This window comes from Heteronotia binoei, chromosome 5, assembly GCF_032191835.1.
Source record: "Heteronotia binoei isolate CCM8104 ecotype False Entrance Well chromosome 5, APGP_CSIRO_Hbin_v1, whole genome shotgun sequence".
NCBI lineage: Eukaryota > Metazoa > Chordata > Lepidosauria > Squamata > Gekkonidae > Heteronotia > Heteronotia binoei.
Window position 1 is genome coordinate 44,277,068 of NC_083227.1, and position 142,474 is coordinate 44,419,541.

Here is a 142,474-nt window from a genome sequence, read left to right on the forward strand (position 1 = left end):
ATCAGCGTACTGATGACAACCAAGCCCGTACCTCCGTGTAATCTGGGCAAGGGGGCACATGTAGATGTTAAACAACATCGGGGAGAGAACTGCCCCCTGAGGCACCCCACAGTGAAGTGGGTGTCTCTGAGACAGCTCCCCCCCAATTGCCACCCTTTGTCCCCGACCTTCAAGGAAGGAGGAGAGCCACTATAAGGCTAGCCCCCGAATTCCTGCGTCGGCGAGGCGGTGGGTCAGCAGCCGATGATCGACCATGTCGAACGCAGCTGACAGGTCTAGCAGCAGCAATACTGCCAAGCCACCTCGATCCAGATGCCGCCGGAGGTCATCCATGAGGGCGACCAAGACTGTTTCTGTCGCATGGCCCGGGCAAAAGCCGGACTGGCATGGGTCCAGGGTGGAAGCATCTTCCAAAAAATCCTGTAACTGCAACGCCACAGCCCTCTCAATAATTTTGCCCAAAAAGGGCAAATTTGAGACCGGTCGGTAGTGTGCCAATTCGGCCGGGTCTGATATAACATTTTTCAAGAGAGGGCGGACCACTGCTTCTTTCAGGGGTGTTGGAAAGATACCCTCTGAAAGGGATTGATTTACGATGTCCCGTAATCTTTGGGGCTGGGAGCGCCCTGAAGGAGTAAACCTCCCGTACAAATAATGCCACTCCTCCCCCCCGCCCGCTAGTCCGCGATTGGTGAAAGACCGAGTAGCCCAGAGGAGCTGTTTGCGAGAGGGCTACTGTGTCGCCCTCCCGGATCCAGGTCTCGGTCACGCAAGCCAGGTCCATGTTCTGTTCGAGCAGAAATTCTCGAAGGATTGAGGTTTTATTATTAATGGACCTGGCATTGCATAACACCAATGACGGAGGCGGGTTAATCAGCCTGGCTCTACTACCTGTCACCCTTGGGATGGGACGCAGATTGGAAGAGGGCCGAGCACTGTCATGTCTCTGTCCTCTTCCCTTATAACATCTGCTCCCACCGCCATACCTCCCCCTCCCCAGGAGCACTGGAATCCCTGAGTCGGCCATTCCCGTTGGCAGCAGCTGCTGTTTAACCACTATCAAGGACTGCAATCAAAGATACTCTCTCACTACTCCGTCCCAGTAGGTCCTAAAATTCCAATTAACCCGAAAAACCCCTTCCTAAATTTCCCTTATATATAATTGGTAAAAATTAGAATCAAATAGCAAATCAATTATAGTCCCCCCTTATTAACCATTCTTAAATTAATTAGCTAAAAATTTAAACAATCAAATCCAATATATACAATAAAATGATCAAAGTGAGTCAATTAGTGAGCAAATTTTTAAACTAGTGGATTACGGGCAAGTGGAGGTAGAAGTTGTTAAGTGCAATATGAGTGCAGTCTAAGTTCTTCTAATAAGGCAGGTAAAGGCACCAGTAGGGTATAGATGGGATATTGCAAATAGGATGTTGGAGCAATAACGTGGAATAAAGTGCAAGGTGCAGAGTCAAGTTCAGACGTCGATGACAAGGTCTGTTCAGACGTAGAGTCAAGTTCAGACGTAGAGCACTCTCACTGCCCTGCCATGGCTCCCCCTCACTTTGCCGTGGCCTCCCGAGCCTCAGGAGACCTCGGTAAAGTAAGGATGGCAGCGGCACAGCCACGGGGCATGGGGAGAGGGGGCACCTCATGGCGCTCCTAGGCCAGGTGGCACCCTAAGCAGCTGCCTACTTGGCCTACTCCTACATGCTGGCCCTGCTAATGATGTCACTTCCATTTTTTACCAGAATTGCTATCAGGTACTGGCACAATACTAGGCCCTGCTCTCAATTCCTCACAGGGGTTGCCAGCTGCAATCTGACCACCCTGCAAGTGTTAATGAGATATTATTAACCAGGAGGTTATAGTCTTCCATGCCATAAAAAACATCAACTGCTTGTTTCCATACATGAAACCTTTCTTTACTAAAGGGACAGGAACATTTCCCCTCAAGTTTGCTGTCAACGCTACATGAAGATATAAAGGGTGCATGTTGCCTAGTACCAAGACTGAGATAAGAAGGGTTCTCAAAGCACATGTTGCATACAAGATGGACAACATGAAGAAGAATTTTTACCATTAATACGATAATCTGATTTATTCTTTTTAATTAAGGGGGTCTATACCACAAACTAGAATACCCCACTCCGCTAAATGAGCATGTTGCGGCTAGGATGTCAGTGAATAGCCCAAGTCATATTACCTTATATCAAGCCAGAGCACTGGTCCATATAATACTCTGCTGGTAGCATTTTTCCAGGGTCTTGTGCAGAGAAGAATGTCTCCCTCCCAACATGTTCTACCTGAAATGGTTTAGTTTGAGATGCATGCCAGGAACTGAACCACATATTCTGCCACTGAACTGTATCTGTTCTGGGAGGACAGCAGAGATTATTCAAGCCTCTCTTCCTTTCCTGAACAACTGATCAGTACTATCACTGGTTTTCTGCCCCATCTGTGTGAAGAACTACATGTACAGTTTGTACAGCATCTATTTGCATGCTTATTTTCTTGTTCCACTACAAATAAGAATGAAGAAAATTGTTCTAGTATGTGTATACCCCCATTACCAGGGAATTTTTTTGAGCAAGAATGCAATTTCGGCTGGCTTCACAGCAGGGGGTGTGGCCTAATATGCAAATGAGTTCCTGCTGGGCTTTTCCTGTAAAAATGCCCTGTGTGAGACAGTGGTGATGTCAGGGGGTGTGGCCTAATATGCAAATAAGTTCCTGCCCATTACTATTTTAGGTCTACATCATTTGCTCTGTATTCCAATGGGATATGGGTCTATAGCATGGGGTGTCAAACTCATGACGGCCAGATCTGACATAAATGAGACCTTGTCGGGCCAGGACATGTTGGGCCAGGCTGTGTGTGTTCCTATTTAAGATTAGGTAGCAGAGATATAAACTTTACAGAGAACACGGAGAAATGCAATTAAAGATTTTTCTTTTTAAAAGGCTTAAAACATGCTTCAAACATTAGCACTCATTGGCCTTAAAGGTGCTTTCTTTGTATTTCTGCCATGAGATCCAGGGAATTAGGCAAAGGAAACTCTGGCTGTTTCCTTCCTTCCCCAGGGGACCAGGAGGGGGAGAAGTCACAGCCAATAGAAGGAAGAGAGACTTGGCTGAGTAGATCTGCTGTGTGATTGAGAGAGCCTGGCAAAGCAAGCTCTGCCACCCCCACTTCCTCCCCAAGGAAAGAGCCTCAGCCAATGGAGAAAATTGAGGTTTTGCTCTGTAGCTCCTGTGAGATTGAACAAGCCTGGCAAAAAAACCTGTGATACAGAAGGGAGCAAGAGAGAGGGAGAAGGAAGCAGATGACAGCCATTTGCTCAGGAGCCTGATAGGAATCCTCCGGGGGCCTAATTTGGCCCCCGGGCTGCATGTTTGACACCCCTGCTCCATAGCCTATTTAATAGTGCCATCCTAAATAGTTACACCATTCTAAGCTCATTGAAGCCAATGAGCTTAAAAGGATATAACTCTGAATAAGAAGGCGCTGTTAAGTACCTTAAATCTGAGTGATGATCCCATTTGAAGGATAGTTGTTACAGACCCAAAAGGCATTTAGAATTTGGTATTAATGATCCTCCTTAAAATCTTCTTAGACCAGCAAGCTCCTTCTTAATGGAGACATCACTTACCGATGTGAGACCCTTATACGATTTCACATGGATCAGTGCATTTTTAAAAAAAATTATCTTTGGAACTCTATTCCAAAAAAATCCCTGCTAATAGCTGTTTTTATATCATTACACCATATGCATTTTGTCCTACTGTTTTGGCTTGTATTCCTTGCAAGGTGACCCATCCTCTTATCTCTTTGATGTATTGGTTAAAGTGCGCTGGCCTCCCTTTTCTCCTCCAAGTTGCCAATGCAATGTGACCCAGCAAACTGATTGCACCTCATCAACTATAATTTGCAGCTTTCCATGGCAATCACTCAGTTACTGCAATCCCAGACTAAACCGGAGCATCCTTGCTCTGCAGCAAAACCTTGATGTTTACAGTACTACACATATTCACCTTGGTGGATCACAGGTTATGAATGTACCACTGATGTTGGAGTGTCTTTGGTTAACTACTAGCTTTTATATTCTCAAATAAGAGGCTATCATTCCCCCCCCCCCTTCCTCTGCCATGAAGATTTTGGTGGAACTTTAATCCAGTTACATTCAACGCTACCTAATCTAATTAAATCCATATTTAAAAGAAAACAAACCCTGCAAAGCAGAGGTATTGCCATCATGGTGTGGAAAACAAAACACACATCTCTTTTCAGTTCTCCACAACTTTTCTTCAGGCAGGATTTTAAAAAAGGGACTGGAACTCTTATCTTAATGCCCTGCCTTGTAAGCATCCTGGTGTGAAGTGCTAAGCAGGTATGCTGATTTAAAGTCGTACTGGTGTCAGGTTGCTCTCTTGGCCTTCTGAGAAGAAGCAAAAAATAGAAACATCCCATTAAAAATACAAAAACCAGCAGCTGATCAAATGTCTAACACCAGATCAAACACATGAACTATGCCACAGTTACCTCAGTAATCTGGAGGTGACTGAAGTCAGTTCTCAGTTCCTCATTTGTGACTTATTAATGAATTCAGCCAAAGAACATTGAAAAGAGTTTAACAACTCTGAACCACAAAATAAGGTTTGGACCACCATAAATCATAGACTCCACACGTTCAGGGGATGCTCCCCTCTGAGGTGACACTTGTTGTTCCTTGGTCCAAAGTGCAGTTCTCGTGCCAACTGCTCAAAAGTGGGCTGCCCCCAGGACAATTATACAGGTGGACACTGGGGCCAGGCTGCACTCTGAAACAGTCTCTGCACTACCCCAAAGGATACAACTTCTCAATCCAGAGACTGTCCCCTGCAAGAAGACATACAATGGTGCCCATTCCAAACACTAGTTGTCCTGGGGGCATCCCACTTTGGAGTAGCTCGCATGAGAACTGTGCCTTAGACCAGGAAACACCATATGTCTTCTCAAAGGGGAGAGTTCCATGAATGTGGGGGTGTATGATTTATGGTGGTCCAGACCTTATTTTGAGAGGAGCTTTTAAATTCTCCTCAATGTTTTTTTGGCTGAATTCATGAATAAAGACTGAACAAAGAATTGGGAATCAACTTCAGCCATCTGGCATTATAGAATCATAGAATCACAGAGTTGGAAGGGGCCATCCAGGCGATCTAGTCCAACCCCCTGCTGAATGCAGGATCAGCCTAGAGCATCCATGACAAATGTTTGTCCAGCCACTGCTTAAAGACTGCAAGTGAAGGGAGCTCACCACCTCCCTCGGTAGCTGATTCCACTGCTGAACAGCTTACTGTAACAAAGTTTTTCCTAATATCCAGCTGGTACCTTCCCACCCTTAATTTAAACCCATTATTGTGAGTCCTCTTCTCTGCTGCCAACAGAAACAGCTCCAACAGTTTACAATGACTTCATTTCCTCTGGCCGTTGAGATTCATGCCACCAGAGCTGAGGGGGTCTGGACCACATGGTGTGCCTCTAGCCATGTGGGGGTCAAGCCAAAACCAGCGAGGAGGCACTTGTTAGAAACCTAAGCATCCCAGATCTTTTCTCCACAGCCCATGGCAGGGTTTGGTAGCCAGTGGGGAAAAGGAGATATGGGAGGAGCTTCTAGGGTCTCCTGCAGGCCATCAGCAGCAATACAGATGACCAGTGGAATCAAGCATATGTTTGCTAAAGGACGGATATGGTTACCAATCCCCAGTTGGGGACAGGGGATCCCCTGGTTTGGAGCTCCTCCTCCCGCTTTAGGATCATCAGAAAGTGGGAGGGGGGGTGATCTCCATAGGGTATAAGAGAATCAATCCAAGGGGCTCTGGGCCCAAAACTTTGAATATAATATACAATAATATACAAATGAAACAATGGAGAAATATGTGGATGGAGGGTCTTAAAATTTACACAGAGAATAATCTAGAAGAGAATTTTTATAAAGTGATGTATTGATATGACATTAGAAGGATGGTATACAGAGAGAAGGGTCAAGCAGGTGTTTCCACTTCCATGTTCATCACAGCAGGTTCAACAGCACTGTTACCTCCCCCATTATGGGATTGACTTCCACTGTTTTTTCAGGAGCCTGTATGGTAGCCACAGCTTCTGTCCCTGGAATGCTCTGCCTTCCTTTCCAGCATTTCCAGTATTTTGAAAGATTAGAAAGCCATTTCACTGTAGCCTAGTCACAGCGAACATACCTACAATCAGTGTATTGTGGGTGCTTGATTTTTTTCTTTATATATGCATCCATAAACTCTCAAGATACGTTCAACGCATGTGCTGAAGGTGTGATGGAACGGTGAAGGTGTGACGGAAATCACACTTTTATCCTACAAGTGGTCCCTAGTTTCATTTGTAAAGTGAATGCATGTTGGCTCTTTCTCACACATGGGTTGTACACATATTCAACCCTAACACTCAAGATGTGAGTCCAGTGGTACCTTTAAGACCAACAAACTTTAATTCTGAGTGTAAGTTTTCATGTGCATGCACACTTCTTCCGATATCATCATAACTTGCATTAAAAAACAAAACAAAACCCTCTGCATTGTTGTATTAACAAAGCACTCCCATCTCCCTATTAAACCCTTGTGATTTCAAGCAGGGGCTTAAATCTTTCTCACCAAAACCACGATGGGTTAACAGTGATGTATTATACTCTGTATTAACCCTTAGGATCTAGAAGTAGTGCAAATTCCCTATGAAGATTTCTAGGGGGGTTTTTGTAGAAAAAGCCCAGCAGGAACTCATTTGCATATTAGGCCACATCCCTTGATGCCAAGCCAGTCAGAATTGCGTTCCTGTGCATTCTTGCTTAACCCCCCCCCCCCTGACAATTTCTAAACATCTGTCAAATGCTGGAATACAACGTATTGACTATATTCATATTTTTTGCAAGCAGAAGGAACTCAGTCCCCGGGAGTGTCAACTGGTTTTGCACAAAGCCCAGAAATTCTGTGGTATAAAATCAAATAAGCAGAGTTTAGCACCTGCAAGGACATTTCAACACTAAGAACTGGGGACCATAAATGCCAACCACAGGAAAGGGAAGCTGGAGTCCAACAACTCTCCACTGTGCCTGTTCAAGCTGACAACCTGTCTCCTCATCCAGCTAATTATGAAGGCCAAGAGGTGCTGACTCCAAAACCAGCTAGCATCGTTCTGCATGACATTTTAGATTCTGAATAATGTTTTAATATTTATTTGAATGGGATACAATTGTTTAAAAAGGTAAAGGCAGTCCCCTGTGCAAGCACCAGTCATTTTCGACTCTGGGGTGACGTTGCTTTCACAACATTTCCACGGCAGACTTTTTATGGGGTGGTTTGCCAAATTGTTTAAGGAGCTGCTATTTGGCTGAAAAGCAGGGCTGAAAACACCTCTGTGACATTACTGCAGGAGGCTCTAATGTAGTGTCCACAGACACCTTTCCTGGTACCCACCAAGTGGTTTTAGAAAGTGGGCATGGCTAGGTAAAACTTTGGCTGGTAACGCTTCCGATTGGCTGTGCAGATTAAAAGGATTCTTGCTAAACAGTGCTTCTGCCAGAATGGTGAAGAGGTAATATTAGATTCAGGTGGATAGCCATGATGGTTTGAAGCAGAAGAACCAAGTTTGAATCCAGGGGCACTAGGGTTGCCAGGTTTCTGTTGGAAAATACCTGGAGACTTTGAGGGGCAGATCCAGGAGAGGGCAGGGCTTGGGGAGGGACCTCAGCATGGTACAGTGCTATACCCTTCAAAGCAGCCATTTCTCCAGAGGTGCTGATCTCTGCCAGCTGGAGATCAGTTGTAAAAGTGGGAGATCCCCACTTGAGGCTGGCAACCTGTCAGAGGAACCAGGAGGCGATAATGGATCTATTGAATCAGTTAGGATGGTAACACATGATGCTCAGACTTCCATAGCTTCTGACACATTCTCAGGGTGCAGGCAGGCAGGAGTCCAAAGCCAGTCCATGGTCAAAACCCAGGAAGTCAAGCAGGAGCCAGGTCACCAATGCAGAATCACAAACCGGAATCAGAAGTCAATGTCCAAAAGCCAAAAGGTCAGGGTGCCAAGGAAATCAAGCAGGTCAGGATCAGGAATCAAGGAGCATGGAGGCAAGTCAGAGAACAGACTTGTCGCTTCCACAAGGTTACCAGGTCCTGGGTGGGAGCTATATGGGAGTCTCAATCAGCCTGCTCCCTGGGTGGCAGTGACTCTGCTAGAACTCAGGGCTGAGAGATCTGAAGCATCGGTGTGCCTCATGTCTTCGCTCTGAAACTTCTTTCCAGAGCCTGCTTCAAACTCTTGAGATGGGAGGAGAGCTTGGAGGAGAGTGATCATCAACAGCTGACACTGGTGCCTGGAGAGTGATTGATGGGCCAGCTGCTGTTTGTTCAGCTGAGGAACTGGCTGGCAACTCTTCCAGGTCTGTTAACCCTTCCAGCTCCTCCTCGTCTGGGCTCATGACAACTTCTCTGAACAGTAAGCACCACTGTTCATGGATTATAAATCCAGATGGGAAGTCGCATTGGTCTGCTGCAGCAGAATCATGGGAGTCTAGCCATCACATTGACAACATAGAGCAGAGGTGTCAAACATGCAGTTTGGGGGCCAAATCAGGCCCCCGGAGGGCTCCTATCAGGCCCCTGAGCAACTGGCTGTCATCTACTTCCTTCTCCCTATATCTTACTTCCTTCTGCATAAAAGTTTGCTTTGCCAGGCTTGCTCAATTGCACAGGAGCTACAGAATAAAACCTTTATTTTCTCCATTGGCTGAGGCCTTGGGGTGGAATAGCTTGCTTTGCCAGGCTCTCTCAATCTCACAGCAGAGCTGCTGAGCCAAGCCTCTCTTCTTTCTATTGACTGAGGCACCCCCCACAAGTCCCTGGGGAAGGAAGGAAAGAGCCAGAGCTTCCTTTGCCCAGTTCCCTGGATCCCATGCGAGAAATACAAAGAAAGCACCTTTAAGACCAATGAGTGCTCATGTTTTAAGCATGTTTTAAGTTTAATATATATATAGAAGAAGAAGAATTGCAGATTTATACCCCGCCCTTCTCTCTGAATCAAAGACTCAGAGTGGCTTACAATCTCCTATGTCTTCTCCCCCCACAACAGACACCCTGTGAGGTGGGTGGGACTGAGAGGGCTCCAAGAGCAGCTGCCCTTTCAAGGACAACCTTTGCCAGAGCTCTGGCTAACCCAAGGCCATTCCAGCAGGTGCAAGTGGAGGAGTGGGGAATCAATCCCAGTTCTCCCAGATAAGAGTCCATGCACTTAACCACTACACCAAACTGGCTCTTCATGATAAATTTGTATTTGTGTTCTTTATAAATTTATATCTCTGCTACCTAATCTTAAATAGGTACACACATGACCCGGCCCAACAGGGTCTCTTTTATGTCAGATCCGGCCCTCGTAACAAATGAGTTTGACACCCAAGCCTTAGAGACTACCAAAATAACAGTTCGGTGAGAATGCTTATTTGTATATTTAGTTAAAGCATTTCAAGCATTTTTATGCTGCCTCTTCCAAGACTGGGTCAAGACTGCTGTCAACTAAAGCAGTACAATAAAACCATACAGCCATTTAAACTAAGCCAGTAAAACTAAGGCACAATGTATTAAAACACACCAATGAAAACAGGTTAGGGGATAAGAATGCAGCTTTAAAAATGATCCAGGAGATAAAACCACAACATTAAACACAGGACAGCAGCCCATAAAGACAATTTTATAAGGTCAACCTCTTAGTTAAAAGCCTGCATAAAAGGAAATATTTGATCTGGCACCTAAAAGAGAGCAGGGCAGGTGCCAGGCAAGCCTCAAGTGGGGAGGGCATTCAACAGGGAAGAGCAGCAAATGGTGCCAAATTATAGAGAAATTATAGAGAAACCATAATTGAGTCCAGTACCTTTTGGAAACAGAAATTTCACTATTTCTGAAAAGCTAATTAAGATGTGGCTTTCCAAACCTCTATTACAATTACACAAATATATTTCCCTAATTACCAACCTCACTCTTGCCATTTTTTGACCTTGGTCTGGTTTGCAAAATTTCCTGCAGATTTCCTAGAATTACAGCAGCTCTGCAGACAGCAGAGATCAGTTCTCCTGGAGAAAATGGCTGCTTTAGAGGGTGTAATCTCTGGCATGTTGAGTTTCCGCCCCAACCTCCATTCCTAAAGTTCCAAAAAGTCCCCAACCCAGAGTTGCCAACCTTGATGCATACGGTTGCCAAACTACAGGTGGTGGCTGGAAATCTCCTGGAATCATTCACAACTGATCTCCAAGCAACAGATTAGTTCACTTGGAGAAAATGGCCTCTTTGGAAGGTGGACTCTTTGGCATTATACCCCCAGAATCTTCATATATTTCTCAACCTGGAGCTGGCAACCCTATTAATGCAGGAGGAGTGGGTGGCTTTCTTCTGATGCAGATTTGGATTTGCTACTAATGGGTTGTTCTTTTGTTAAGATAATTGCCTAGAATGGTTGGGTGTCAGGTGATGGGAAGGCCTAGGAAATTGCTACTGAATAGCTCTGTGTTTTTGAATGAGATACCCATCAGAGCTCAGAGATGTGACAACATTCCAGCTGAGCAGAAACTGTAAGATTGGAAGAGAGACAGGAGGGAGGACTGTGAATTGGCAACAGGTAAAACGCCTGGGGCAGAGCCTGGCAGACTCTTTGTGTCTCTGTCTCGCTCTTCCTGGGATTCTGAAGTGAGGTAGCAGATCTTTTGCCTTGAAGGAATACTTCTAGGACTCCCCTGGAGGCTGTATTTGAATATTTTGTAAATAAAGCAAATATCACAAAGACGTCATTAGCTTCCAGGCCTTTCTCCTCCAAAGGAAGCAAAACTCATTAAAGCTGACCCTGGAACACACAAGGGCCATTTCCACATGGGTCATGTCCCCTTTGTCTGATGCTGCAGGGAAGTTTTTATTATTTTTTCCTTGCTGCCCCATAGCATTTGTGGTGCATTTGTGTACCTCCTGGGGTTTACGTGGCTTTTCTGTGGTCTTTCCCAAACCTGATTGGCTTATAGTTTTGGGAAAGATTGCAGCAAAGCCTGGATGGCTGCTGCATGGGTGGGAAAATTCAGATTTATCCATTCCCAGATTTCCCACTCATAGGCAGCCATTTTCTTTATATCTGTCCCTCTAGTGGCACTTCCCCTGCCTCTGCCAATGGGTGGGGTAGGAATGCCAGTCACCAACTGGGATCTGGGCTCCCCTAGTTGCATCTCATCTCCAGACTACAGAGATATTTTCCCCTTGAGAAAATGATGTTTTGGAGGGTGGATTCTGTGGCATTGTGCCCCACTGAGCTACTGTCTTCCTCAGGCTCCAACCCCAAATCTCCAGGAGTTTCCCAACCTGGATCTGGCAACCCACCCCCACAATCCTATGCCAGTGGCTGGTGGGGACCTGACAACCCTAAAGTGGGCCCTTTTCTTTTCACAAAAACACAAAGTTGAATTCTGACAATTTTTAAGACAAAGGTCTGTCAAAACTTTTTTATTGTAAAGAATATTTCTTATGTGAATCTTTATTATTTTATGATATTTATTACAAAGAACTGTTCCAAAAATAAAATATACTCCTGTCTGAATATAACAAAATATCAATTTATTTATTTGGTTCATTTATATTCTGCTCTATCCCAAATGGGCTCAGGGCGGATCACATACAGATAAAATCAAACAGATATAGTACAGTAAAACCAATAAAATCAGTAAAATCAATAAATACAGTTAAAACAAAGACATAGCCCAATACAGTATGATATAGGCGGCGGGTTCGAAGTAAAGGTTAGGGTAGAGTTAGCAGCCGAGATAACATAGTTCCAACCACTGCGGGAGAGGATAGCCGGTGGTATAGGCAATAGGGCAAAGGGCGTCCACCTGCCTCAGCCGAATGCCTGGCAGAACAGCTCCATCTTACAAGTCCTCCAGAAAGGTAACAAATCCGGTAGAGCCCGTATCTCCACCGGGAGCTGATTCCACCAGGATGGGGCCAGGGCCCTGGTCAAGGCAAGATGGATGTCCCTTGGGCCAGGGATAGCCAGAAGATATGAACATATGAAGCTGCCTTATACTGAATCAGACCCTCTGTCCATCAAGGTCAGTATTGTCTTCTCAGACTGGCAGCGGCTCTCCAGGGTCTCAAGCTGAGGTTTTTCACACCTATTTGCCTGGACCCTTTTTTGGAGATGCCAGGGATTGAACCTGGGACCTTCTGCTTCCCAAGCAGATGCTCTACCACTGAGCCACCAGATGTTGATTAGCAGATCGTAGCTGCCTTTGGGGCTCATATAGGGAGAGACGGTCCCTCAGGTATGTCGGTCCCAGGCCACGTAAGGCTTTGAATGTCAATACTAGAACCCTGAAGCAGATCCGGTACTCAACTGGTAACTAGTGCAATGTGCGCAGCATTGGTCGACTGCTTGCAAGTACAGGCAATCCAGTCAGGAGCCGTGCTGCCACGCCTTGCACTCGTTGGGAGTTTCCGAATCAGTCTCAGGGGCAAGCCTGCGTAAAGCGAGTTACAGTAGTCCAACCTGGAAGTGACCGTTGCATGGATCACTGTAGCCAGGTCCTGGGACATCAGATAGGGCACCAGCTGTTTGGCCTGCCAAAGATGATGAAAGGCAGATCGTGCAACTGCGGTAACCTGGGCCTCCATGGAAAGGGAGGCATCCATTATCACCCCCAGACTCCTCACCTGCTGAACTGGCACCAAACTTCTAGTGTGGGAAGTCGGATGCCCAATCCTAATCCCCTCCGACCCAGGTACAGGACCTCCGTCTTAGCTGGATTAAGCTTCAGTTGACTGAACTGCAACCAACCAGTCACGGCTTCTAAGGCCCCAGTCAGGTGGTCTGGGGTGGTGTCCAGATAGCCATTAGTGGTGTGCATTCGGTTCGGTCGAATCAAAGAAACCCCCGAATCACCCCTGATTCGGAAGTATATGGCGCTGTATACTTCCAAATCCATTTTGAAGCCATTATACGGGAGCCGTATACGGCTCCCCGTATACTTACAAATAGATATTCAGAAATATACGGAACTCCATGGAAAGGTGGGAAAGGAGCTTCAGCCTCAGGGAAGCTGCTTGCCCCCTTTCCTGCCTTTGGAAGCCTTTTCCCGCCTCTCCCATAGCTTCCCTGGGATCAGGGAGGGAGGGGGAGGGGAAGAGTAGCCCCAGCAGCCAATCCAAAGCATGCATTTGCAAAATGCATTACAAATGCATGCTTTGCAGAGCTGTTGTGTAGCTGATGGCTGGGCTCATTCCCCAGCCATCAGCAACATTGTTGTCCTTTTGTTTACTTGGGTAACCAAGTACAGTGTTCTCTGGCCAATCACAGAGCAGTGGTATTTTTTGAAACTGCTCTGTGTAGGGTCAGAGAACTTTTTAAAGGAGTCTGCCTGGCTGGACTCCATTGCATTGCTGCTGTGTTGGTGTGTGAGAGAGACTGTGCTGCGCTGGTCCTTGGCCTCAGCTGCTGCTGCTCTCTCTCAGCCTTGCCTGACCTGCTAGGAGAAGAAATGACTTCTAAGATAAGGCAGTCTTGGGGTTCTTGTTTTTTAGTTAGTAAAAGGACTTTTTAAGACTCAGAGTCCCTTTACTTATCCAGATTTGGGTGTGTGAGTACTGGGTAGATTATTTGGGGTTAGTGTTAGGGGGTTTGGGTGGGGGCCGGAAGGAGTTTTGCCAATTTGCCCATATCTTACTTTAGTGAGAGGACTTTTAAAAGTACTTTTCCTGATTTGGGTGGCTTGGATTTCTTGGGTTTAGGGTGAAGGGTTTTTTTGGGGGGAGGGGTTGGTAAAGTTCCTGCATTTTTAAAAGTCAAGTTTTTTACTGTTTTAAAAGGATTCTGTGTTTGATTTGTTGCTGCTGTGTTGTGCTGCTGTTGTTCCTTTTCTCTTCTGATTCTGGTTCTTGTGGAGGGGGGGCTGTTTGGCCTAATTTTCATTGTTAAAAAGGGTCACTTTTTTAACAGTTGAGTTTGTTTCTCAGTGGACTGATTGGATCTGTTGTTGTTGTTTGGATCTGTCCACTGCTTCTCTTGTTTGAGATTTGTGTTGTTTGGGGCAGGGCTGGAGAGCTGGCATCTGGGTTTGCTGCAGCCAGGTCTACAGAGCAGACCTTGAGCAGATTGTGTTTTGTGTGGCAGTAACATTAGCAACTGGGTTTATATTGGTTCCAGGCCAGCAGGGTTCATAGAGTAGATAGATGGATGTAGTGCATTTGGGTCCTATAGAGATTCTGTGGTGTGAAGTTAGGTTTGGCTTTGGGTGCCCCTGGAATGGGACCCCCTGGCCCAATCTTTTTGGGACTTGGGGGTTTTGTAGGGGAGAGTCCCCTGTGGGTTCCCTGCAGTCTTGGGGGCTCTCCCTCAAACCCCCTGCCCCCTAGTAGCCTTTAATTATGCCCTATGTTGCCTTTGATTTCAATGGATCATAGGGTATAATGGTGGGATAGGGGCACCCTCTTTGGGTGCCCCTGGAATGGGACCCCCTGGCCCAATCTTTTGGGGACTTGGGGGGTTTGTAGGGGAGAGTCCCCTGCAGGTCCCCTGCAAATTTGGGGGCTCTCCCTGAAACCCCCTCCCCTCCAGAAGGCTTCCAATATACCCTATTTTGACATTGATTTCAATGGCCATAGGGTATAATGGGGCCGTATATTCGGTAATAGCCGCGCATCTACCGTATATGCGGCTATTCCGAGTACAGGTATTCGAAAATACACAGTATTCCGAATTTTTTGGCCCCATGTATTTCCGAATCCGTGTAAATCCATATTTTTTTTTGCACACCCCTACTAGCCATCCATCAACAGATAGAGCTGAGAGCCATCTGCATATTGGCGACAACCCAGCCCAAAACCTCGGGCAATCTGGGCAAGGGGGTGCATATAGATGTTAAACATCATTGGTGAGAGTGGATACATTCAAGTGGATGTTGCAGAGAGGTCTGCTCACCAATTGCCACCCTTTGACCCTGACCGCGGAGAAAGAAGGACAGCCACTGCAAGGCTATCCCTTGAACTCCAATGTTGGCAAGGTGGTGGGTCATTAGATCATAATCGACCGTGTCAAACGCTGCTGAAAGATCTAACAGCAACAGCAGCTCTGACCCGCCTTGATCCAGATGCCGTCTAAGGTCATCTGTGAGGGTGACCAGGGCATTCGCCCCATGACCAGGATGGAAGCCAGGCTGGAAGGAATCAAGGGTCGAGGTATCCTCCAGGTAAGCTTGAAACTGCTCTGCCACCGCTTTCTCAATTACCTTACCCAGGAATGATAAATTTGAAACTGGGCGGTAATTGGCCATGACCATCGGGTCCAAAGCTGGCTTTTTCAAAAGTGGACGGACCACTGCCTCTTTAAGTTTATCTGGAAAAGCCCGTTTCCAAGGATAGATTAATAATATCAGCTAAAAAGCCCTGGATACCCTTGCCACCTGCTTTAATAAGCCAGAATGGACATGGGTCCAGCAGGCACGTGGTCAGCTTCACTGGAGCCAAGATCCTGTCCACATCTTCCCAATTAAGACAGCTGAAGTGGTCCAGTATAGAACCTGAAGATGGCCAACGTTCCCATACTGTACCAACTGTGGCCGGGAGGTTTTGGAGGAGAGTTGAGATCTTATCTGCAAAATAGGTCCCAAAAGTCTCACAGCCGATATCCAATTCTCTAGCTTTTGAATTGCCTGTAGGCATTGTAGTCAATGATTGACTTGTCCTAAATAACTGGGCTGGGCGTGACTTTGCAGATGCAATGGAGGCCGCATAGAATTCCTTCTTAGCAGACTTCACTGCCTTCTCATAGACTTTCATAAACGCTCTATAAGAAGTTCTGGACTCCTTGTCATAAGATCTCCACCACACTCACTCTTGTTGTCTAAATTGCCGTTTCATCATCTTCAACTCCAGGGTATACCATGGAGCTGATTTAGTACAGCAACGAAGAGGGCGCCAGGGGGCGACATCGGCTATGGCAGCGGAGAACCACGAATACCAGTCCTCCACTGGCTCATCTAACAATCCACCAGGGGGCACTGGATCCCGCAGAGCTTCTTGAAGCTGCTCTGGGTCCAATTGGCTCCACAGGCGAGCATAAATCTGCCCGCCGTCTAAACAAGAGGAGGGCTACAGGTCAAATCGGACTTTCAGAGCTTAATGATCTGACCATGGAACTGGAACAACAGATATCAGATCAGATGTTATCCCAGCCCCAAAACCCAAGTCCAGTGTGTGCCCCCCCTGGTGTGTAGAGGTTGATATAATCCTAATGAAAATAAGGGTGACACGAAAAAAGTACATATGTTAAACTATAATGCAGAAAATATAAAGGAGATTGTAAGCAGCTCTGAGTCTCTGATTCAGAGAGAAGGGTGGGTTATAAATCTGCAATTCTTCTTCTATAATAATTAATGAAAAAAAGAAGAAAAAGAATACAGATGTGCTGTCCATTTTTGCTGCAAATGTAGTAACATCGCAAATAGGTGGGTTATACACTTTCGACCAAAATAAATATTTGCACTTCCCATTTTGCAGAACATATTCCATTCAGAAGGTGTCTTGTTTGTAGACTCCGGAATACTTTAATCCAGAATTGTAGTCCATTTTCAAAAGCCAGAATGAGAAGGAGGAGGAAGAGGAGAAGGAGGAGGAGGAGAAGAAGATGATGATATTAGATTTATATCCTGCCCTACACTCTAAATCTCAAAGTTTCAGAGCAGTCACAATACCTTCCCTCCCCCCACACAAAAGACACCCTGTGAGGTAGGTGGGGCTGAGAGAGTTCTTACAACAGTTTCTCTTTCAAGGACAACTCCTACGAGAGCTATGGCTGATCCACGGCCATTCCAGCAGCTGCAAGTGAAGGAGTGGGGAATCAAACCCAGTTCTCCCAGATAAGAGTCCGCACACTTAACCACTACACTAAATTGAGGAATTGCATCACAAACTTTTGATCACCCATTGTCTACAGATGAAACAAATTTCTTCTGAGTTTTCATGACCTAGATGGCAGACTGATTTATAATCAAATTGAGCTAAAAGCAGCAAAAGGGCAAGAGGAAAGCCATTACCAATCAGAGAAGGTCCAGTTTCCTAGGACAAGAGGTGTGACATTGCAATGCAGAACACAAGCAATGATGAAATCCAATCAATAGTAAAAGTGAACGCTGATAGCCCAGACAAGTCTGATCTTGTCAGATTTTGGAAGCTAAGCATGGCCAACACTAAGAAGTATTTGGATGGGAGACCTCCTTGGAATACCAGGACCAGGAGGCTGACTGCATCAAGCCACTTCTTTGAATGTCCTCTATGCCCCAGTAGGGATTGCCAGAAGTTGCCATGACTTTCAGGCATGTGTGCACACACACAAAATAAAAAAAAAATTTAAAAAGTAAATTATCCACTCAGATCTAGAGGGATATCTTTGTTATTCTGTTGCACCAAGAAGGAACAGAAATCTTCCTATACCCCAACAAAAAAGACTACCATCATTTATTCCAGCATAAAATTGTGTGAATTAGAGCTCACTTCAACAGTGCACTGAAGGACTAACAACATTTTATTCCAGAATAAACTTTTGTGGACTAGAGCTATGGTTGTCGGCCTCTCTGCTATGTCACTCTAGTTTGAAGCACACTGGGTGACCGAGGGCTAGGGCTGTCATGCTGGAGATCTCCTGAAATTGCATCTGATCACCAGACTACAGTTCCTTTGGAGAAAATGGCTTTGGCAAGTGAACTCTGCCTCTCACTGAGGTCTCCCCCAACCTGGAACTTCCCAGCCTGGCACTGGCAACTCTAACTGCAGCACAGTTCTTCAGATGCAATTTGAATTTCAAACTGCATCTGAAGAAGTGAGCTCTAGCCTCTAGGCCATGAAAGTTTGTTGAAATAAAATGTGGCTAGTCTCCAAGGTGAACAAAAGCTATAGAGAAAGAATCAGCAAGGATTCTATTATGGAAGATCTTGTCTCATTAACCATTTGGAGTTCTTTGAGAGGGTGAATAAACATGTGGGCTAGGGTTGCCCAATAGATGTTGTTTACCTAGACTTCCGAAAAGCTTTTGATAGTTCCTCATCAAAGGTTCCTAAGTAAACTCAGTAGTCATGGGATAAGGAGACAAGTCTTTTTGTGGATTAAAAACTGGCTAATTAACAGGAAGCAGAGAGTGAGTCTAAATGGGCAGTTTTCACAGTGGAAGGTGGTAAGCAGTGGGGTGCTGCTGGGGTCGGTACTAGGTCTGGTGCTTTTTAACTTGTTTGTTAATGATTTGGAGCTGTGAGTAAGTAGTAAAGTGGCTAAGTTTGAAGATGACACTTAAGTTGTTCAGGGTGGTGGGAACCAGGGAGGACTGAGGCGCTACTGAGGGATCTGTCAAGGCTGGGCGAGTAGGCGTCAGCATGGCAGATGAGGTTCAACGTGGGCAAGCGCAAAACAATGCACACTGGAGCCCAAAATCCTAACTATAAATATACATTGATGAGGTCGGAATTGGTGGTACCTGACCAGGAGCAAGCACTTGAGAGTCATGGTAGAAACCTAATTGAAGATGTTAACTCAATGTGCTACTGCAATAAAAAGGGCAAATGCTATGCTGGGGATTATTAGGAAAAGGATTAAAAACAAATCAGTCAGTATCATAATTCCCTTGTACAAAACTATGTTGTGGCCTCATTTGGAACAGCGGTTCCCGACCTTTTTGGCACCAGGGACCAGTTTTGCGGAAGACAATTTTTCCACAAACCAGGTAGGGGGGTAGCACTGGGGTTTCCCTCCCCCGCTCATGCCCCCATCCCTTCCCCCCATGGGGGTCTTTAAGTGGGGAGGGAGGGGGAGACTGGGGCTGTTTCTGCTGCCTCCCCATGAGGCAAAAGCAGCTGATCTGCCTTCCCTTCTCATTTGAAGACCCCCAGTGATCAGCTGATTGGCAGGGGTCTTTAAATGAGGGGTAGGCTAAGGACGCTGCACTCTGCCCCTTCAGCCCACCTGGGGCCTGGGTGGACAAAAGAGGCAATGTGGCCTTGATCCAAGGCAAAGCAGCCGTGCCGCCCCTTTCGTTTGCTGGGAAGCCAGGCTCAGAGGAGAGCACACACTGATGTGCCATCCTGCCACTCTCAGCTTCCTGGGTCTGTGACCCGGGAAGCCAAGAGTGCCATGCCTGTATGGCTTGGTTGCTAACAGATCATGGACTGATACCAGCCCGTGACCCAGGGGTTGGGGATCCCTGATTTGGAATACTCTGTGTACACAGTTCTGGTCACCACATCTCAAAAACAATTTTATAGCATTGGAAAAGCTTAGAGAAATGTTGATTGAGGAATGATAGGATAGAAACTTACAAAATTATGCATGGAACAGAGCAGGTAGAGCTAGAAGTACTTTTCTTCCTTTCTCACAATAAAAGAACTGGTGGGCACTCAATGAAATTAATGAGTAGGCTTAGAACAGCTAAACATGTCCTCCTTCACCCAAAGAGTAATAATTAACACATGGAATACATTGCAGAAGTAAGTGGTAGCGCCTAAAAGCACAGACTTCAAGAGGGGACTGGATAAACATATGGCACAAGGGTTCATCAGTGGCTATTAGCCACGACATATAGGGAACACTATGTCTGTATTCTTGGTGTTCGGGAGGCAACAGGGGGAGGGCTTCTAGCCCTGCTGGTGGACCCCTTTATAGCATCTGGGATTTGGCCACTGTGTTGAACTAAATGAGCCATTGGCCTGGACAAGCGCGGCTTCTCTTACGTTCTTCTGCCATACTCGGACCCTGCGACTGTCGATCTACGCCTCCCATCCTCAGCAACGTTGCAGACACATCCGCCTATTGCATCACGCAATTTCACGCAGTCACACTGCTTTCCAAGCTGCAACGCCGTTAAAAGACATCGAAATTCTCCCCCACCAAATAAAACAAACCAAAAACCCACACACAACCCCGCCCCCCATACGACAGGCTGCCCCTACTTCTGTCGGTTGACAACGAAGCAACAAAGAGCAATGCATAGATCCCACCCACCCCCCTCTCCGATTTGTGCCGGCAAGCCTGACCAAGGCGGGTCTTTTCACCAGTTTCTCTCATTGGACATATAAATAACTAGGTGCCTCTTATTGGTCGTTATTCCTTAACGTGTCAGCATTCCGTATATCGATTGGATGCATGGGATAGTGGTGAAGCCGGTTGCCCTACCGCGGGCGGAAGCAAAGGCAATCTCAGCAGCATGGCGGCGGCTGGCGTGGACTCGTTGAGCCTTTTAATTAGCATCGGTCTGAGTGAGAGCAAGGCGCGCGAGACCCTTCGGAACGAGGCGCTCACCGGGCTACTTCGCGAGGCTGTCGTGCAGGTCGCCACCTCCTTTCCTTCCCTCCCCCGGAGCTTCTCCTGTGCCTTTGAAAGGAGCCATATGACAGACAGGAAGACAGATTTAGCCTTTCATATATATGAACATATGAAGCTGCCTTATACTGAATCAGACCTTTGGTCCATCAAAGTCAGTATTGTCCTCTCGGACTGGCAGCGGCTCTCCAGGGTCTCAAGCTGAGGTTTTTCACACCTATTTGCCTGGACCCTTTTTTGGAGATGCCAGGGATTGAACCTGGGACCTTCTGCTTCCCAAGCAGATGCTCTACCACTGAGCCACCATCCCTCCTCATCCCTCTACCACTGAGCCACTTTCCCCCCTCATTGCAGGAGTTTGGTTTCTGCAGGTCATTATTACAAGAGGCTCAGGAAAGCAAAAGAAGCAGGCACATAGCATATTTCTGAATTGTTTTCTGTGTAAAATTTCACCCAGTGTACATTCAGCTGCTCTGTCACTGTTCCTTGAAATGGATAGATTCCATTTAACAGCTTAAAAGGCTGTATACTTAATTGCAAGACACCACAAGTTGATAGGAATGTATGTGTTTTCCATGCTGTTCTGAGAGGGATATATCACCTTAATTCTGCTTTTAATAACTTGGTTAGCTGTCTCTTACAGTGACATCCTAACTTTAAATATATGCTGATGGAGGTTGAATAGGGTGAGACCGAGAGGGAAAGAGGACTTGTGGTGGTTGTAGCAGATAGCTGAATGAAAATTTCGACTGAAGTGTGTGGTAGTGGTGAAAAGGGCAACCTCCGTGCTAGGGATTGTTAGGAAAGGGACTGAAAATGAGATAGCCAATAACAGAATGCCCTTGTGCATGTAAATGGTGTGGTCTCATTTAGAATACAGTGCTGTGTATGGATCTGGTTGCTGCATCTTAAAGATGAAGCAGAACTGCAGAATGTGCAACTAAGATGACTAAGGGGTTGCAGCATCTTCCCTTTGAGGAAAAGCTAATGAACCTGGGACTTTAAAGTTTAGACGGAGGATGCCTAAGAGGGGGGCATAATAGGGGCTTATAAAATTATGTGTGGTAGAGAAATGAGAGAAACAGGTTTTTTCTTCCTCTCCAATAATGCTGAAATTCAGGGGCAGCTGGTAAGAACCACTGGTCTGATTCAGCAGGGCAACTGCTATGTTCTTACAAGGGACGAAGGCAAACAAATCCAGTTATACCTATTGACACTTCAGTTTGGTTGTGAATGGGAGCTAAAACACAGGTGAACACACAGCGTGACCTGACACTGAGTCACATCTGCCCTGTCTGTTGAGGTCTGTACTGCCAGCTCTGACTGGTAGCAGCTCATGGTCTCAAGCAGAGGTCAGTTTGGTGTAGTGGTTAGGTGTGTGGACTCTTATCTGGGAGAACCGGATTTGATTCCCCATCCCTCCACTTACAGCTGCTGGAATGGCCTTGGGCTAGCCATAGCTATTGCAGGAATTGTCCTTGAAAGGGCAGCTTTCTGGGAGAGCCCTCTCAGCCCAACCCACCTCACAGGGGAGAAGATATAGGAGATTGTAAGCTGCTCTGAGTCTCTGATTCAGAGAGAAGGGCGGGGTATAAATCTGCAGTCTTCTTAATTCACCTGATCCTTCAACTGAAAGTTGAACCTGGGACCATTGGAATGCGAGGCAAATGTTTTACGATTGAGCCACAGCACGGCACTGTCTTAGATTCGCCCTTAAGACTAGTGTGCTTTCATTTCTATATCATTTAAGACATTTATTCCCACAATATAGCTTTAAAAACCCATGAAGTAAAACCCATGAAGTTCAAACACAGTGATTTGGAAACCATAAGTGAGCCATAAAATTCAGCCTATTCGAAGTATTTTATCTGTGGAAATATCTGCATTTGAAACAAAACCAGTCCTTTCTTCATGGTCCTATGAATCTGAAAGCAAAAGTTCGCTTTAGAGCAGAGCAAAACACCTCGAGAACAGACAGGATAGGCAGGGTGCTGTTGGGCAGCATCCTCCTAAGTTCCTATTTTCCTTGGACTAAGCTCCTTGTTTTGGCAGGAGGAGGGGAGGAAACAGGATTTTCTGTTTAAAAGCAGGGTGTACCTATTTATGATATTTGTTAGTTTAGCTTGCCCTTTTTGAAATGCATATCACTGGCCCACTTCGCAGCACAGAGGTGTAAAAGAGCTTTATGAATTGCTGCAGCCTGATGCATGGCCTGGCAGACAGGTGTCCTGCATGTGTCCTGGCAGACAGGTAATTGTATGTTGTGCCATCAGTTTCACAATGCACGCAAACTGCAGCTTCCCTGACAAACTGCATCCGATGCTGCACGATCAGAACTGTGCTGTTTTGCAAGGAGAGCTGTTTGCAGTGCTGCCAATTGAAGTTGTGAAGGGACAGAAGGAGGTTGATCTGGCTGATTTTTCAGCTGCAAACTAGCTCACTGTGGCATAAGGAAAAGGCAAGGAAGAGTCTGGGTTATAGGAACCATTTTTTCACCTTCTGAAGTTCTCATGATCTAAGAAATGTTTCTCTCTTCCCTCTCTCCTATGTTCACATCTGTAAATGCATGTGCTCTCACACACACTTGGATGTGCAGAACACATGTAATGCTGGAGAATCAGTTATAAAACTGGGTATGCCTTCAGACTGGCTTTTAACATTTCCACTCTCTCTTCCCCAATTTTTTAGGCTCAAGGAATTCTTGGCCCGGCTCTTGACAAGACAGTCGGTACTCTGTTATATAATGTGGCTTCTAGGCTTAAGGACCCCAAACACCTCAGCTTCCTGGTGGGATACATAGCTAACAAGAAGATTGTTACTGATTTACAACTGAATGGTATGGCGTGTGGCAGGAAGGAACACTGGCTGCAACAAAAATGCTCTCCTCTTTGTCATCTTTGTAACTGCAGGTCTGCCTTAACCTACATACTTAAGCCTCATGCTAAATGCACAGTCAGGCACTGGTTTGTGAGGCCTGGAAACAGTGTGGTTTTCTGGATATGACCCACTGGCTGATGGGTATTTCCCTTCTGTTAAGGTTTCATACCTGGCTGGGCTCTGTTGTGAAAAGAGCCAGCCCATGAAAACTTGCCAACAGGATACGATGCCTCTTCAAGTTTGGGCTCTGTCACTGGGAGTTCTGAAGGATATAGGGAGACCCACCTGACTAGACAGTAGCAGTAGTACAGTAGTAGAAAATCCTGTCCAACAAATTCTTTCCCATTCCTTGCTGGTAGAACAAATGGGTGGTTCTTGCAAAGATTCAGAGAATGGACTAGGCATAAAACTCAAGGAGCAAGAGACCATTGGGATTGTGTGGCAGGATGACAGTGCTCAATGAGGAAGGGTTCTTTCATGGTGGGCTTGGCTACAAAGTGGTGCCAACACTGACTGGCCAACTACCTCTAGATCTGTGGGAATGGGAGGCTCCATTCTTGAGCACTGGAGAACAATGCAGACTTGGTCAGTGATACACTTGCAACATGCAGTGCAACTGTGAGCAAATTCTTCCAGTGCTTCTCATTTCTTCCTGATGTTTAATATGCACTGCTGAGGGTGGTTATTGCGCAGAGTGAACGTTTGCATCCAACTACATAAATCCAATGTGATTGGATGAAACCTCCCAGGGCTGATGTAGTCACAGCCCCAGTGAAGCAAAGGGTGAAATTATTTGATCAGCTTTAGATCATGCAGTGGAACTTGACACTGATCAGCAAGTTCATGTTGCCCTTTTCAGATCCTCAGTTTTTGCCTTCTCTTGAGCAGTGTTCCCTCTAAGCTGAATTAGTGTGAGCTAGCTCACAATTTTTTAGCTTCCAGCTCACACATTTTTGTCTCAGCTCAGGAAAAATGGCCCTAGAGCAAACTAATTTATGCAGTAGCTCATAACTTTAATGGCAGTAGCTCATAAAGTAGAATTTTTGCTCACAAGACTCCATAGCTTAGAGGAAACATTGATCTTGAGGCTGCTGGAGATCTTATGCATTTTAACATGAAAGGGAAAGAAGAGACACCTTGTATTTGTCTACATAATGTCTCGATTAACGGTTGTGGTTAAGAAGAAGATGATGATGATATTGGATTTGTATCCTGTCCTATACTCTGCATCTCAGAGTGGCTCACAATATCCTTTATCTTCCTCCCTCACAACAGACACCCTGTGAGGTAGGTGGGGCTGAGAGAGCTCTCCCAGAAGCTGCCCTTTCAAGGACAGCTCTGAGAGAGCTATGGCTGACTGAAGGCCATTCCAGCAGGTGCAAGTGGAGAAGTGGGGAATCAAACCCGGTTCTCCCAGATAAGAGTCCACACACTTAACCACTACACCAAACTGGCAAGGTGAAGATCTAGTGGACCAGATGTGTACTCTTTAGGTCTGATCCCCTAGTCCAGAGTTTCCCAGCATGCTGCCTGTGGTGCTCACGGACACCTTTCCTGACACCTGCCTAGTGTTTTTAGAAAGTGGGCAGTGCCAGGTGGGGCTTTTGCCTAGTAGGGCTTCTGATTGGCCACTGGAGATCTGATTTGCTGTGCATATTAAGAAGCTGCTTCAGTAGCAGCTGCCGCCACAGCTCAAGGATCTCCACTATATGACTGAAGATAAGCTGTGTGTATGCAAAAAAAAAATGTTTTAAGCAATATGTTCATTGTTAAACAGAGCTTCTGCCTGAAATATTGAAGAGCTACTATTAGAGTTACACATTTAGGGTTGCCAGTTCTGGGTTGGGAGATACCTGTAGGGTTTGAGGGTGGAGCCTGAGGAGGGTAGGGTTTGGGGAGGGGTTTTAATGAGGTATAATTCCATAGAGTCCAACTTCCAGAGTGGCCATTTTCTCCAGGCAAAGTGCTCTCCATTGCCTGAAGATCAGCTGTAATCCCAGGAGATCACCAGCCACCACCTGGAGGCTGGCAGCCCTTCATGACCTCCCTTCCAGATATTTTGTGGTTGGCTCCACCTGTTGTTGCAGCCATTTTGCAGTTGTGCCCACCATTTAGTTTCAGATTTCCAAATATGCCCACAGGCTCAAAAAGATTGGGGACTCCTGTTGTAGATGATCATAACTGATCATGCAGCCATTATGCATTCTGTTCACAGGAACTCTGAACTAGCTCTAACAAAGCCCAATGAGCTTTAACGAAGCCCAGCCACCCTGTCTGTCTTCTGGTGGGATCCTCTACATACATCCCAACCTGTACACACTTGCAGATTCGTCCACAGTCTCCTGATTCAAACAGGTCATGAAAAAGAGCAGTGTTGAGTCAGAGGTCCTGTGCCGAATGCGTTGGCATTTGGCCTTGTTCAACTATGCAGATGGCTCAAGCGAGAGAGCCAAGTCACATGCATTAGGAGAGGGCAAAAAGATCTGCCAGAGTTGCGAACCAGTCTTGCCTGTGGGAAACTTTTCTCCTGAGTCTCTCCCCTTCCCATGAAGTCACAGCTCACTTATAGTGACTGCTTATGGTTTTCACGACAAGAGACGTTCAGAGGTGGTTTGCCTTTGCTTGACTGTGCATCACAACTCTGGTATTCCTTAGAGGTTTCCCATCCAAATACTGACCAGGGCTGACCCTGCTTAGCTTCTGAGATTGTATGAGATTGGGCTAGCTTGGTGGTCAAGGTCAGAATGAGTAGAGTTGGGGATGAGATAATTTAATCCTGTGCATAAAGCAAAAATTGGCCATGTGCTTTTCTACCCCCATTTTTCCCTCTTCCCTCCTGATCAGTCTGTCTTGTGCCTGCAGCTGCTCTGGAGTATGTTAAAAGCCACCCAGTAGCTCCCATTGACACAGCAGACTTTGACAGAGAGTGTGGCATTGGCGTGACAGTGACCCCGGAGCAGATTGAAGAAGCAGTGAGTATGAATGCTGCAAATAAACTCTTCATGTGTGCTTGAAACAGAGTAGAAGGTCTCTGCTGAACCACACGTGCCTGGCGATAGATCAAGATGGGTAGCCATGTTTGTCTGTCTGTAGCAGTAGAAAAGAATAAGAGTCCAGTAGCACCTTAAAGACTAACAAAGTTTGTGGTGGGCAGTGACTCCTGAAAGCTCCTACCTTGCCGCAAATTTTGTTAAGTCTTTAAGATGCTACTGGACTCTTGCTCTTTTCTACCACTTGTGGCTGCACATACCACATTCTGTGCAACTTCTTTGTTAAGACAGGCACAGCGTTGATCATGGGGAGGGAGCAGCAGTGTCTCTGCTTAAACATGGAAAGGTTTGAGAGGGTGTCATAGTTTGGACCTTCTCCGTGAAATATTTGCTCACCTCTTGATATAGGATGCATTTTGAAACCAGTTATCGATCCTGAACCTCATGATTGAAGGTTCCAGAACCCTGCAGTACAAAAGCATTCCTTGTTGAATTTCTGTATACTATTTGTGTGCTGCCGTTATTGCTTTGTCCATTGAGCAAAGTTGTCTTGGCTAAAGATTTCTCAGTGTTGGCACAGTGGACCTTGAAGACATCAAGGGACAGCGTAACCTTTTAGTTTCACTTCCTGCACAGCCCCCAGTGTTCCCCACCTATGTATGCTGTAGTATTTTAAATATGAATAGGCTTTTAAACTACAGCTAGTGTTGGTTTGGTGGCAGCAGGAGTGCTGTTGTCCGGCAAAAGAAAATTAAAAGCTGTATTGTGGGTACGGCTCTCTCACTTGGATTTCTCTGGATCGGGTCCCTTGTTGTGATCCTTGTCTGGAAGTTTCTTTACATTCCCCTGCTCCTTTTTTTTAAAGTCAAAATTTCTCCTGCCTCTCTCTTTCTAGGTGGAAATGGCCATTAACAAGCACAAAGCCCAGCTTCTTTCAGAGCGCTATCGCTTTAGCATGGGGCTGTTGATGGGTGAGTCTCATACCTCTAGGAGGTTGTGATGGCTGGGAGCTAGAGGGCATGGGTGCTAGTGAAATATCTCCAGATCAGTGCTGTTGCTGTATTTCTGTGGCAAGCCAGCCTTCTGCAGCATTTCCCTCAAACAGCATTCTTCCTTCCTCTATTTTATCCTCACAACAATCCTGTGAGGTGGGTTAGGCTGAGAGAGGGGGGGAATGACCAGTCCAAGAACAGGGAATTGAATCCACATCTTCCAGATCTTAGTCTGATGCTCCGGCTCTCAAGGGTCTTCATTCTGTGCAGTTCATTCTGTGCAGTTCTTCTGTGCTGAGTCAAAAAACCCTTCCATGCACTTGCTGGGCCTGCCATCTTAGAATCATAGAATTGGAAGGGATTTCCTAGGTCATCTAGTCCAACCCCCTGCACAATGCAGGAAATTCACAAATACTGCCCCCCCTCTCCAATTTCACAGGATCCACAATGCTGTCAGATGGCCACCTTTCCGTGTTTTGATCAGGAGCATGTGTTTCTCCCTATGGAAGGAAAGAACATCTATTGCATAGGCAGTTGGGGTGGCCTTAGTGACCACAGTGCTTCATCTCTCCTCCATCTCTTCCCAAGGATTAGTCAGACACATCAGATGAAGATTATAAGAGCATTAGAGAAGCCATGTTGGATCAGGCCAGTGGCTCATCCAGTCCAACACGCTGTGTCACACAGTGGCCAAAAAAACAGGTGTCATCAGGAGGTCCATCAGTGGAGCCAGGATACTAGAAGCCCTCCCACTGTGTCCCCACCCCAAGAATACAGAGCATCTCTGCCCCAGACAGAGTTCCAACAATACGCTGTGGCTAATAGCTACTGAGGGACCTCTGCTCTATATGTTTATCCCCTCTTGAAGCTGTCTGTGCTGGTAGCTGCCACCACCTCCTGTGGCAGTGAATTCCATATGTTACATGATACAATATGATAACATGATACAAGCAGCTCTACTGTGTTTTCTTGCAGGGGAGGCCAGGAGCAAACTGAAATGGGCGGATGGCAAAATCATTAAGAATGAAGTGGACCTGCAGGTATGTTGCGGGCTTGGAAATCTGAGTGGGGAGGCTGGAGAAGGCTGGCTGGGGTCTGGCTTGACTGAAATAACATGGCCTGTCTTATAAAGATGGGGTCCATGTACTATGTACCCTATAGATTCAGTACCCACAGGGCAGCATAAAATCTGCACTTCAGTAGTCTCCCCGTCCCATGACCCATATTTATTCACTTTTTCTTCCCAAAGGAGGCCCAACATGTCTTTTATTGTTCTGCTTTCCTCCACATTATCCTCAAAACAACCCTGTGATATAGGTTAGGCTCAAGATATGTGACTGGCATACAGTCACCCAGCAAGTGTCTATGACAGAGTGCGGATTCTAAAGTGGGTCTCCCAGAGCTTTCTCATCTAATATATTTTTACTTGCATTTTTTAGGGGATATGGAATAGAAAAAAGGGGGAAGGGGGGGGAACGCACAAAAATAATTATAGTTACCAAAAGCATGTATAGGGAAGTTTTGCAACTATTAAGGACATTCTTTAGTCAGCATGTGTATGTATGCAATAGCTTACAAAACAAGAAAGAAAATATGATATTGTAACTGGAAATATATGGCATGATATTCATGGCGTTATGACTTACATACGGCAACGTAGTTTGGAAATATATGTATATTTGGAAATATGTGTATATATGTTGCCCTTATGGGGGCAGAAAGGTAGGCTATCAATTTTGTATACACACACACTCAAAAAATATGTATATAAATATATAGCCCACCTTTCTGCCCCCATAAGGGCCACCACGGCAGCTAATGAACTGGTTCAGTATAATGCTGCTTGCTATATCTTCTGTCATTCTTCAGTGAGCCCATATCAAAGGATGGGGCCAACATTTGCACACAGCATTTTCAGTGAAAGGGAAAACTAGGTGGGGGTGCTGCAGTTTCTATAGGGGGCACTGCCCCTGTGCCCTCCCCCCCACTGGCTATGGCCCTGGTAATACCATTATCAAGGCCTGCTGAAAGATCACAAAGCGACGAGCAAGCTTTTGAATCCCCGTCCTTCTCATCTTGCTCCTCTAGCATTTTTAAACTACTTTCAAATTATTTCAAGCACATTATCTTGTAATCCTCACAACTGCCTTAGAAGGTAGCCCCTGTTTCTTTGTGGCTGCAGGTTGGGGGGGCAGTGGGTCAAGGCTAAGAGAGGGTGTCTTGACCAAACCACTTGGCGAGTTTTGTGTGCTTGTGTGAGCTCCTTAATGTCTCTTGCAGGTGCTCCACTTGCTGGGCCCAAAGACGGAAGCGGACCTGGAGAAGAAACCCAAGGTAAGCCTAGGCTGCCACCTGCAGCCTTTGTTGGATATTTTAACTCTGCATGCAGGAGGATCTGGAAGGGAAATGGTTAAGAGAATTGTCTCACTTGGGCACACTTGATTGCCTTCTGTTTCATCTTATATAGAACCTCTCTTCTTCTGTCTCTTACCTGGGCTTGGAGCTGTAGCAAGTTAACCTTTTTTGCAGTTAATCTGTTCACAATACATTTAAATGTGTTTCTGTTTTTGTAAGTAAAATTTCTTTCTCTTGTTCCATTGGAATTAGATCATCTTTGTAATTTGTTTGAACAACATTTTCTCCTTAACCAGGAAACGTGGAGAATCAGGGATACTGCGTAAACCTTCTGTGCTTCCAAGGCGAATGATTTTTTGACATTAAACCCAATAGCCTTTTCTTCCCTAGAAGTGTGCTGGTGCTCAGCATGGCTTATGTTCCTTTCTGGCCAGGGACTTGCTAGGCAAGGATTTATTTGTAGGATATTTCTTATCTGCCTTTCTCCCAGAGGGGTCCAGGCTGGATCACAAAGCCATATACTAGGGGCATCCAAACTTGCTTTATGTAAGAGCCACACAGAATAAACATCAGATGTTTGAGAGCTGCAAGACTTGAACAAATATTATACACATGTCTTCATTAAAACTCTTAATACTTTCTTTACACAGAACAATAAAATACATATGTGTATACTTTACAACATGACCATGCTAGAAGGAGACTTTAAAAAAACAAACCTGGGAATAACAATCCCCATAAGACCAGCATAAGGTAAGGTTAGCATATTTTGGCACCAGTAGAGAAGGAAACACACATGTACCATATAAATCACTGACCACCATTTGCACCATTATGCATCTCTCTTTGCCTTGATACCAAGATTAGTAAATTCAACTTCTACAAGAGCTGTGAAACTAAGGGGGAACCCTGTGCCGCCCTCTTTAATTCTGTCCCTCCTTCCAGTAGCTTCCTCAGCTCTTGCACTCACTTTCCCTGCTCTAGGTCTCCAGGTGACTTTTGTGGTGGAGGAGAAGAGCTTGCAAGCCTGCCTATTTCTCCCTCCTCCCCCACTTCAAACAAGCCGGAAATAGTCACCTATGGGTCAGCGCTCTGAGGCTGGTCCCAATGCTAAGCATGCTTGCTTGAGACTAAGCCTGTATTAAGTTCCTGCTTGATGCTCAGGAGTCACACAAAATATGTGTGAAAGAGCCGCAAGTGGCTCCCAAGCTGCAGTTCGGCCTACCCCTGCCGTATATAGTAGCAATGTAAAAATGCCAACCATGAAGACAGTTGCAGACAACATCATAAAAACAGATCCCTGTGGCAGAAGTTTAGACAGTCATAAAAACACACTCCCAAATAACTGCACTTTCCAGAGGTTTCTGGAGGCCAGTGGTGTGGGAGACTCCTAAGTCCAGCAGGCAAGCTGTTCCACCAAGTAGGAGCCACCCCTGAAAAAGATCTGGAGTGGGTAATAACCATCTGCTGCCTGCCTGCAGGATGGGATCTATAGTTGATCTGGTTCTTCTGAGCAAGAGGACATAACAGGAGAGGCAGTCTTATAGGTGGAGGAGGAATAGAATTCAAGTTGGATCTGGTGAACAAAATCTGTGCACTAGACTGCTCTTCTAGACTGCTCTTCTAGAGCAGGGGTCCCCAACCCCAAGGCTGGGGACCGGTACCGGGCCGCAGCCTGTTTGCAACGGGCCGCGCCGCTTCGCTGCCCCCCCCACAGCGCCTCTTCCTCCCCCCGTTTTCACCATTTTAAGACCAGGGAAGGAATGGAGGCAAGGGCAGCATTGCTCACCGCTGCTGCAGCAGTTTTCCCGCCAATCAACTGATTGGCTGAGGGGGTCGGCCTGGGAGGTGCTTCACAGCCCCTTCCCCCGGCCTTAACATTTTGAAAACAGGGGGAGGAGGAGACAAGGCTGCATGGGGGGCACCGAAGAAGGGAGGAGAAAACGGGATGGGGAGGAGGCTATGAGGCGCTGTGGGGGGCAGCAAAGGAGGGAGGAGGAAAACGGGGGAAGGAGAAGGAGGCAAGGCTGCCCTGGGGGCGAGGCTGCGTGGGGGGGGTGGCGAAGGAGGGAGGAGGAAAACGGGGAGGAGGAGGCACTGCAGGGGGTGGGGGGAAGCCGAATTGGGTGCCCTCACCCTGCTGGCCCTGGGGCCGCAGTCAATGGGCTGGCCCTGGGGCCAGAAAGGTTGAGGACCACTGTTCTAGAGAGCCAGTTTTGTGTAATGGTTAGGTGTGCGGACTCTTATCTGGGAGAACCCTCTTTCCTACCACAGTACCTTAGACAAGAGGTAAGCCACCTCCCTTGGCTTGAGAGCTGAAAGAAACACATCTTCCTTTCTGAGATGCTGACAACATGGGGGCGGGGTTTGTCTCAGCTATGCAAGTGCAATGAGCATTGATGGGCATAAGCCGTACTTGTCACCTCCCATGCTGCTGGTCCCAGTGGCTCAGGCAGAGAACCAGCCTTGCATGCTGAGCTGAATGGTCCAGTGTGCTGCTGTTCAGCAACATAAGGAGGGTTGCCCACTCCTGTCTGACATTGCATTATATGCCTGTGTTGTCACGATCCTATCCCATTCCTTTCAGCAGCACCCCCCCCCGCTCTGGCAACGGGACGAAGACTGTAATGCACACCTAAACACTTGTTTTTCCATTAGAGTGTTCTGTTCTAAACTTGGGAAAGCAAGATTTATAATGTGACCTGAGGACTTGGTTTTCTAGGACAAAGGTGAGAATCTCTGCCTCAAATCGCTGCGGCCTAGTGGTTTCCCTACACCTCCCTCCCTCTCCTATTCCTCCACTTTTCTGTTATTTATTAATGGAATTCCTTTTTTAAAAAAATTAGTGAAATCCTGATACATTTACAGGAACAATTACCCCCAAGATAAGAAAGAGAGATCATTTCTAAATATTAAAAAAGGGCAAGCTGACATCCCGATTGAGCCCTGTGTTCCAACAGAGTAAAGAAAGAAGTTCAGTTTTCACTCTCATTCAGGATCTTGTTGCTGTCCTCCTTCAGCATTGCAAAAAGTGCAGAAAAGGGCAATTAAAATGATTAAGGGAATGGAGTACTTTCCCTGTGAAGAAAAGTTAAAGAGGTTAGGGCTCTTTAGCTTGGAGAAATGATAACTGAGGGGTGACATGATAGGGGTTTACAAAATTATGCATGGAATAGAGAAAGTAGAGAAAGAACTTTCTCCCTTTCTCGCAATATAAGACCTCGTGGGCACTCAATTAAATTAATGAGCAGTCAGTTTAGAACAGATAAAAGGAAGTACTTCTTCACGCAAAGAGTAATTAACATGTGGAATTCACTGTCACAGGAAGTGGCGACAGCTACAAGCACAGACAACTTAAAGAGGGGATTAGATAAACATCTGGAGCAGATGTTAGCTACAAGGTGTAGATGGAACACTATTTCCAGGGCAGTGATGCTTTGTATTTTTGGTGCTTGGGTGGCAACAGTGGGAGGGCTTCTGGGGTCTGGTGTTGCTGGTGGCAGCTGGTTTTTGGCTACTGTGTGACAGAGTGTTGGACTGGGTGGCCCATTGGCCTGATCCAACATGGCTTCTCTTATGTTCTTTCCCCCCTCTCCTTTGATATGCTGTTTTCTTCTGTGCTTCATATCAGTTGCTCCTAGGCTGGCCAGTAGTGGTCAGTGTTCAGACTCAGGGCAACATGGTGGCATTTCTGAAGGGATGAGGAGCATTAAAAGGGAGGAGGGAGAATCCACTATCTTCAGCAGTACCCTGTTGTTTGGGAGGTAGGAGGGGAATTGAATTGCCTATGCTGGGGGGAGGCCTGCATTGAAACACAGTAATTATAAAGGTCAGGGATTTCCCTCTCAGGGAACTGCTGTGGTGGCTCTCTCCAGTTAGGACGCACTGTAGCACTGAGGAAGGCCAAAGCCCAAGCAAGATAGCCATGAGGAACACTGTAACACACATGTCTCCTATTTGGGTGGTAGCTACAGTTGCCAGCTCTGGGTTGGGAAGTTTCTGAAGATTTTGGGGTTGAGTCTGGGGACAGCAGAGTTGGAAGAGGGGAGAGAACTCAGTGAGGTGCAATGCCATAGAGACCAACTTCCAAAGCAGCCATTTTCTCCAGGAGAACTGATCTCTGTAACCTGGAGACTAGTTGTAATTCTGGGAGATCTCCAGCTGCCACCTGGAGACTGAGTTATATTGATGTACAAATTCTTGCAGAGTTATGAATATTGCTAAATGAAATGGGAACTGTAGGTAGCAAATCTTTGCAGAGGTCCTGCTGGGAAGAAGTGTAATATGAAACAAGTTCTCAGTCGCCTCCTTGTTCAATATACTCTTTGGAGTGAACTTCGCTGGACATTGGGATTTTTCCCCCTTTTGGTGGCTTTCATGTTTACATTGATATAGAGATTTTTGGACTTATGAACATATATTGCCTTTTTGGTGTAGCTTTGTAAGATATACTAATCACATATATAGAAAGTTTGGATAAATGGTATATTGAAATTAATATCAATAATAATAACTTTTGCAGTTTGTATTTTGTTATTTGGGGTTATGATCAATGTTCCCTCTAAGCTGCAGAGTCTTGTGAGCAAAAATTCTACTTTGTGAGCCACTGGCATTAAAGTTGTGAGCTACTGCATAAATTAGTGTGTTCTGGGGCCATCCTTCCTGAGCTAAGACAAAAATGTGTGAGCTGGATGCTAAAAACCTTTTTAGCTAGCTCACACTAACTCAGCTTAGAGGGAACACTGGTTATGAGACTGGTTGTATTGCTCTTGTACCACCTGGAGACTGGCAAATGCAAAGGTAGCTTGCTGTCCGTGGAATCAAGCAGTTCTAAAATGGGAGGGTTGGTGGCTCAAGCTTGTCTGGAAGCTGTGCTCTCTAAACCAGAATTACAAGCGCCACCTTGTTTTGTCCGGACCTGTTTCTTTGCTTTGAACACTGGAGCTTTCCTTATCCTGCTAGTCCATCAAGTATTGTCTGCTGTGACTGGCAGCAGTTTTCCAGGATCCCAGGCAGTCGTATTTCCTCTTACTTACAACCTGATCCTCTTAAACTGGAGATGCCAGGAACTGAACCTGGGACCTTCTGCAAGCCAAGAAGATGCTCCGTGAGTCGAGCCGTGGCTCCTCTTCCCACCACGTATCTCCATTTCTTCCTGCCAGGCTGCTGTTGAAGCCCTGGGGCCTGATAAGCCTTGAAGCCCTGACACTAGGTCAAGAGAAATGACTCTTTATCCCTTTTGTTTTGCCAGGGCCTGAAGCCCCGTGCTGCTGAGCCAGAAAAGAAGGGGAAGGCTCCTGTAGTGGAAAATGGTAAGGCCTTGCTTGTGCCTGCTCCATAGGACGCTTGGGAGCTGTTCTGCAATCTACCTGGTCTTATTCTGTTGCCTCATGGCACCCTGCCCCCTTTCCACAGCCTCCTGTCCACAGTGACAGAGGACATCTGGAGCGGGCAGGGGGGGTGAGTAGGACTTTGGCAGCAATCTGTCATCCCCAGATCTTGCAGAGTACGCACACGTGATGCATCTGCTGCCCTGGAAAATTCCTCTCCCCTAGCGCATCTTTTCCAGAGCTCGGTCAAATTGAGGACAGGGCGCCCTCTAGTGCTCTCAGGAGGAATAGATTGCATTGCGCTATTAAGCTGCAGGCAGCTTTCAGCTTGGATGTGTACAGATGGAAAGCAAGGCAGGGAGAATGCTATTTATTCATTCATGTTATTTATTATTTGCCTTCTTCACGTGGACTCATGGCGGATCAGACAAAGTGAGTTAATAGAATCAACAGATGGGATATTCAGTAAACAGTGCAATGAGATTAGGGTTGCAGAACAAACCAGAAGTCTAAAAACTGCATACATTTTAACATGGCATGGTAAGTTATGCAGAATTCCACAGTAGGTTCCTCGTTTTGGTAAGTTGTATGCAGCAGTGTAGATCATTTAATGCAGTGCTAAGGAGCCCAAGCCCTGCATGGGAGAGAAGGGGAGAGCTTATCTCTTCCCTTATAATACTAGAAGTTGGGGCGTCCCAATGCGGTTGATGGGCAGACAGAAAGAATTATTTCTTCACCCAAAGAGTGATTGGCTCATGCAAGTCACCAGTTTGGCTAGTTTTAAGAGGGGATTAGCACACTCATGGAAGAGAAGTCCTTCAGTTGGTAGTAGCGATAATGACTAAATGAAACCTCCCCATCCAGAGGCAGTAACTCTGAATAGCAGTGCCGGAGTGGGGAAAGGACAATATGGGGTGTAGTAGTGGTTAGAGTGCTGGACTAGGATCCAGGACACCTATGTTTGAATCCCCGCTCTGCCTCACAAGCTTGCTGGGTGGCCATGGGCCGGTCACTTTGTCAGCCTACCCTACCTCACAGGGTTGTTGTGAAGATACAACAGGGAAGAAGAGAACTTTGGGTCCCTATGAAGGAGAAAACTGGCCTGTAAATGACAAAAATAGATAAAGACGCTCTAGCAGGTGTCACCCTTGACGCTCTTGCCTTCAGCACAGGTGGAGTCTTGACTGCAACTGCTTCTCTGCAGGTGACGTGCACCAGGAGACAAAGTCCCTCATGGAACAACTGCGGGGCGAAGCTCTCAAATTCCATAAGCCAGGTAAGCTGCCCCACAGGCTCTTGTGCTCAGCAGTGGCTGGGTTCCGGAGGGGGACTGTGGCTCCATTTTTCCATGGAGTCACTAGTGAATTCACTCAGTATTCCAGGAGCCATGGGAAACCGTAAGCACTGCCTGGTGCAGAGGAAGGATTGATTGGCACCAAAAGGAACAAGCTCTAGCTGTGGCAATCATCTGGTTGCATAAAATGTCGTCATGAAAGCACATTGGAAGGTTTTGGAGATAACTTGTCTCCATCTGGCTGATTTTATTTTATTGCATTTGGCCCTAGATGGCTGGCTGTCACCTGGCAGCTGAGCTTCTCAGGTGGTGGTTGCTCCTGCCGCCACCTGATGGCATTGTGTGCCCCATGGCTTTCTCAAAGGGAGTATAACAAAGTAGGAGTCAAGCCTACCTTTAAGACCAACAAAGTTTTATTCAGAATGTAAGCTTTCGTGTACTCCAAGCACACTTCATTTGATGAGGAATCAGGTACAATGAGCAAGCTACATATAGCTGGTAGGCAGTGGTTTAGAATGCAAAATGGTACAAATTTAAGGTCCAGTGACAGAATAGTAAAATTAACAAATTGAGCAAACCTTTGATGTGGATCGCATGACTATGAGAAAGCAATAAAACAGTAATATGTCAAAATGTGAAAATGTCTGTTAATCACTCTGTTGTATAAGCCTGGGCCACTTGGATCTATCCAAGGGGGTATGCAAGGGTAGGTGTCCAAAGCTACTGCTTTACTCCTAGCAGACTTTGCACTGAGAAATAAGATGACCCATTGTAAAACCTGCTCATTTGGACATAGCTATCCCAGTTGTCATTCAGGCTTTGTTCTCCCCAAAGCATATTTGGGGAAGCTTCCACATAAATCCAGCTCTGATTTTTAATGTGGGAAGCTCATGGCTGCTAAGCTGCATCCTACTGCTGTGCGCTGATGCCTTCCTTCCCCCGTCAGGTGAGAACTACAAGACAGAAGGCTATGTTGTCACACCCAACACTATGAACCTGCTGAAGCGGCACCTGGAGATCACAGGTGGACAGGTCGGTGGTCTGAGGGGGTAGGGACATCTCCCTTGCCTCTTCTCTGGGAGAGACTTGGCAGGTTCCTCAGGCCCTCTGATACCTTTTGCTCACCTGGGACAGAGAAGTGGCAGCTTCCATGAGCTTGGTTGCCTTGTCTAGGGAAGTGGGGAGATGTCACAGAAGTGTGTGGCACCAGCAGGTATAAGACAGTGGAGTGTTTACACTTGCGAGTTTAGCCTTACTGGTTTTCAGAAGCAAGGCTTGCAAGTTTGAACTGATGCACCCATACTACTGAGCTGTGGCTTTGTAGCACAGCATCTGCTTGGCATGCAGAAGGTCCCAGGTTCAATCCCTGCCATCTCCAATTAAAAGATCTGGCAGTAGGTGACGTGAAGGACCTCTGCCTGAGACCCTGCAGAGCTGCTTCCAGTCTGAGTAGACAATACTGACCTCGATGGACCGGTGTGTGATTCAGGATAAGGCAGCTTCATGTGTTTACTCCCTTACATTTACTAACCGCACAGGGAAGGAGAGTCAACATGAGCGGTGCACTGACCTCGCCTCCATATGATTGCTGATGTGGACTGCATGGTGTGGACATGTGGAGGAAGTGACCGCATCATATGAATGTATGAAGCTGCCTTGTACTGAATCAGACCCTTGGTCCATCAAAGTCAGTATTGTCTTCTCAGACTGGCAGCAGCTCTCCAGGGTCTCGAGCTGAGGTTTTTCACACCTACTTCCTGGACCCTTTTTAGTTGGAGATGCCAGGGATTGAACCTGGGACCTTCTGCTTCCCAAGCAGATGCTCTACCACTGAGCCACCGTCCCTCCCCTAACATGTGATTTCCTGTTACATGCTTGCAGTTCACAAGGCCCTGTGCTGCCCCCTGGGGGTTGAAAGTGGGTGCTGTGTCTAGAAGGGTTGAAGACCACTGTGCTGTTGGGAACTTTCATTAGCGTTTGCATAGGAGACTTGATATGAATCGCCTCAATTTGTGTGTCAGAATACCTTGATTGAGATGGCTGAAATGTGTTCCCCCCTAGGTACGCTCACGATTCCCACCTGAGCCCAATGGCATCCTGCACATTGGCCATGCAAAAGCCATCAATTTCAACTTTGGTTTTGCCAAGGTGAGAGACGGAGTATCTGAGACTTTAGAGGGAGGGCAGTCTATACGTCAAACAAATCTTCCCACTCCCCTGTCCCTCTTGCTGTGTATTCAGATTCTTGTTGGATTTGAGGGTGGTTTTCTTTCTTTCTGTTGTGTCTGAGGAAGTGAGCGCTGACTCATGAATGCCCATACTGGAGTAAATGTTCTTGTGTCCCCTTGCCAACTTGCTGGAGCGACCCTTGTTTAGTTTTCTTCCTCCTTGTTTGGAAAAGCCCAGAAAATTTCTCACTGAGTTGGCAAGTGGGATAATAGTGCTGCTTAATTTCCCCCTCCTCCCCCCAACAGGCCAATGGTGGAATCTGCTTCCTACGCTATGATGACACAAACCCTGAAAAGGAGGAGGAGAAGTACTTCACAGCCATCCGGGACATAGTGGAGTGGCTAGGTATGCTCATTTAGCTGTAGGAGGGCAGAGATGGGGGTGTGGGCCTAGTGAGGCCTATAGGATCCAGAGAAGCCTGCTTAGGAGTTACAACAGAAAGCCTACATCTCCTAGGATCCCTTCTGTCCTTCTGACTGAGTGGCAAGATTTTGGAGGGAAACTAGCCCAGAGAGGAGTGGGACCTGGGAGGAAAGCATAAAAGGGCCAAGCACAGGGTGTATTGTCTCTGAAAAAGACTGCAGGAACGAAGGCAGCAGGAGAGATCTCTTACCCGAGGTGGTGTGTTTTGGTAGCAGGGAATGTCTAGCTAAGGCTTCTGTTTATTTGCACCCACATTTACCATTTATATATTTCACTGTTCTTACCCACTTATTATTTGAGCACTGAAAATAAACTGTTGTTATACCACCTAGGTCCTCATGTCTTCTTGGTCACAGTTAAGAGGTATTTGCTAATAAGGAAGACAGGGGTGGTTGGGTGCTCTGGGCCCTCTCATGTTGACCCTTATCAGAGTGATGGCAGCCAGTAGCAGGCCCTCCTAGGCCCCTGCTGTGTGACAGGGTGGCAGAAGAACCATGTTGCCAGCTGGGCCCTATCTGGAGTGGGGGGAGGTGTGCTGCTATCTCTGGCTGTTGTACAGGGTTGGTCTGTTGTATGGCACAGTGTGAAAGGTGAGGGTCAAGATGCCATACACAGTAATGGCATGTGTACAATATAAATCCCTCACTTGGTGGAAGCAGCAGCAACTTATTCAAGGGAACTTGAGGTGAGTTTGAGGGAGTTGCTGCCCTTGTTGTGGGCTGGGATGCTGTAGTCAGGGCTGACCCAGGTAGGAAGTAGCAAGAGCACCCCCTCTTTCATGCTCTGGTGTTGTTTCCCTCAGGATACACCCCCCATGCAGTGACGCATGCATCAGACTACTTTGACCAGTTGTATACTTGGGCTGTGCAACTCATCCAGAGGTGAGGAGTTATATCAGAGACGTGAGAATAGTCCCTGACTTTTTTCATTTTGAGCTTCCCCAGAGCATCTCCTCTGATACACTTGTGTGTTATTTTGGGGTGGGGGGTGGGGTTATCGACACACCTATCCATCGCAAAGTTTGCATTTCCTCCATGTCTAGCAGCATGTCCTTTTGACTGTGACTGGTGGCTCCTTTCCCTCCCCAGGGGCCATGCTTACATATGCCACCAGAAGACAGAAGAAATCAAAGGCCATAACCCACCCCCTTCTCCATGGCGAGACAGGCCAGTGGAGGAGTCACTTCTGCTCTTTGAGGTACAGCCCTTGTATGTTGGCAGGCTGGGGCAATTCCCCTTGCAAGAAGAAGCAGGAACTGGGAGCAGATAAGAATTCAGATCCAAAGCTCTAGCATTTGCTCCCGGTAGTCAGACCTGTGCATCTCCATATGCCTACAAGTGTGGCATTCTATCATCCTTTGCTGCTTTGAGTCGATTTGGTGTAGTGATTAAGTGTGTGGACTTTTATCTGGGAGAACCAGGTTTGATTCTCCATTCCTCTATTTGCAGCTGCTGGAATTGCCTTGGGTCAACCGTAACTCTCGTAGGAGTTGTCCTTGAAAGGAGAACTCTCTCAGCCCCACCTATCTCACAGGGTGTTTGTTGTGGGGGAGGAGGGTAAAGGAGAGTGTGAGCCACTCTGAGATTTGGAGGGCAGGATATAAATTCAATATCATCATCTCCTCCTCCTTCCCTTTTGTCTTTTAAAACATTAGGTTTTGAGCCCCCATGGTACTATCTACAATAATCGATGAAAGGGTCAGAAAACTGTGCAGGGGTTGGCTTCTAGTCATCAGAATTATTACCACCCTGTGTCCTCCCGCCTCCCCTTTCAGGGCCAGCATCTCCTGTTGCTGGCCCAAAGCACCCAATTAATTAAAAACAGGATTGAATGGTGCTGAATAAACAAAATGTAATTTATTCTGATTGCTGAATTTAGTTTCCATTGGAATGGTCCTCCCTATGCTGTACAAAATATGAACAGCTGTGTCTATAGCTGCTTCTGCTGGGGAAGAAAGGGTTGCAGAAACTGCAAACATCACTCCGCCCCCAGCCCCTTTTCCCTCAACTGACTCAGAGTTTGTCTTCTGCAGGACATGCGCAAAGGGAAGTATGGGGAGGGCGAGGCTACACTGCGCATGAAGCTGGTGATGGAGGATGGAAAGATGGACCCTGTTGCTTACCGCATCAAGTACACCCCCCACCACCGCAGCGGAGATAAGTGGTATGTGCCAAGCAGGGGTGTCTGCTGCCATTCCAGGCATAGTGGAGGGGACTGAGCCTGGCCAATGTGCAGTTCCCCCTCCCCCCAAACAGCTGCCCCACTATTCCCAGAGGGTAGTAAAGGATTTCCAGATATGTTCTGTGTGTGGTGTAGTGTCAGGGTATTTGTTATAGTGCTCAATTCCGTTCTGTTTATGCACCAGGAATTTGCCCTGGTCTGCAGAATGTGAATTTCTCATGTAAGAACATAAGAGAAGCCATGTTGGATCAGGCCAGTGGCCCATCCAGTCCAACTCTCTGTGTCACACAGTGGCAAAAAAACCCCAGGCGCCATCAGGAAGTCTGTTGGTGAGGCCAGGACATTAGAAACCCTCCCACTGTTTCTCTCCCCCCACTCCAGCACCAAGAATACAGAACAACACTGCCCCAGACAGAGAGTTCCAACAATATGCTGTGGCTACTAGCCACTGATGGACTTCTGCTCTATATGCTTATACAATCCCCTCTTGAAGCTGTCTATCCTTGCAGCCGCCGCCACCCCCTGTGGCAGTGAATTCCATGTGTTAATCACCCTTTGGGTGAAGAAGTACTTTCTTTTATCCGTTCTAACCTGACTGCTCAGCAATTTCATTGAATGCCCACGAGTTCTCGTATTGTGAGAAAGTAAGAAAAGTATTTCTTTCTCTACCTTCTCCATCCCATGCATAATCTAGTAACCCTCTATCATGTCATCCCTCAGTCAACGTTTCTCCAAGCTGAAGAGCCCCAAGCGTTTTAGCCTTTCTTTATAGGGAAAGTTACTGGGGCATCTTAATTTGTGGGGGAGAGTGCCTCTGAGCATCCTGTGCGGTTAGTGACTAGGACCAGAGATACCCAGATCCAAGTCCATAGGCCGCCATGAAGCTCACTGGAGACCTCAAACCGGTCACTCTCTTTCAGCCTAATTTACCACACAGAGTTGGATGGAGGAGGGGAGAGCTTGTGTGGAAGGACAAGATAAAGAGGGAATATGTGTTGCGTACGAGTGTTACCATAGGGGGTCTTTCCATTCCTAGAGTAAAAAAACTCTGTGTTTAAGAAGTGGTACACTGTGGTAGAACTGTGAGGATGTGTGGAAGTCGAAGGCCCTGACCTGTGGATAGCCCAGGCTAACCTGATCTCGTCAGCTCCCAGAAGCTAAGCAAAGCCAGCCATGCTTAGTACTTGGATGGGAGAACAACAAATAAGTCGAGGGTCTTGCTGCACAGAGGCAGGCAATGGCAAACCACCTCTGCTTCTTACTCTTACCTTGAAAACCCTAAGAGGTTACTGTAAGTCAGCTGTGATTTAACAGCAAAATAAAATTAAAGAAGATGGCATCAATACTTAGAATTGCCAAAGAGGGGACTACAGGGAGTGAAGTGAGACGGATCCTAGTCCCAGAGATCTGAGCCCTCGGCTGTCTCTTGCTTTGCAGGTGCATCTACCCCACCTACGACTACACCCACTGCCTCTGTGACTCCCTGGAGAACATCACTCACTCGCTGTGCACCAAAGAGTTCCAGGCCAGGTGAGACGAAGGCTTCTAACCCAGTGGGAGCTGCCTGAGTCCCCTCCTGTGTGGGGAAGGAGCAGGTTGTGACTTTGAGCTGGCGGGTAGGGAGCTTTGGAATCCTTCCCTTGTGCACAGATATGACCCTAGCATTAGGAGGCTTAGGTTATGTGGGCATAGTTTCCTTGAGTGTTGTTTTGTCTGTTCAGAAGACTTTAGAACTCACTTTTCAGTAGAATGATATCCAAGGTGAAGAATAGAAATAAAGCCAAGATACATCCAAAGCCAGGGGTGGCCAAACTGGCTTGGGAGCTACATGTGGCTCTTTCACACATATTTTGTGGCTCTCAAAGCCCCCACTGCCCTGTTGGCCAGCTTGGAGAACATGTTTAAAGTTTCTTTAAATGCATTCTCCAAGCCAAGCCAGCTGGTGGGTTGGAGAATGTATTCAAATTCCTTCCTTCATTTCTTCCTTCCTTCCTACCTATCTTGTGGCTCTTGAACATGTAATGTTTATTCTACATCGCTCTTATGCTAAGCAAGTTTGGCCACCTCTGTCCTAAGCCACCAGTTATCTGAAAGAGATTATAGGCAGCAAATAAACAAATGGACAACTATTAAAACCAGTCATACGCATTAAGTCAGAGGGTCCCCAAGTTTTTTGAGCCTGTGGGCACATTGGGAATTCTGACACAGCATGGCAGGCACAGCAATTAAATGGCTGCTGCAAAATGGCTGCCGCAGGAGGCGGAGCCAGCCACAAAATGATTGCCACAGTTTAACTTCAGTCACACAGTGTGGATTCTTCTGCTGCCAAAGCAACTGTGTTGATCCTTCTGCTGGCAACCGCTGCCAAAGCAACATTTTTTTAAAAAAAAAATCTGTTCAGCCAATCAGAAGCCTTGCTGGACAGAAATCCTAGCTTGCCTTGCCCACTTCCTAAAAACAAATGGCAGGTGCCAGAAGAGGTGTCAGCAGATACCCTAGTGCCCCCAGGCACCACACTGTGGACCCCCTGCATTAAGGTTGTCTCAATAAAGTAGTCTAGAATATTTACATAAACGGCTTAGTGTCCCAAATCCAGTAGGCAAGTGGTTGCATAATTTGGGGGGCACCACTGAGAAGACTCTTCCTATGGTGGCCTCAGGCCTGCTAGAAGATGAATGATTAGTACCTGAGCTAGGATTGTAAAGAAGGGGAAGGCACATGTGAAAGAAGAGAATTACCCAAGTATCCCAGGGCTTAGAAACATAACCCAGCAAGCACAGAACCTGCTGTCTTGTGTAGAATTCAGCATCCTGGTAATTCTGGCTTTCCTATTGAAAGAAATCAAGTTTCTAGCCCTGTTTAAGGAAAAATACAATTGTCTCCATCCTCTGGTCTTCATTCATTTCACCTTTTTCCCTTCCTGGCCCCGAATCCCAACCTTTGGGGGTTTTTTGTGAAGCTAAGTCACACAAGCAAAATAGATTGTGCAAAGTGTGCATTGGGCTGTGTCCGAAATCAGCAGCTCCTCTGGTGTTGCGCAGTGTGCCAAACAATGCCACCTTTATCTGCCAACAGGCGCTCCTCATATTACTGGCTGTGCAATGCTCTGGATGTCTACTGCCCTGTGCAGTGGGAGTATGGGCGTCTGAATCTCCTCTACACAGTGGTCTCCAAAAGAAAGATCATTCGCCTGGTAGAAGCAGGCGCTGTCAGGTGAGGGGCAGACTGGGCTCTGTGTGTGTGTGAGTGAAAGAGAGACAAGCAGACAGACAATAGGGATTTCAAGTAGAGAGTGGGGAAGACCTGGAAACCAAGCATGGTTCTTTGGGGCACACTGTATTCATCATGTCTGGTGTTGCCCTTCTAGGGATTGGGATGATCCACGGCTGTTTACACTGACAGCCCTCCGTCGCCGAGGCTTTCCACCAGAGGCCATCAACAATTTCTGTGCCAAGGTGAGGATGCCTCAAAGAGTCAGCAGAATGATTGTATGCCTAAACCCAGTGTGATAGTACTGTTTTTGCTGTTTGCTTGGGGGGGGGTGTCCTTGCCACCACAAAACCACCTGACATGGGGAAGGCGCATGGCTCAGTGGTACAGCTTCTACTACATATGTAGAAAGTCCCAGATTCAATTCCTGGCATCTCCAGTTCAAAGGAGCATGCCGTAGGTGATGTGAAAGACCTCTGCAGAGCTGCTTCCCATCTCAGTGGACAGTACTGATCTTGATGGACCAAACGTCTGAGTAGGGGTGGAATTTTAGGAGAAGCTCATTTGCATATTAGGCCACACCCCTCTGCTGTAGCCCATCCTCCAAGAGCTTACAAGGCTCTTTTTTGTAAGCTCTTGAAGGATTGGCTACATCAAGGGTGTGTGGCCTAATATGCAAAGGAGCTCCAGCTAGAATTCCACCCCTGAACATAAGGGAACGTAACCATGTCTCAAGAGACTGTAAACAGGGGTGGGGGGGAGCACCTTGTGGCTGCCTAGTGATTGTCCATTCCATTCCCCTAGAAAAGCTTAGTAGGTTGGCCCCGTGGGTCCACGGCAAGGGAAAGGCAATTACTGAGCCTATGAAAAACCTGCTTTAAGCTTGGGGTGCCTGCCTCAGTTGCCCCCCCGAGTGTTGGCAACCTCCCCTATGTGAGAATAAATGTGGCACTGCCCAGTGGCTTGACTGACTCCCAATAGGTAGGTGTGACGGTCGCCCAGTGCACCATGGAGCCCCACATGCTGGAAGCCTGCGTTCGGGAGGTGCTGAACGAACAAGCCCCTCGAGTTATGGCTGTCCTGGAGCCCCTCCGCCTGACCATCACCAATTTTCCTGCACCACACCAAGTAAGTCTGCAATCTCTGGGGCAAAGAGGGGATAGCTCCTCATCTAGAGGCCTCCCCTGAAAACTGGGGAGCACACAGCTTGATACTCTTGCCTTCCTTCCAGAACATGGACGTCCTGGTCCCCAATTTCCCTGCGGATGAGACCAAAGCCTTCCACAAAGTCCCTTTCCAGCCTGTAGTCTACATTGAGCAAAGTGACTTCCGGGAGGTGAGTCCAATCAGAAGAATCCATGCTGTCCAAGGAAAGCTGGCATGAGTTGGGAAAGAGCAGGGGAAACTAGGCTGTCGGTCAGCCATTGTTTGCTCTCTCTCGTTGGTTGTTATTGCTAGCCTGTTTAGGTCAAAGATGTCATGGTTAGACTGTCAGAATAGGGTTGGGGAGAACTGTGTTCAGATCCCCACTTAGCCAAGAAGCTGATAGGGTTCGCTTAGGTCAGTCTGTCTCCCTCCAATGTTGTTGTGAGGATCAAATGGAAGTCAGGAAACTTGAGTACCTTGGAGGATGCGGTGGGATACAAGCGTGATGGACAGCTGAGCTCTTGCTTGTCATTTTCCCTGATCAGTGAAGGCTTCTGTTGCAGAGGATGAACCTGAATGTCTAGTTCAGAGGTGGCCAAACTGTGGCTCGGGAGCCACATGTGGGTCTTTTACGCATATTGTGTAACTCTCAAAGTCCCTACTACCCCGGTGGCCTGCTTGGAGAAGGCATTTGTCTCTTTAAATCACTTCTCCAAGCAAAGCCAGCCAGCAGTTTGGAGAATGCATTTAAAGTTCCTTCCTTCCTTCCTTCCTTCCTTCCTTCCTTCCTTCCTTCCTTCCTTCCTTCCTTCCTTCCTTCCTTCCTTCCTTCCTTCCTTCCTTCCTTCCTTCCTTCCTTCCTTCCTTCCTTCCTTCCTTCCTTCCTTCTCTAAACATCTGACATTTATTCTTTGTGGCTCTTGCATTAAGCAAGTTTGGCCAACCCTGGTCTAGTGTATTAAAAAAGAGAGAGACCTTTTTCTAGCCAAACTGAGATCCATGCTGTCTATCGCAATTAGAGAGAAGACATGTGGGTAGTTTAAGCTTACAGTAGGAGTAAAGTTAGTGGTCTGGGTGAGGCTCCAATTAATCGTGGAGTGACACTGGTGGAAGAAGCAGGGTGGGCAGTTTCATCACCTTCCCCCTCCCCGCTGTGTCCTCCTGATCTGTGTGGCTATTGGTCCATGTGGGTCTTGCAGTCATGGGGAAATAACCTGCCCAGAGTGAATAAAGACTGCTGGAGAGGAGAGGGGAACATGTGGAAGGGCCATGATCCTTACATCTTCTGTAGCAAGAGTCCAATAGCACAATAAAGACTAACACAAATCTATGGCAGGGTAGGAGCTTTCATGAGTCACTGCTGGATTTGGCCAGTTATCCTTCACTCAGGGCCAGCCCTAGACTGTCTGGCACCCTAGTCAAGGCTAACTTCTGGTGCTCCCCTGTACTGATAAAGTCACTGAGACATGGGGGGAGGGGGGAGAGCAATTTGGCACCCCCAGAAGACCGGATAGCCTAGTTTGCCTACTGGCAGGGTCGGCCCTGCCTTCTCTTGCAGTCCCACTTAATTCCCTTTTTGGCGAGGTTTTGAACTGTACATAGCCCTTCCATTGTCTGCCATGTCTGCACTGCGGATTTAATGTGCTTCTCTCATGATGGGTAGTCTTGGTTCCTGTAAATCCTCTTGTGTTTGAATTTTCCATTGGGACATACACTGTTTGTCAAGTCCCAGGTTCAGTTCCTGGCATCTCCAGTTAAAGGCTGTAGTGTAGAAGTTGCTGAGTAAGACATTTCAGAGCCTGAGATGCTGGACAGATGATACCAAAGGCATGACTCAGCATAAGGCAGCTTCAGGCGATTGTAAAAGGTGTTCTTGCTCTGCTCAAGCCAGGGATCTATTGTGAGGACTTTCCCCTGGCCCAGAAATCTGAATATGGGGGCATAAACGCTGCAGAACTGGCATGGTGGTTGGGTGGATGAATGAGTCTGGCTCCCAAACAGCTAGCAACTGAATGTAATATCACTTTTATGTCTGCATGAAGGCAAATGTTTGCTACCCTTTTAAGTAAATTGCTTCCCTTCTTTTGCACTCCACTTACATTATTATCTTTCTCCTATGTCAGGTGCCAGACAAAGGCTACAAGCGCCTGGCACCCAACCAGCCGGTGGGGCTGAGGCACACCGGCTACGTCATTGCTGTCCAAAATATCATTAAGGTGAGTGTCGTCATGACACGTCCTTCCAGCCTCTCTGCTGTCTCGTTGTCCCTGCCAAAGAGTCTGGCTGGCTTCCAAGCACTGCCCGTGCAAGGAAAGCCTCAAGGGTGGTGCCCACATTAATTGGTTCTTGTAATAGTCCAGCAAGGAGAGGCTAGGGAAAGGCTGTGGCTCGGCAGGAGAGCTTCTGCTTTGCATGCAGAAGATCGCAAGTTCAATCCCCTGCATCTCCAGTTAGAAGGGTTAGGTAGTAGAAGAAGAAGAAGAAGAAGAAATTGGATTTATATCCCGCCCTCCACTCCGAAGAGTCTCAGAGCGGCTCACAATCTCCTTTACCTTCCTCCCCCACAACAAACACCCTGTGAGGTGGGTGGGGCTGGAGAGGGCTCTCCCAGCAGCTGCCCTTTCAAGGACAACTTCTGCCAGAGCTGTGGCTGACCCAAGGCCATTCCAGCAGGTGCAAGTGGAGGAGTGGGGAATCAAACCCGATTCTCCCAGATAAGAGTCCACACACTTAACCACTACACCAAACTGGGATGTGGAAAGATCTTTTGCTGCCCTAGAGGCACTGCCAGTCAGCAGAGTGGACAGGAGGGGTTTTTCTGTAACAGGAGCACCTTTGTATATTAGGCCATGCCCCTGTGATGTAGCCAATCCCCCTGGAACTTACAGTAGGCCCTATACTAAGAGCCTTGTAAGCTCTTGGAGGTTTGGCTACATTAGGGTGTGTGGCCTAATATGCAAAGGGGTCCCTGCTACAAAAAAAAGCCCTGGTAGACAGTATTGACCTTGATGGTATTGGGATGTTTGGTTAATATCTTGTCATGAGAGCCAGTTTGGTGTAGTGGTTAAGTGTGCGGAATCTTATCTGGGAGAACCGGGTTTGATTCCCCACTCCTTCACTTGCAACTGCTGGAATGGCCATGGGTCAGCCATAGCTCTCGTAGGAGTTGTCCTTGAAAGGGCAGCTGCTGTAAGAGCTCTCTCAGCCCTACCTACCTCACAGGGTGTCTGTTGGGGGGGGGGAAGGTAAGGGAGATTGCGACTGCTCTGAGACTCTGAGATGATCTGAGAGTATAGGGCGGGATATAAATCCAATATCATCATCAACAATATAGCAGAGTTCGCCCAGTCACGGAAGTGTGATACTAAGTGCAGTAAAAAAATCTCCAAAGAAGTATATTGCAAAAAAGTAAAATTTAAAATTATTCAGGTAGGTTCAGTTCACATTCAGGTTGCAGTTGAAAGGAGAAAGAGAGGCCTAATCTAGAGAGTACATTCCCTAGCCCAAGTGGATAGCTGATCTGGCACAACAGGTATAGAAGTATGAGGGTATTGTTTCTATAAGAGAGACCTGTGTGTCACTCCATGAAAAGCCATGTACAGAGTGGGGAAGGACAAAGGACACAGAGCTGAGAGGCTGGAGGGCAGTTCCCAGGTTAAGACAAAAGAGGTAACTTTTATACATGCCTACAGTGATATAGCGCAGCTCAATCTCCGGGCATGCTGAATCACTTACTCCGACAGAGACCAGTGGTCTGACTCAGAACAAGGCAGCATCTTCAGTTTATGTGGAATAGCAACAAAGCTTGTAGCTGTGTGGAAAACGCTCCACAGTCCAATCCTGATTCTAACAGATCCTGTACTCATGCAGGGTATGTGTGTAGGGGTGGTTTTTTTGTTTTCATTGGAGGGGATTTCTGTCTCCATGAGCAAGGAATACAGTCATACGCCTTGACTGTCCTCAACAGATCTCAGAAACTGGAATATCTTGCAGATGCCAGGACTTAAGCTCCTACTCCACTTCCAGATAAGGGGGACATGCTGGAGTTTAGGGAAGAGGAGGAGTTAGTGTGGTATTAGTAGTTAAAGTGCTGGATACAGACCTGGGAGACTCTGGTTCAAATCCTCACTCAGCCATAATGTTTATTGGGTGACCTTTGTGTCAGTCTTCCTCTCCCAGCATTACCTCCCTCCTCCCTCACAGGGTTGTTGTGAGGAAAAAGCTAGTGGAGAGGGGAATTGGGTACACTGCTTTGAGCTACTTAGAAAGGAAGAACAAGATAAAAATGTGACTAAAATATATCTTGCTGGCTCCTACTCATTTGTGCAAAAAGAGAGCTTTATGATCATATTCCCATAACTTGATTTCCAAGCACCAAGTGGCAACTGGGCAAGGGAGATCAGTCACAGGTCAGTGCTTTGTTCTGAGCCACCTGATAAAATACATCTGAAATTATCTTTATGAAGCAGTGCTGACCGATCTCACCAGCAGCCTGTGACAAGTTCGGCCTGTAGCACAAATTTTAGTCTTTGATTGGTGCTTACTGATCAATAAGGTTATGTAATGGCATAACTGTAAAGATGAGAATTGGCAGAAGGCCAGATATCACATTTAGTTCCCTGCAAAAAAGGTGTATGTCAGGGACTGTCTGATTTGATTTGATATTTTTTCCCCCAACTGTGGCTTCTATCCACCTCTCTTTCTGCAGTATGAGCTGTGTTTAGGAAGCCAAATATGCTATCATTGGACAACAATGTGAGTATGAAAAGTAATACCACATTGATTGGCCTAAGATGCCTACTGTCTGAACTTTGAGAGAGCCTGAAGTAAAGAGCAGCTGGATGTAAATGATTAAAAGACCAAAGTGGCCATTTTGGCATTCCCAAGCTAAGTATCACCCTTGAAGACTGGATGATCAGCCTCTCATTCAAGGACATAGTTCTGCTTAGCTGGGGAGGCAGTTGTGCCCAAAATGGGCACCTGGGAAAATCAGATTCCGGCAGCTAAACTAAAAGGTGCAAGATCAGTACAGGCAATCCTACATTTCAATAGACCAAAGGAGGTGGTTTTGCTGCTTTAGCCCTAAAACAGCTAAGGAAGGTTCTATGATCCCAAGTTTCTTATGGGAGATTGGGGAAGGGGATTTTGGCTCAGTGGTGGATCTTCTCCTTTGTGTGCAGAGGTCCCAGGTTCAATCCCCAGCATCTACAGTTAGAACATAAGGACATAAGAGAAGCCATGTTGGATCAGGCCAATGGCCCATCCAGTCCAACACTCTGTGTCACACAGTGGCTGAAAAAACCCAGGTACCAAGAGGGGATTAAATAAGCATACGGAGCAGAGGTCCATCAGTGGCTATCAGGAGCTCCATAAGTGAGGCCAGGACACTAGAAGCCCTCCCACTGTGCCCCCCCAGCACCAAGAATACAGAGCATCACTTGCCCTAGTCAGAGAGTTCCAACAATACGCTGTGGCTAATAGCCACTGATGGACCCCTGTTAAAAGGATTAGGTTGGATGAAAAACCTTGACATGAAACTGCTGCTGCTAGTCATGGCAGACAACTGACCTTGACAGGCCTGACTTACTGTATATGGGCAACTTTATGTGTTCACATATGGTGGGCCTGTTGGGCTCTAAAAAGATGGAGTTTACTCAAAATAAAGTTGAGAGCCTTTGCTTAAGCCATCCAGTCACTTGTCTTAGAGCAGAGGTTGGTTTCATGGAACTGAGTATTATATTTTCAGGGCTGTGAACCTTTATTGTTGCAAATGGGTTAAAAGTTCAGGAAGGAATGCCATAATATCTGCTTGGAAAACCTGAAATGGCTAGCAGTGATATTAACCATCACTGGTCTGCATTTGTGGGAAGCGTCACTGAGAGGTTTTGGACTGGATCATATGGTGCTGTCAACTGTTTGATTCCCCACTCCTCTACATGCAGCCAGCTGGATGGCCTTGGGTCAGTCACAGTTCTCTCAGGCCCACCTACCTCACAGAGTGTCTGTTGTGGGGAGAGGAGGGGAAGGCAATTGTAAGCCACTCTGAAACTCCATTGGGTAGTGAAGAGCATGGTATAAAACCAAGTTTTCTTCTTCTTAGGCAGATCATGAGAAGGAGAACAGGGAGGGTTGCATCAGTGTTTAGTACTCATGGCCTTTCTTACACACTCAGGGAAATACCCTGGGGTCAGGCAGCAATTTTTCTCCAGACCAATTTTGTGAGGGATCCTGGAGGGGGGGGGGGTTTGTCATCTCCTAGGCATGGAGCAGGTGTCACTGTGTGTGTAGGTGTAGGAGTCACTGTGTGCTGCCCCAGGCTGCCCCCACAACCTGTCCCTGCCCCCCCCCCCGAGATCTTAAAATGAGGGGTAGGTGAAGGCCACTGCCGCACTGCCCCTTCTGCTCACCTGGGACCTGGGTGAATGAAAGAGGTAGTGCTTTGGAGTGTAGCTGCACTGCCTCTTTTGTCCACCTGGGACCTGGGTGGGCAAAAGGGGCAGTGCGGTGCCTCTGTCTCACTCTGTGGCCCAGTTGCTAACAGGCCACGGACCGGTACCAGTCCACGGCCCAGGGGTTGGGGACCCCTGAACTAGATGACCCTGGAGGTACCTTCCATTTCTATGATTCTTAAACTTGGGAAATAAATCAAGATAGAATATGAAGTGGAGGCTACATGCACATTATGCCACCTTGAGCCAGAAAGGGCGTGATATAAATTGCTAAGTAATGGAACTATTCAGGCCCTCATCTTTTCCCATTATGTGCCCTGCCATTAAAACTTGCAGACTACAGAGATTTGACTGAGGATGCTTTTAAACTCATGTCATTCTTGATTTGGCTGAAATTTGAAATGGTGGTGGTTTTTGCACCCATCAGATTATATCTGTGGATGGAAGGATATCCACCTGGGAATCATTTATTTATTTAAATTTATATGCCGCCCACTCCATGGATCATGAGTTTCTTGCTGCTCCCTCCCCCCCCCCCCCCGCAGCCCCAAACACCCAGCTAATGCTGTTCCTGGGGGAATGGGAAGGCTGAGCGGAGTTGGGGTGGAAGCAAGCATGTTTGAAGCCTGGCTCCAAGCATGCCCACTGCCGCCCTGACTCCCCACTGGAAGTCGAGGCAGGGCTATGCTTGGGGTGGCAGAACCCCCAGCTCCGGCCCTGGTAACTTGACACCACATTCCTCCACCATTTTATGGCATTTAGAGTTTTTAATGTTCAGTTGTTCATAAGTGGTTACCCTTTTCCATTGGGCTGGGCTGAACAGTGGCACATGGGATGAAGGGGTGTGGGCAGCTGGGCATTTTTGAAAGTGGTCACCCTTCTAAAGAAAATGCCCCTGGGCCCAAACATAATCTCTCGAGGTTTTTTCTTTCCCTTCGAAGAATGCTCTTAATGACTCGTGTCTTCTGGCATTTTAGGATGTCTGTGGTTTGCTTTTAGTTTTCATTAGTATTCTGGTTCTGCAGCAGTATTCTTTAAAGTATTTGCGTACAGTAGAATAGTTTGTTCTGTGTCAGAAGCCATTCTGTGTCTTGTTTTCTTGTTGAATGAGTGGGATGCAGAGTAAGTACTTCATAGAGGCAGAGAAGCCACCTTATGATTGCTAAAAACCACAGACTATGTTCTTATGTCCATCAGTGGCTATTAGCCACAGCGTATTGGTGGAACTCTCCGTCTGGGACAGTGATGCTCTGTATTTTTGGTGCTTGGTGGGAGGGAAACAGTGGGAGGGCTTCTAATGTCCTGACCCTACTGATGGACCACCTGATGGTACCTGGGTTTTTTCTTTTGGCCATTGTGTGACAGTGTTGGATTGGATGGGCCACTGGCCTGATCCAACATGGCTTCTCTTATGTTCCCCTCCACCTCCTGGCTCCCAATAATGATTTCTTTAGTTGGAACCGGCTTTTCTTCCCAATGGTGGGCCAGCACTTAGGGCAACTTACTGTTTAACTGGGAAAGAGAGGTTTGAAACTGGGAGAGGCCCTCTGCTGCTGCCTTCCCAAGAATGCCCAAAATAGCCATTTTGTATTAGACTGCAAGGAACTTCCCCAAAACAAAAGCCTCTAAAACCTTTTATTAGGACTAACCAAAATGACACCTAACGATATGCAAGCTATCAAGTTCTCCGGAACATCAAGGTGGATGTCAAAAGTCTAGGTCGCAGGCGGTGGGACATGATAGTAAAGCCTCTTTGTACATTGTGGGATGCATAGCTGAGTTCATTGGGATGTTCAAGCAAGCTCTCTCTGGGTCATGGAGTAGCGGCTGCTGCTCAATGGTGGAGAATGCCCCAGTCCTCAATTCCTGGCTACTCTCAGTACATAAGAACATAGGAGAAGCCATGTTGGATAAGGCCAATGGCCCATCCAGTCCAACACTGACACACAGTGGCCAAAAACCCAGGTGCCATCAGGAGGTCCATCAGTGGGGCCAGGACACTAGAAGCCCCGTCAGTAAAAGGATCAGGTGGTAGATGATATGGAAGACTGCCACCTGGGACCCCGGAGAACCATTATCAAAGTAGACAATCCTGACCATGGTGGACCAAGTGTCTAGCTCTGTATAAGATGGAGAATCATGTGAAAGGCATATAATCTCTGAGCACTCCTCCTTACCTTAATGAATGAGAATGTGCCCTTACAGTGAAATTGGGGGAGACCCCCCAAACCTAGATGAAATGTGATGGCAGAAAGAGCAGAGGGGCCCATGGAGCTGACTGCCCCTTCTGTATCTAGGACACCAGCGGACGTGTGCAAGAGCTAGAGGTGACCTGCACGAAGTCAGAGATGGCAGAGAAACCCAAAGCCTTCATCCACTGGGTGTCGGACCCTCTGGTGTGTGAGGTTCGACAGTATGAGCGACTGTGAGTATTGAAGTGGGAGGATTGATTCTGAGCATACCAATGCACTGTGGGTGGGTGGGGGGAGAGCTTGGAAAGCTGGACCCTCTACAGTTCTGCGGCTTGATTGGTTCCCATCCTGTCTTCTCCTTGGCAGAGCTACTGAGTCAAGCCTCTCTTCCTTCTACTGGCTGAGGCTCCTCCCCCTCCTGGTCCCTTGGGGAAGGAAGGAAAGAGCCAGAACTTCCTTTGCCCAGTTCCCTGGATCCCATAGGAGAGATACAAAGAAAGCACCTTTAAGACCATCGAGTGCTAATGTTTTAAGCATGTTTATTTGGTTTGCAGGTTCCTGCACAAGAATCCTGAAGACCCGACGGAGGTGCCAGGAGGCTTCCTGAGCGATGTCAATCCTGTGAGTGTTGGGTCTAGATGAGCATTTCTTGCTGAATGGAGAGGGGGGGAGTGCCTGGGAATGAGAGGTGTGCTCAAGGAAAGGACCTCTTACCGGACCAGAAAGCAGGGCTCTTTGTTGGATGCCTCACGGTTCACCAGCACTTGACCTGGATGCATTCTGTGGAGAGGTAGGTGTAATCAGAATGAGGATTCTTGTATACTGAGAGTGTGTAGCTTTTCAGGATTAGTCTGTGCATGCTTTGATGAAGAGGGTTTGGTTATAAACACAGATGTGTTCCAGGTGCAGGGGAGTCTGCAATGCTGTTATTTGCTGTACTGTACAATTCGGGTGGGGTAGCAGTGTTGGTCTGAAGCAGCAGAATGAAGTTTGAGTCCAGTGGCACCTTTGAGGCTAACACAGTTTTATTAAGCAAGAACTGTGCTTGCACATGAAAGCTTATACCTTGAAAAAACTTGGTGGTCTTAGAGGTGCTACTGGACCCAGACTTTGTAATGCTGTTCTATAAGGATGGAGAAGAGTTTTCAGTGTTTCAATCTGGGAAAGGAGGTTCTAGGGGACATATCATGTTTTTCCCCCCCTTCCCTTTCAGAACTCCCTCTTTGTGATTGAAGAAGCCCTGGTGGACCGGTCTGTACGTGAGGCTAAGCCCTTTGACAAATTCCAGTTTGAACGACTTGGCTATTTCTCAGTGGATCCTGATAGCACTGATACAAAGGTCAGCTGTAGAAAGATGCAGAAACCTAGAAGCAATCCCATTCTTTTTTTTTTAGGACAGATTAGAGGGATGCATCATTGCAGGAGTTCCCAAAATGGAGCCCATCAAGGCTTTTTTTGTAGCAGGAACTCCTTTGCATATTAGGCCACACACCCCTGATGTAGAAGAAGAATAGCAGATTTATACCCCGCCCTTCTCTCTGAGGCTCAGAGTGATTTGCAATCTCCTATGTCTTCTCCCCCCACAACAGACACCCTGTGAGGTGGGTAGGGTGGAGAGGACTCTCACAGCAGCGGCTTTTTCAAGGACAACCTCTACGAGAGCTATGGCTAACCCAAGGCCATCCCAGCAGGTGCAAGTGGAGGAGTGGGGAATCAAACCAAGTTCTCCCAGATAAGAGTCTGTGCACTTAACCACTACACCAAACTAGCCAATCTTCCAAGAGCTTACAAGGTTCTTAGTACAGGGCCTACTGTAAGCTCATGGAGGATTAGCTACATCAGGGGTGTGTGGCCTAATATGCAAAGGAGTTCCTGCTATACAAAGTAATTATTTTGGGGGGGCAGAGGGGGGGGCTTCTGATTGGCCACTGGAGGCATGACTGGCTGTGCAGATTTTTAAAAAGTTACTTCAGTGACAGCTGCCACCACAGCACAATGATCTTTGCTGCATTACTGTGTGTATGTATACAAGAAAATAACTTTAAACAATACATTCATTTAAAAAGGCACACTGTTAAACAGAGCTTCTGCCTGAAATGCAGAATAGTTATTATTCATATTATGCATAACTTCAATCCCTGATATGTTTTGGTTGGCTCTGCCTTCGGTGGCAGCCATTTTGCTGTTGCACCCACCACTCTGGGTCAGAATGCCAAAGGTCCCCACAGGCTCAAAAAGGTTGGGTGACCTTTGGATCACCGTCTTAAAATGGGGAGAGGGGCAAGATAGCAAAAAGTGCCCTATGTGCTCTTTCCCCCACAGCTTGTGTTTAATCGGACAGTGACCCTGAAGGAGGATCCCGGCAAGGTGTGATGAAGTTTCCCTGGCGGTTCCTAGTGACACCTCAGGTTGCTCCAGGCATTGCTTCCCCTCTGCATGGCTGGGAGGAGGTGGACATCCAGCATCAGCACAGCAGTCCGCTCCGGTGCCACAGTTGCCTTAACGCACATATGGGATACAGGCCTTTCCTGTCAATAAAGAGGAACCCTTCACGTTTTGTGTGTGGGAGCTTTGGAAATAACTTCTTTCACTTTCTTTTTGATGCAGTTGACTTACAAGAGCAGTGTCCATCAGTTTATAGACAGAAGCAAAATTGGCACTCTAGAGCCTTCCTATAAACAAGGGGTGTCCAACCGTTTGGCTTCCCTGGACCACATTGGAAGAAGAAGAAATGTCTTGGGCCGCCCATAAAAGACACAAACACTAACGATAGCTGATGATGAGCTAAAAAAATGTCCATGCATAATTTTCGTGATATCTGCCACCACATATAAGCAGAAGGGGGGGATCAGTAAAATATTGTAAGCTGCCCTGAGCCTGGGCTGCATGTGGCCCTTGGGCCAAAGGTTGGACAAGCTGGCTATAAACTGTAACCATGCAGTCACTCTTTAAATCTGCAAATGGCAGTTTCAAAGAATTTGCTTCTCCACATACCCTTTCCTTTCTTCGTGTGTAAAATTTATCGCAACTCATAATCAATGGTCCCTCTAAGCTGTGGAGTTTTGTGAGCAAAAATTTTACTTTGTGAGCTACTAGCATTAAAGTTGTGAGGTACTGCACAAATTAGGTTGCTCTGGGGCAAAAATGTGTGAGCTGGAGGCTAAAAAACTGTGAGCCAGCTCACACTAACTCAGAGGGAACACTGCTCACAATGTACTAGTTTCTATTGAAACTGCTCTGGACAGGAAACTAATGTCCCCAGGAGCCGCAAACAGGTGATTATTAATTATGATATCTAATAGCTCTGACCTGAGCTTGATCTAATCAGAGTTGGTCCTGGTTAGTACTTGGATGTGAGACCACCAAGAACATCCGAAGTTTATACGCAAAGGGAGGCAATGGAGAACTGCCTCTGTATGTCTTTTGTGTTAATCCTACAGGGTTGTCATAGATCAGTTGCGATTGGTCAATACTTTCCACCACCATTAGCCAAGCGTTGGTTCCCTTTGCACATAATGAAATTTGTGCATGAGGGTCTTTCATGGCTTCTGCTTAGGCCTCTGTGAAGCCAAGGGAACCCCCTTGGTTTTCAGATGAGTCTAAAATTATCAAAATATACAGGGGAAGAATATCTGAAAAACAGGCATGGCATAAGCAGACTTTGAAAAACTCTGGGTGGAGTTTAACTACTACTGTGGGTTGCCACAGTTACCATACTGGGCATCTTGGTGGAAGACACAGGGATGTCTTGCAGGGGCACAGAACTGGTATAAGAAAGCAACTGGGCCCCCCCTTCCCTCTTTGTCCCTTCTCCTGTATTTCTTTTCATTTATACCCTACCTTTCTCTTCATTGGGACCCAAAATGACTTCTACCATCTCTATTTTCCCTCATGACAGCCTTGTGAAGTAGGTCAAGCTGGCAGGGTGCACCTGGGTCAGAGTCACCCAGCAAGCTTCCATGGCAAAGTGGGAATTGAAACCTGGGTCACTCCAAGATCCTAGCCTGACCTTTTAACCACTTTTCCAAGCTCTGTTAGTTCAAGCCTAAAGCTTCCAAATGTAATACACTATCAATCATCCCTTGCTGGTATAAACCTCCACAGCTTCTTCTCTTGCTTCCTGTTATGTGTTTGCCTGGGCCCGTTTTTCTCGGAAACGCAAGGCACAGAATGTGTTTCTTCATAATGGAATCAGTTTACCCAACCTTCCCATGCAACGGTCACCTCGAGGCTAGACTACTGTAATGCCCTCTACATGGGGCTGCCCCTGTGCCGAACCCGGAAACTGCAGCTAGTGCAGAATGCAGCAGCCAGACTGCTATTGGGCCTACCTCGGTGGGAACATGTGCGGGCTGGGCTGCGGGAATTGCATTGGCTGCCAGTTATTTACCGAGTTCGTTACAAGGTGCTGGTTATTACCTTTAAAGCCCTATATGGCTGAGGACCTGTTTACCTTAGGGACCGCCTCTCTCCATATGTTCCCCAGAGAGCACTGCGATTCAGCTCACAAAACCTTCTGGAAGTACCTGGGCCAAAGGAGGCCAAACTAAAAATAACCAGAGAACAGGCCTTCTCTATAAAAGCACCCCAATGGTGGAACCAGCTGCTGGAAGAGGTGCGGGCCCTACGGGACATTAGCCAATTCCATAGGGCGTGCAAAACTGCCCTCTTCCGGCTAGCCTTCCAAGATGGAACCTGAAATGAACACCATGCCATCACTAACATCAACAATCGAGATAGCAATAAGATGAGATTATTTTAGATTGATTTTAGACTTTTATATTATGTAAATTTAATGGTAAATTTTAAATGGTACAGAAATGTATAATTGTTTTATTGTTTAACATGGCTTTTGCCACACTCTGTAAGCCGCCCTGAGCCTGCCTCGGCGGGGAGGGCGGGGTATAAATAAAATTTTATTATTATTCCCATCCAATAAGTCTTAGGGCCCAGAACTGTTAGGCCTTAGCATGTAACTGGGTTTGAAGAACTCATCACTGCCAATAGTGACAGTTTGTGCCTTCAAAAAAAAATGTGTTTGATGTATATGCTTTCCCTCGCTCAGCTACTGGTAGCCTAATACCTGAACTGAGCCTTCCTGCCTATTTTTAATGGACCGTCATTCCAGGTAGTATTTTTTAAAAATGCTTAGGAACAAATGAGAGCACAGAGGCACTGCTGTTAGGTTACAAAAACTTAATGAAATGTAATTACCCCACCCTGTAGCTAAGCTTTCCAGAACAGCATTCCTTATTGTTGCCAAAAGAAAGGTTATAAGAATGCAGGGCCAGTGGTTGGAGGCTCAGAACTACAGGGGAGCTTTGGCAAAAGAAGCAAAGGATGCCTTTTCTACATACCAGAGAATTCCTGGTTCACACAGCGTGTCCACTCGTGTTGCTTTTCTTTGTAGTCATGGAGGCTAGAAACTTGGCTTTTCTTTAAGAGAAAGAATGGGACTGCACCAATCAACACTCCTATGGCTGAGCCTGTGGTCAACTCCATTGCTGTGGTCAGCAATGGAGAAAATCAAGAGAAAAGGGTGAGACGTATCCTGCCAGCTTGTAGGTGATGAAGACTAAGAGGTCACTCAGAGATATATACAAAAACAATCACAAGGTTATAGTGACCAGAATTACTATAAATTATAATATGCTACAATAAATTCTGAAGGTAAAGACAGTATTTGCTATTGACAGTAAGAAATATTACAATTTCTTCAAAGTATATAGGATTAAAAAAAATCATGAGTTGTAGAATCCCAATAGACAGGAAGTTGACTTGATGCTCCAAATATTCTTCTACCAAGGGATACTCCACTGTTTATATGTCCATATGAAAAATTTCAGTGAACTAATTCTCAACACTTCTTCATCACTCCAAAATTCAAAAACATTCAGACAAATTCTTCATACACATTTAACAAGGACACAAGGTCTCTACCACAAGTTTTAAACTGACATTTGCTCAAAATGGCTCAAGGAGTGCTGAAGAGAATTTACTCATATTATAATTTATAGTAATTTTGGTCGCTAACCTTGTGGTTGTCTTTGTATATATAGCTTGTAGGTGATAGCTGAAAAGAAACATCTTTTTAAAATGTATATAATTTTAGTATTTGTGTGTGCATGCGTGTGTGCATGCATGCCTGGAAGTTATGGCCCCTACTGGGGCTTGGATGTTTTTCAGAGAGGTGGTTTGATATGCCTGCCTCTGTGTCCTGGCCATATCTTTTGTAGAGTGTAGGCTAACAGGTACACAAACTCAAAAAAACCCTCATGCATTCTACATGAGCTGCACAAATGTAAAGTCCACATAATACAAGCCTTAGTTCATAGATTGGAAACACAAAGAATTTGCCTCTCCACATACTCTTTCCTTTCTTCGTATGTCATCCTTTCATTACAGACCATTCTGGGACAGCCTATCAAATTCAGCAGAGTGCTGAGGTACCCCTATTGAGCTCATCAATCAAGAGAGGCAAGTGCAGAAAAACCCAGCAGACCAGAAATTATCGAATTGATGACACAGCCAAAGCCTCTATGAGAATTGCTCACCTGTTACACCAGAGATTATGTCCCCTAGGGTAAATACAACATGAGTTGGCCTTGATTGGAATATTCTTACACTGGTATATCAGTTTTATATTGTTATATAGCCCCAGATGCTGAAATACAGTGCGGTGGGTGGGGTATAGCGTTGGGCAGCCCCCTAAAAGAATAATGGATTGGATTTTTACCCCACCTTTCACTGGGAGTCTCAGAGTGGTTTACAATCTCCTCTTCCTTCCCCTTCCCACAACAGGCACCCTGTGAGGTACGCAGGGCTGAGAGAGCACTTTTGAGAACTGCTCTTGGGAGAACAGCTCTTCTAGAACTGTGACTGACCGCCAGCAGGTTCAAGTGGAGGAGTGGGGAATCAAACCTAATAGCCACTGATGGACCTCTGCTCCAGATGTTTATCCAATCCCCTCTTGAAGCTGTCTATACTTTCAACCACCACCACCTCCTGTGGCAGTGAATTCCATGTATTAATCATCCTTTGGGCCTGTAGGAATGCAGGGGTTCCGTAGGAGATAAGTTGAACTGGGGGAAAAACCCTTAAAGGTTTTGGAAACTGTTGTCCTAGATCATGAAGACATAAGAAGAGCTCTGCTGGGTCAGACCAGTGGTCCACCTAGTCCAGCATCCTGTCTCACACAGTGGTCAACCAGTTCCTCTGGAGAGCTAGCAACAGGGCACAGAGGCTGAGGCCTTCCCCTCATGTTGCCTCATGACACTGGTATTAGGGTTGACTGCCCCTGAACATGAGGGTTCCTTTTAGTCACTGGGGCTAGTGACCACTGATAGACCTAGCCTACACTAATCTATCTCACCCCTGGGGAGAAAGTTGCTTTGCAGAATCTCAGCTCTGGTCCTCAAGGGATGTAGAGAAGGTAATCTTGCGTGCCCTGTTGTCAAAGACAAAGAGCATTCTGGGGCTTGCTAGCCTTCCAGCGTGAACTCACCCACAGGCTCCAGAACTGGTACTAGTCTTCCATGATCGGATGCAAAGACTTATGAGATTGTATAAACAGAGGCTCCTGCTCTGAAGGCCAAGAACATTTTCTTTCCAAAGCTTGCGGGGAAAATATCGTTGTGCAATCGGTACAACATACGTGGATACATCTAATATGCACTATTATTTTTTTCGCCTGCAGCAGCATTCCAGATGCCCAGAGCGCCGGGCCCTCCCAGCTATCCGCTCGCCCTCTAGTCTCCAGGCCAAGCTGCATCAATTATGCTGCCGGGTTGCTAAGTGATTTCCACCACCCCTTACCCCGGAACTGGCAGCGATGCCACTGGTCGGAGTCGCCAAAAAACACACGACGCCACCGCTCACTTGCAAGCTCCATCTCGCACGCGTGAACGGCAGCAATCTCCGGCCTTGCCAACCGAAAGGGCACCAGTTTTACGCCCCGTCGCTCACCTTTGCCCTCCGAAGCGGCGCGGTTTCGTAGTGGCGCCTCCATCTTCGCCCGGCTCGCCTCAGCCATCGCTCCCAAGTCAGGCTAAAATCTGGGGTGGGGGGTCACTGCACCTTTAAACTCCTGCACATTTTCTGCTGTGTATAAACACCCAGGTCTATTCGCAAAGTTACTTACTCCAGGCTCTTTTTAAGGTGGGCTGGAAAGAGTTGCAGGCAGCAGCAAAAGAGGCATTCTGTGCCTCCCCCCCAGGGTGCCCCCTCTCCGCTGACAAAGATCACCAGCCCCAGGCCGGACGATTTCGGGGCGCAGCAGATGACTCGATTTCGGAAAGAAAAGAGGCAGCTCTCTGGGCGCGGAGTTTGTCTGAGCAAGGGCGGCTGAAGTGTCACCGAGGGATGGCCCATGCCACCTTAAGGAGCGGTTGTTGGTGCTGTGGAGTGGGAGGCTGTCAGCAAGCACATGGAGATATTAAAGCAGCCTGCGCTTTTCCTCTGCAGGCAGCGGTAGTTGGGTTGGTCTCTGGGGACGGGGGAGGGTGGTAGCCGGCTGGCTCTGTTTGGGGACCGCTTCTGAGGGAAGGGAGTAAGGAAAAGGCACCTGCTGGAAGATGCACAGCTACTATCTCTCCGTGAACGTATACACCAGCCATGGGGCCTGTCCCCTAAGGGCTAAGGCGAGTAATGGGCTTTCCCAGCTCTATAGGTTAAGAATAGCACTCTTGATGCAGTAGCAAAAACTTCAGACTGATTCTAGTAAAGAGTGTGAGTACCAAATAACAGGTATCCTTTTAGTTAGCAGTTTTTAAAAATGTTGCTCTTATTAGTAGTAGCTTCTGAAATGGTATTCACTGCACATCTTGTGTGTTTTCTCCTCAGCTTTATGAGGCAGGCTGTTATTCCTCTCCTTGTATGTAGATAAGGAATTGAAGTTGAGAGATGGTACACTGAATTATTTTGAGGTGCAGTGACAGAGGGTGTCTGTAGGCCTGGTACCTATATCTGTTAGGCCATGGGCTGCAGTGTTTTTCTTCTCCCAGGCAGAAGACAAAAACGTGTGGCAAAGGAAGAGTCAGATCTGGAAGGTAGTTCCCCAGCTTTCCCATTTCCCAAGGAGCATCTCATGGCCTAGCCTAGCTGCTTTAATTCTCTTTCCTGGGTAGTTAGGAAGGAGGGGCATTCAGTCTTTGCCAGGTATTGGGAGAGGTATCTCATTTACCTGAATCTCTTCTCCTTTCTTAAAAAAAAAAAAGTGGGGGGAGACCAACCCTGGTCCCTGTTTTCATTTTTCTGTACTGATTGTTTTGTGAAGTCAGTGAAATAAGCCAGCTGAGGGTATGGCTTGTTTTATTAGTTGTGTAATATTCTTCCAAGGAGAGTGGTTGTTTTTTTTTTTACTGAAGTTGTGTGTTTAGGGAGAAAGTGTGAGTTTCTAAAACTGAGAGTTGCTTTCCTGTAAAGTGTATTGGGGAACATACTTGGTTTTGTATTTCTTTGTAATATAAGTTGACTTAAAAGCATCAAGTGGCAGGAAGTATTGCTGTTGTTCCATAACAGTATCTTCTTAGTCTGCTGAACCCCACAACTCAATTCCATTGGGTTTTAGATAAAAGAAAGAGGATTTACAGTCAGTAGCAGGTATTTTACATCCAAAAAAGACTATAGCCCAGCAGTTTCTGCTGCTCTAATTGGCTCTGTGAAACCATTTGAGAGTTACCTTGGGGTAAGTTTGTTATCCACTGTGTTTTGTCCCCCTAGTGTCAGAAATAACTGTTTTCTCTGCAAGACAAAGGGGAGAGGAAAAGCTGTTGAAATAAAAGAATGTGCTTTCCAATTTCCCCTTTGTGCTGTGAGGTTTTGTTGTAGATAAATTGTTATGCACTAGCTTGCAGACTTTTTTTGCCTCTCCTAATCTATTTGCGTTGAATAGTTTGCTAAGTAAAAATGGAGATCAGTTAAGTTTTCTGTTATATTCTAATATAAATGATCATTGAGTCTGGATGCCAGTCACTTGCCTATAACTCAAACAAATCACCTTAACACAATTTAGGAAACTGCTTGTATCATTAAATACTCTTTTTACATTTTTCATGGGATTTTGCTTAAAGCCTAGAAAAGAGTCTGAGGTCATGATTTCTCTGTGATGGAGCTTTATGCTTCATAATAACTGTGAACTTGCTTTGACACTCAAGGGCTGCTGAAGAGTCCTAGTTCAGCAATGTTGTATAGGTCAGCTGTTACCTCCCAATATTGTGTGAAGTATTTAGTGGCTTTGAAAGCTTAGTGTGATGCCCTAGATAAAGGAGAATTGGTCTTTCTGTTCTAAGCTTTGTCATTTAAGTGGCTGTCCCAATAGAATATTAGGAAATGTTCCCCATGAATAAAGGCATATTTATGCAGCTTCTGAATGCACCTTCTCCCAAGATCATGGATGTGTAGCTCTTAATTCCTATTTGCAGTGCTTTTTTTCTTTGAACTTCTGCAGTGGCTCCCTCTTGTCCTTATTTCCTTGAAATGTTTTCTCTTTCCATTACCACAACTCTTAATGTATAAGGTTTCATATTGAGAAATAGCTCTATGCAAGTCACTAACCTCCAATTAGATCCTTTTCGGTTGAGGAGGAGGATGGACCTTCTAAAATTGCACTTTCCTACACTCTAAGCTTGAAACTCAGCTGAACAGAAACTGGAGATTGCTTTTTGTAACAAATGCATTGCAAATCTTAATGGTGCTTAAAGTCTGCTGCTGATAGAGGCAGTGTGTGGGTGTTAAATTTGTCTTATGTTACAGTATTCTAGATCTGTACTAAAATGTGAGGCATAACTGTGATAGATCTAGTGAGGAAAGGAGATATAAACATTTTGTGTATCACACAATGTGACATCAGGAACCCATCATTGTAGCTCGCTCCTCTAATACTTACAATCAAGTGGCTATTGCATTATCTCTGACCTAGGATTAAGAATCTGAGCTGTTCATTACAGGACAATAATGTCTTACTCTACCAAACATTCTGATAGTGGAGTCTCCAAAAACAAAGACCACCTTGAACAGATAATACAGTTATGTAGAAGTGGTCAATGAAAGCAGGAGAGATCCTGTTTCTGCTATGAAACTCCATAATATCCTTGGCTATGCATAGCATGAACTTCTATAATTATGGTGTAACCCTACTAAAGAGAGAGTTATCAAAACATCAGCTGATTATCTGCATTGGTAATAAAAGATATTTACTGGCTAGCCTACTGTGTTCTGAGGTGTATTTTGTAATGGCCAATCCTGTTTTTTTAGTGACCTATTACTTAAAGGTGAGATATACAGTGCAATCCTGTAAAGTTATTCCAATCTAGCCCCCACCAATTTCAGTGAGTTTAGTCTGATGTAACTCTGCATGGGATTGCAACTGCTAATATCTTAAGATTAAACAATTCCTAAAGAACCAGAGCTTGCTTTGTCCTGTTTGGAAGGCCTGAATCACAAAGCTTTGTTTTGTATGTCCGTTTGAGATTTTGGGTGGCTTCAAGACGCTATACAAAACTCATCTTGGGAAAGATATTATATAATATTTGACGCCAGTCATCATTCTGTTTTCAGTAGAATTCATGCTATCTGTATATTCTACGGTGGGATGGTCTGGGTGCAGGAGAATCCCATATCTTGGGTTTGGCAAAGAGAAAATCAGCCTAGCAGGACTTTGTGTAAAGTAGCTGGCAGTAGGTGAGGCGCTTACTGAGAGTCCAATAGCAGAAGCATCTCCTTTTCCCCTCACACACAGCTGCTTCTTTCATTCCTCTTCTTCTCCACCGGTCCCTCCTCCCCTCCTCGGGCTCTGGTCCGCTTTAAGGCGCGGGGCGTGGTCCGTAGCGCGGCTCTCGCGCGGCTTAGAGGCGGTGCTGTCGCGAGCTCGGGCTCAGGCACTGATTGGTCGCGACGGGTTGAATGTAAGATGGCGCCCAGGGAGCTGTGAGGGGAAAAAAGACGCGGGGCCTGAGGTGGCGACGGCGCGAGGCGGCGAAGGGGCCGGGGTGAGGCGACGCTGAGCAAATCCACGGACATTTTAAGCGGCGCTTACAGAAAATGGGGATGGGGCTGCGACAGCCCGGAGGGAGGCGCGGTCTCAGACGGGGGGGGAGGGGTAGCGGGGCGGAGGCGCGCTCCCGCCAACCCGGCCTCTGCTCTTGTAGGGCGGTAGCGCGTGCACGCGCGCGGTGGATGATTGTTGAGGCGGGACTCGCCCCCTTGCTAATTTCGCGTGCACGCTTGCGGCCTGCACCGTTCCCTGTGCTCGGCCCCGCCTTGCCCACCCCGATGATTCTAGGCGGGGCGCGTTCCCGCCGCCTTTGCTGCGCGAGGAGACCTAGAACTAGTGCGAGCTCGCGCCTCGCTCTAACATAGGCGCTGGCTCGCGCGCGCGTTCGCTGGAAGGCGCCGACTCGAGAGCAGCAGCAGCAGGCGAGATTCCAGGATGAGGCCAGCGGGCCCTGATGCTGCAGAGTCCCCAGGGAGGCGGGGTGAGCTGCGCCGGCTGCGGCCACTCTCCTTGCTCCTTAGCCATTTAGGCTAGCTTGGGGCGAGGAGGATGTTCATCTCCACCTTGGCCAGGAGGCTGTAATACTGAAGACTAGGCAGGCCTAGGCGGGGCCTTCGCTTTGCGGGCTTTCCTTGTTCTAGGAACCAATAGTATTCATTATTTGTCAAGTGCCTGTAATTAGCCAGACGTTCTGCGTTGAGCTAGCTGTTTTGTGCTGAAATAGGCCAGGTAGGCTGTATAAATTATTTCTCACAAATAAATAACTTTTTTCTCTTATTCATCTGCATACAGTTTGCATTTTGACCTTTTTGGGGGAAGAAGTTATATCGGTGCACCTTCTAACAACTGTCTGTGGAATGAAATTGCTTTCCTCTTTTTAATTGTGCTATGTCATAGAACTGGATGTCATGACATACTAAAGCCGTGTGAGGTTTGTGAGCTGATTTGCTGAGCTCTTTCGTTTAGCTTTCCTGTATGTTTTCCTTGGGACCCCTTTAAGCCATCAGACCCTTTGTGAAGGGCATACTTGTAAGGGGTTTTATACTACTACATGGAAACATAGTGCCTGTTTGATCCTACTAGTGGGGCAGTCAAGGCCCTTCTCCAGATAGAAATGTTGCTTGCCTTGGGTGGTTCACTACAAAAATTGCATTAGTAGATGACAGCAGTGCCCATACTCAGTTTTAAATTGCTACTATGTTTCAAGCTCCACAGACACTAGCACTTGTGAATTCTTTTTTACTAAAATGTAGCTCTTACAAAGTTCAAATTCAGCATCCTTATATAGGGAAGGGTTTTTTGTAATAGATACTTCATAGTGCTTGTTCAGAAAAGTGAGAGTGAAATATTTGCCCTTTTAAAGGGATGTAGCAGCATTATGTGAAGGCACTGATTTCTCTGTGTAAACAAGTGTATGTATAAAAATGGTGGGTGCGAGGCATTCTTCTGTTTTTTTCAGACCACAAAGCCTGAGAATTCAAGACATAATTAGAAATATGTGCACAATTATGAATGACTCTAGATTGTTCACAGGCTGCAAAGTTTAATGTCTAAAATGTTACTCAGTTTAGTCTATTCTTCCAAATTTATTTGCAGATAAAGGGAAGAAATTTCTTTAGCAAGAAAAAATGTTCAGTTCTATTGGATGTAAAGTCTTGGAAAGCACATGATGCTATGGCATAAGAATGTGTATGTAAATATAGCTGCTTGCTTTGATATTTCCAGTGGTTATGGGCATTATTAATAAAAGAAATATACATACTTGGAGTATTGTTGGATATTGCCTGTAGCAATAGTGCACAACAGAATAAATGAACAATGCATTGATGTTATCCTTACTCTGTTGTTAGACTTTAGAATACTCCCCTTCCAATGGTGATGGTTAGATAAAATAGCAAGAGATTGCTCCTAGTATGGAAGATACCAAGGTGGTAAAATAACCTTTTCATAGATTGTTTTGGGACCATATAACCTCCCAAAGAACTGCCACTGTTTTAAGATTCTGTGAACTTAAATGTGCATACTCCTATACCAATCATTTTTCTTTCTCTCCCCCTTTCATGGAAAAAAATATTTGCCAATTTATCTTAGGTTCCACCAATATAAGGTGTTTGGTGAACAGAGGGTAAACATGACATTTGTCTAAGCAGGGGTGGCCAAACTTGCTTTAATGTAGGAGCCACATAAAATAAACATCAAATGTCTGAGAGCCACAAGACATGAATGTCAGATGTTTGAGAGCCACAAGGCAGGGAGGGAGGGACGAAGGAAAATAGATGGAAGGGAGGAAAAAGGTGGAAAGAAAACAACTTTAACTTGAAATGTATTCTCCAAGCTGGCCAACAGGGTGGTGGGGTCTTCAAGAGCCACACAGGTTGTGTGAAAGAGCCACATGTGGCTCCCGAGCCACAGTTTGGCCACCCCTGGTCTAAGCTTTCCCTTTTGGGTGTAGCAGTGATAGTAGCAAAGGCACATGGTGGGAGGGGAAAGAGAACTTTTTTGGTAAGAAATCATTTAGCATTGCAAAGAGCGTCAAGGAAGTTAAGGTGAACTTCAGCACTCAAAGAGTAATTAATTTAAAAGGGAACTTTTGCAAGTATAATAATTTAATAGTGTTGTCAGTTGAGACAAGAAGGATGGCAGGAAGAAACAAGGGAAATGATCTGGAAATCCCCCCCCCTTCGCATTCGGGTACTTAACAGAGACTGTGTTCCCCTCAACATCTCCCCCCTTATTGATGCTCAACAGCTAACTTGGTTATCTGAGCCCCACCCCTGAGTATTTTATTTTCTCATCAGTCCATTTATATTCTTTTGGTTTGCAAAGTCATATTTTTCTGTACCTCTAGGAGTTCCCTGAGTATGTAAAGATTCCTTGTCTGTGGGTGGCCTGATTTTGCTCATCTTTGATTGACACAGGACTGCTACTTATTAGATTTAGTAATAACATCAAAGTTATGAGGGCATGAAATACTATATTATGTAACCCCCTTGCAGTGAAAGGCTATAAACTGTTTCTTGTAGATAGTCATATAAAATGTCAAGATTCCAATGGAAGGAGATTGCAACTCTTCAGGTAATTTTTGTCAGTCAAGGCTGAAATATTGGTCTATCTAATATGTGCCCCTTCAGAATACAAGTACTTGTCTGATATATATTGTTTTGGAGGTGCAGATAGCAATTGTATGGACTAGATTCAACCTTACATTTCCCTGTAGTACCTATCTCGATGCTCATACTCACCCATCACTCCCAGTTTTAATTTTTTCTCTTTTTGTCTCAGCCCTGGCCTGTGAAAAGATGAGACCCACCAGTGAAGCAGACTATGTTTTCTTAACTCATTGTGGAAGACATCGTGGGTGGACTAATTCTTCTGTAGAACTAGAAGAAGTGACAGTTGAAGTATTGTAGTGGGCCTGCCTAGATTTTTATCAGTGATACTAGAGTGTGATCAGACTTACTGCATTTTTTTTGTGTGTGTTCATTTTACCATTTGAATTTTACCATGTTGTGTTTGAATTTTACCGTGTCAGTTTTACTTACCTGCAAATTTATTTACTTGTATGTTGTTTGTTTGTTAACTGTTAGCATAGATGCTAAAAAGTACTAGATGAAAGGCCAAGAATCCCTATGTCTAACTAGTAATTCTTACTACTTCTCAAGTCAACAATTATTTTAAGCCTGCTAGTTTGGTGTGAAGTTTTGTTCCTGCTTTGAACTATAAGGAGAGGTGGGATATAAGTGTTTTAATAAATAACTATTTCAAACAAGTTTATTTACAAAGTACCTACTATGATGAGGTAATCCATATTTCTCCAGTTATCTTTAACACAGACATGAGAAATATCTGGAATCTTACTGAATTCTTAATGTAATGACCATTGAGTTTCCCATATTAACTAATGTTGTCTGATTGGAAGTTAGATTTTTAGCAGCCTGTGTGGATTTTTGAGCTTTCCGTTTCCTATCATATCTTATTGGGTGACTAAGCAAATTGTATCTCAAGTATTTGTGTCAGTGTGCAAAGGAAGACACAGAGTAAAAGAACTCTGTTTCCAAAAGGCACTGATTCTGAAAGTAGTGAACTGCCAGAATCTGAATAGATCTTTTGGAACTTGATTAGATAACATAAGTGGGGTTTAACAATAAATATATTTAAGGTTTAGAGTAGAATTTCCCTTCTATCATGAGCCTTAATACTAATTTAAGAATTATTATCCCACTCTGTGAAAGTGAGACCGTGCTTTGTAGAAGCTGTTTCTTTGACAAGGATTGGCTGATTTTTTTTTAGCGAGCAGTGCCAGATGCATCTCTTTAGCTTTTGGTGTGTCAAAGATGTTAGATTTAATCTCCCCTGCTCTTGGGAAATTGTGTTTACTGGGTCAGTAGCAAAGGGAATAGCATCATTCATTCTGCTGTGCACAGCTAGCTAGCCAGAACATTTCTGCCAACTTAATTGGAAAAGTAATAATTCTTTTTTGTGTTGAACATCTCAGTTTGAAAATTTAGAAACTAGGGTAAGAGATGTTTCACATTAATTTTTTTCTTAAATAGATCAGATTTCATTTGTTAACTATTGCTATTTATTTTCTCAATGAGTAGACTCAGTTTGCATAACTCTGTCACACAACACAAACCAATCTTTTAGTAAGCAAACTGTAAATGATTGTATACAATGACATTTTGTGTTTTGAAGAAAATGCTTGGCATGGTTCCCTTGTCCTTTGGATCCACATGCATCTGGCAACCTACAGGAATTGCATTTTTGCAAGAATTTCCATAGCCATTGGGCTTCATGTGCATGGTATGTAATTGCACAGTTCTGTTGGAGTGTTTCGTGATGTTGAGGGGAGGGATGGTGGCTCAGTGGTACACCATCTGCTTTGCATTCAGAAGGTTTCAAGTTCAGTGCTTAGCATTTCTAGATGAAAGGACCAGGTACTAGGTGATGTGAAAGACAGGGGCCTCATGAGCTGCTGTGAGTCTGAGTAGACAGTACTGATCTTGATTGATCAGTGGTGTGATTCCCTGTAAGGCAGCTTTGCATGTTCATTTGTGCATTACATAGAGTAGTACAGTTTTTATTTATGAGGGAAAATGTTCATATGCTGCCTTTCCCCTATCTTGGGGTCAAGATGATTAACAACAACTTTTAAATAATAGTCAATAAAAATGAACAGAACAACCCTGTCGGTGATACCAAATCTCAACTCATGCCGCACTAAAAGTCTTAACAGACCAGTGGTACTTTTTCTCCTAAACACCTGCAAAGTAGGATCCTCCTAATCTTCTTTGTAGGACATTCTTCATGGTGAGTGGAATAAATGGGGGGGAAAAGTAGGCTGTGGTGGAGGAGGAGTGGAAGGATGGTAAAGAGAAACAGCTCTGAGGAATATAATTGGCATATGGGTTTGTATGAAGAGAGAGTCCTTCACTTGATTTGCCTGATTTATTATCACCCTTGGTAACTTCAGCCTTTTCTGCCTGCATGGTTTGAATAGATCCCATAATTATATACCATGCTGGCAATTACTGCCACATATAAGGTACTATGGGATCCATCCTAATAATGGTGGTACAATGACCATGAATTATAAGGAACTAAAAAAGATTGGATAAAACCAAAAGTCTGGAGCTGAATGGGCAGCTGCTGTTAGTCTGACACCATATTATTCCTCCAAACAACCTTTCTCACAGAGAATACAAAGACAAATAGCACTTTTCAGGGGTCTGATGCTAAACCAACCAATTGACTACATTTGCAGCAGAAAAACTCTCTTATTAAGTTGCTCTCTTTGAGCATTGCAGGGTGGTTTAGCAAAATTAACAACAGCTCCTTCACTGAATGTATTACTACGTTTGAAATGATCTCAGTCCAGGAGACTTCATCCCAGGAGGAACTGACAATTACGTTTTGCTTGATGTTGTGACTCCTAGTGTCAAAGGTGGTCGCTCCCAAAAGTAGAGTGAGTATTTTTGTGTTTACTGAATTATGAGACTCTCACCAATCTTTAATCATTACTTTCCTTTGCTGATAAGCTGGTTCTTAAATTCAAGTCAAGGGTGTTTTTTGGTATTAGTATTTACTTCTCCCTGGTGTCAGCAATTACAAGTTAAGGAATGATAGTCCAAATTTGAAGAGTACCTAAGTAATGCAATGCTTTTGTACCTCAAAGCCTCTGTTATCATAACCGTGGGGGGGAGAAGTTGCAGACATTTCTGAGAGTAGTACAAGAGCAATCAAGGTGGCAGCAAACCCATTGCTCCAGGTGATTTACAGATGGGGCCTGAAATAACCTCCTTGATGTATTAAAGAAAAAAAGGAATGAAGGGGCCAAAGACATTGTCCATCGATTTCCATAGTAATTATGGAATTTCAAGCCTTATATAGCATTCAGACATTGTTGCAAATTGCAATTAAACTCAGAGTGGTCATGAACACGGTTTCTTCAGTTCAAATCTTCTTGGTCTGATCAAGCTTCATAATGGCTGAAATCAGATGGCACGATCATTTGGAGCTTGATCAGATGGGAAAGAGTCCATGCACAAAGGGTGGGGGTGAGAAGTGTGCACAGATAGAGCAAGAAGCTATGTTCACACCCAGTGGAAGTTCAATTGCAGCATGTTGAAATGTCTGAATTTAGCCTTGGTTTTAATTGCCATAGTAGCAGGATATAGGCACAAAGTGTGTATTCAAATATCACAACCTGCAGTTTGTTGGAGAACATTCCTCCTGAGCCTTGTCTTCCTTCTTCCACCTGCATGCTGTGGACTTCTGGGTCTAACCTCAGTTTATTGTGACATTCAAAATGGAGGCAGTTCAACAAATTGCTGTTTATTTCTTGCCTGTTTTTATTTTTAATTCATTTATACCCCGCCTTCCTCCCAAGTGGGAACCCAGAGCAATTTACATCATTCTCCTCTCTTCCATTTTATTTTCACAGCACCGCTGTGAGTTATGTTAGGTTGAGTGAGTATGATTGACTGAAGATCACCCAGTGAGCTTCCATGGCATGAGGGGGATTTGAACCCTGGTCTCCTAGATACTAATCCAGCACTCTTAACCACACAGCTCATTACAACAACACCAGGATTCTAAAATGAGAATAAATTTGTTGAAGTTAGATTGAGGGCTTTCTGGTCTAGGAACTCCTCAGTTTTGTTGCTGTGTGCAAAGGAAGAGAACATGTAGGCCCAAGGATCTCAGGCTCTCTGTCATATTGAACAAAATGTGACTGCTTCATGATGACTCTGTTTAGCCTTCTTTCGTAGAATAAATATATTGTGAACAAATATATGTCAGAATCTTTCACATTTTCACTGCATAGACTACTGTAACAGCTAACTTTTCTCATCAGTATTTTTTGCTGTAGTATGGGTGGTGGTATTTTTGTGTCTGCATGTGTGTGGTTAGTTTTTTGCATATATATTCTGTGGTAATTCGTCACAATGTTTTTGTCAGGATTTTGTGTCTTGTAAAATTAAGCCTTTTTTCTGTTTGAAAGCTTGTGTTATACACTAAACCAAGAAAAGCTAAATTCTGCATAAATGATGTGAATTAGTTATAATGGGGCAAGTTATCTGATAGTCTTAAGGCTTATGGATATTTTTGAATACTTACCCCAACTATTATCTAAAACAACAAAATAAAGTCTTGAGAAGTAACTTAATCAGCGATGTATATTTTATGCATTCAACCTTTTATTTCTCCGTTTTAAATACAGAAACATTCTGTACTCAGAATAAACATTTTTTACTATATAATTCATATTCCTGTGTCTGGTTTTGAAAACTCTGGACCTGGAGTTGAATGACAGTTGGGAGCTGAAGTATGTGTGAAGGTTATTCAGACCTGATAGGTGGCAAGGAATTGGGAAAGTATTAAAACTACTGCCTTTGGTGTATGATCATACATCATGCACTGCCCATGCAGTGTCTGGTCTCCTTTTTTTGGGGGGGGGAGGTGCTAATATGCAAATCTTCACCCCAGTTCATGAAGTCCAAGCACTGAGAATGAGGTAACCCTTGCAAAAGGAGCTTAGCAATCAACACACTTTTGCAAGCTTGCCTGTCTGCTCATAAGGGGATATAAGCATTGAGTCTGGCAAATACTTCCCTCTAAGCTGTGAAGTCTTGTGAGGAAAAATTCTACTTTGTGAGCTATTGACATTAAAGTTGTGAGCTACTGCATAAATTAGCTTGTTCTGGGGCCATTTTTCCTGAGCTAAGACAAAAATGTGTGAGCTGGAGGCTAAGAACTTTGAACTAGCTCACACTAACTTAACTTAGAGGAAAGGTACTTGCAAAAGAGAATTTATTCTTCCTTGGTGAAAATGGAAGTGGTGATCTTCAGGACATCTTCAGGTGATCTTCTGTTGCACTTTTGCAATGTGCCTTCAGTCCTAGCTGCTTACTTTCTGATTTCTGGTGTTATCCCAAAAGTCCTCAAAAATAGAGCAGGGGTGACCAAACTTGCTGAACGTAAGAGCCACATAGAATAAACATCAGATGTTTGGGAGCTGCAAGACAGGAAGCAAACAAATAGATGGAGGGAGAGAGGTGGAAAGAAAGCATCTTTAACTTTAAATGCATTCTCCAAGCCATCAGCTGACTTTGCTTGAATAAATGGTTTAAAGAGATAAATGCCTTCTCCTAGCTGGCCGACAGGACAGTGGGGGCTTTGAGATCCACGCAATATGTGTGTGAGAGTTACTTGTGGCTCCTGAACAGCAGTTTGCCCACCCTTGAAATAGTCTCTCTACTGACACAGTAATTTCTGCCTAGCTGCCAGGTTGTTTTCTTCTTTGAATAAGAAATTTGTATATTGCCCTTTAGAATTGAGAATCACTGAAGAAGTCCTCATGCTTGTGAACCCCCTGACCCCTAGGCAGCCCTGAAATTGCGAGCCAAGAAGCATTCAATAAACCTCAGTTTGTTGTGATGGTTCCATCAGAAGTTCTAATAAAGTACAGCTTGTTAAAGCATCTGATTGGGTATTGGAACAAGTTACTGTTTGGATTCTAGTGCTGTATGCTAGGAGAAGGGAACTTGCAAGCCCAAGAACTTCAATGTGTTCTAATTGCAAATGGAGATTTGTTTTTCAGCTGCAGTTTCTTCAGAGATATGTAGATGTTTTGGGGTGTTCTGCGTACATTGGGGAGGTGAATGTCATTCCATTTGAAAAGTAACACTGCAAAATTGCTTTAGAAGGATTTTGGGGGAAGATTGTATAGTATCTCAGTCTTAGAGTCTTCCTTGGTTGCTGCTACTTCTCTGTAAGATTCCTTATATCAGATAAGAACATAAGAGAAGCCATGTTGGATCAGGCCAATGGCCCATCCAGTTCAAAACTCTGTATCACACAGTGGCCAAAAATTTATTTATATATATATATATACACACACACACACACACACACACATATATACATATATATACACACTGTGGCTAATAGCCACTGATGGACCTCTGCTCCATATTTTTATCTAACCCCCTCTTGAAGCTGGCTATGCTTGTAGCGGCCACCACCTCCTGTGGCAGTGAATTCTACATGTTAATCACCCTTTGGGTGAAGAAGTACCTCCCACGAGTTCTTGTATTATGAGAAAGGGAGAAAAGTACTTCTTTCTCTACCTTCTCCATCCCATGCATAATCTTGTAAACCTCTATCATGTCACCCGCAGTTGACGTTTCTCCAAGCTAAAGAACCCCAAGCATTTTAACCTTTCTTCATAGGGAAAGTGTTCCCAACCTGAAACCATGATAAACCTGTAATCATGATAAAGATGCATATTTTGATCTCTTGATTTGTCTTCTGCAGCTTGAGTTGAGGCTTATTCTGGAAGATCACGCAAAGGACAATGCTTTGTAGTTGAGGGAAGTTTAATAGCAGCACATGCTTGTTATGCATAGTCTTTTCAACAGGCTAGCTGGGAGTATAGAGCAGCAGCATAAAATGAGCTGAAGAATTGTACAGCCTGTTCATAAAGGCATATGTTGTGTTAAAATCCCCCTGTAAGCAAATGGCTTAATACCTTTGTAGAGATATAACTACCAGAGAGGCTAATAAATGCTTATTTTTCTTTTCTAAGGAATCCTGAGGACCTTGCAATATGAATAATTCCTTGGAGAACACCATCTCCTTTGAAGAATACATCCGTGTGAAAGCACGAACAATCCCCCAGCATAGGATGAAGGAGTTCCTGGACTCCCTCGCTTCAAAGGGTCCTGAAGCCCTACAGGAGTTTCAGCAGACAGCTGCTACCACCACTATGGTCTACCAGCAAGGTGGCAACTGTATATATACAGATAGCACAGAGGTGGCTGGATCTTTGCTTGAACTGGCTTGTCCTGTTACAACAAGTGTCCAGCAGCAAACCCAGCAAGAACAGCAAATACAGGTGCAGCAACCTCAGCAGGTTCAGGTAATATGATTATTTCTTATATTTGTATGCATTAATGGGCAGAAATTTGAACTCTGGGTGGTTTTCATTCCAGAACTTGAAACATACATTTCATAGCCATCCACTAAAATGGTATAGAAGTTAATGCTTATGGATTATCTGCCTGGACAGTTGAAAAGCAGGTAATATTGATCTTGCTGAAGCTAAGACTTATGGGTTTAGTTAATGCCTTGTTGAGAGCCCACCTGGGAATCCTTTGTACATTGATAGAGTCCTGTGGCAGAAGAAAGGTGCTCTATACTTGTAAAAAAGGATTTAATTAATTTCTAAATACCATGATCACATGAACCAAGCAATATATATTTCATTCAGTACAATTAAGGAATTTGGTTCAGATAAATTATTTCAGTCTCCCCACTGCTAAGATTGCTTCCATAGTGTATAAGTGTTTTCATTAAGAGAATTCTGTTTGGCTATAACAAATGGAATGGATTGCATTTCTTTCTTGATACCCCACAAAGCCCTGTTACACAAGTCTTTCTGTATCCAAAACTCTGCTAGTGGACCCCAGTGAAGAGCAGCATGCATTTCCTGCAAAAAGGATTACTGAAAAAACGGCAGTACAGTCTGAAAAGTACCCTTTCCCCCAAATATTCAGAATTTAAACCAGGCATATTCTTCCTTTGTGGAATTGGGAGTGCATTCATACATCTCCTCACAACCTTTTTCAAACATTGTCTTTATGACTAATCCTCATTCTAGTGAAGGTTTTCCTTGTTAAAAACAGTTTAGTGTTCCTCTCAAATTTGTGTCTGTTAGTGTTCATCTCCAAGTTTTATGTTTCAGTTCTTAAGAGTATTGTCACACATCTAGTTGTGCCACAGAAGAAGCACCTAGGCATTTGTTTGTTTCATTGCCAATGTGTACCAGGCACTTTTTTTTAAAGTGGCAGGTTTATTCTCACGGCTTGGAGACTTTTCAAAGCATATGAGAAGTACAGACATATAATAGTATAATTCACTATAGACAATATATTAAGACTATATAGTTGGTTCTTCCTTGCCAGGCTCACCTTTGCCTTTCAATATGTTCATGGTGTGTAAGCAGATTACCCAGCAAGCCAGTTTATCACTGAACACTAAAAACAGTGAGCTGTGCATGCCCCTGTTCATGGGGGTACCTACAAAGATATTCACCGGTGACCATTCAGGATGATACTCTCAGTGCAGACCCTCTGCTGCTTTAGGGTATTGCAGAAATAGTGTGTAGCTTTCTGGGACAGGATCTTAATTTAAAATGTTGCTAGTAGAGGAGACTGTACCAGGAACATTGCCAATGCTGGCACTTGAATTCCTTCTGCCATCTGGCAGCTTTCCATAGGGCATATTCTACTAGTTGGACTTCCAGTTACTAATTTCTGTTGCATCTGCAATATGTAGCTTTGAGTAACTGAAGAGTAACTGTCCTAGCGGAAGGAATTAAGCATATTAAGAATTGTGATGCTGACTTTTAAATACTTGATTTTGTCCTTTCAGTGGAAATGGAAATTTTTTCAAGTTCTGTGTACTTTAAGCTAGCCTTGGTTTACCAAATGAGCGTATCCTTAGGAAGCATTATTTTATTCTGTTACTTCAAAGCAGATGCACATTTTGTGGCCATATTGTCTTGAAGCAAGCAGGATAAAATGACCTGTTTCAGAACCCAAGGTAATCTGTGTGTATTTTGAAAACATATACCCTGCCTTTCTATTATAAATAATACTTGAGTGGATTACAGCAAACATAACTGGAAAACCTCCATTATAAAAGCAAACTCAAACTTAGGTAAGAGTATGCATCAGCCTAAAGCCGCAACACCCAACCAGTAAAAAATTAAAGCTGATACAAAGCTGAAAGTCAATAAAAGCAGTCAAGAAAAACTACAGTGATTAAAAAAAACTTAAACCAACCATCAGAAGCTGCATATAAAATAACAATTTAAAACATCAACTCCATGATTAGAATTAAAACAAATATTCTGAAGTTCAGATGAAGGAGTGTAATGAGCATCTTGGGGTTATATTTCCATGGTCTGGAGGCTACTGAGAAAGTCCTATTCGGTTTCATAAGCCTCTTTTTAGCAAATGGAGCACAGTACCAGTCTGTTGTAGAGATGTCATTTCTGCATCTCAGACCTGTATGTGTGTTTTGAATAGACTAGCCCTGGATTTATTCTTTTAAAAAATGAAATTGAATTTGAGTCGAACATGCTTGGTTGTTTCTTGCTGCCCAAGCTGTGTAAAGAAAATGTTTTCATTTAACCTGCTTCAAAGGACTTTATTTGCTTTAGAAAACTACTGACAAGCAGAGTTGGGTGCCCTTGACATTTTATTTAAGTGCACCGGTGCCTAAGCATAAACATTTATTTGCAAGTCTGCACTGAAGGTTTTTGCTGGAATTCTGCCTTCCCTGGAGATATATATTTATATTTATTGTATGGCAAAGTTACAGACAGGAAGTATGCAATAATATAAAATGTGTAACCAAGGTGATACAACGGATATGCAGGCAGATTGGGCAGTCCCCCTAAATACAAATATCTAGATTTTCAAGCCACTCAGTCGCAGTGAGGAAGAGTTCAAAGAGCTCCGTCACGTCTCCTTGGAAAGCACAACACTCACATTCTTGTGACAGATGGAAAATAGTTTGGCAGGCTGCACCACAATCGCATTCAGATCCTGGTATTTTGCCCCATTTAAGCAACAGATTTGCACAACTGCCAGAGCCTGTTTGTATTCTATTGGCAATCTTCCATGCTTTACATGGCAAGTCAAATCCTGAGGGCCTCTCATTGGTGTTTATCATGCTATGGATATAGGGTGAACTGATTGCATCCATGTTTGCAACCATTCATTCCCTAGAACAAAATGTCATGATTGCAGGATTTATAGGAATCTTATTGCTTGGTGTCATGATCTTAATCTGGATAAGCCTGTGACAGCCATGTAGTGGGGCAACTCTCTGTTTGCAATTAACTTTTTATATTCACGAAGAGCATCTTGTCTTTGGAGATGTGGGGGAGCGATGTGGCACAACATGGGTAGCCAGTAGGTTGCTTAATATGTTTGCTGGTGGTTATTGTTGTATTGAGTTGGACATCAAGTTTGCGGGCATGGGGGCTTTTGAGCCACACAGAAACACCATATTCCACAGTACTATTCACCAGACCCCAAAACTGAGCATCAAAGTGTTATAGCAGATGCACCCCAAGTTGTACCACATCATTTATGGAGAATGTTGTTTTGCACGCATATGGTAAGCAATGCGCTGCTGCATCAGTAAGATGGTGTGTATAGCTCAAGGTCCTGTTCAGGGTAATGCCAAAGTACTTAGGTGTATGCTTGTATGTAAGTTGGAAGCCATTACATTCTAGCTTGCCTCCTCATGTTACACCCTGGATAATGCTAAAGTGCTAGGACTTCCGGCAGTGAGACGACTGTAGGATCTCCTGGCTATGCTACATACATGGAAACAATCCCTAGAGGTTGCTGTCACTTTTGAGCAAACATCTGTAGTAGTAATCTTTATATATGAGAAATCAGGTTTTAATGTAGGATTTTAATCTATCTGCTGCACTGTCATTAAAAATACTGTTAACCCCTAGTATAGGTGCAAAATGATGAAAACTTGGAAGAAACCAAGTTCTGAAGGAGCATAACAACTCTTTATACCAACTCTTTCATCATAGTTCATCTTGAAGGTCCCTTTCTCTGGAGGCACAGGATTTCCACACTCAAATGTAATCTGTGTTTCTCTTCTAATTCAAATGTTCTAATGTTTCTCTTCTAATTCTAATACCTTGTATTCCATCTTGCTTAGCCTTTTGTGTCTAAACATTTTCAGAATTCTGAAAAGTACTTATGGTTATAGGTTGTTAGAACACTTTCTTGTGAGCTATGCATGTTGACAGCCATATGGGACTAAGAAATACCAATTCAAAAGATAGTAGTAAGGTAGAAACATCTTTTTGATTTAAATGTGATGCAAGGAACTTAAAAGTGTACTTCATTAGCCTGGTATGGGGATGAAATGGACGCTAAACATTATTTAAAAAAAACAAAAACAAAACCTTGTTAGTTCACCAGGTACAAAGGAACAGAATCTACTGTTGATTTCTTTTGGGTAATACAGGAATAGAACAGCAGTAAAGAAAATAAATATATGGTATTTTGTTACTTTCATCTATATGCTTTTTTCACTTTCTCATTCCGTGCGGTTTGGGTAAAAGTTAACCCAAACACTTGCCTATCTATATCGCAGTTTGTGAATTGCAAGCATAGTGGGCAATGCAGCATAGCAGGGCAATTGATCTCATAAAAGTTGAGGAATACATGGAGTGGAGTGTTGTAGAAACTTTGGAACCAATTTTATCAATTTTTCCTGCTTTTCCAGGTCAGTTTGATCCCACTATTTTATTAAAAAGTAAAGCAAACTGTCTTCTTTTTTCTATTAGCTTTCAGCTAATCCTCAGGGTGCCGAGAAGGGTATTTTCCCTCTCTTTCAGTAAATAATTAGAAAAACAGGGGATTAAAACAAAAAATGCTATATGATATTTGTTGGAAGTCCTGTGTTAGCAATTGGCACTTGATTCAGAATAAACCAGTTTCACCACCTCAGCCTCCCCAATTCTACTTATATGTAAATTTGCACAGGAAGATTGCTGGGCAAAAGCACCCAGGTAATCAAACAATACAGAGCCTTGTCCTGAGCACAGGAAGCAAGCCTTCTTAATACAAAGCATGATAGATCATTGGCACTTAAGAAAGCACAGCACTGAGAAAATTGTTTGCATTGGAAAGCTCACCTGTGCAGCTTTTGTAGAAGACCTTCTAGCATCTATTCCTGCCACTTTATGCATTCACATACATCCCTTGATTTCTTACATGATTACTCAATCTTGTTGACTTGCAGCTGAATATTGAAAGACATATGTTTAGGGTGGTGATGAAGTTCCATTTATTTTTTTGCTCATTCATACCTGCAAATGTCCTTGATGTTGTAATGATATTTATGTGAACCAACCCTAAGTCCATCCCAGTACTTAATATCAAGGAGGACTGATCTGTCAGTTTTTCTGCTTTGTGCTGCATTCTGTGTATAACTACAAAGTAATACTTGTTTAGGCACCTTCCTTATTGATGTTTGCACAGATTATAGTTATGTTTAATCTTGTTGGTTTCCTTATTGGCTATACTTGATAGCTTTGTTACCATTTTAGGTATTTTAATAACATCTGCAACGCACACTACATTTTGGAAATCATTCAGAAGTAAGTCAGAAGCTCCTGCTGCATTTTGTTAGCTTCACGACACCTATGTTACGTTATATATAAGAACTTCTTTGTTGTCTCCTGTGTTTACATGAGCTGCGGAGTGCTTTCACCTTAACTCACTTCAGCTATTGGTTGTAATTTGTCAGTTTCTTGGGATAGATGTGGCAAGTGCTGCCACACACCCAGCACATGCACCCTTGATAAAGACTGTAGCAAATCTGTATTGCCTCTGTGTTCCTGTGAGGTTTCTCTGAGGTTCTCTTATATATGAATTCCTTGGCCTAATCAGAGGCATTGGTGCAGAGGTGTTTGTGTTAAAGGATGCTAACTCTTGAGCCCTTGTTTTTTACAGGTGCAAGTTCAGGTTCAGCAGTCCCCACAGCAAGTCTCCACCCAACAGCTTTCTCCCCAGCTCACTGTCCACCAAGCGTCGGAACAGCCCATACAGGTCCAGGTGCAGATCCAAGGCCAGGCGCAGCAGCAGGCTTCCCAGACAATACAAGGTCAAGCGCTTCAGAGTCCTAGCCCTTCTCAGCTGCAGGCGGCTCAGATCCAGGTGCAGCATGTGCAGACTGCTCAGCAAATCCAGGGTGCAGAAATACAGGAGGAACACATACAGCACCAGCAGATCCAGGCACAGCTTGTAGCAGGGCAGGCTATTGCTGGAGGTCAGCAGATTCAGATCCAGACAGTTGGGGCGCTCTCTCCTCCACCTTCTCAGCAGGGCTCACCACGGGAAGGTGAGCGAAGGATCAGCACTGCCAGTGTCCTCCAGCCAGTAAAGAAGCGCAAAGTGGATATGCCTATTACTGTCTCGTACGCTATTTCCGGGCAGCCGGTTGCCACAGTCCTGGCCATTCCCCAGGGCCAGCAACAGAGTTATGTATCCTTAAGGCCGGACTTATTAACAGTGGATAGTGCCCACCTGTACAGTGCCACTGGGACCATAACAAGCCCTACTGGAGAGACTTGGACCATCCCTGTTTACTCTGCACAACCACGTGGTGACCTACAGCAGCAAAACATAACCCATATTGCCATCCCCCAGGAGGCCTACAATGCCGTCCATGTCAGTGGCTCCCCAACGACTCTGGCCACTGTGAAGCTGGAAGACGACAAGGATAAGATGGTGGGAGGTACATCAGTAGTGAAAAACTCTCATGAGGAAGTGGTGCAAACCCTTGCTAACTCCCTTTTCCCAGCACAGTTTATGAATGGCAACATCCACATTCCAGTGGCAGTGCAAGCTGTAGCAGGGACGTACCAGAATACAGCTCAAACGGTGCATATATGGGACCCACAACAGCAACAGCAGCCCACACCACAAGAGCAGGGGCAGCAGCAACAGCAGCAACAGCTGCAAGTTGCTTGTGCTGTAAGTAAAATAATCTTAATGAACAAAGTTTCTGTGCTGTGGAATGCTTGAGAATGATCATAGCTATCTGTGTGCAAAAGACACCATTGTAACTCTTGCCAGAGTACTGTTATGTAAAATTATGCAATTTGCCTAATCAGAGAGGAAGAATCTTTAGCATTTTGATGGACAGGGACAGCTTATGAAAGTCATGAATAGATTTTAAAAAAAAAGAATAGGGAATTAACTACTGTCTTGGGTTGCACATGGAAACACTCTTCCTGCTACAGCACCTTTTGCTGTTTCCAAGAATATTTTGGTTCTCAGGTGCAGCTTTTCAGAAGTGCTACAAAAGAGATCTGGTGTATAAATTCCTTTTGTTCATAATTGTTGGATTCAGCTCATAAGAGGTTTTTTTGCCATGATTTTAAACACAGCCTTTAAAATACGAAATGTCCTTGGGTCTCTTTGGCAAATCAGTTGCATTGTGGCAAACCTGTGATAGCTGGAAAACAAACAAACAAAAATTAATACATGTATGATTTTCTGAGAGAGAATGTACAGCTTGTCTTGAGTGCCTCTTAAAGGATCTGTTTCTCAGAGCTTTCAGTTTACCAACCAATGGGATTGGAGAAGAATTTTTATATTGTGATGTTTTACAGCATGCCGAAGATTATTTTATTGTTTTGAAGTTACTGGAGCCCATGTTTGTCACATTTGCTTTTAGCAAAATTATTTCCTGCATGCCATCTGCCCTTTCTATTGCCAAGAGCATTTTTATTAGAAATAGGCCCATAGCTAGGAAATTTTAAGGAGAGGGCACTGAGGAAAGTGGTGGAGGCTGTGGGACCAAAAATGGCATCACAAAGTGACATCACACAAGAACAGGGCAACACTGCCACTGCTACCCTCTTCTGCATATTCCAACCCACCTTGGGGCTTAACCGAGTGGGTTGTGAAGGGGAGAAGGCAGGGCCGAGGCAAGCAGCTCCAGGGTGTCCCGCGAGCCCCAGCAGCCTCTTCCCCCCTCTCCCCCTCCTGAGCTTGCCTGTCTGGCACCAGTGCCCATCCCCGCGAAGAGGCAGAGAAGAGGGGGTCTGGCGGCAGTGGCAGGGAAGGCCAAGGAGGCTGATCGGGGGTGGTAAGTGGTGGGGCTGGGACCCTCGCATTGGTGCTAAAATGGTGGGGCTGAGACCCTGAGGGCCCCACCTGTAGTTATGGGCCTGATTATACACCAAAAATTATATACAGTTTTGATAAAGAGGTCAGAATTGTAATATGTTGATATAGGCTACTGACAGCACAGGCCTAAGGATGCTAATTAGACTTGTTTAGGATTGTTCTCTAAAACAGAATAGCTCTTTCTAAGAGGCTAACAGAAAGAAATGTAAAAAAGAAAAAAAAAAGCCGGTAAAACGGTGAGCTAAAGGAAAGGCAGTTTTCTTAAAAAATGTATCTTTGTTCTCTGACAATGGTTACTAGAATATTCTCTCTTGTAGTTAAGAATTCAGTTGAAAAAAGAGGCCCCATATGGTGTGGCATCAAGCCAGTGTTGCCAAACACTGGTAAAACTGAGGGAGCTTGAAGACCAAGACTTCGCAATTGTAGCAGGGTTTTCTCCCTTTCAAGGAAAACTGTTAGCCCCCACTAATGTCTATTTTCTTTCAACATTCCTATTGGAATTAGGAATACTCCGATTTAATCAAATTAGTTACCTTGTATTCATTGGCATCCAGTATGGTGGTGATGGCAGTGCTGACTGCCTGCCTTGTGAGTTAAGTTCCTGTGGCCCAGGATTGTTGAACAAATGATCTACAGAAGTGTTACCATCTGGGTCTTGTGAAGAAGCACTTTTCTTCAAATGATACAATACCAGATCTGTATTAAAAAATCATAAGCGTTCAGCCATGCAGGCTTTTCAGAATTTAATATGCTTGTAAGTATTCTGTTACCTCCATTAGCGCAGCATGTTTAATTTTCTGATTTGGAAGTAGCTCCTTTGTGGAATTCTGAAGGATCGTTTTTCCTTGAGAATAATAGTGAGGTAACTGCAGGATGCTAGCCAGCACTTTCTTCTGCCAAATGAAGTAGCAATGGAAGTCCTTAAGGAACCTGCTCTGTCTATAGAGGTGCCACGTTTCCTCACCTATAGTTCTTGGAATCTTTAAGTCAACAGTTTGGCAACTATGTGCCAGCCCCATCTGGCCTTACATTACATGCAAAGCCCTGACAATTTGAATTCCTGTGGAATGAAGGCACAGTTTCCTTTGTCCATAATGTAGCAGCTACTAGTGGCTATTACAGTGTACTAATGCTGCTGTTGGAATTCAGTGGGCTTTTTAAAGAATTCTCCTGCAGACTGGACGTGTATGAGAAAAAAACCTTACCCACGAAACAGTCATGGTAATTGATATATCCAAGGAAGAATTAGGGATTAACTCAGTAACCCGTCACTGTGGATTTTCCATGAATCTCTGTCCTACCCAATCAGATCAGAATCCAGTCTTTGGGAGATCCAGTGAGTAGTCTGGGAAGAGTCATACTTTCAGGCATGTTTAGTTTATCCTCAGGTGTCTACATAAACTTTGGGAACTGGGGATTTTTTCCTTCAACGTTTCATAAGTATGCACACATGTGACTAAGATTTGGAAATCCTAGGAAGAGCACACCAATATGCTGTGTAGGAGAAATAATACCTCAATAAAATGTTTAATTTTTCAGCACACAAAGAGAAAGTTTTGAAGGATTTCTGGTTTCCCCCCCTAATTCTGTGGTATTGAAGTGTGTAGGCGTGCTCTTCTGTTCCATGAGAAAATATCAAAACATTAAATGTCGAAATTAGCAATTCTGTGAACTGAAAATCTTGGGACGGATCCTGTTATCATAAGTAAAAGGTTGGAGATCTTACCCACATCTCTGTTCCCCCCCCAACAGTTCAGTTTGTCCCCAGGAAGGCAGGATCACGGGTGTGGCAGAACAACGGGATGTTCATGGACTTGGGTCAAGTGTGAAAGGGGGAAGGAGGTAGAATGGTGGTCTTGTGTCTATTCAGCTCTGTTGATGGAAGTAGTGAGGAGGACTGTTTTTTCTCTCCTCTTCACGTTACAGCCTCTCAACCCACATTGGCCCCACTCTGCTGTCTCAGGGTCAGATAGGACTGCTGGGGACAGGCCAGCATGGGAAATACCCCGACCATCAGCACATTCCAGCCTTTTGTGTGTTTTGTTTTTAATGCAGCTACTGTTTTATTTTTACGTCGCAACATATGAACACATCTTTCCCAAGACTTCTGATATTTGGGATTGTGGAACTGATTCCCATTGAACTTTTATTGTTCTTTCCTGCTTTGCCTGTGGTCTGCACAGATAACTGGGGAAAGGGGGGTTGAGTTTGCTGTCTTCAGTCTTTGCCCCTTAACCTCTGCAAGATTTAATGGATGACTTTCAGAGCAAAACCATCCCCTAAGGAGTGATCTTGGAAAGTGTTACTACTTGGCTTATATTTTCATATCGCTCTCTAGTGCTATTATTTCCATCTCTCTCTCTCTCCATTGAAGACAGTCCTTTTCATGACAGTTCTAAATGTTAAATTGAAAAGGTGACAATAATCTGGTAGATGTTTCTTTCTTGTGAGTATGATTGCACTTGGAGAAAGCTAATTAAATGTACTGTTCAGCCTGCATAGGTAATGCCAGGTCTGAAGTGGTACAATGTGAAGCTTGCAACAAAAGGTAATTTAAAGTGGTAATTTCAGCTGGCACAAGTTTGTAACTGCAGAAGGAAATAATTCCTCATGCATTCTTGTGTGAGTTTGCATAGTCAGTGTTTTGGCCTTTTATGAACATTTATACCAGAATGTGGTGTTATCCAACCAGGTTAGAAAAAAAAGTTAACTAAACCAAGATGTTTAATGAAATTTGTATGCTCAAAAAAGTCCCTTGAGTGCTATGAAATGCATTTAAAGTTAAGTTGCTTTCTTTCTGCCTCTCCCTCCCCCCATCTATTTGCCTTCCTGCCTGCCTCCTCTCAAACATTTGATGTTCTTGTCTTGTGGCTCTCAAACATTTGACATTTTTTCTATGTGGCTTTTACATGCTAAGCAAGTTTAGCCACCCCTGTTTTGGGGGTTTACAGCTTCTTCTATATGCACTTAATCTGACATCATCTCAAAATTGCCAATCTGATAACCAGGAAAAAAACCCTCATAAAACCCATCATTCGTTTGGTTAAACTAATTCTATAAAAAGGGAGAAGGAAAGGATGAGGAGGATCCTGGGAAGTTAGAGTGGAGCATAGCTTTCAGTTTTAAGGTGTAGATGTCTGTGTAAAGAGAATCAGAGAGATGAGTGTGCTTTGAGCTCTCTGTAATATAAACCACTAGGCAACTGGGTCCCAGCAGCACTGCAGGGCATGATTTATAGAGGTCTTATTTTCCACTGCTCCCTGCTCTTGTTTGGGTGTGAAGCACTCTGTGCTTTTGTTAACCCAACTGAGTTAACAAAAAGGGCACCTTGTGGTCAAGTGCTTTCTTAACTCCAGGGTGCCTTGTTTTCTGGCTTACCTCCCTTCCCCCTCTACTGCCTCCTGCTGCTGAAAAGGCTGATGTATTGCTGCTGAGTGTCTGGTATGGTAGTAGTCCATCTCAAGCAATCATAAGAGGGTGCTTCATTCCCAAAAAAGAGGAGGGGGGAAGGAATAGATAGTTACACCAGTATGCCATAGACACCTCATTAGTATGTTTTCATTATTATGTTATAAGCATTAATGTGTTAGAGCTTAAAGCTCTTTCTGAGCTCTGTGAGCCTCTTTCATATACTACTTTCATCCATATTCTTCCATTAAGGTATGTAAGTTTCCATGCTTTCTGAAATGTATACATTCCCAGATTGTTGTTGATGCATTGGTTCTTCAAGTGCAGATATCAACTGAATGAGATCATCTGTATTAATGTTGTTAAGCTAGCTTTATTCACTGGTTTGGTGTTTGGTAAGGTTTATATGCAGTATATGAGATAGCAATCTAAATGTACCCGGAGTCTTGGTTATTTTAGCATCCTTCCTTTGCATACTATGTTAGAGTTTCAGCTTCTAAATTGATTTACTACTTGCTTTGGTGTTGAAAGTCAGGTCATTGTGATTTACAGTGTGCTACACTTAGGCACAAAGATTTCTTGTATGGGAACTGTTGGAAAAGTTACCCTTGAGCTGCTGGCAAACTGAAGGCTCACTATGACCTTAAGAACAGGCCTTTGCTAGCTAAACAATTGTTTTCTAAAGCTGTAGTCAGGTTTCTCCCAGCAGAGGGCAATCTTTTCATCCTTGCTTTTTCTAAATATTTCACAGGGATGCTGGTGTAGTAGTATTGGATGGGTTTTTTGTTGTTGCAAGAGACTAAACTTTTGGGCCGTAGTAGATTCATAAAGTAATAACTTCAGTGTTGAACCGGAGAGCACCCTCTGTGCATCTTGCAAAGCTACAGTTATTTTCTCACATCTAGTTAGCCGTATGAATGAAGACCCTAAGTAGATTCACTTGTGAAAAGGGAGAAATTCAGTTTAATGGGACTATATGTAGCCTTTGCATTTTGAGAAACTGTGTGACTCTCTAACACATACATTGTTGGTGCATAAGTGAATTTCATATTTAGGTAGGTGTCTTTTCAGTTTAAGTTTGGGAGACTTGTTCACAATGAACTTGAGAGATGCTGCACGAGAAGGGAGCAACTTCCATTTGAGATGTGACAAATCCACATTGGTGACTAATGAGCTTCAGAATTGCTGTGCAGAAAGAGCAAGCCTTTATCAACTGCTTAACAGTGTGGAGCATTAAACTAGCTCTGGAAGATGATCTTATTAAGACTACAAAACTGACACAGGATGTTTAAATATTTCTGCTAGCTTTTATATAATTAAAGTGGCTTTCTTTAACAGGCTCAAACTGTTCAGGTTGCTGAAGTTGAGCAGCAACCACAGCCTCAGCCTTCACCCGAACTCCTGCTTCCACAATCTCTTAAACCAGAAGAGGGACTGGAAGTGTGGAAGAGCTGGGCACAGACTAAAAATGCAGAACTGGAGAAAGAGTCACAGAACAGGCTTGCACCTATTGGCAGTAAGTATTGTGCACAGCAGCACTCTTCTCTGTGTTTCAAACAAAAAGGACCTTTGTTTTGCTGCTTTGAGGTTTTTTGGGCGGCTACTGAATCCAAGGGCTTGGAATAGCTGTTGGACTTTATTTAGTGTGAGACAGCAGAATTGTGTGGCATTATGTTTACATGCAAAACCTGCATTGGTACCGTTTTCTGCTCCTAAAATTTTAAAAATTTCTTTGCACAGTGGGATGGTTTTGAGAGCATCTTGAATTATTTTTAGGCATGCTGTGTGATACCAGGTGCTGAATAGAATCCTGTTTGAGAGTGGCAGTCAACAGGAAGGATAGTAGAAGGGGAAAAGAATGTCTCATCAAGGCTGAGAAAAACAGACCTGCTGAAAAATGCCAACTAGTGTTCTTTTGTGCCATGGTTTGCAGGACGCCAGCTGTTGAGATTTCAAGAGGATCTTATATCTTCGGCTGTAGCTGAATTGAATTATGGGCTGTGCTTAATGACTCGCGAAGCTCGCAACAGCGAAGGCGAGCCATATGATCCAGATGTTCTGTACTATATCTTCCTGTGTATTCAAAAGGTATGGAAGCTTTTACTGCAGACTGTCGAGCTGGGTAGAGTGTAGCAACAGACATTATGATCTGAAAGATACTTGCACATGTCTGGCACAGAAGCCCTTTTGTTTGAAGCTGTTTTGATTTTTTTTAAAAAATATATATATATAAATGTCATGTTGAAAGTGTAGAAAACAGAGTTAGAAGTGGTCCCAAAGGATCATCTAGTCCAGCTACTTGCACAGTGCAGGAAATTCACAGCTTCCTCCTACACACACTCTCCCAATGATCCCTCCTCTATGTTTAGAGTAAGGCAAAAGACCTTCAGGATCCCTGGGCCAATCTGGCCTGAAGGAAAATTCCTTCTTGACCCCAAAGTGGCAATTGGCATAAGCTTGGGCGTATAACAAAGGGCCATATGACATAGAGGAGGCAATGACAAACCTCCTCTGAATGTCTCTTGGCTTGGAAATCCTATGGGGACTCCATAAGTCCACTGTGACTTGATGGCAAAAAAGTGTTATCCAGCAAGGAAAGGGAGGCCCGCACTGATAGTGATTTCATTTGACATGCTTATTTGTATGTAGGCCACTCTATCACTGTAGATTTGTCCCTACCAGAGGATGCAGTTTTTCCAACCCTCTTGTGTTGGGCCTTTGTCTTTCACTTTGAAGTACAAATGATACCAGAGTGAGGAAGTGCCTTACGAAGAGTTTCTCTCATCTTAGTGTGTTTCTCTTTTTCACAGTATCTATTTGAAAATGGGCGAGTTGATGACATTTTCTCTGATCTGTATTACATACGCTTCACAGAGTGGTTACATGAAATTCTCAAGGATGTGCAGCCCCGGCTTACCCCTCTTGGTAAGAGTCTTCAATCAACAGACAGGCTTTGGTGCCTATGACTTGAACTTAGCTGTAGTTAGAAAGTCCCCTGGAAAGTGTTTACTGAAGAATGTTCTTTATTTGGGCAAGCTTGCTTTAAAAGCAGGCACTGAGTTCTGAATCAAATGTGCGAACTCAGATTGCTTCTCCTTTTCTGCAAAGGATACGAATATCAAAAGCTATAGCTGAGCTATTCCATATCGCCCCTTTCTAGTTATACTAATTTATAACATGAAGTATAAGCTTGCATTATGTGGTGTGGATGGAGTTGCGTACAGGTACATGTAATTACACCCCATTCAGTCAAACCAATCTTGTGTGGCATCATGGGGGCCCCCCATAACAGAGCTGTATTCTTCCTCTAGCTGGTGATAACTCATGTTCTTAATAATTTTATGAGCCTAAGAAGTTTAAATCTAGACTGAAGTATGAGTTCATTTGGAAAGGCATTATCAACTCTTCCACAGAAGAATAATTCTTGCAGTGTTATAAAGGATAATGCAAAGCATTTGAAAGCAATTACATAATATATTTAGCAGCGACATAGCTGGCTAGGTTTGATGCCATTGACTAAAATTTGAGCTCTAATTATTTTAAAGACTAGGATTATGGATTATCATTGAACAGACTGCTGTACAACTGGAAGATAATACAGTCTACTTTCCTGTCTTCTACAAAATCTTGGGATGGTTGGTTGGAAATGTTTCTTGGTTTTCATATTTGTTAGCACTGTCTTCTGGTCTTCACAGGCTATGTTCTTCCCAGTCATGTGACGGAAGAGATGTTGTGGGAGTGCAAGCAGCTGGGAGCTCATTCCCCTGCCACCTTGCTGACTACTCTGATGTTCTTTAACACAAAGTATGTACTCATGGGAAAGTTTCCTTGATGGAACTTCTGCAATAATGTGAAATGAGGTGGATAATGAACTGTGTGTGCGTGTTATGCACACATCTGTCAACTGAAATTTTCTTGTTGAACTAGGCTAAAGTACAAGTAGAGCTGGTGTTGTATATAGTTGCTATGGAAGTTGTGAACCTGAAAGCCCCCAGATCTCACCTCTTCTGTGGGCTTGGAAGATGGACTTGGTCATTTTGCTTGCACTTGGCATTAATCCTCAAACTGCACTTTGGGCAATATACTGATATAGTAGTTGCAGGTATTTCTAAGGTAATCTATGTAAAGCTGTATGTCGAACTCTTTAAAGCATGATAGAAGCGCTAATCATTGTTTTGTTAACATATTTTTAAGTTCATTTATACTCCAGCTTTCTTCCTAATGGGAACCCAAAGCAGTGTACATTGTTCTCTTCTCCATTTTACCCTCATGAGAACCCTGCAGAATAGTTTAGGTTGAGCATGTACGACTAGCCCAAGGTCACCCAGTGAGTGGCACAGTGGGGCCTTCATCTTCCAGATCCTAGCCAAGACTAGAACCATTGTTAGTTAGTCCCCAGCTTTCAGTTCCTAGAACTGATCTGTCCAGTGGCTCTGGAAGCTTACAAATAGTGTGTGATAGTCTCTTCTCCTTCCCTCCTCAAAACATCTGGTGCTTAGGTACACTGCCCCAGAACATGGAAGTCCTATTTAACTATTGAGGCAACTAGCAAGCATATCTATCCATTAATTAGTCTAAGTACCTTTCCATTCACATTGTGCCCATCTAAACTGAGCTGTTGCTTATGAAACCTTTGGCTGGATAATCTATGTCATCAATAAAGTTCCATGGCGGTGTTCATCTACTGAATAAATAGCTTGTAAAATAAGCACTATCAAAACTTGGATCGTGATGAGCCATGTTTAATATGCCTCTTTAACTGTCAGATGTATGTGTGTCTTTCCCCCCTGCCCCGCTTGCTGCTCAGATACTTCCTGTTGAAAACAGTAGACCAGCATATGAAGCTGGCCTTCTCAAAGGTCTTGAGGCAGACTAAGAAGAATCCTTCCAATCCCAAGGATAAGAGTACAAGTATCCGGTATCTGAAGGCTCTTGGCATACACCAGGCAGGACAGAAAGGTAGAAACAAACATGAAAAGAGTCATCTCGCATGAAATGGCAGCTCATATTGGTTTGCACTGCTCTTAAAACACTGCTTAGGATTTGCAGGATTAAAAAAATGGCTTTCATTATAAAACATAAAGCCAGGTTGGCCTGGGTGAGCATGGGAAGGGATTGTACTTTGAACCCAGTTGCAAGCAGCTTTTTTGCATAGCAGATGGGCAGGTATCTAGCAACATATGGAGCTGCTGACACAATTTCAGGTGCTGGTGATGATTACCAGTTGAACACCATTGTGGTTTTTAATCCCGTGTGTTTTCTTGGAGTATCTTCTTCCTTATGAACACAGTCAATTTTCCAAGACCTGCTAGTCCCACATCAGGGTTTTATTACTAGAGTTGCCCCCTCCCCTCCATTTTCTGAAGTCAGAAGTACTTTTACACAGACGTTTGTGTGTTTACACAGATGTCATGGAGTTGGTTTTGGATATTTGTTTAGGTAACATTAGGAGTATGTAGTAGTAGTTTCAATTAAAATGTTGACATATTCATGAAATGGGAAAATGGCATATTAATTAAATATATTTGACAGCGTCCAGCCTAGTGCTTAGAGGTACTAATTACCACTTTGCTGTGTTTCTCTCCACCCAGCAGTCTCTTCTGGTCCTGGTAGCTAAATTTCTTTAAGTAACAGGACTTGTATGGATTAACAATCTTGTAGGGTGAGGGGTTGCAGTGGTGAGGGAATTCTTACTGCCTCTTCCACGGCTGACAAAAGATGCAGAAAGAGTGATTCTCTCCTTCCCTACTGTAGCCTCCTGCAGCCCTGTGTGTAGGTTTCATGATCCCTGAAATTCTGGGGGTTGGAGTGGAGCACCACAAATATCTAGGCCTTTTGCTGGCAGTAGATAGGCTCTCTCCCATTATGTTAGGGGTATTGCTGAAGTGGTCTATCCTTCCCTGCTTTGTTCATGAACACCTCTGACTTCACAGTGTTTAAATTCAGCTGCCCTGAGGGGCATAGTTGCTGAATTACCTGCCTGTCTATTTCAAGGCATGTTGGGAACCCACCATACTTATGGATTTGGGCAGAGATGATGAAGCCTTGCCCACCATTGTTGGACTTGTCTGGATTTTTATTAGCTAGGCTTTCTACCTCTTTGCTGAGAACTGAGTTTGCTTTGGCTGTAAATGGGATAAACCAACAAAAAGAACTGGTTGAAAAGGAAGTTTTCTCCTTTAAGGTAATTGTAGTAGTTGTTCATCCATTGATATATTTATTGATTTACTTCATTTATAGTCTACCTTTCTTGTTGAGACTCTGGGCTGATTAGAGCCAGAGGATAATGAAAAAGGCCATTATAACATAAAGCAAACAATGCATTAGCAATGGATTACAAATCTGGAGAATAATGAAATATAAAAGTATAGTACATTGGTCAACAATGCAATATAAAAACATTCTGTAAATTTTCATAGTTTTTGCACCACTTTCTTCTTTTACGGTTCCTGCTTATGTCTTCCTGGAACTGTTGTACTGTACTGTAACCAACTCTTATGTCTGCTGTTGGAATTGATTTACAGTTACAGATGACATGTATGCAGAGCAGACTGAGAACCCAGAGAACCCTTTAAGATGTCCTATAAAACTATATGATTTCTACCTCTTCAAATGGTAAGTATTCCTGCCGCTCCTGGCCAGAACCACAGAAGTATAGCTGGCTGCGCGTTCTGGTTTGTGTGCATTTGTGTGGTTTATTTAATCAGTATCTTATGGTCAGCTGTTGTCCCCTGGAGTCCTGAGCTTGTGTGGTGAGAATACAGTCCTAAGGATGCTTTCTTGAGAGTGAACCACATGAATAACACGAGGCTTGTTTCTGTTTAGTAGTGTTCACCCAATAGGAAATAGTTATACCACTCTTTTCTGCTCCCCTCATGTAGTTCTCTGCATCAGCACCTAAAAGTTGACACTGGCCTGAGCGTAGAACAACTCAAAGAAACAATACAAGATAGGAAAACGTGGAGAGAGCAGGCTTTATAGAATCACCAAGAGTTGGGCATGACTGATTAGCAACATTAGCAATTATCAAAATAACCACATAGCAGTGTTTTTCTCCCTCCAAATTTAACAATGCACTACATCCATTTGTACAAAAAGCCTATTTCTGTTTTTTTCCTGTCACTGTGTCTCTGGTAGTGCCACCTTGGATCTTGACTTTGCAATTTAACATCTTTACAAGGTGTCACAGATGTGGGAAATGAGGTCAAATATAACGTACAAGTTGGGTAATCAGGAAAGTTAAATGCTATGCAAAAAGCGTGGGTCCGGTGACAAATTGTTGCTTGCTGGCACACACTGTTTGGGATGCTTATATAGTGCTAAACCTGGGGTTTTGCATTCCTGTACATCCGCACTTTTACCTTTTCAGATGTATGGAATTTGGTGGCTGAGATAAAGGAGGAAGAAGAAATGAAAGCACAGGGTAGCACATAATTGTCAGAAGACACAGTAGTGAGCACAGAAGCTTGTACCCTTAAAACTTTGTCTCATCTCTTAATTGCCAACAGAAATTGCTGCTTTAAAATTTTTGTTTAAAAAATGAAGGTGGAGACTCTTGGGACTTCAGTTTCTGTGGCACGTCTACCGCATGCCTGTGGATCCTGTGACGATGCAGAGTAGCTGCAGTCTTCATTGCCCGTTAGCATAATGGAATTTAAAACAAACGGAAATTGGCAACTAGTTAGAAATAATAGAGTAATAGAAACTAGTTAGAACAGAAATATACTAAAATAAAAATAAATAAAACAAATAGTTATACTTTTTTGCTGATTTAAATCTCTCATATTTGTTCCAAGCTTGGACTCCCAAGTCAGGCAGCAGTCTGGTACATTGTCTGGTTCTTTTATGAATTGTTCAGGCTTTGTTACATCAGTGATGTTGATGGGATTCTGGAGGCTGTGAAAGTTGCCACTTGTGTACTTGATCTGTGTTGGTCTTGGCAGGGAAAGTTACGCCAGCTGAAGGTGAGGGTGTTTTGTCACAAGGTGTATTTCATAAAGCTCTCAAAGGCAGTTATTTGTCCTGTGATGAAGAAACTCTTCTTGGATTAAGAAGGATGCCCTAAAGTGTAGACCCGTCTCGTATGTAACATAAGATACTTGAGAGTGTGGCAGCAGAGCAACCAAATGTTCATAGATCATGTATCTGCCCCTGATCCTTTTCATTCTGGCCTCAGGCCTTGGCTACAGAACAGAGAGGCTATTTAGTGTCTCTAGTGCAGGGGTGGCCAAACTTGCTTAATGTAAGAGCCGCATGGAATAAATATCAGATGTGTGAGAGTCGCAAGACATGAACATCAGATGTTTGAGAGCAGGAAGGAAGGAAAATAGATGGGGAAGGGAAAGAGATGGAAAGAAAGCAACTTTAACTTTAAATACGTTCTCCAAGCTGGCTGATGGGGTGGTGGGGGCTTTGAGAGCCACACAACATGTGTATAAGAGTCTCATGTGGCTCCCAAGTCACAGTTTGGCAACCCCTACTCTAGTGGATGCTGTTTATCTGGTTATGGAGAAAGGGAGTGTTTTTGGTACTGCAGGCTCTTACTATTACCTGTGATATGATCGTTCATTCAGTGTTACTATACTGTATGTGGAAATTGAAGTATTAGAGGAAACACCTTGAAATGATTAATTAACAAGCTGAAACTCAGTTAAGACAAGACAGAGATGGCGAAGATGGCTTGACATCATTGGTAGGGGTCTTGCTTTGGGTATTGATGTGGTGCTACTGACCTTGGCCAATTCAGTCAATGGTTCAGGGAATTATGCTGCATTTGGTTGGAGAAGCATGTGAATCAGACAGCAAAAACACTTATTATCTTGAATTGAATCCTGTGAGTTGGGAGAAAGAAAATAGTTGAATTTTGTTGACGTAGCTGCATTGAGCACTGCTACAATAAGCTCAGGGCTAGACTACTGTAATGCACTTTGCTTGGCTCTGCCATTGCAGCAATTGGGGAACTCCAGCTACTGCAGAATACAGTGGTCCAGCTATAAACTGGAGCAAAGTGTTCTGTTTGTGGTAACATCCATTTTAAAAATCTTCCCTGGTGGCTAGACTGTTACCTTTTAAAGCCCTTCATGACCCACGACTGTTCTCTCTGCATGACCACCTCTCCTAACATAATCCCTTGTGGCAGCTTTGTTCTTTTGTTTAGGTAGCTTGTCATTTATATCCCAGGCTTAGGCCTGGCGCCAGGGTTTCTGGCGCACCACACCGCGCCCTCTCGATGACATCACCAGAAGTGACATTATTGGGCCACATGTGCTTCACGCGAACACTCAGCGCATCCCTCTCCCTCTTCAAAAGGAGTCGGGAAGATGGCGGCCTCTTCCAGGCTCCCTCTGAAGAGGGAGAGGGATGAGCAATGGACAGGCCAAAGAGCTTTTGGGAGGGGCGGAGGCCAGGGCCCTGGAGGCAGCTCCCCCCCACCCCAAGAACGGCCCAAAATTGTTCCTGCTGCTGCCCAACAGGGGACAGCTGAGCCAGGTTCGGGTTGGCGTGAACGGAGAGAGGGAGGGACGCTTGCCCCCATGGCAAAGTGGCGCCCCAGGTGGCCGCCTACTTCGCTGACTCCCACGCGCCAGCTCTGCCCAGGCTGGTGCATTTTCTGTAGCAACTTATATTGTGAAATGGTGTGCTATATTGTGCAACTTACATTGTGAAATGGTGTCCCCAACCTTTGTGGTGCCGGTGACCGGCACCAGGGCCAGCCCACCCACCACGGCCCCAGGGCTGGCAGGGTGGGGGCACCAAATTCGGCCCCCCCCCGGTGGCCATGGAGCCTCCCCGCCGCCACCCCTCTGGGCCATGCAGCCTTCCTGCCACACACCCCCTGGCCTTACAGCCTCGCCATCCCCCCCCCCAAAAAAAGGTTTTTCCCGCCAAGATTGGCGTGGGGGGGGGGTGTCAGCCTTTAGGGAGCCGGGGAAGGTGGCGCTTCACCGCCCTTCCTTCTGCCTTAAAACAGAGTGGTGGTGGAGGCACATGAGGAGAGATGGGGGTGATGAGGCTGCACAGTGTTGCAGGGGGGGGGGGTGACCAGGCTTCGCGGACTGGTTGCAGAAAGGCCACGGACCCGGACCAGTCTGCGGACCAGGGGTTGGGGGCCCCTGCGCTAAAGGATGGTGAGAGGGGCTTCTGCTTTGTTTAAAAGAAACTGCGTAATGCAGAATTGTTTCTACAGACTTCTTTCTTAAGCCACTGGGCAGTCAGTGGCTATTTTAATATTGGGTATAGAAAGCATTGAGTTATACGCAGGGGTGGCCAACGGTAGCTCTCCAGATGTTTTTTTTGCCTACAACTCCCATCAGCCCCAGCCAGCATGGCCGATGGCTGGGGCTGATGGGAGTTGTAGGCAAAAAAACATCTGGAGAGCTACCGTTGGCCACCCGAGTTATAGGGCTATTAGGCTGAAGTGTTGGTTGTTGTGTTGTATTTTAAGTGTTTTGGTAGGGATTATTGGAATTTTAATGTTTTTGGGGAGAAAGAATAGAAAACGGAAAGTATAACAGTTGTAAGAGTAACTACTTACCTGTTTTTTTGTTTCCCCTCCACAGCCCCCAGAGTGTGAAAGGCCGAAATGACACATTCTATTTGACTCCTGAACCAGTGGTGGCTCCCAATAGCCCTATATGGTATTCCATCCAGCCAATCAGCAGAGAGCAAATGGAGCAGATGCTCACCCGGATTCTGGTGATACGAGAGATTCAGGAAGCTATTGCTGTGGCAAATGTCAGCACCATGCACTAAGCATCCTTGCCAGCTCAGAAAGAGGGAGGGTGGGAGTGGGCGGGAGGGGGGCAATGAGGCCAGGATTAACTGTACAGCCTTTTACACTAAAGGAGATGCCTAAGTTTTTTTTTTAAATTGGTGTAGTTATGAAGCCCTTTTAGGCTTCTTCTGTTTAAACAGAGAACCCTCCCCATCGTGTATCTGACCCAACTGCATCAGCCTTCTGGACGAACTGAGGCTGCATTCTTTCTCTGGGAGATGTGAGGTGCCGTAGGTTGACTTTGGGGGATCTTTTGAAGTGGGGTGGGGGGAAAAACCTGAGAGACTTGGCTTGGCTGTAATATCATGGAGCACATGCACCTGGAAAGAGCAGAAAACGGTGGATATCTGCCTAACCTACAGAGGGGCAGGTTGCAGCTTTCTTGTGCTCAGACACTGACGCGTCTTGGAGGGGAGAGAAGAGTGAACTGCAATTATGATTTATAAGAAGAAGAAAAATCAGTTTCTATTAAGACCTTAAGTGACATTTTTAGATGTTAAGTACAAACTACCACACTTTTTTGGCCTGATGTTGAGGCCTTAAAACTTTGAGGCGTCTGTGCCTGATGGAATTCTTGTAACATACACTTGTGTATCATATAAAGATACCACCCTGTTTCTCTTATGTATTCTTACGCTAGTTGTTTATTAAGAATGACGAGCACGTCTTTTCAACATATTATTGAATGTGTCTTTATTGGGGGTGGGGCTGTTCATAAAATATTAACATTATGGAGCATGTCACAGAGGTTATTGAAGCTCATTGGTCCCAATTTGCTAGTAATTCTCTGATGCAAGCCTATCTGAATAGAAGACACTCTTTTTATTTCAGTGGGACTCATGCAGGAAATGTTATTGTGGGGTTGTATCCATCTGCTTGGGATTCTCATAGTACCTCATATGAGGAAACCTAACCTCTTGAAAACCTCTGGTGCAGATAGTTTCAGGAAGGTAGTTGTGCTAGTCTGTAGTAGGAGAACAAAACTCAAGACCAGTAGGAGACCAACAAACCTTTTCCAGGGTAGCAGGTTTTGTGACTTAATGCACACTTCATCTTATTTGTTCTGGTACAGATGTACAAGTTAGCATGGCCCATTCCTGCTCTCACCTGCCAGGTTTGACTGTTTTAATCTCAGACTCATTTTAATCTCAGATTGTCAGAGTGAGTTGAAGACAGGTGCACATCATGTCATGCTCACTTACAGGGGAGTGTCGCCTGACGACGTGCTCCCTAATCTGTTCTCCATCTGCATAGAGCATGTAGCGTGAGAACTTCTCTTGTTCCTTTCACTCTTATACTAACTGAACTGTGGATCCTGTCTTCACTTCTCACGTATTGCTTCCTGTTCTAGCCACCAGACTTTTGGAAACAGTCCAGTAACAGTGCCAGAATCTCATGTCTCAAACTGAATCATCATTTTGGAACTGGTATAGTTATCTCTGTCTCTGAAAACTCCATTCTGCTGGAAGGCTCAGTTTTCCACCAGGTTTTTTTAACCAATTATTAGGATGTTACTTTAGTATAAACGAAAGTGGTCTAATGCTCATAATTTTTTCTGAAGTAGTATGTATACAAAGGCTGCAGTTAGTTAGGTTACAAGAGGGGGCAGCCACATCTCATAATTTGTAACCACCCAACTACCTGCTATACTTGGGAAGAGGAGCTTCACAGGTGAAAAGACTTAAAAGATCCCAAATACTTACAAGATCCAGTTCAAAAATACACTCTAAATCAACTTGCTGAATGTATCAAACAGTGGAACAGACCAAGAGACAGCCAGAGAATGGTAACAGTGCTTTCTTGCTCAGATAAGATGAGAATTTTTTTCGCTTGGAGGGGGGTGGTACTAGTTGAATAGCAGATAATTACCTTCATGCTGCTGCTGTGTTCTAGTGCCAGCTCTAGCCCTTGAAATAAAGATTTATAGCTCACCTTTTTTGCTGAGACTTAGGGGTGAACTACAAAATAAACAATGCAATGAGACAGCTTTGCAGTAAATAATGCAGATTTAGAAAACAATGCGACCAAAAAAACCCTCTAAGGAATGACATACTATTATGCAAAATGGATTACAAAGGAAGAAGCCAATGCAGTGAAACAAGGTGATACATGGAGTAAGTACATAATAGACCACTATCCTGAGTCCATTATACTACAGTTCTGTCCTTTGTAAAAGCACATTTCTAAACACTTTTGTTTTGCACATTCTGCAAGATGATAGTGTGGGGGCCTTCGTGATTTCCTCAGGCTGTTTTACAAGGTGGTTGCCACAGAATGCACTTGTATGGGCTTATTGCTGATCTTACCCATATAAAGAGTGGCACCTTGGAGGGCTTTGATCAAGTGAGCAAATCTCATGATGGAACACAGCAGGAGAGGCAGTCCAGCAAGTGAGTGGGTCCAAGGCTATGAATGGGTTTGTAGTTAACAGTATTAAATGGAGTGACTGAAGTATTGGTGTGATATGCATGCTCCACCTAACTCCTGATAGCAATTGGATTGTCCCTTTAACATCAGTCACCTGTAGAGTGTGTTATAGTAGTCTAGCCCTTGAGGTTATAATGTGGCATGGATTCAGGTGAGATTGCCTCAGTCAGAGTAAGGGAGCCACTAGATGAAGATGGAGGAAGAAAGCATTTTTTGCAGCTCTGTTTACTTGTTTCTCCAGCAATGCTGAGTCTAGTTCCGAAACTTTTAAAGTCTGCAGGCACCTTTGAAATTCTGAGATGAGTGTTGAGTGTAGCCACAAAATGGCTGCTGCAGGAGGTGGAGCGAGCCACAAAACAGCTTTTGCAGCTTTCAGTCACCCAGTAACGATCCTTGTGCTGTGATGGCAGTTGAACTCAAGGCCATCCAATGAAACTGATGGGCAGTAGCTTCAGCACAGACAAAAGGAAATACTTTACAGCAGGGGTGGCCAACGGTAGCTCTCCATATGTTTTTTGCCTACAACTCCTATCAGCGCCAGCCATTGGTCATGCTAGGGTGAGTGGGTCCAGAGTGACTAAAATGTGGAATTCGTTGCCAGAGGATGTATTGATGGCTACAGGAATAAATCACTTTAAAGGGAGATTAGATAGGTTTATCCTCCATAAATCTTATCAGTGGCCACTAGCCAAGGTGACTAAAGTTCAGAGGCGATCAGCCTCTGAAGCCAAGAGGTAACATCAGGGGGAAGGCCTTGGTCTCTCAGCCCTATTGTTGGCCCTCTGGAGGAACTGGTCAGCCACTGTATGAAACGGTGCTGGAATAGATGGATCAATGATGTGATCCAGCTGGTCGTCTTATTCTGACTCCAAAGCAACATTGAAATATCTGCGCAGCCAATCATATTTCCAATGGCCAATCATGCCTTTCTGGACAAAAGACCTATGTGACCCTGTCCACTTTCTAAAAACTGGGCACCATATCGGGAACCCCTAGTCTGGTATGACTTGCAGGTTTGTCAATGTGGCTGTGCAATATGGATTTTAATAGAAACGAATGAAAGTCTTCTGCTTAAAAGCATGTTTTTTCTTGGCATGGAATAATAATGCCATAAGATACCAGTCAGGCCCTTTACCTATCTGTTCTTACTGCCTTTATAAGTAGATCTACTAGATCTTTGTACTTATGCAATACCCTTGCCTTTCCCCCACGAATTGCTGTACTATCATCACAGGGTCTTCCTACCTTAACTTTATGTCCTAGGATAATAATGTCTTTGTAAAAACAAAATGTGTTCCTGTAAAAATGATCACAGATCTTTTCTGCTGTAAGTGTTTGAAGCAAGAGCTGCAAACAGTTCATTATCCTTAATGCTACAACAGCATGTGAACGCCCAAGTGGGGGAGGGACGGTGGCTCAGTGGTAGTCTAGAGCATCTGCTCGGTAAGCAGAATGTCCCAGGTTCAATCCCTGGTATCTCTACAAAGAGTCCAGCCAAATAGGCGTGAAAAACCTCAGCTTTAGACCATGGAGAGCCGCTGCCAGTCTGAGTAGACAATACTGACTTTGATGGACCAAGGGTCTGATTCAGTAAAAGGCAGCTTCATATGTTCATACTTTCTCCCCTTTGTGGTCTTGAGCATTTCCAATCGTAGGCCAGCTTTGTCATCTGCAGGCTGAAGTGGAGCTTAGTTCTCTGAACACCTGCGTCAAGCTGTCTCAAATCTTCCTCAAAATCTAGCTTTTCAGTAAAGCCCTTTAGCACAGCCCCTTCCGTCCGCTCCCGCCGGGGCTTCGTTATAAAGTTAGAAGGGGGCGGGGGAGAAAGAGAAGGGCTAGACTGGGACACGTGCGCACGTGCTCACTATCGAGTTCCTTGGAACTTTCCACGCCAAGTTTCCAAGACCACAGAGATGGCAAGGATGGTAGAGCGGCTCCGTCCTGCAGCCCCTGGTGAATCATGGCGAACTTCCGATTTTTCATAAACCGGAAGTTTGTGCAATGCAGAGGGCTTCCTCCCCTACACACTTTTCATAAAGACTGGCGGTCGACAGAAGGGGGAGGGCGCTCTTTGCGTAAGGCGAGAAGGCGGAGCCTGGTCTGCCGCGCTGCCTCTTGTTCTTGCCGCGCTGCCGCGACACTCCTCTTGGGGTGCCCGCCTGGCGCGCTTTGGTCCTCTCTCGCCCTTTCTCCCGCGCGTGTCGCCGGGGTCTCGTGTGCTTTGCGCGCGGGAGAGGATCACGCGCCAGGAGACAGCCTCGCGCGCACCCTCCACCACCTCCTCTGGCAGTCGGACGGAGCTCGGGTCACTTCCCCACCATGGCCGATTACCTGATCAGTGGCGGCACCGGCTACGTGCCAGACGACGGGCTGACGGCGCAGCAGATGCTCAACTGCGGAGACGGGCTCACGTACAAGTAAGGAGACCGGCGAGGGGAGTTCTGGCAGCGGCGGCTGGGCTGCTCCTCTTCCACGAGGTGCTGGATTTGGAGCGCTTCAGCAAGGAGCTGATCGGTAGCAAAGCATTGGATGGGTGTTCTGTGTATAAAACACACAGTATAAGTTGTGTGTGTGGGGGGGGGGTCCCTCTTTTTTTCCTCAAGGATTACCCGTGTAAGAATAAATCGTTGTGTTTTTTTATGGCTGTCAGCTTGAGGCGTCGAGGTTAGCTTTGATCTAGGCTTGCAGCAGAACACAGCAGTAGGGAAATAAAGACGGAATGGCCTGAACCACCTCAGGCTAAAGTTAGACATTTAAAAATGCTCTCAGTGAGAGAAAAAAAATCCGACAACGTAGATAAAAGCTGTACCAAAAGGAGAAATTTCCCCTCCCCCCCCCTCGCGTTCCTTTACTGTTAGTAAGAAGCTTGTTGGTATGTGAGGTTCTCCAAAATGGTGTGCCCCACCTGCTGTTCGAAGTGGTGCTGTCCCTTCTCCGGTCTCATTCTGCCCAGGACAGGAATTCATCCCGTGCTCTGGTAACTTACACTGTAAGGTTATGAAGATAGTCTGGTCTATACATGTTGCACAATTAGATTCTTTAGAAGGCAGCTATTAGGTGATAACTCTTCATTAGACTAATGGTGTCCAGTGGTGCCTTAGAGACCAACTGCAGTTTCTGGCTGTAAGCTTTCAAAAGCCAAAGCTCCCCTCATCAGACCTGAGTAGAAATGGAAATTTGAGTCCTTTTATCCCAGTCAGAACGTGGGAGCTCATGAAGAATGCATGTAAAGGACACAAAAGTACAATACATATTGCAATCAGATTTATTAGATCAGAGGGGAAATTGCTTGGAGGCGGAAAATCAGCATCTGTAGTGAGATAAAAATCCTATGTCCTTACAAAAAAATTAGGTCTCCATTTCTACTCTACTGTGTCTAAGGAAGGAAGCTTTGATTCTTGAAAACTTGTACCCTGAAAATCTCGTTGATCTCTAAGGCATGACTGGACTCAAATCTTAACTATTCTATTGCAGACCAACTTGGCTACCCTCTTGAACTATCTACATCAGTGTTTCCCATTTGCAGGGTCATGACCCAGTACCGGGCCACGGAAGCCTCACTACCAGGTCACAAGAAAAGCCAAAGCTAGCCCCACCCCAGCAAAGCATGACCTCTGCTTCCTTCCTTCCCCCATCTCTCTGTTGTGCAGAAAAAAGCTCGCCTTGAAGACTGACACAGGCTGCAAAGCCTGCTCTCCATTTTGGCTTCCTTCCTTCCCCCATCTCTCTGTTGTGCAGATAAAAGCTAGCCTTGAAGACTGACACAGGCTGCAAAGTCTGAGCTCTGTTTGGCTTTCTTCCTTCCCCGTCTCTGTGTTCTGCAGAAAGGAGCTGGGCTGCCTCTCCTTCCTTCTCCCCCCCCCCCGCCCATTTTTACCAAATGACCCCTGGGCAGAATTGTTGCTGGCTGAGGTCATCTGATGGTGAGAAAGTCTTTCTTTCTTTCTTTCTTTCTTTCTTTCTTTCTTTCTTTCTTTCTTTCTTTCTTTCTTTCTTTCTCTCTCTCTCTCTCTCTCTCTCTCTCTCTCTCTCTCTCTCTCTACCTTTCTACCTTTCTTTCTACCTTTCTTTCTTTCCCTGCAAGTGATGCTCTGTCTGTATTCTTGGTGCTGGGAGGGGGGAAGCAACAGTGGGAGGGCTTCTAGTGCCCTGGCCCTACTGGTGGACATTCTGGAAGTGACATCACAGGAAAAGGTGGAGTTTTGGTTCAGTGTACCCCAGAAGTGACATCACTTGGCCCTTGACACCACAGGAAATGACATAATTCCTGGCTCCACCTCCCAAAGTCTTCTGGCTCCACCCCCAAATTTTGGTGGGTCACAAAGGAGAAGTGTAAAAATAACCGGGCCACGAGAAGAAAAGTTTGGGAAACCCTGATCTACATGTTGCAAGAGGAGGAATTGACTGTACCTCTTGAGACAATGTGATGGAGACCCTGTGCTTGAAAACTCACTGTAAGTAAAAAACTGATATGAAAACCATTCTTACTTAGGTCCCCATTCTCTGTAGAGATACCTTTACTAACATGGGGAAACCTACATCTATAGAAACCCTCTGAAACTTTATCTCCTTCCCCCCTCCCCCGAGTCTTCTGCCACCTTCTTCTTTTGGCAAGTGTAAACGCAGCTGATGCCTTTCCCACAGTGAGGACAAGTGTCCTCCATTCTGTACAGGGCCAAGGATCCTCGTCCTAAAACTTCAGAGGTTGGCCGCTTTCTTGAACAGACACTCTAACTTAAGGTGTAGGAGGGGCTTACCTTTACAAACACTGTCCTGTTCCATTATCGGTGGTGTAGTCCTTTTCCCCTTGTCCTGAACACTTTTGCAAAACTCTAGAATAGTACTTTCTCCAGACTGAAGTACAGAATCCCCTTTACTTCTCTGGGTGAACTGAAACGATATCCCGGAAGACTATAGGGTGATAAATTCTGTCTCTTAGACTATTGTATTTTGGTGCTGCATGGGCTAGGTATCTTTCTCATCCAGGTTACTCGCTTGATCAGAATCCTTTCTGCTCTGCAGACCTTTTGTCTTTTCTTATTGTATAATCACCCCTCCTGTCTTGGATATTAGTAGTGATAAGCGACCCAACCTGGCAGGACATTTTAGGGGCTTTGTCTTAAGTTTTGATCTGGCAAGCCCATATTATTTTATTAACACCCTTTTGTGTTGTACAGATTATCTCTGCCAGTGACAAAACCGTAGACTGGGGGCACTATTTGACATAATCTTTCTGATCACACTGACCTCTGCAAAGGCCAGACCCAGGGTACTCTGAAGCCATCTGTCACTCCATATGGCCAGGCAGACCGTGTTCAAGCATAGTACTTTTTGCTCTGAACAGCTGTGGTTCATGCTATTCTTGTTAGAATCATCATGTCTCATCTTTAGATAAAAGCAGTTAGCTATGTCTGCCTTATGTCTGGCACGCCTGCCACTCTCTGCAGATAGAGATTCATGTGATCCCAATGATCTCAGGGGGCAGTATTTGTATATACTTCATAAGCTCCTCCCCCAGCGGGCATGCTATCAATGTGCAGTATGAGCCATGCTCTGGAAATAGTTCTTAGAGCAGAGAGCAGACTAATTCTTTACCAGCACCCTTCCCCTCCTGAGAGGGAAGCTGCTTATAAATAACTGTTTCTGTTGGGAAACAAACTTGGCTGCTAAGAAGTAAATTCCTGAAGAGGGGACGTTGTCTTCTGCCCAGTGATGCATGCAATGAAGTATAAACTGGTTGAAAGGTGGTGTTTGGTAACTTCTCTCTCCACCTGACAGCATGAATTGCGCCCACAGGATTTTGCAGGCTGAGTTCAAACATCCAGTCCAGCAGGCTTGAGATGTGCAAAAGCCTTGCTTTTGCTGTGATCCACTCAGCCATTCCTTTTCGTGCACAGTGCAATGAAGAAATCCTGATTTATAAATCCAAGTGGGCAACCGTGTTGGTCTGAAGCAGTAGAACAAAGCAGGAATCAAGTTTCACCTTTAAGACCAACCAACTTTTATTCAGAACGTAAGCTTTCGTGCGCTCTCTTCAGCACACTTCATCAGACAAGGGGATCAGGTATTGTGAGCTGAAATTCAAGCAGTCTGGCAAACTAACTGGTCGCATAAAACAGTGTGGCTAGGCCATTTGGTCTGGAAAGCCATAAAAGGTAATAAAATTCTCTGCCAAATGGTGCTTTTGCAAATCTAGGTGAATCACCAAAGGACATGTATATCCAACTTGTAGTCCACCAATTGGGCTACAAGTTGGATATACGTGTCCTTTGGTGATTCACCTAGATTTGCAAAAGCACCATTTGGCAGAGAATTTTATTACCTTTTATGGCTATCCAGACCAAATGGCCTAGCCACACTGTTTTATGTGACCAGTTAGTTTGCCAGACTGCTTGTATTAAAGCTCGCAATACCTGATCCCCTTGTCTGATGAAGTGTGCTTAAGAGAGTGCACGAAAGCTTACGTTCTGAATAAAAATTGGCTGGTCTTTAAGGTGCAATTTGATTCCTGCTTTCTTCTCCTGATTTATAAGTAATTCTGGTTGCCCATGATGTAGAATACAGGTTAACTGGAGTTAGTTTTCTGTCTGTAAATTGGGATTGTAAACCTGAATGAAATCCTAGTTAAGATTCCTTGTTTGTTGAGATTAACTTGGATACCTGTGTTTGTATGTCAGAAAAACTGGAGTTAATTTTACATCACCTGTGGAAAGGATGGGGAGGACTAGATGTATGTGCATGTTCAGCAGCACTCTGGGTTTTGTGCACATTCATGCTTAAAGTTGGCTTGGCAGGGAATCTGAATGCAACCAGAGCTGGGAGTGGCACCCTCCCCAATACTAACAGGGCCAAATCTTTTAATATTGTTTCAACAGGGAAACATCCTGTGGGCACAGACATATGAAATGTTGTTCCTTCAGTCTAGTGAAGAGTTATCACCTAAAAGCTGGATTCTGCCTTCCAGAGATTTCAGACATGCTTGTGAACTTTCTAAAGGGTTGCCTTTCTAAACGAGCATTTTTTTTAAAGAGTAACGACAACAGGTTATGAGGGCAAAGTAAAAAGAAATTCTTTTATAAGGAGAAAGTGTGGGAGGTGAACTACCGGTAATAGCTTTCAAATGCTTCAGCAGGAGTCAGTGAAGTGACTGAGATTAGACTAATAGTTAGATAATAAAAAAGATTGTTAGTAAAGTGAAAAAACAATGTTCAATTTAGCATAATTCTGAATACCAGCAAAAACCAATAAGATCTTTAAACCATAATCTTAATAATAAACTAAAAAAGCAGCCACTTTAAAACACTGTTGACACAGCAGTAATTTATAATTAAAAAACCCCCCTAATAAGTGCCAATAACAATCTGCAGTGATAAAATTAGTGATGAAATACCAGTTGTGCAGATTTAAACATCAGTCTCCGGGGGAGGGCACTTAGAACCTTCTGGAATACACACCCACACACCCTTTACTGGTCTGGAGGGAGGGGGGTGGTCTGAGGAGCCTGAAGGAATAGGGAATTCCACAGTTTAGGGGGCTAATGCTGAAGAACCCCTGCCCATGTACACATCCCCAATTCAGGTATCATTGGCATGTGGAGGAGGACATCCCAAGCCAATTTCAAAGCACTAATACATTTACATGAGTGGTGAAGGTCCTTCAAGTATCCTGTTCCCAAGTCAATTATTGGTGTTCTGAATTGATTCTGGAAGCCCAATATGGCAACCTGAGCAATCAGGCCACGATTTGTGTTAACATGATGCCTGCAGAAGGCTTGAGTGAGAATCCTGGCTACCATGTTTTGAATAAATAGAAATTTTTGAGTTTTCTTCAAAGGCAGAAACTGGGGACAGATTCTTGGAAGAGAAGTTGTCATTGGCTACTAACGTTGATGACCAAAAGAAGCCTCCATATTTAGCAACACAGCAGTAAAATTCAGAATACCAATGCTAGGACACAACACCAGGAAGAGCCTTGGTGTCTGTGCTGTTTTTGTTGGCCTTCCAGGTAAACTGGTTGGCTGCTTTATGAAACAAGATCCTGAACTAGATGAACCACCGATCTGCTCCAGTAGGGCTCATCTTACATTCTTAGAGTGGGTTTTTTGGGGGGTGGGGACTGTTTTTGTGGATAGAAAGTTTCCGATGTCATCTAGTTTGCCAGAAAAAGAATGGACTCTTCCTCTGTTCCAACAAGCTTTTTATATACAGCTCAAGTTTACTTTGTGAGAGGAATGCACTGGATTGAATTGCAGGAAGTTGTTTAATTTTTAACCCATCCTGTTGTGGTATTCCAGCTAGGATAATGGTATTTTAAAACAAAAACCTAAAGAGAAATGTAAATTAAGAAGATGATATTGGATTCTGAATCCAATATATATATTCTGAATCTCAGAGTCCCAGAGCGGTCACAACCTCCTTAACCTCCCCCGCCCCCCACAACAGACACCCTGTGAGGTAGGTGGGGCTGAGAGAGCTCTTACAGCAGCTGTCCTTTCAAGGACAACGCCTAGAAAAGCTATGGCTGACCCAAGGCCATTCCAGCAGTTTCAAGTGGAGGAGTGGGGAATCAAACCCAGTTCTCCCAGATAAGAGTCCACACACTTAACCACTATACCAAACTGGCTCTCACCAAACACTGTGTTGATGACATGACTCGTGCATCAGGAAGGAACATAAGAACTGTGCTGTTGGGATCATGGCAAGGGCCCCTCTTGTTCAGCATTCTGTTTCCAACATGATTCAAGCCTGCTTGAACCCCCCACCCCCAGTGCCTGATATTCATGGATCCTCTGTTTAGCTAACATGGCTAAAATCTGTGGACTGAGGAATAATTGGTTGAGAAGGGAAGGTTGTGGCTGGTTATTCTGGCAGGTATCCAAGTTAAGGACAGGGTTATGGTTAAACATCAACAAATACTTCCTATGGAACAATTTTACAACTGCTTTTCCTTAGAGGTTTTCCAAAAACAAAAAAACCTCTACAGGTGCATGGAAGAGATGGTTTAGAGCAGGGGTGGCCAAACTGTGGTCTTTCATACATATTGTGTGGCTCTTGAAGCCCCTGCTGCCTGGCTTGGAGAAGGCATCTGGCTCTTTCACTTCTTCAAGCCAAGCCAGCTGGCAGCTTAGGGAACACATTTAAAGTTGCTTTCTTTCTACCTCTCCTATCTATTTCCTTCCTTCATCTTGTGGCTCTCAAACGTCTGATGTTCATGTCTTGCAGCTCTCTGACATTTATTCTATGTGGCTCTTACATTAAGCAAATTTGGCCACCCCTGGTTTAGAGATTGGGTGGCATTCAGTGTTCAATTTATAAAAATCAGAGGTACCTGATGTTAAAATGTATACATGCTTGTATATGAAATTGCCTTTTACAGAGTCACACTATAGGTCTGTGATTTTTGTCCATTTGGTTGGTCCTAATAGATGTTACAGGTGTTAAAGGTGTTACAGGGATTTCATTCTTGTCATAAGTCTCCAAAACCTGCTTATGACTACTGTGACTTTCCTAAGTACCTAAAGCAGAGATTTCTTCAGCCCTGTTATCCGAGAGGCTTTAAGAGCCAGTTTGGTGTAGTGGTTAAGAACAGTGGTGGACTCTAATCTGGGAGAACTGGATTTGATTCCCCACTCCTTCTCCACAAGCAGTTGCTGGGTGACCTTGGGTCAGTCACATTTCTCTTAGAGGTCTCTCAGCTGTACTTACCTTACATGATATAAAGGGTGGGATATAAATCCATTCTCCTCCTCTTCCTCCCTCTTTCTTTAGAGCAGCAGTGCTATATCAGATCTGTATCCTCTTTCACTTAGTAGCCACCTAGATGTTCCCAGAAGGTTTACAAGCCTGCCTGCTGCTACTGTTCTTCAGCGGGTTTCCATCTCTGACCATGGGAATGCCACTTATTATTGCAGCTAATAGTCATTGATGGCCCTCTTCTCCATGAAGTTGTATGACCCTTTTTTCCCCATAAATAACAATAAACTAAACTAGGGCCTAAACTAAGCTTCCTGCTATGGAGGTGCTAGGTTTGAGCCTTGGACCTTTTTCATGACGTGCTCTAACACTAGACTCTGACCTCTGTCAAAAGGAAATAGGAAATCAAAAAGCCCAAGCATTGGCAAGGTGAGCAAGTAGAAAGTGGTTGGTATAAGAACCAACCCACTACAACCGTGACTGCCCCTGAATGCCCCATTCATGCACGTGCTTTGTGGAGGGCGTAACCAGGCTGCACTGCAGCACGAGCACCCCTCAATAACACTGGGCACAGGTGATATTGGAACGCTCTGGAAACCCTGTGCCAGGCATGGCACACAAAATGGAGTCTGGTAGCACTTTGGTCAAGCTGGTCCAGCTCTCAGACACGCTGTGACCCTAAGGCTATCAGCACCTAGTAGTTACACCTGGACCATCACCCTGGCTTCCTGAGACCCATCTGCTCATCTTTGCATACATTATCTCACAACTCCATAATCTTATTTATTTATTATTTTTGATTTATAGCCTGCCCTTTCCCAAATGGGCTTTGAGCAGGTAACAACAGTCAATGTGCCATTTTTCCAGTCTGAAAAGACTCCCAGGGGTTGCTGCTTGCTCTGCTTAGGGTTGCTTAGGGTACTGATGAGCTATGTGTTCCTTCTCCACAATGAGCAAATAGCGCCCCCTGGGTTATTTCAGGTTGAGAGGATAATTGGGGGGGGCAGGAGATGTAAGCCCTCTTTCTGTGCATGCCATGGTCCTGATCCACTTTGGGCCTGTGCACACCTGAGAAGCATGAAACTCAGCACACCTCTCCGCTGAACCCCAGAGCAATCCTCATGGAAAACCGGGGGGGGGGGGGTTATAGCAGGAACTCCTTTGCATGTTAGGCCACACCACCCCAATGTAGCCAACCCTCCAAGAGCTTATAGGGCTCTTCTTACAGGGCCTATTGTAAGCTCCAGTAGGATTGGCTACATCAGGGATGTGTAGCCTAATATGCAAAGGAGTCCCTGCTAATCTGTTGCTAGGCCCTGGATCAGGTGTGCTACAAAGTATCCTTTCTGATTTTTGGATTCTGGGGCATGCTTGTGGAGCCCAGGTATTTGATATACTTTCACTCTTCTATTGCTTTTTTATTTACTTTCTATGGCAGTGCCATCTTTGCATACCAGCTGTTGTGTATTTTGTAGGGGAATGCAGGAGTTATGACTTTGTCCCTAGCGTTAAGGGCATGTTTCCAAGCAGGAGGCCGTTTGGATGAGAGCTGGTGAAGTCAGTAATTAGACTAACCAAGACAATTTGGCTTTCTGCCCTTCATTAGACATTATCCCTTTATTTATTTGTACCCTGCTGTCTTGCCAAAAAAAAGCTTGCAACACTGTTCTCCTCTTCCACATTTTATCCTTGCAACAATAACCCTGAGGCAGCTTAGGCAGAGAGCAAGTGACCAGCCCAAGGTCACCCAGCAAGCTTCTATAGTCAGAATGGGGATTGGAACCTGGGTCTCCCAGATCCTAGTCTGACACTCTAACCCAGGGGTGGCCAGACTGCAGCTCGGGAGCCACATGTGGCTCTTTCACACATATTGTGAGGCTCTCAAAGCCCCCACCATCCCATCAGCTGGCTTGGAAAAGTAAATCACTGCCCAGCCAGCCAATGCGGCTTGAAGAATACATTTAAAGTTAAAATTGCCTTCCTTCTTTCCTTTTTGTGGCTCTCAAACATCTGATGTTCGTGTCTCTCAGCTCTCAAACATCTGATGTTTATTCTATGTGGCTTTTATGTTAAGCAAGTTTGGCCACCCCTGCTCTAACCACCATCCTGTGCTGACTCTCTGTCAGGCTCATATGGGAATAATATTGATTATCTTGCAAGGCTGCTGTGAGGATGAAATACTTCCAGTTCACAAAGCTTGGTATTTAAATGTGTAGTGACACATTCCGCCTTCTTTCTCCTTCATTCAGTGACTTCCTTATACTCCCTGGCTACATAGACTTCACTGCAGACCAAGTGGTGAGTATGAGGTTAATTTTTATATGTTTAAAAAAAATGGTGAAAAGCATGCTTCCATCTTTGTGAAAGAGTCTGTTTGCCCATCTATATAGCAGTCACTGAACAACTTTCAGCACTTTTTACGTTTCCAGCTCCCTTCTGTGAGGCTCTTGGGCACAGCTGAGCAGTCTATGCCCTGGAATCCTAAGAAGCTCAGCTTTCCAACTGAAAAACTAAATCTAAATCTCATGATTGCTAAGATCATAGGAATGCAATGGGAGAATACGTGGAAATAAATGAAGTGAAATACTGCTATAGTCCAAACTCTGTGTTTGTTTTAAGGACTTGACTTCTGCTCTGACCAAGAAGATAACTTTGAAGACTCCGTTGGTATCTTCCCCTATGGACACCGTAACAGAGGCCAGCATGGCCATTGCGATGGCAGTAAGTAATTTGGCACAGAAGTGTTTTTGTATGGAGGGATTTTAATGGAGACAAATTTTTAATCGTTTTAAATTTTAAAGATTATTTATTGTGTCTTTGCATTGTTTGTATTGGGTATAACTTGTATGCTGTTAGCCGCCCTGAGTTCTGTTCAGGGGAGAGGGAGCAGGATATAACTTGGATAATTAAATAAATTCATCCAATGTGGGGGAGAATCCATCTTTGTATTCTAAGTACTGGCCTGCAGAAATCAGGACTGTCTCATTTTTTGGTTACTGAATCATATTTACAAAACAGATAATTGCTTTAATAACTCTTGATTCAGTGCTGTGTCAACCGAGGAAAGCTTTGCTGGTCTATCACAAACCAATCTGGATACAGAATGCGATTTTCCCTACATTCTTCTTTGTCCTTGCAGTCCTTTCTGACAGGATCATTCTCAGAGCTATAGGACCTGTGCAGTGGGATTGGCTGCATAAGTTGAGGGGGAGGGGTCTGAAGTGAGGAGAGGCAAGGAGGTAAGATTTGTAGCCCCTCCTTCCTCCACAGGTGCATCTGCACAGAGGGAAAGTGTTGTTTTCATTCCCTTGTCCTTCCTGTTTTCTGCTCCCCCAACTCTCATGGCTTTTCCTCCCCATGGGTGCTGAGATCCTGGGAATGGTATTTTCAGAGGTCAGCAGGGCCTGCAGGAATAGACGGTAATGTAGCAAAGCATTGTATTCTTCTGTATGTGAATATTTGGATACAGGTCGCTGTCCTATTATCCTTATCATTGATAATATGGAATCTTTCCTGCTGGCCTCACAGGAGATCTGGATTAACACAACTATGGCTTGTTGAAAGCTGGGGACACTTCTGAGCTAGTGGGTAGGACCGGATGCTCATCTTTCAGGCTTCTTGCTTAAAGAAATAAGCTTCTGGCACTATTTAAAGCTCTTTGGCTCTCCGTCACTTAGTGGATCTCCTTACATACACTCCTCTTTGTCACACTTCCCTTGTAGTGTGCGCTGGTTCTCCTTCTGTCAGCCCTCCTTTTGCTACCCACCCTTGTCACTGTTCCTTCTGCACTGTTCCCTAGGCCTCATATGGAAATCCCCTTCCCAGACATCATTCCCCCTCAGGACATCATGAGTAATTTTAAATCACCTCAGCCTTGCCTTAACTGTGGTTTTACATCCACTTTATTCTCCTCTCTGCCATATCCTAACTCTATGCTTGTCCATTCCTGAGCTTCCTGTCCAGTCTAGTCTAGTCCATCTGTTTTGAATTTTGAACCTCTGGGCTCTTTCTCATGTATGAACTTCTATCTTGCCTCTGTTGGAGGAAACCATCCAAGGCAATCAAAATTAAAAATCCCTGGTAGAAAAACTAATGTCTCCACATTAGTTGAGAATGCTCACAAATATAATTTAGGATGACAAGTTTTCTAATGTGATGAAACGTCTTGGTGTACGCTGCAGACTTATCAAAAATGTGTTTCCCCCCTCTAATTTCTCCGTAAACTGCATATGCTGACTCCAGTTGGAACAAACAATGGCTAAAAGCTGAGCCTTTGCATATTCTTCAGAGGTATTTTTCAGTGATGTGTTCATATGTTCTGTACAGAGTTTAGTGGTATTAGCTAATAGAGAAATGCTAGCTGGAGTAACTGTAGCCTTTGCCAACTCTGCTTTTGTTTTGTCCTTACCAGACAACAAATACTTTCAGTTCTGCTCTATCATTCCTTAGTTGTGTCCTTCCTTAAAGTGGAACCATTTTGTACAAAAACTGTTCCAGTCCCCACTCCCGGCAACCTTCTCTTTGTTCATTGGCTGATGGTAGAAAAGAAGTGTTGCTCTTCTTACCATTTAAACTTTCCTTCTGTATATTCTCAGCTCACAGGTGGGATTGGATTCATCCACCATAATTGCACCCCAGAATTCCAGGCCAATGAAGTACGAAAAGTTAAGGTAAAGGACAACATTTTGAGGGATGTTTAAGCAGGTATTGTTGGGGAGAAGGGCCAAGGTGGCAAAGTCATAAGTGTAAACAGTGGCTTGGATCCAGCAGTGCACAAGTGGAAACATAAATGGTGTTAGCACAGGTCTGCTTGCAAAACAACTTGCACAGCACCTAATACATTCCTCCCTGCATGTTGTAGTGCTCAGGAACTGGATGCACAAGATCTTACAGAGGTGCAAGGAAGGATACAATAAAATTGACTTGGCTGAAGTGGTTACCATGGTCATTTTCTTGTGCTTTTGCTTGTGCAAGAGCTGCAGCACAAATTGAAATTTTGCACAGCACCCAACCTGGCATGTGACTGCTATAGACATAACAGTTGTCTGTTCTTTAACCATGAGTAAAATATTAGAAGTAGGCAGTGTTTTTTTTTTAACAGGAATGCACAGGAACACAGTTCCGACTGGCTTGGTGTAAGGGGTGTGTGGCCTAATATGCAAAAGAGTTCCTACTGGGCTTTGCTACAGAAAAGCTTTGTGTGACGATGGTGATGTCAGGGTGTGTGGCCTAATATGTAAGTGAGTTCCTGTTGGGCTTTTTCGACAATAACAGCCCTGGAAGCAAGCTGTGAGATTACATCCTGCTTCCTCCAAGACCTTCCCATGCAGGAGTCTTTTCCCATGCCCATTAGCCCTAATTATGGTTAATAGCACCAATCCTAACCATGATGAATGCTAACCAGGTTTTGCAGCCTGTGATTTTTCTGCTTGGAATCTCTAAAGCCATTTTTGTTAGGATGTGCTGAGGTGGTTCCGAGTGTAGTTAGCATCAATCGTGGCTAATATTCATAGCTACAGTACATTCAGGCAGGGTGCATCAGCCCCTGTCAGCTAACAACCTATGCACATCTGGCTCCTTGTCCTTTCCTGGCCACACTGCTGCACTCCTGTCTGTGTACTGAAATTCAGAGTGTAGGATGCTGCTGTGTGGCTAAGTTCTTAACCATGTTTCAAAGCTCCATTCCTAGACGGTCCGATCCTAGTCCTGGAGGCCCATTGCTACTTGGTCATGTCTTCACTTCTACCCCGTTTTTCCCCTCAATGTGCTTTGCTCCAGAAATATGAACAAGGATTTATCACAGACCCAGTAATCCTGAGCCCCAAAGACAGAGTCCGAGACGTTTTCGAAGCGAAAGCCAGACATGGGTTCTGCGGCATCCCCATCACGGACAATGGGAAGATGGGCAGCCGGCTGGTGGGGATTATCTCATCCCGAGACATTGACTTCTTGAAGGAGGAAGAGCATGACTTGCCTCTTAGTGAGGTCAGTGGAGGTCCTGACATTAGAGATGGTAAGGTGGGGAAAATCTAGAGTTTGTGCTGGGACAGTTGGAAAAAGTTCTCTGCAGTACAAGGTTTGTGTGTGTGTTGCCTGAAAGAATGAGCACACAACATCTTGTGGAGCTGGGAGTACAGCACTTGGCTTTCCCTTCTTAGTGCAGTGGGAAAAGATTGGCTATCAAAAGCTGCCTGAGGTTAGCCTTAATGTTGGCTCTGTATCTGGGCATCAGGTTTCATCATTGCAGCATTCTGCAGTGCCTAAGCTAACTTTAGGCTGGGCTGTCAAAAACCTGGCATTGGGTGCCTATCCCAACTGTGGTCTTTGGTCATCTCTGATTCCACCCCACAGGGGAAGTGTGCGTCAGAGAAACATGCTTGCAAAAGAGCTTCAGTCAGACTCTGCAAGGCTCAATTCTCTGCTTCAGTGCTTAACACTCCATTATCCCCATCCGAATTCAGTTCATACTGAAGCTTTCTGACATTACTATCACCAGAGTGCGTATTCTGTTGCATGTGGAAGTCAGTGGGGCTGCTCTAGCAGTTCATGGATTGGATCCTTATGATTCTAAAGGCACGTTAAGCCAAGAAGATAATCCTTATGCCCTTCCACACATATTAACATAATGCACAAAGTTAAGCAGCTTGAACAACTTGTCATGGAGCCTCCAGGTATGGAGCAGAACTGTCGGTGGGGGGCAATGGGGGCAGTGCCCCCTGTAGATTCTGCAGTAACCCTCACCTGCTGCAGGGAGTGCTGTCCCTTCACACACACCCCTTGCTGGCTATGACCCTGGTATTGAGTGCTCCTCTGTACAAACCAAGTTCCTGCATTTATAGAAAAAAAGAACTCATGAAACTGCCTTATACCAAGATGATCCATTGATCTGTCAAGTCAGTATTTGTTCTGAGAAGCCCCAGCTCTCCAGGGTCTGAGGTAGAAGGTTTCCCCCTTCACATAGTACTTGATCCTTTCAGGTAATGGATGCAGATTGAACCTGGCAGCTTCTGCATGACAAGCAGGTGCTGTGCCCAGTGAGCCATGGCTTGTTCCCATTTGTCAGGGAGAGCCATTCTGGCCTAGCTTTCTCCCTGATTTGCTAGTTTTCTGTGTGCAGGAGCTCCCCACCTGAAGGCTGAAACAGTAGAGTAGACTGCTTATTCAGCTTGCACTGACTGTGAAACTTGGGTGATGATGCTGTCTCCCCATGAGATTTTGGTAGCTTTTTGGGTTGAGACATCTCCAGCCTTTCCCTTATGGTGAATACAATACAGTGGTGCTGGCTAAGGGAGTCTCTTGCAGCTCTTTGTGCCATCAGACACCCCTGTTAAGCATTCCTCTATCTGGCTCCACTTCTTGTAGCAGCCATTTATGAATGCCATGTGGTAGCTATATCCACTACACTGTGTGGACATAGGTGCTTGCTGGCTCAAAAAGTTTGGGGACCCATGCTGTATCTCTTGGAGATTGCTAATTTATTCTGCCAAGTAGAAACAATCCCATATTTCTTAAATTTTTCATTCTTCTTCCCAGATCATGACCAAGCGAGAAGACCTTGTTGTAGCGCCTGCAGGAGTTACGTTAAAAGAAGCCAATGAAATTCTGCAGAGGAGTAAAAAAGGTATTTGCTTAGGGACATTTCTTACCCTCCTCTTCAGTGGGAACCCCAAAGTGGCTTATAATAAAAACCTTTACAATTTAAAGAAACAATATGAAATAAACACACAGGGGGGAAAAGAAACCACAAAAGGTATTCTAAAGATTGATCTGAGATCCACTGGGGTGGCTCTCTGATGCAGCAGGCTGCAAGCCAAGAGCACTTTAACTCTTGCCAAAAGGTTCTTGTGTTTGGCTACACCAGGGATTTTTAAGTACCTGTGAGAAGGAGAAAAGCTCAATTGAGATCTTAAAGAGCTGGCAGCCCATATTCCACTCATTCCTCTCTTGTGTGTAGGTGGGAATAGCCGTGTGGTATTCTGACTTGGCACAGTCTGTCTTTCTGTGGCTTAGTGCGCCACGTAGGCATAGAGTTCCTCTCTTGATGTACCGGTTGTAATGACATGTTCCTCCCTGTCCTTGAGGCATGGATTCTAATGGGTATAAAGGGCTGCAGTGTCAGCAAGTTCCAGTTTTGTTGGTTTGAAGCTGTTTTTTGAAATCATGGAAATGGTTATGAGTACAAATTATTGTTCCTCCAGGGCAGAAGAAATCTGAATGCTGTTATAGTCCAGTGTTCTGAAATTTAGACTTGGGCTACAGTCTCTACATAGCCATAGACTTGCATTTGGTCAAGCCACTGTGTTTTTTCTGTCTCAGTCCCCCATCTGCTAAAGTGGGGGTGGGAAAAAATTGATGTGCCTCAGCTATAACTCTCAACATGCCTCTGTTGATTTCTAGGCAAGTTGCCCATTGTTAACGAACAGGATGAATTGGTGGCCATAATTGCTCGTACGGATCTGAAGAAAAATCGGGACTATCCCCTGGCATCCAAAGATGCCAAGAAACAGTTGCTCTGTGGGGCTGCCATTGGGACCCATGAAGATGATAAATATCGTCTTGACCTCCTTGTGCAGGCTGGTGTGGATGTTGTTGTGTTGGTGAGTACTGGGGACAGGTGTGCAGTAGGAGTGCTTTGGGCAGAACCGCCTAGCCAGTGGAATCCAGACCAGAGGTGGCCAAACTGTGGCTCGGGAGCCACATGTGGCTCTTTCACACATATTGTGTGACTCTTGAAGCCCCCACTGCCCTGTCAGCCAGCTTGGAGAAGGCATTTTTCTCTTTGAATCACTTCTCCGAGCCACACCAGCCAGTAGCTTGGAGAATGCATTTAAAGTTAAAGTTGCTTTCTTTCCACCTCTCTCTCCTCCCTCACCCCATCTATTTGCCTACCTGCTTTCCTCCCTTCCTTTCTGTCTTGTGGTTCCCAAACACTGGACATTCATGTCTTGCAGCTCTCAAACATCTGAGGTTTATTTTATGTGGCTCTTACATTACACAAGTTTGGCCACCCCTGATCTAGAATTTGCATCTTTTAAATTTTATCACTACTTTGGCAGCTATAGAAACAGGCTGTTTTGAACTTCCTTGTTCTGTAGAATTGTTGAATGCTGTTGATTTTTCTTGGAAAGTTTGCTTTTCTTCTCTACTACTTTTATGATAGCAAGGTACTTGGATGGGTGGGCAATGTAAAAATGCTTTAAATATTGCAAAGCTTCAAGGTTTTCCTGAAGCAGTGCAGCAGAAGGGATAGCGTTAAACCAGATGAGCCCTATCAGTTCATTGTGAGGACAGCATACTCATGGTGGGAAAAGTGCTAATTACGGGCAAGGGATAAAAACACACAGATATATAAAAGCTGGCCTCTTGTATAATCCATTGAAAAACCTATAGAAGGCCAGCCTTCTAGACCTTTTTGTTAGACTGATCTTGATTAATATGCCCGTTGCTGTTCAGGTTAGAGAAACAGTGAAGTTTTTGGAGGTAGGATTTTTATGCATTGCATGTTTACGCTATTGTTGCATATACACTTTCTACAAAGTCTCCATGCTTCAGTAGTCTATCCCTTTTCCAAATATCCCCTTTCCCTCCCCAAATATACATGTTTTTTGTAAATGCTGTTCATACAGCAATACTAAGGGGCTTGGTACTTTAAAATAACTGCTTCACTTTTTTGCAGTAAACTCGTGAGGCAAGTAATCCCATTCCATTGATGGCAGATTGAGGCTGGGAATGAATAAACTGTTGTGTACAGATGAGTTAGCGTTTAGCTTAATTTAGGAAGTGTGTATAATTAGCATAATTCTGATTTTTGTGGAGTTCTATGTTTATTTAGAGCAGAGATCTAGACACTCTTCCTACAGATACAGGTAGCTTACACTTTTGATTTCTGTTCACAGGCTTTCAAAAGGAATTTGTAGTAGTATAATTGCACAGGTTGTGAGTTTCTGGTGATGTCTGTTGAGGGCTCGATGTATCCTACCACTTCCTTGAGCAAAATTTGAAGTCCTCCTTCAGCCTAAGAAACCTCCCTCCATTTTAAGTGTTTTTTCTTTCAATAGAAGCGCTGCTTAAGGTGAAGAAAGGGACCTTAGGTCCTCCAGCTTAATACAGGATACACACCAACACATGCAAGTGCCTTTTCAGTAATAATGTGGAAATGGAGGTGTTGGTTCACTGATGAAGAATCCTATGTATTACTGGCTCATCGTGCAAGGAATATCAATCTTCATTCTTGTTCCCTAGTTAAATTCCAAAAGGAAATTGTGCGTTTTATGCTGTTCTCTTCTGTTTGAGACAGAGCAAGCAGGACTGGTTTTATTGTGGGTACTGATTTTACCAAACTGTACTGCATTGTTATCCTTGTTATGCCATTAAAGGTTACTGGAACTGGGTACCGATTTGGCTTGCAATTCATTTTAAAGAATGTGACACAAGAAAGCATGGAATACCAATTAGTTTCTTTTTTTATTTAAAAAAATCTGTGCTTTTGAGCTTTCAAGGCATAGAGGTGCAGATTTAAATAAAAACGGGAACATGTGAGTCTGCTGCCATTATGACCTTGTCAAGAGAAACTGCTGGAGGCTTGGTTCTCTTTCTGGAGTCTTTCCACATTTCATCCCCATCAGTGACTATAGAAAGGAAGCAGAAAGTATACCAAGGCTCCTTTGCAAAGAGGTATGCCCTAATGCTGTTAAGGACATGACAGTAGCTCTTTCTCTTTTGCCAGTTCTGCTAGTCCATGGTTGTGATTGGAAGAGGGATGTTTCTTCCTTCTCATTCTCTCCTCACCTTAAAATGAGTAGTTTAGGGACAAATGGCACTCTGACTTAGAGCCTCATCACCTGCAAACATTTTTGGATGAAACTGCAGGCTAGCAAACTGAGGTAGAAAAAAAAGGCAGCTATTGAAAGTAGATTTCAGGGTATTTATCTATTCTGGCTTCAGATTCCTCTTTTTATAAGGCAACCCTAGTATAGCTCCCCGACCAAATGAGAGATTAATTTAGAGAGTATGGTTCATGTAATTTTGTTCAAATTAATTGTTATTAGTTGGTACTGAAAGATAAAAGTTCATGAATTGTTTGTTGAAGTTGGATGTGCTGTCTCTTGAATAAATAATTTTAAATGATGGGTCTTTTGCCCTGGTGGAAGAACAGAAAAAAAATGCCTACTAGAATGAATTTGAACTCTTTCACTCTTCTTCCAGGATTCTTCTCAAGGGAACTCAATTTTCCAGATCAACATGATCAAATATATCAAAGAGAAATACCCCAACCTGCAGGTCATTGGAGGCAATGGTAAAGATTGTTTGTTGTTAATCTAACTATTTAAATGGGATTCTGTCCCTTGGGTTGTAGAGAAATTTAAAGTGGAGTGTTTTACTCATTACCTCATGATATTAAAGAGAAGAAGAGGATATTGGATTTACAACCTGCTCTTAACTCAGCATCTCACAACAGCTTACAATCTCCTTCCCTTCTTCCCACAACAGACACCCTGTGAGGTAGGTGGGGCTGAGAGAGCTCTTTCGAGAACTGCTCTGAAAGAACTCTTACTGACCTAGGATCACCCAGCAGCTGCATGTGGAGAAGTGGGGAATCAAACCCAGTTCTCCCAGATTAGAGTCTGTGCTCTTAACCACTACACTAAACTGGCTCTCAACAAATTGACATTTGTTATAGCTGGTGAAGCCATATAAGCAATTTACTGTGGAACTTGTCTACAGGCTATGAAAAGCTCAGTTTGATAGTGGGACCTCAGAAGTTCTGTTGACACTGCTGGGATAGTCTGTAAAGCACAGTATTCCATTGAGTACTGAAAGGGTTTTCATAGGGTATAAGGTCTAAAGGAGGAAACCTTTGGGGTCATCAGCTTTTGGGAAGCAGTGACCATCTGAAGGATATAAATTGTGATAATTAAGGTGGATTTTTTTCTCCCTTTTAAATTGACAATGCCCATTAACAGTTTATTTTTAAAAAGCACAGTTTATTCACAGAATCCCAAGGCTTGAAGTGATTCTAAAATAACCACTGGCACAGACACATACCCTTTAGCCAGACTAGTGTGGCACAGATAAAAATGGAAGCCCATGTGGCATTTTGACCAGAGATAATTGTTTTGAGACAAAGGACATCACACAGGTGAAACAAGTGACATACATCATAATATATGTCATCTCACAAATCATTGCAATATGTTAGATTGATGGAGGGTTTCCCCCCAAAAAAATAAGGCTAAAGGTGACTTAGCCACAGTCACCCAGCAAGAGACTTCCAGAACTGAAATTGGAATCTGAGTTTCCAACTAGAACTGCAAACTCTCGCTCTGCTGTCTGACAGCAGGACTTACACAATTGTTCCCATCCTTCGGAAGGGAAAAGCCTGCAGTCACAAGCTTAGAGTACTGGGATGGGGCCAGATTGAATGGAGGCCATCCTCCTGCCCCCTGTTAACATATTTCTTCCCTCCCTTTCCTCTAGTGGTGACAGCAGCTCAGGCAAAGAACTTGATCGATGCCGGGGCGGATGCCTTGAGGGTTGGCATGGGCAGCGGGTCCATCTGCATCACGCAAGAAGGTAAAGGAAAGCATCACTTGTCATTCACAGTCCATTTTGCTAAACCTGACCTTTTCCCTGAAGAAGGTTCTGGTCCCAGAGGTGTAGTGGGAAGGTGGGGCTAGATCCCAGTCTGCTGAGTCGCTGGGATGGGCATTTGCACATTTTTTTTGTCATGCGGATTATATAATGGGTGAAGAGCTGCAGCCCTTGAGTGACCAGAGCAGCAGTGGCATTAGGTTCCAAGCAGGTGCTGGCTCGGTTACACATTAAGTCAACATTGGAACAGGGAGGAGAGAGAGAGACATTGGGTTGCTGGCCCCGGGTTGCTTGTACTTGGAGAGGAGGGTCATTTGCTGCGTCCCTTTTTGCAGTGAGTGCAGTGCAACCCAGCTGCACGGTGCCAGGCTGTGTGCTGGCATTGCATCACCACCTGGGTGTCCTTCTGGGTCTTGCTCTCTTATCTCTAAACTATATGTTTTTGTCTTGTTTAGCTGCTCCAAAGATCCCTCCAGACCTAAAGTCCCACAGCCCCAAATGCCCTTCCACAGTCACTGGCACCTATAGTAAGTCATTGCCCCCCCTGTTCCCCTCCCCTTAATTCTGTCTTGGAGCAAGGCTCTGATTGGCTGCCCATTGCCACTCCCCCTCCCACCCGCGCTTTGTTTGGAGAGTAATCTAGTTGTCTAGACGCACTTGGGGTTTTGTGGCTTTGGATACTGGTTGTTAAAAAATGAGAAGCTTCCTGATTCTGTATCTTTCCTAAAGCAGGGTTCTAATTTTGTCCTTTTTGGTACCAGTTGAAGCTTTTTTCTTCCTTCCTTAAATCTGGAACCTGAATTTTTCAAAAGAAAGCTTACTTTGGCCATTTGCTTTCTATTTCTATGGGCAAAATCACTGTAATTTGAGAGAGAAGCTGTGAATTGGAATCAATTTATGCCAGAAGAAGTTACATTCTGATTCAATATACAAAATAGGTAAAGTGCTGTCTTTGAGAGGTGCTTAATTGGGTTGACTTGTTGATGGAACATTGCAAGCTCTCTTCATCAGGTATACTTTTCTAGTGGTAAAAAGGGATTTCTAGTTTGTTTTTAACTATACCATCCAGCTTTGTGCAGAATAGCCTGATCCTGCCTCACTATCTTTCCTTATAAAGCTTCAGGGTTTTATCCTTAAACACCTTGATGCACTGCTGAACTTCTAGATGTAGGAAGCTTTTCTTCTAAATCTGTATTGGATGTTCACGTAACAAGACCCTCATCCTGAGTAAGTTATGTTATCGTCTTCTTTATAGACATCCTTTTAAATATTTGAAAGCCATGGTCCTTTTGTGTACATCATCCTCATTTTCCCTGTTAGGGGCATAATACACTGCTGAAATCCCCATATTACACAAGGACAGGGAGCTTCAGCCTGTTCTGCTCTTATTGGACATGGAAGACAGAGTTGATGAAGTTCCTCTTTGTCACGGCTGGGGCCGGGTCAGGCAAAGTCCAGAGGCAGTCCGAGGTCTGTAGCCAGTAAGCAGGAGGGTCCGAGGCGCCAAATCCGAATCACTGTAGAAGTATCGCAGGTCTGAGGTCCAGAAGCCGAGGTCAGGGAGTCCAGAAGTCCAAAGCCAAAGTCAGGGAGTCAGGAACCAAAGTCAAGCCGGAGTGGATGCTAGAATGTCAGGGAGATGACTAGTTGCTTCCACAAAGCTTCCTCCCAAAGCCCACAGCTATATAGCCCTCTGCTGGCTGTTGCCCGTTTGGGCTAATTGCTGGCTCAGGGAGGCAGCCAGGATCCTGTTACCACTCAAGCATCCTTGCTCTTAGAAGGGCCAGAATCCTCTCAGAACTCAGGGCTCAGGGAGCGTCTTGCTTGTGAGCGTGCCGCCCTCCTCCGATCCCTGAGGTCCTGCCGGAGGCGGTCACGCACACGAGCCACCCGAGAGGGCGAGGCAGGGGGGCTGGGATCTTCTCCAGCAGGAGGCAGGGGCACTGGTGCAGGTGGCAGGGGCACAGTTTCCTCATCAGACTCAACTTCCTCTGAAGGGTCCCCAGCACCCATGACACTATCCCCCCCCCCAGGGCCCCCCTCCGTCGAGGGACCTGGAAGGTCGGGGTGGTCGTTGTGGAACTGGTGCACCAAGTCCGGGGCATGAAGATTGTCCTCGGGCTCCCAAGACCGGTCTTCTGGGCCGTATCCCTCCCAGTCCACCAGGTACTGGAGGCCTCCACGATGGTACCGGGAGTCCAGGATCTGGCGCACCTCATATTCTTCCTCGTCATCCACCAACACTGGTGGTGGCGGCGGTGGGGAAGGAGTCCGAGCTGGGTCAGGGGGTGCAGCCGGAACAAGGAGGGAGCGATGAAACACGGGGTGAATGCGGAGGTGGGGTGGCAACTGGAGCCTGAAGGCGACGGGGTTTATTTGTTCAACGACGGGGTAGGGTCCAATGAACCGTGCATCCAGCTTGTGAGACCGACCAGGCCGGCGCAGGTAGCGAGTTGAGAGCCACACCTGATCCCCCGGCTGCACTGGAGGGCCTTCTTGCCTCTTTCGGTCCGCAGCCCGTTTATATGCCTCCTTGGCTTGCTGTAGCTGCTCTCGGAGCAAGTCTTGGCTGGCACGGAGTTCTTGCAGGTAGGCATCGACGGCGGGGACATTCGTGGGTGGTAGGATCGCTGGGAAGAACCGAGGGTGGTACCCGTAGGTTGCAGCAAACGGGGTCATTTGGGTGGATGAATGGACCGCGTTGTTGTATGCAAACTCCGCTAGGGGCAATAGAGTGGTCCAGTCATCCTGCTGGTAACAGGTGTAACAGCGGAGATATTGCTCTAGCGTGGCATTGGTGCGCTCTGTCTGGCCATCTGTCTGTGGGTGGTAGGCCGAGGACAGGTGCACTCGAGTACCCAGGCTGGAATGGAGGGCTTGCCAGAACCGAGAGGAGAACTGAGGGCCCCGATCGGAGATCAGATGGGCTGGGAGTCCATGCAGACGAAAGATGTGTTGCAGGTAAAGCTGGGCCGTCTCCTGAGCTGTGGGGAGTTTCGGGCACGGAACAAAGTGGGCCATCTTGGTAAATAGGTCGACGACCACCCAGATACAAGTCTGACCCTTGGAGCGTGGAAGTTCCGTGATGAAGTCCATCGAGATGGTATCCCAGGGTCCTGAAGATGTGGGCAAGGGCTGCAGCAACCCTGAGGGTTTGGCTGGGATGTCTTTGGCCCGTCGGCAGACGTCACAGGAGCTGACATAGCGGGCAACATCAGCGCGAACTCGTGGCCACCAGAATTCCCTTGTCAGCAAGTGGGTGGTCTTATGCTGTCCAAAGTGCCCGGCGGGTAACGAGTCGTGGGTCAGGCGTAGCACTTCTGCCCGCAAGGACCCGGGCGGCACATAGAGGCGTTCACGGTGTAGCAAGAGGCCGCCTCGAGTCGTGAACTCCCCTGTTGGGTCATCTTGGAGAGCCTGGAGGTGTTGCTGGACCCAGGGATCATTGGCCTGGCTAGCCCGAATGTCCTCCACGAGTGCTGGTGAAGTGGAGGTGGCTGCAAATACTGAGGGCGGCAGGATTGGAGCAGCGGGCGCGGTCTCAGTTGAGGCAGGGGCGTATTCCGGTTTCCGGGAGAGCGCGTCTGCTTTCCGGTTCTGGGTATGGGGGATGTAGGAGATCCGGAAGTCGAAGCGAGAGAAGAATAGGGACCACCGGATCTGGCGCTGGTTGAGACGGCGGGTGGTCTGGAGGTGTTCCAAGTTCCGGTGATCGGTGAGCACTTGAACAGGGTGGCGAGCCCCTTCGAGGTAATGTCGCCAAACCTCAAACGCCGCCTTGATCGCGAGCAACTCCCTCTCCCAGATGGTATAGTTCCTCTCTGCAGCAGTGAGCTGCCGCGAGTAATAGGCGCAGGGCTGTAGTGGCTGGGACGGCTCCTCGCGCTGGGACAGCACTGCTCCCAGGGCCACGTTGGAGGCATCAGCTTCCACCGTAAAGGGAAGCTGGGGGTCGGGGTATCTCAGGAGTGGCCCGGTGGCAAAGCGAGTCTTCAGGGTGGAGAAGGCGTTATCGGCCTCTGGGGACCAGTGGAAGGGTTCTTTGGGGCGGAGTAGTTGAGTCAGGGGTGTGGTCAGGGATGCGTAGGCCGGGATGAATTGCCGATAGTAGTTGGCAAAACCGAGGAACCGCTGCAGGTCTTTGCGATTCTGAGGAGCCTGCCAGGTCAGGACCGCTTCTACTTTTTTCGGGTCCATGAGGATCCCCTGTGGTGACACGATGTGCCCAAGGAACTCGACGGAGCGCAGGTCGAAGTCGCACTTCTCCAGCTTGGCGTAGAGACCATGGGCTCGTAGGCGCTGCAGGACCTGGCGGACGTGCTCGGCGTGCTGGGCAGGATTGCGGGAGTAAATTAGGATGTCATCCAGGTATATGATCGCGAAGCGGTCGAGCAGGTCCCGGAATATGTCATTCATGAACCTCTGGAAGACAGCGGGGGCATTGGTCAGTCCGAAGGGCATTACCAGGTGCTCGTACTGCCCGTATCGGGTCCCAAACGCGGTCTTCCATTCGTCTCCGGGCCGTATGCGCACCAAATTGTACGCTCCACGGAGGTCCAGCTTGGTGTAGATTTGGGCCCCCTTTAGGCGATCCAAGAGTTCAGGGATCAGTGGTAGAGGGTACCGGTCGCGGATGGTGATCTTGTTCAGGGCCCGGTAGTCATTGCACAGCCGGAGCTCCCCACTTTTCTTCTTCACGAAGAGCACTGGAGCAGATAGGGGAGAGGTTGAGGGTCGGATGAATCCGCGTTTCAGGTTCTTGTCCAGGAAGTCTCGCAGAGCTGCCAACTCCGGCTCCGACATTGGGTACAGACGCCCCACCGGGAGTGGTGCCCCAGGTACCAAATCAATGGCACAGTCGTAGGGCCGGTGAGGGGGAAGCTGATCAGCTCCTGTCTCTTCGAAGACATCAGCAAAGTCCACATACTTCTGAGGGAGCTGAGGACCACCACTCGGGATGCCAGCTGCTAGAGTGGTGGGAGGAGTCAGATGGGGGCATGGGTCTCGGAAGCGTAGTTCCTGCTGGGCCCAGTCCACAATGGGGTTGTGCAGCTTCAGCCAGGAAAGGCCTAGAATCAGCGGGAAGCGAGGCATGCGGGCGACATCAAACCGCAGCTGTTCTTGGTGCTGCTGGACGTGGAAGGTGATGGGACAGGTCTCCTGGGTGACGGGGCCAGAACGGAGGAGGCGCCCGTCAATAGCCTCCACCAGCGACGGAATCCCTTTTGTCTGCACAGGGATCTGGTGCTGCTTCACAAAGGCGGCATCTATAAAACAGTGGGCCGCTCCCGAGTCCAGCATGGCATACACGAACAGCCAGCGTTCGTCAGGCAGACGGAGTTTGACTGGTAGCAGGAATGGCCCTGGGGTATCAGCCTGCTGTTCGGAGGACCCAGCTAGTCGCCCCAGGCTGGGGGGTCCACTTACGCCTGGGGCTGCCCTTTTGGCGGCGGTGGCAGCGAAGGTCCAGGTATCCGATGCTTAGCAGGGCAGCCAGAGGCATAGTGGCCTGCCGTGCCGCAGTAGAGGCACAGATTCTGCGTGCGGCGTCTGGTCTTTTCCTCTGGGGTCAGGCGGGGTCGAGCAGCTCCAAGCTGCATAGGCTCATCCTTGGTGCTGGTACTAGCTGGGGACGGGCGAGGAGCCAGGCAGCACGGCGCAGGGAGCTGGCGCCCTCTGGTCTTGGCTTGGCGGCGACTTTCCAGGCGGCCATCGATGCGGAGGCAGAGGGTGATAAGTTCTTGGAGCGTGGGTGGCTGCTCCACCCTGGCCAGTTCATCCAGGACCTCCTCTGCCAACCCCTCAGTAAACTGGTCCATCTGGGCAGCCTCATTCCACGCCAAGTCCTGGGTCAGGAGCTTGAATTCAGTGGCATATTGAGCCACCGAGGAGTTGCCTTGTTTCAGTGCCCTGATCTTCCGGTTGGCTGTGGCTGCTTGGACTGGGTTTGAGAAAGCAGCAGACAGGTGGGCCTCAAACCCCTGGTAATCAGTCAGTAGGGGAGAGGACGCGACCAGTAAGGGTGTGGCCCATTTGGCCGCCTGCCCCTTTAACAGACTGATGACGAAACACACCTTGGTTTTGTCATTGAGGAAGTCCCGTGCTCTCAGTTCAAAGTACAGCCGACACTGTGCTAGGAAGGCAGGAAATTCTTCCACGGCACCCCCAAATCTGTCAGGTGGGGGAACTGGGCACTTGGCTGGAGCACTGGCCGCAGGTTGTTGCTGCAAGTGCACTACTGCCTGTGTTAGCTGCTGTACCTGGGCTTGGAGCGCAGCCAGTAGTTCTGTGGTTTCACTTGCTTCAGCATCCATCCTGTGGAGTGGGTGTTTGTCGGTGGAAGCAATCTGTCACGGCTGGGGCCGGGTCAGGCAAAGTCCAGAGGCAGTCCGAGGTCTGTAGCCAGTAAGCAGGAGGGTCCGAGGCGCCAAATCCGAATCACTGTAGAAGTATCGCAGGTCTGAGGTCCAGAAGCCGAGGTCAGGGAGTCCAGAAGTCCAAAGCCAAAGTCAGGGAGTCAGGAACCAAAGTCAAGCCGGAGTGGATGCTAGAATGTCAGGGAGATGACTAGTTGCTTCCACAAAGCTTCCTCCCAAAGCCCACAGCTATATAGCCCTCTGCTGGCTGTTGCCCGTTTGGGCTAATTGCTGGCTCAGGGAGGCAGCCAGGATCCTGTTACCACTCAAGCATCCTTGCTCTTAGAAGGGCCAGAATCCTCTCAGAACTCAGGGCTCAGGGAGCGTCTTGCTTGTGAGCGTGCCGCCCTCCTCCGATCCCTGAGGTCCTGCCGGAGGCGGTCACGCACACGAGCCACCCGAGAGGGCGAGGCAGGGGGGCTGGGATCTTCTCCAGCAGGAGGCAGGGGCACTGGTGCAGGTGGCAGGGGCACAGTTTCCTCATCAGACTCAACTTCCTCTGAAGGGTCCCCAGCACCCATGACACTCTTTGAACATGGGGTTGGGTTTTTTACCATTTCTCATGATACCTGCTGCCCTCCCATGGAAGCCCAGTAAAGAACACGGATAGCAATTTGCTAGCCTAAGAAAGCCTTTCTTTCCATTTCCACATGACTGTCCACCTTAGCTAACTCTCATTTACAAGCAAAATTTGTTAGAATGTTTGTTTTTTAAAGGTAAAACTGCATCTTTTTTCTAGAGGACAGTCTGGTTGAAAAGCATGTTTTTGCCTTTTAAGCAAGAGAATACAGTTTGTTCTCATGAGACGTGATTCCTGTAATTCAAGGTTCCTGCTTTGGCTTAAATTCTAGAATCTGAGCAAGCAGGCAGGGCTTCCCAGCTGCACAATCGATTCCTCTCCACGTGCATGTGTCCTGGCTTTGGATCCTGCTGACTGTTGTCAACAAGACTGTAGGCTTCATTTCCTGACATGTCTTTCAGCTTGCTTTCTATAGACTTTCACAGAGCGAAAATAATTGGTCTAGTTAAAAACAACACAAATCTTACCTGCTCTATGACTTGTTCTCTAGGGTCAGTCTGGCAACTCTCCTGTCTTTGCCATATCCATGGTGTAATATTAGTCTGGCTGGATCAGACTAATCCTTGTTACATTGCTGCTTATATTCTTGATTAGGGATCCCCTTTATCCCCTCCTTCAGCCCCACATGGCTCTTTCAGAATTCACTGGGGATTTTCCAATATCAGGCAGCTATCCATGAAGAATCTGCTAATATTTGGGAAATAATCCAAAGAAAAATAAGTCTTTGATAGGAATTTCCTCCCTTCTTTCCACTGTGCCTGTTGTTCAAAGACTCTGCTTCATTCCCACTATTCTGTACTGCTTATAAAAAGGGGAGTGGGAACATCCCCTTCACAATAAATATTGCAAATTCTCAAGGGATACACAATGAATGAACTGGACTGATAAGGTCCAGCTAGGTTTGATTTAACAAAATGCCAAGTGCATCTCAGACCCATTGATTAGTGGTTTAGACAGGTGTTTATCTGAAATGGTGTTTTTAAAAAAATTATGGTATGTTTGTAACAAACCTGAGAACTAGTTAACTTTCCTTTCTGAAAGAGCAAAAGTACTGTGAAACCCAAAAGTTCACTGATTCATTTGATGGCTTAACCCTAAATATGTGTAGAGCAAGACCGTCATGAGCAGAGTGTATGTTTTAAGGGCAGGGATTTCCTGGTATGTCCAGTTCAAGAATTTTGGGAAGCTGTGGTGGTGGCAGCGGGGGCGGGGGGGGGGGGGTGTGTGACTTCCTGAGACCCTGGAGAACCATAGCCAGCCAGTATTGTTAGAGAGAAGGTAGTTATTATTGTGCCTAGTGATTCAGGATAGTCACCAGTAGTGGTGTTATGCCTCAAGAATCCAGCGATCTTTCACATCTCCATAGTCTTGAATGTTTTTTAAGATTCCATTAATGTATCTCCAGGAATCTCTTAAAGGAGGTATACAGGCTTTGAAATGAAGATATGTTGGCCCAAGAAAAGACTGGATTTACCTGTTTTGTATCTTTTATTCTTTGGAAATCAAAAGCCCTGAATCCAAATTCTGCTTTGGGAGCTGAAACTTCCTTGCGTAATGTTCAGTGTTGGGGACTTGGGATAGCATGATTCTCTCTTCCCCCCTAGAATCAACACACTAATTCATAAAGGGCTGGTCTCCAGAGTATAATTCTATATATTGCATCATAAAGTTTGGTGACCCACATAACCAGTTCCAAGTTCAGGGCCTTTGTGTGTTGGTGTGTGTGTTTGTTGTTCTCTGGGCTTGGGGCTGATATTGTGGGAGATCTGTTTGCACCCTTTGGCAGCCTTGATATTGCCTTCCCAAAAGGGAGACCATCTCTTTAGTGCTTAACCTGGTTTTTACCTTCTCGCTGGAGACTCATTTCACAGCTGGCTGAGTTCCAATTCAATGCAGTTGATTTCAGTGAAAGTGAAGCTTCACTTTCCCTAGAATAAGCCAAAAACATCTACAAATGAGCCACTTATGATGAGCCCTAGAAATGGGAAGGAGAGCAAAATCGCAGCTGAGCTGGTACAAAAATGGTCTATTGGGTTCCTGTTTCCTGATGAAGCATTGAGTTAGTTTTGCCAGTATGGACAGAGAGTCTGAAACCTGCCTTCAACAGGAAGCTTGCGCACTCCGAATGACTAATCTTGCATGGTCATAGTCTCCTCTGGTACACTGTACTAACCGTGATGGAGCAAAAGCCTTAAATTAATTGTGAATGGGGTGGAGGGGAGAGTATCCCATTTGTTGGGGCAATTTGCAGAGTTTGTGCATGACCTTGGCTGTACAGTGCGCCTCACATCGAGCCTGTGTATCAAATTGCTACATGGACGGAAACCACGAGCAAACCCAGGACAAATTATTGGCACAAAACAGTCCTTGTTGACACATGACCGTGTGCTTGAAGGATCCTTTCTTTGGAGTTCCCCACATCCCATGTCTGTTTCCTGTCCCATCTCAAACTGTAAATGGGATGCCATGAGGGTAGCGGGGGCTGCCTTATATTTTGGCTGATGTGTGTCAGGAGGTTTGCTGGCTTGATGAGAACTCCCAATCAGGTTTTTGTGTCCTCATGTCAGGCACAGACATTTTGTTATGCTCAGAGTTTCTAGAGAGAATTGTGGCTGGCCGGATGCCACATGCGGACCGGGCCAGCAGCCCCTAAGATTGATCAACAAGTAGTTTGCATGGATGTTATCTGTCATGTGAGCTGTTGCCCTCTGAGCCATGCAAGAAGCTGCCCAGTCATTGGAGCAACTCATATGCATTGTGCAATTAAGAGCTAGAGAACACCCCTCCTGTGGGTTACTTCTGCTTAAGAGAGTAACCCAAAAAAGGCCTTGTGCTTTATGGTCTTTATGGGTCTGGAGTGGGGAATGGCTGTTTAAAGAGACATACTTTGGACCACCAGGCCAAACACTGACCTCTTTTCTTTCTTTTCTCTATCTTGTCTCTGTGGTGTTTAGTCTTGGCATGTGGGAGACCTCAGGCCACAGCAGTGTACAAAGTGTCTGAGTACGCCCGGAGGTTTGGTGTGCCAGTGATTGCAGATGGTGGCATCCAGAATGTTGGCCACATCGCCAAGGCCCTGGCACTTGGTGCTTCTACAGGTGAGACGCTAATGCCAGATTACTAGTTTTGTGCTCTCAGGTGCATGACAGTCCCTACAGAGAACTTCTGACTTTGGGGAAGGGGGTTCTGCTTCTAGCAGCACTGTGTCCTTTTCATGCTAGGGCATATCTTGTCCTTCAGGGGGCAGTGGCACACTAGAGAGACTGTAGCAAGTCTCACAGACAGCACATCTGCTGTGGGAAGCCCTGGTGTTTGCATCTCTATGTGGATCTGCGAAACTTGATTTGTGGGCAAAGTTTAGAAGCTTGTATATAAATATGGATGAATTAATTCTTCCATACTTCACATTTTTGCTGTTGGCAACACTTGAATAGCATTTGGTGTTCTCATCAGCATTGCTCACGTCCTGTAATTCTGGAATTCCTCACCACAAGGTGAAAGGCAAATTAACATTAGCCTTGATTTCGATACAACTGGCTTTCTGATTTTGAAGTTGGGGGAAATAGCTGCCATGTAGCTTTTGCGCAGATGCCTACTGGTGTTGAAGAGAACTTCCATTTTTCAGATCTGCACCTCTGTAGAGGAATTGCTATCAGAAAATTTTGGGCTGTCCCTCCCTAAGTATATTTAAGAACAACTAATTTTAATCACAGGATGACTTATGTGGCCCTTCGTCTGCGATGCCACCATCTTCAAGGACAGGGCCGGTCTACTTGATTCAGAACCAGTGGTACAACCTGCCACTGCATCCCCAGGTGCTTGGTCTAGCCTCAGCTGTCTTCTCTTTCCTACCTCCAGAAGCCTCACATTGTTTCCTTTGTTTGGCTGTAGTGATGATGGGCTCCCTTCTGGCTGCCACCACAGAAGCCCCAGGGGAATATTTCTTCTCTGACGGGATCCGACTGAAAAAATACCGGGGCATGGGATCACTTGATGCCATGGACAAAAACCTTGGCAGTCAGAACAGATACTTCAGGTGAGAAGGGTTTGGCTTTGTATAAGAGCTACTGGAGAATGTAAATCTGCATTTGTACAAGCAAGATAAATGTGTGAAAGCTGAGGAAGAGGCCTGTAACCCTGATAGGCCAAGCCGCTAGAGCAGAGGTGGCCAAACTGTGGCTCTTTCAAACATCTTGTGTGACTCTCGAAGCCTCCAATGCCCTGTTGGCATTTAAAGTTGCTTTCTTTCCACCTCTCCCTCACTCCCCCTCCCCATCAATCTTCCTTCCCTCCCTCCCTCATCTTGCGGCTCTCAAACATCTGATGTTCATGTCTTATGGCTCTCAAACATCTGACATATTTTACATGGCTCTTATGTTAAGCAAGTTTGGCCACCCCTGCGCTAGAGCTTTGCCACAACCTTTTTTTCAATTAATTCTGGAAGAAATGAAAAAAATACCCTTGTATTTGGGCAGGTATATGAGGGTTAGCTAGCCCCAGTGGCTAGCCTGATCCCATCAGATTGCAGAAGCTAAGCAGGGTCAGCCCTGGTGGGTACTTGGAGGGAGGAACCAAGGAAGCCCAGGGCCATGATGCAGAGGTAGGCCACCTCTGAATGTCTCTTGCCTTGAAAGTTCCATAAGTCTGCTGCAACTTGATGATCCTTTCTGTCACCACCATGATGGTCTAGCTTGGGAAGACGGACAGTCTTAATCTCTATTTTTAATCTATAGACTTGTTTGTTAACATTTTGAGAACAGCTGTCAGGCAGAGTGAACCCTGTTGTGCAAATTCTCAGAAGACTTTGTTCTCCTCTGTGATTTCTCTAGTGAGACGGATAAAATCAAAGTGGCACAGGGGGTTTCTGGTGCCGTGCAGGATAAGGGCTCCATCCACAAGTTCATACCATACCTGATTGCTGGCATCCAGCACTCCTGCCAAGATATTGGTGCCAAGAGCGTCACCCAAGTTAGGTGAGAGCACTGATAGGTCTGTTGTCTTCTTTTTCTCCCCTTTCCCAGAGTACCTCAGGATCATATTGAGTGGTGTAGTGCTTAGAGCAGGGATCCCTGACATGATGCTCACCAAGACCTTTTCTACCTGCTAAGTGCTTTTAGAAAGTGGGTGGGGACATTGGGGCTCCCCCACCAAAGCTTCTGATTGAATATTGGAGACGTGGTTGGCTTTGTGGATTTTTAAGAGTTGCTTTGGCAGCAGCTGCTGCCTCAGCCCAAGAATCTTCACTGTGTGAATGAAGGTAAGCTGCAGCAGCCATTTTGTGTCTAGCTCCACCTCCTTCAGCAGCCATTTTATGGCTGCACCACCACACTGTAACAGAATTCCAAAGGTGCCTGCAGGCTTGAAAAGGTTGGGGACCCCTGTTGTAGAGTGTCAGAGTAGGATTGGGGTGGGTGGCACAAGTTCAAATTCCTGTCGTGCCACAGAAATTTACTGGCTGACCTTTGGCTGTTGAGTTTCAGTCCAACTTACTGCATAGGATAGTGGTTGTGAGGATACAATGGTAGAGGGAAGAACAATGTTATAAGTTGCTTTGGATCCTCATGGGGGGAGGACAAGCAGGTATGGTCTAAATAAATATTAGGAATTCTGTGAGCATTAGCCATGCAAGCAGAATAGCAAAATGGCACTTGTAAATATATTGGGTGAGGCCCTTCTTCCAGTACTGGCCCAAAGGAATGTGTTGGTTATCACCACTGGGTACCCCAGAGGATTTAAATACCATAAGTGCTGGGGGCTATATTTATGCCACCAAACCTTTTACTCAGAAAACCTAACACCTCTCCTACTATCTGCCACATGGCTGGTCTGTTTGTGGTGAACTGACAGCGTGTTCCTGCTGGGTCCGATACAGACTTCCACCTATACCAGCAACCCCATGTCTGTCTGTCTATCTCTCTTTCTGTCCATTTATCCATCCCAATTTGCAACTCTTTGTGGTAAACAGGGAACATTATCTCAGTCCTTTCCGGTTTTTCACCACCAGGGCCATGATGTATTCAGGAGAGCTGAAATTCGAAAAGAGAACAACGTCTGCCCAGGTGGAAGGAGGGGTTCACAGTCTCCACTCGTAAGTTCAGTGTGCAGCATTTGCCACTGCCGCGTTGCCCCTCCCAGCAGGCAGGAACACTTGACTCGTTGCTACTGTCATTTCACCAGAATGCTGGTTCGTAGAGTGGTCTAACTCTCCTGCCTGCAAATGTGTTACAGCACAGAACAATGCATTGGCCAGTATCAGCAAGGCACGCACAGGCTTATCTCCAGGGTGCAGGAAGGAGCTTTAGAGCAGCTTCAGATGTCACAAGCAAGTGCAGCCAGGCCAGTTGCCTCCACGATTAATTCTTGTTACTACTTTCTGAATTGCACCAGGCTATAGTCTCTCTCCTCTGCATATAAGTGGCAGGAAAGAACTAAAAGCCTGTGCTTGTCAGGGTACCTCTGTAGCTACTTCAAGGCCCACATGAAATGAACAAAGGTAATACACATTGCTCTTCTGGGCTATACATCTGCTGGATGTGTATTCCCCCCCTCCCTTTAAAGTATTTTGTTTGGTACCTTTGAATGGTTCTGAGTGTTTTCCAAGGCCTATCACTCAGCTGCTTATCACTCAGCACTGCTATGTGCCAGGAGATGAGGGTCAGGATGTGATTTTTAAATGGGACGAAGCAACAATTGAGCCTGCAGTCACAAAAGCTTTGAAGTCTTTTGTCTGAAGTCATAAAAGTCTTGAAGTTGCAGGCACAGTTGGGGCTTAATACGCTTGAACTCTGTGGAATTGTTTCTGAACAAGCGTGCACACAGGAGTGAGGTGTGCTGCCTGATGACTTGGTAACAGTTTCTTTTGGCTTTATGTAAAGGAACTAGCTGCTTGCAGGCTTCCCTAGTTTAAACTGGATCCTGAAGCAGTAGCATGGTGGGGGGTGTTGATTACTCTCTAAGTATGGGTTAAGCTTTTCCCACAGAACACACACACTCACACAACCATTTTACTGTATTTAATGTGGTTGTTCTGAGGGTGATGCTCCATCCTTTTGAAGGTGACTGCTTTTGCCATGTTCTGGTGTGGGGTGGAGGGAGTAAGGTGCCAGCATATAGCCCCAAGTTACACTTCTGCTTCTCCCAGCCTCCTGAAGTAAGTCTTCATTGAACAGAGAGTCACTTCTCTTTCCTTTCTTTGCCTAGATACGAGAAACGCCTTTTCTGATGAAGGTCCCCTTCGCCTTTCAACAGCCTCTTTGCCCTGTGGGTGCCTGTGCTGCCCTTCTCATGAACTGCTCTCTTCATGAAGTGCCATTTTGCTAGAAGGGCTGGTGCTGCTCGTGGCTCCCTGCCCATTGGTTCATCAGCTATCTTGACCAAGGCTGAAGAGAATGCATCAGCCTATTCCAGAGGAAGTGCTGTCACTTGAATGAGGCTCTTGAGAAGGGCCCTGTACGGGTGTTGATGTGTGTTTTTACAATAAAACAGAGGAGAAGGAGCATTTTCTGCCTTCTTCCTGATGAAATGCACAGGGATTTGGTCTGTTTTTGCTCATGGCAGTTTTCAAGGGCTGATTGGATTAGAGCAGCTGATCCCCAACCACATGCTGAGAAGCATTTTTCTGGGTGCATACAGCTAGCTACCCACTTGTTCTTCCTTAATTTGTAAGTTTATCCCCTCATGTACTTGCATTCTCCCCCAACAGTTTGTAAACAATGATCTATATAACAAGGGGTGGACAAATTGTGGCTTAGGAGCCACATGTGGCTCTTGAAGCTCCCACCACCCTGTCAGCCAGCTTGAAGAAGGCATTTGTTTCTTCAAATCACTTCTCCAAGCCAGCTGGCAGCTTGGAGAATACATTTATAGTTAAAGTTGCTTTCTTTCCACTTTTCCCTCCCTCCCACCTTATTTGCCTTCCTTCCTTGCAGCTCTCAAACACCTGACACTCATGTCTTGTGGCTCTCAAACATCTGACATTTATTCTGTGTGGCTCGTTGCTATATACCAACCCGATGTCACATATAGCTCTTCTGTAGGGCCTAGTTAAATTCAGTGTATCTGTTCAACCTCACAGTTAGAAGTACTGTGTTTAGTCAAAAATGCTTGTTCTCATATACATGAAATGTGAGGTTAAAGTAGGCATGTTTAGATTTAATTACCAAAATTTGAGGATATATCTGCCAGAGAAAAATGGTAATGTTAAACTTTAAAGAGTTTAGCTAAAAATCACTGTTTTTTCGTCTTTATCAGTCTGTGGCCCTCTTTGCTATTCAGCTCTTTTTGCTCCTGTGTTGTTATGTCCCATTGCTGGCATCTGTGGCTTGGCACTGTTGACCTCAGCTCTTGGAAGAAAATAAATCCACCTGTCTTAAATAAGAGACATGAACCCCAAACTCTAAAATTGCTAGGAATTCTGGACAAAAGTGAAAATAAGACTACCTCAGAAGTCGCTTTTCTTTCTCAACAAGGTGAGAGACAGTCAAAAGTGGAAAAAAACAGCAGGCATTCATCCCACTGACCTCTTCAAAAATAAATTTACCAAGACTCCCACACAAACAGCTGCCAGCTACATGTCTGCACCAGGTAGGGAACATTTTTCTAGTTGCACAAACAAGTTGCCTTCCTGTTCCATCTTTGTCATGGTGAATCTCAAGTACACCCATGAAGCAAATTCAAGAGAAGGTGAGTGGGCAGGCTTGCTTGCAGATATCAGGAAAGCTGTTATAACACACACATGGTATACCCAAATAGGTACAGATCTACTGTTGGAGAAACAAGTGTTTGTTTGAAGAAATGGGTGAGGATGATTCCCAGTACCTTTCTGTTGGGTTTTGTTGTCTTCAGTCTCTTTCTGATCCAGCCATTAGTCAGATAAGGCTGTGAGAAGACATCTTTTTTAAAAAAAACATTACACTTGATCTTAGCCAAAAGGCCGAAAAGCATTTCTAAAAATGCCTATATAGAATAAGAATGCACTGCACAGATGTTTGGACATATAAGGATTCTGCTAATATACCCCTGGAAGTCTGGAATGGCGAGGCTCCAGTGTTTGTTGTTAGGTTTTGCTTGTGCTGGGGGAAATTTCACATATCCACCACATTTTCACTATGGGAAATATTAGGAATGAATTGAACACACATGAAGCTGCCTTATACTGAATCCTACCACTGGTCTCATCAATGTTCAGTGTTGTCTGTTTAGACTGGCAGCAGCTTTCCAGGGTCTCAGGCTGAGGTCTTTCACATCTACTGCCAGGATACACATTGTTCTGGTTCCATCATAACGAACCGGCTAATGTGTGCAGGGAGAGCTAAATGGAAGCCCAGATTTAAATCTTAGTATTTTAGGAGAGGTCAGTTTTTACAGGGTGGTTTTAAAAACCGATACCTCCCCCTGAGCTCCTTGATGGAGGTGGAATAGAAATGTTAGTATCTTTCCCAGTTGAGGATGAGGGCTTGGATTATATCTGAAATTTCCAGAGGCACAAGGAGGATGGTATTTCACTAATTCCCTAAAACCCCTCCTGAAATACTGTTCCAGGAAAAGCAAGGGGGGGGGAGAGAGGAGAAAATAAAAAACCCATCCCCTTCTTTGCACCTGCAGAAATTCTTGGTGGTGTCCAAGCTAAGTACTTCATAAAACAATCAGTTCTTGATCAGTTCCAGAAATAAGCAGCCTAATGTAATATGCCTCTTCCTTCTCAGCAAATTTGTCAATGTCTAGGAAAAGGTAACAAAGAAGCTTCCATGAGTGGGGTGAAAATTGGCTTCTGCTCCTTTTATACAAACAAACCACGTGCGCGCGCACACACACAAAGGAAGGCTTAGTTATGTGGTTTCATGTTTATTCTTCACTCTGGCCTATACACTTTATGCTCCAATATTAATGTTACACACGTTACTCAAGGCTGGAAAACTGTAGTGCAGTTCTCTCATCTGACAGCCTCCAGCATGAGGGACCCCCAGCCTCCGTAGTTCAAAATGCAGCAGAAAACCAAAAGGGGTTTCCTCTCTCCTGCCACAGTCTTTTCCTCCCCATGGTCTTGCCCACAGAGTGTCAGCCAACTGCTACACTACCACGCTGTCCAATACCAGGAGGAGGGATGAGGCCAGCAGCTGCCACTCGCCGCTCACTTGTCAAGAAGTTGAAGGTTGCGCAGGCGTTGGGCTGTGAAAGAAAGTAGGCATGGGGAGAAAGCTGGCCCAAAGCAAGTTCCAAATGCAACAGAGAGTTAAGCACATCTAAGCAAGAATAACTGAAAGGTACTAATATGCAAACTCTTACAAGGCTCTTTTTTGTAAGCTCTTGGAGGATTGGCTACATCAGGGGTGTGTTGCCTAATATGCAAAGGAGCTCCTGTTAGAATTCCACCCCTACTCATTGGTAAGTTGGGAGCTTCCACATCTGTCATGCTGGCTCATGGTTCCAAGGCGAGGTCACACACCTCTCTGCTCAGCCTTCAGCTCCAGAGATGCTGGAAGGTGATCACTTGTTTGGATATTGAGGGGAGGTGGGGTGCAAATAATCCTCTGCTGCAGCCTGGTTGCTGGGTGGCCTGGGGCAGTTGCTGCCACATGGGGGTGCTGCAACTTGCTGTCAATCCCAGTATCCCCCCACTTCCACAGGTGGGGAGGTTAGTTCTACTTCTCTTCCCACTCCCTAGTATAGTGGCTTGGGAGCATCCAGCCACTTAGCATTTTTATCCTGGGACCTGGGCTCAGCATTGGTGGCAAGTGGGATGGGGAAGGGGTTTGTTTCCCCCTCCAGGCAGCACAGGAACATCAGCCTAGCACTGCACCACTGGCTCTCCAGTCCATCCATTCAGGTTTTCCTCTGCACTCCCCTCAGCCCATGGGGCCCTGCAGTGAGGACACACCAACTCGGAACTTATCAGATGCTGCTGTTTATACAGTTTGTATGTCTGGTACTTGGTATTATGTTTTATGGCACGCATGGCCTGACCCAACAAGGTCTCATGTCAGATCCAACCCTTGTAACAAATGAGTTCAATGCCTCTGCCTTACCGTGTCCTGGACTTCTACAGCAATCCCACATTGCCGCATTAGCTTCAAGAGAGCAGGATCCAGCCGCTCCACCTTGTCTCCTGTCCCCAGCACAACAATTTCTGAGGGCAGCCAACAGAGAAAGGTAATCAGAAGACATTACTCATTACTGGCTGCTTCCTTCTCTGTCTCTCGCGTCCTTTTGCATCACAGCTTGCTTTACCAGGCTTGCTCAGGAGCTACAAAGCAAAACCTCTATTTTCTCCATTGGCTGGGGCTCCTCGGGGAGGAAAGGGGAAGGGATAGCTTGCTTTGCCAGACTCTTCCAATTGTGCAGCAGAGCTACTGTGCCAAACTTCTCTTCTTTCTATTGGCTGAGGCTCCTCCCCCTCCTGGTCCCTTGCAGAAGGAAGAGCCAAAGCTTCCTTTGTCCCATTCCCTAGATCACACAGGAGAGATACAAAGAAATCACCCTTAAGACCAATGAGTGCTAATGGTTTTAAGCATGTTTTAATTTTTTAAAAATCTTTAATTGTGTTTGTGCTTTATAAAGTATACATCTCTGCTACCTGGCATTACACTTTATGACACACATGGTCCGGCATGACAAGGGTCTCATTTATGTCAGATCTGGCCCTCATAACAAATGAGTTTGATACCCATACTCTATGCCATGTGAACCCTTCGATTAAGGACTTAAGATGGAAGTGAACAGCAGCCTTTGCAACAGACATACACTGGTGTGGCTCTACGATCTGGCTCTGCTAAGGAACAAAACCTGCTGAGGGAAAATCTGCATGGCTTCTGCAAAAGGAAGTCCTGTCTCACCAACCTTTTGGAGTTCTTTGAGAAAGTAAACAATGCTGTAGACCAGGTGTGTCAAATGTCCGGCCTGCCCAAAGCCTTAATCAGACCCACAGGGTTCTTTTCTCCCCCCCTCCCCCTCCTGTCCTCCCTTTGAAGCTTTGAGGCTGCTGAAGTTCCCTGCTTTTTCACTTTTCAGCCTTCCTATTGCCAGCTGAAGCTCACGCTTCCTGGAGTTGTGTCCTTGCAAATAAAGAGTTGATGCTTTAAGCCCGTTTGTCTCTGAATGGAACTGAGAACTGGTGTCTAATGAGTACTCTAACATGGGAACCCACAGCCAAAGGAGCATATTGCACTGGAGAGCCCTTGCCAATCTGAGTAGACCTGGGGCAGGGGGAAAAGCTTGCAATGCCCAGCTGTTTCATGTTTTCCCTTGCTCAGAGCATTTTATATTTTTAGTTTCTGCTGTGATCCTTGTGCT

General features: G+C 45.4%; 4 protein-coding genes across 8 annotated transcripts in view; 3 read left to right on the forward strand and 1 right to left on the reverse strand.

The window, feature by feature from the left end:
• The first annotated feature begins 20,223 nt into the window (after positions 1-20,223).
• Positions 20,224-56,610, forward strand: QARS1 (glutaminyl-tRNA synthetase 1). Its single transcript, XM_060239381.1, has 24 exons — positions 20,224-20,397; positions 23,079-23,226; positions 26,130-26,239; positions 27,153-27,228; positions 28,225-28,289; positions 29,530-29,583; positions 34,856-34,916; positions 36,139-36,210; positions 37,175-37,260; positions 38,290-38,376; positions 38,703-38,802; positions 39,683-39,761; positions 39,969-40,077; positions 40,913-41,043; positions 42,499-42,591; positions 44,137-44,274; positions 44,429-44,516; positions 45,253-45,399; positions 45,503-45,607; positions 47,541-47,633; positions 54,164-54,291; positions 54,613-54,679; positions 55,272-55,397; positions 56,381-56,610. Exons 1-24 carry the CDS (start codon positions 20,275-20,277, stop codon positions 56,429-56,431), a joined length of 2,337 nt encoding a protein of 778 aa, XP_060095364.1. The 5' UTR covers positions 20,224-20,274; the 3' UTR covers positions 56,432-56,610.
• A 9,303-nt stretch (positions 56,611-65,913) lies between these two features.
• On the forward strand, positions 65,914-99,158 carry QRICH1 (glutamine rich 1). Of its 4 annotated transcripts, none has more exons than XM_060239383.1 (10): positions 65,914-66,045; positions 76,141-76,473; positions 82,115-83,137; positions 89,045-89,222; positions 89,640-89,794; positions 90,517-90,631; positions 91,402-91,510; positions 92,514-92,665; positions 94,231-94,321; positions 98,266-99,158. In XM_060239383.1, the coding sequence occupies exons 2-10, from the start codon at positions 76,162-76,164 to the stop codon at positions 98,456-98,458; spliced, it is 2,328 nt and encodes a 775-aa protein (XP_060095366.1). In that variant the 5' UTR covers positions 65,914-66,045; positions 76,141-76,161; the 3' UTR covers positions 98,459-99,158. The 4 variants fall into 4 exon arrangements, with proteins under 4 accessions (XP_060095366.1, XP_060095368.1, XP_060095367.1 ...); XM_060239385.1 differs by having other exon boundaries at positions 65,941-65,961; XM_060239384.1 differs by lacking the exon at positions 65,914-66,045 and adding an exon at positions 66,333-66,531.
• A 3,732-nt stretch (positions 99,159-102,890) lies between these two features.
• IMPDH2 (inosine monophosphate dehydrogenase 2) lies at positions 102,891-137,712 on the forward strand. 2 transcript variants are annotated; one of them, XM_060239386.1, is made up of 15 exons: positions 103,031-103,324; positions 112,849-112,897; positions 113,219-113,320; positions 115,195-115,269; positions 116,378-116,584; positions 118,133-118,220; positions 118,997-119,196; positions 121,805-121,895; positions 123,077-123,172; positions 123,646-123,717; positions 133,141-133,284; positions 134,078-134,222; positions 135,016-135,159; positions 136,191-136,274; positions 137,387-137,712. In XM_060239386.1, the coding sequence occupies exons 1-15, from the start codon at positions 103,227-103,229 to the stop codon at positions 137,406-137,408; spliced, it is 1,617 nt and encodes a 538-aa protein (XP_060095369.1). In that variant the 5' UTR covers positions 103,031-103,226; the 3' UTR covers positions 137,409-137,712. The 2 variants fall into 2 exon arrangements, with proteins under 2 accessions (XP_060095371.1, XP_060095369.1); XM_060239388.1 differs by lacking the exon at positions 123,646-123,717 and having other exon boundaries at positions 102,891-103,324.
• Positions 137,713-140,013: 2,301 nt separating this feature from the next.
• Positions 140,014-142,474, reverse strand: part of NDUFAF3 (NADH:ubiquinone oxidoreductase complex assembly factor 3) — a 13,409-nt gene continuing 10,948 nt past the window's right edge. The window contains exons 4-5 of the mRNA XM_060238264.1: positions 141,211-141,311; positions 140,014-140,353 (exon numbers count right to left, since the gene is read on the reverse strand). Coding sequence (XP_060094247.1) covers positions 140,243-140,353; positions 141,211-141,311 — 212 coding nt within the window. The 3' untranslated portion in view covers positions 140,014-140,242. The remainder of the gene's footprint in view (positions 140,354-141,210; positions 141,312-142,474) is intronic.

Coding starts and splice junctions, on each gene's coding strand:
- QARS1 (XM_060239381.1), top strand. CDS start 20,275: ATGGCGGCGGCTGGCGTGGACTCGTTGAGCCTTTTAATTAGCATCGGT. Junction 26,240..27,152: donor CGGAGCAGATTGAAGAAGCA/GTGAGTATGAAT, acceptor CTCTCTTTCTAG/GTGGAAATGGCCATTAACAA. Junction 27,229..28,224: donor TAGCATGGGGCTGTTGATGG/GTGAGTCTCATA, acceptor GTTTTCTTGCAG/GGGAGGCCAGGAGCAAACTG.
- QRICH1 (XM_060239383.1), top strand. CDS start 76,162: ATGAATAATTCCTTGGAGAACACCATCTCCTTTGAAGAATACATCCGT. Junction 89,223..89,639: donor CAGGCTTGCACCTATTGGCA/GTAAGTATTGTG, acceptor CATGGTTTGCAG/GACGCCAGCTGTTGAGATTT. Junction 91,511..92,513: donor CTGATGTTCTTTAACACAAA/GTATGTACTCAT, acceptor CTTGCTGCTCAG/ATACTTCCTGTTGAAAACAG.
- IMPDH2 (XM_060239386.1), top strand. CDS start 103,227: ATGGCCGATTACCTGATCAGTGGCGGCACCGGCTACGTGCCAGACGAC. Junction 112,898..113,218: donor ACTTCACTGCAGACCAAGTG/GTGAGTATGAGG, acceptor GTTTGTTTTAAG/GACTTGACTTCTGCTCTGAC. Junction 134,223..135,015: donor AGTCAGAACAGATACTTCAG/GTGAGAAGGGTT, acceptor TGATTTCTCTAG/TGAGACGGATAAAATCAAAG.